Below are 142,467 nucleotides of genomic sequence, written 5' to 3'. Positions count from 1 at the left end.
CTTTTTCTCGTCCTCCTGGTTTTGACCCTTGCCTGTCCTGACTCTGAGCCCGCCTGCCTGACCACTCTACCTCTATCTCTAGTCTATTTTTCTAAGGAAGTTTTTTTTTAATGGCATTATTAAGGGTAGTAATTCTAATTTGATTCACAGTGTTTTTTTACACACTACTCAGGTGGTGAGTCCTGTAAAAATGGGGGAATTACCAGTCCTCTGAGGCTTCTGGATTAAAGTTTACACACCTTGAGTGATATGTAGAAGTGTATTGAATGGTGTATCGTTGGTTGTTTTGTTTCTATACAAATCTCACCAGATTGGGTCTGCTGGATCGTTGGGATTTCTCCCGATGGGCTAGAGGTCTAACTTCCTGACCCTGTTAGTCTGCAATGAGGTTGACAGTATGATAAGGGAGTATTAACCAAGTTTGAAAATTGTTTCCACGGAATGTGTTATTCTCTTTGACATGTGTTTTAGAGATTTGCATTGAGAATATTGGTAGTAGTAATCATTTGTCATACAGTAAATAATTTGTTTGGATTTCTTGAATTGCTTGTCTGGATTTCCTGAATCAGAAATGAACTGAACTATACTGTTGTTCTGATCTGTCCTTTTTCGAGATTATGGCGAAGATGGTAGAGTATCTAGATGCACGAAAGGGACAATTTGACCAAACAGTGTGGACCTCAAAACCCCTCTAACCAGCTGAAGAAGAGCGACAAAGGCGTTCAATACGGCCCTGTCCTGCACCACCTCTACCGAGAGACCTGAGTCCGAGCCAGCAACCTGTAGCACGTGGAGTGAGCATGAAGAGAGATCCGTTCAAAAACATTTCTTATGTTGCTGGTATACTGGTTGGCAAAGACAAGACATAATAGGAGTTTGTGGTGGGGCTATAGTGAGACAGTATGTTTGGGAAAATTGGATTATTCCTTAGACATTGAAATTGGGACATATGGTAGCAAAATTACAAGATTATGCAATAGAGTGGGGTTCTTAGAACTCTCTTTCTGAGTGAACTGAGAGGAGTCTTTTGAAGCTTGGGCTTGGGCTTGGCAACTGATTAAGTGATGGCTATGTAATAAAACCAAGTAATTCTATGATTAGTGGTGTGTCTGTCTTAAGATAAAGAGAGCCCGGGGGAGTAGGACATAGTCCTTATTGTGTATAATCATCCTTGCATCTGGGAAACGGCACCGGATGCAGATTTTGAAAGGATAAACCCAAAGTGGTTTATGGTGCCCCCAATCTGTATGGGAGGGGTTGAACCAGCCATGACTAAGCATTCTTAGTGTCAGCTATATAAGAAACAGCATTGTCTGTAAAGTTTAGACTCTCACTCAAGGGTGTTGGGTTGACCAGCCTAATTATTTCAATAATGAATCAATATTGAATAAAGATGATTGTTTGAAGATTCCACCACAGACATTATCATGGGCCATCCACTTTGAACTGTGAAACTATTTGAAGAAGAAAATTAAGACTTGCCAGAATATTAAGTGCCGGAAAAGGGGGGGGGGGGGGGTTGGTCTACCATGCCGTAATTGATTTAGACTTGTTTGAAATAGTTTATTTTGGGGTATCCGATTGATTGAGAAGGTCTACACACTGCTAAATGTATAGTAATTTAGGCTAAGAGTGCATTGAGTTATTGTAATTGTGATGAGAAAGTTAATTCTACAATTATAGGATGAATATATTGTATGTTAATATAAAGGTACATTCTGCCAGTGTTGATGTGTTTTAACTTTGAGTGACAGAACCAATGTGAATCATTGAGCAATGCCATTCAAAATTGAGTTTTAATTATGATTTGGAAACTGAATGATTTTTAAAACTGAGTAATTGATTTGAGTAAATTTTTAGTATGTTAATCACTATATGAGTGGAGCAATTCATGTATTATGGGTTGATTGTTTTGATTGATTTATGCTGATTGTGACATGTGTAAAGAAGTTGTGTGCCAAAGAGATTGATACTATTCTCAGCATGCCTTGGTGAATGGAGAGGGTGAACTCTGATCCTGAGAGTGAATCCTAATCCTAATCTATTTTATTATATCCATTAGCAAATTACATTTAGATGATAATGATAAAAACTCAGGAACCATAGCAGGTTTGTGCTAATGGCACATAGCCATAGACGTTGCCTTATAGATAATGGGATTATGATGCTTGTCCTGTTTTATGTTCATTGGGCACTAAACCGAATACATTTAACTTAAACCGGGAGTCACTACCTGGATTTGTCCAACAAGATATGCTAATTTGAGTTTCTACCATGCTGACCAATGGCAGTATGCTCAGTATCAACATGATGATTTATTTCGTACTGATGAAAAATATACTCTGACTTTGCTGAGAAATTCTGAGCGATAACGTAATATCTTTTAAAACCTTGTAATAGAGCAATGTGATAAAACAATTACGTATTTACCTGATTTATTTGATAATAATGGTTAGCAATTCATATTTAACTAATGGTAAGACATTTATGTTCTACTAATGCTGTGTCTTTATGGTCTCCACTCCCTGCAGCTTATCTGGGTTTATGGGTCACTAGAGATGGCTTGAGCTGACAAATTAATTGAAGACTGAATTCCATAGACAATATGTGGTGAGTGCAACACAGATAGAGATGGCCTGGAAGAGTTTAGAACAATCCTTCATTGTCTCTAAATCCACCTGGCGTCTGGGAAACTAAGCCAGGGTGGGGTTAAGACAAACACCCCCTTGCCCCTTGGTCTGCATGGGAGGGGAGGAACCAGCCATAAATAAGCATTCTTAGTGTCGGCTATATAAAGAACTCTGCATTTCTGTAAAGGTTTAGGCTGCTCGGCCCAACAGTCAAGAGTGTTGGGTTGACTAGTCTCATTATTGCAATAATGAATCGATATTAAATAAAGATGTTGGTTTGAAGATGGTTGTCCAGGTCTCTCTGAATTTCCATGACACTAGACGGCCGACAATGTGCATGTATAGCAAACGCTGTGCATGTCGCCTCAAGGGTAAACTACCCTTAAAAGTAGCGTTATGCATTATGATGTGCCTTGCATTGAATCCAGGCCTTAAGATGTATGAAACACAGCCACACACTATTTTGACCCATGATTGTTTACTTTAACAGTGAAGTACAGATCCCCACATTCATAAAGCATTTCTCTCTGTCTCAACTCAGAAAGGCACTCACGGCGAAAGCTCTCTCTTCGGGAGGACAAACATTAACATACATTCAGTCCTTCACGTCCAGTTGTCATCAAGTAAAGTCTTGAGAAAATAAAATGCCTGAAAATATTTTTCAAAAGCATGAAAAAGTATTGATACCAGGTACTGTATAATAACATATAGGCTGGATATAATCTCTTCATCTATCATATAGATTTTTAAAACTAATTTTCTCTGTTCACATGCACTGTTTTTCATAATCAATGTTATTATGTTCTCTCGATTCATGAAACTTCCCATCCCTCAATCCTCCCACCCCGTTATGCTGCAAGAAATACCTTGCCATAAGGAATCACCGAACTCTCCCAGTGAGCTCTCTAGTCACCGGCCAGCAGATAAGTTGCTGAATGTCTCCTCCCCCCATTAGAAATGACTGATCTTCAATAGTTTGATCGCTAGAGGTAGTACCTGGTGAAACTTGGCCATAATTGTAGACCCCCTGAATTACTGGGCCAGCCCAGAGCAGGCTATGCAGGTCTTCCCACAGTCCTCACATTGGGACTTGGGCATACTGCCATGGATGTGGGCCCTGTACCTGCTGAGATTCCCCCTCTCTGAGATCCCAGTGCCGCATTCTAACCAGAGGTGGTGGATCAGCATTGTGTTTAAGCATGTTCCTACTGTCGTTGAAGCGTCTGTCGCAGCAGGGGCAGTGGAACGGCTTAACCCTGCTATGAGTGTGAATGTGCCTTTCCCGGTCGTGCTGGGATTGAAGGCCTTCCCGCACTCCTGGCAGGCACAGTCTTTGGGTTTCTTTTTGGGTTACAGAGACAAGGAGTAGGACACCACCACCACCTCTACCTCTTCCTCTTTAACCTCGACATTATGATGTTTTTTTTTTCCTGTGCCGCAGCGGGGACACCCTCGAAGAGCAAGGATACTGGCATCTGGGTCATGCTGGAGGGTCTGGGGGTCGAAAGGCACCCAGGTGGGATCCTCTTCCCTCTCCTTGTCATCTGACGCAGAGTCTGAGCACAGCATGTCAGAACGGGAGCGGCTGGCGTACTCAAAGCTCTGTCGATGCTGGGACTCACCCAGGGCCTCGTCGTCCTCAATGGGGGGCTAGCCAGTCCTCAATGCCCTGGTTCCCCTATACCTCTGATTCTGTCTCAAACTCCTCCCTACTCACAGGATTGGAGCCTGGAGCCTGCAGCCTGTGAGGGCTGAGAAGAAGCCTGAGGCTTAGGGAGAGTGGAATACTTTGGACGTGGCACTCCTCCAGACTTCTTCAACTCTGCTTTCTCCTCCTCTGTCTTTGCATGATTGGCTGGATGTATGGGCATTATCACTTTTACAGTGCCTTGCGAAAGTATTCGGCCCCCTTGAACTTTGCGACCTTTTGCCACATTTCAGGCTTCAAACATAAAGATATAAAACTGTATTTTTTTGTGAAGAATCAACAACAAGTGGGACACAATCATGAAGTGGAACGACATTTATTGGATATTTCAAACTTTTTTAACAAATCAAAAACTGAAAAATTGGGCGTGCAAAATTATTCAGCCCCCTTAAGTTAATACTTTGTAGCGCCACCTTTTGCTGCGATTACAGCTGTAAGTCGCTTGGGGTATGTTTTTCCCAGTCCTCCTTGCAAAACAGCTCGAGCTCAGTGAGGTTGGATGGAGAGCATTTGTGAACAGCAGTTTTCAGTTCTTTCCACAGATTCTCGATTGGATTCAGGTCTGGACTTTGACTTGGCCATTCTAACACCTGGATATGTTTATTTTTGAACCATTCCATTGTAGATTTTGCTTTGTGTTTTGGATCATTGTCTTGTTGGAAGACAAATCTCCGTCCCAGTCGCAGGTCTTTTGCAGACTCCATCAGGTTTTCTTCCAGAATGGTCCTGTATTTGGCTCCATCCATCTTCCCATCAATTTTAACCATCTTCCCTGTCCCTGCTGAATAAAAGCAGGCCCAAACCATGATGCTGCCACCACCATATTTGACAGTGGGGATGGTGTGTTCAGCTGTGTTGCTTTTACGCCAAACATAACGTTTTGCATTGTTGCCAAAAAGTTCAATTTTGGTTTCATCTGACCAGAGCACCTTCTTCCACATGTTTGGTGTGTCTCCCAGGTGGCTTGTGGCAAACTTTAAACGACACTTTTTATGGATATCTTTAAGAAATGGCTTTCTTCTTGCCACTCTTCCATAAAGTCCAGATTTGTGCAATATACGACTGATTGTTGTCCTATGGACAGAGTCTCCCACCTCAGCTGTAGATCTCTGCAGTTCATCCAGAGTGATCATGGGCCTCTTGGCTGCATCTCTGATCAGTCTTCTCCTTGTATGAGCTGAAAGTTTAGAGGGACGGCCAGGTCTTGGTAGATTTGCAGTGGTCTGATACTCCTTCCATTTCAATATTATCGCTTGCACAGTGCTCCTTGGGATGTTTAAAGCTTGGGAAATCTTTTTGTATCCAAATCCGGCTTTAAACTTCTTCACAACAGTATCTCGGACCTGCCTGGTGTGTTCCTTGTTCTTCATGATGCTCTCTGCGCTTTTAACGGACCTCTGAGACTATCACAGTGCAGGTGCATTTATACGGAGACTTGATTACACACAGGTGGATTGTATTTATCATCATTAGTCATTTAGGTCAACATTGGATCATTCAGAGATCCTCACTGAACTTCTGGAGAGAGTTTGCTGCACTGAAAGTAAAGGGGCTGAATAATTTTGCACGCCCAATTTTTCAGTTTTTGATTTGTTAAAAAAGTTTGAAATATCCAATAAATGTCGTTCCACTTCATGATTGTGTCCCACTTGTTGTTGATTCTTCACAAAAAAATACAGTTTTATATCTTTATATTTGAAGCCTGAAATGTGGCAAAAGGTCGCAAAGTTCAAGGGGGCCGAATACTTTCGCAAGGCACTGTATACAACGGGTTACAAACATTTTCAAATAATGATTGACATTATTTTGATTCATTTATTCATACTATTTCATCCTTCCACAAGACATAGTCCCGACACAAATCTAAGGTTGCTACCCAAACCGGCTGGTTGGGTTCAATTGCCAGAGACACGACCAGTCGTTCAGTCTTTTTGTTCTGTATCTATCGACGCGACCCAGTCGTTCGTTCTACATGTTCTATTGCCATACTGGCAGGCAGCGTTCTTATCCGTTGCTTGCTAGTTAGACAACTACGGCTAACTTACAGTCACGTCAAACAGTGCAGCCAGAATAACAGCAGTAGCTGCATTTACGTTTGTTTAAGCTGTTTTCTAGTGACATTTATTTGAATACATCCAGGACAATGAGCTAATGAGGCGTGATTTCGCCTGGCATAGAAAATGTGCTCACTCGTCAGGACACTGTTGTTCAGAGGAGCTAGACAACACAGCTAACACAATCCCGACAAATTGAAGCTGTAAAGACTGCAAACTAGCTGCACTTTGTTTCATTTGACATTTTTGTTCAACTAATATTTCTTTGTATATACTGTATCCATAACAATTATGCCAGGTGATTCATGATTTCGACTGGCTGAGAAACGCTGCCTGCCTGCCTGTCTTGTCCTAATTCCCAACACATTCATTACTATGGGACAGCTGGAGATCGAATTTGAATATTGAAACAATTTCTCAAACGTCAGAGAGACAGACAGCAAGGTTTATACAAATCTCCACTGTTGGAAACTAAATGTTAGTCTAAAAGAAATGTGAGATAATGTCTTGATGATTTTTTATAGTGGAGATCAAGTTTAAAAATTGCCTGGCTGGGCTGATGAGACAGTAGATTGCTCAGTCAGATGGAACAGAGTTTTAAACCGCATTCCAGACGGTGTCTATTCCACAAGTTTCCACCGGGAAAAATCTATGACATTAAAATGCCTATACTGTTTCGTTGGTGGACAGTTGATGATTTATGAGCACCACCTAATGTGCAGGAGTGGAAAGGACTGAGGAGTTGAAAATGACCTGCAGTGCTCAACTTCATCTTAAAACATCTCATTTATATATATTTGTCATGTTTTTTTGTTGTTGTTGCATATTCTCTTATCGGTATGTGTATTTTTATTACCTTTGACCTCAACATTGATGAATCTGTACTGATATGATTTTCATATTATGACCTGTTAGCACTTTTATTCACACAGTGTCATCTTGGTCATGAGAGTCATCGGTCACAATACAAAAGACAACGTTTTGAAATCAAGATTTTCCATTTTATTGAAAAGTTGGCCAGGATTCTGTACAGCAGAGAGGGTGTGCGATACACAGGGTCAGGAAGTGGGGGGAGGATATAGAAGATCCTTTTCCCATGGTACATCATACCCTGAGACGAGAATCATCATCGTTCCCTCTTTGGTGCTGCAATGGAAAGGAATGTGGGATGGGGGGGGCAAGGTCGGACCACAGGAGAGAAAGAGAGGAGTAGAGATAGAGAGTGATGGAGGGGTTGTCTGATTTTCAGGTGTTCTCTTGCCAGGCGGTCCCTCTTCCTTGCTGTTTCAGATGGTTGGCTTCAGCCAGGGGTTCGGCAAGGCCTCAGGCATCTCTCCCCCTCTCTCTCTTCCTCCGCCCCTCTCCCTCTCTTCTGCTCTTTCTCTTTCTCTCCTTACCTGAGCCTCACTTGCTGGCCATAGTGTAGCATCCCTGCTGGTGCCACTGCATGTCACGGATACGCCTCACGGACTGGAACTGGGGGTGGCGAGCACCGTACTCGTTGAAGTGTTTGAAGTCGCCCTTCTCCAGCAGGTACTGGGAGCCACGGTATCCAGGGAACTGGTAACCCACCCAGCTGGGGGGGGGGGTTGGTGGAGAAAAACCAATGATGTCACTACGCAGGTCACTGATATAACAGCCGTTCTCCCACAGTCTTTTCTTTCTAGTTCTATGTGTTCTTAATTGTGAAATTAAACTGATTGCTTTCGCTGAATTGGTGAACTGGCAACACTTACGTTCCGCAGCTGACCATGATGCTGCCGACCCTGTCGGTGAAGCCGTAGGAGAACAGAGAGGGAACGTCATCGTCCATGATTTCCATCTTACGACCCTTGAACTCTCCAACCTCATACAGGCAGATCTTGTGTTTCTCTGGGTCCTGGGAGAGAGGGGAAAGGATAGAGGTGTGTGATTATGAGGGAGGTCTTCCAAAGGAGAGACATTTTACAGGAGAGAGAGTTATGGAGCAGAGAGAGAGAAAAGTCAGAGAGAAAAATTAGAGAACAGAATTGACAGATGACAAAGAGAGAGGGGAATGGTGGAAGGCGAGAGGAGTGTACCCACCATGCGGACGGGCCTGAAGGACAGCAGGTAGTCGTTCTTCTGGCAGTTGCTCCAAGAGTCCCAACGGGGGTACTCTCCCTTCTCTAGGATGTAGTGCTCACCACATAAGTTCATCTGCTCGAAGCCCACGAAGCTACACAGGGGAGAAAGGCAGTGTCACATGACTGCACAGACGCGTTGACATATCTAATTATGATGCCACTTCTACCATTATCGCACAAAGCTACAGAGATAGCAGGACAATATTGCATTACTAGCAACTAACATATAGTTAAAGCAACTGGAGTGGTTGACTTACGGTCCACACTCAACGCGGAGGGAGCGGACGCGGTCCATGCCCATCTCACACACGTTCATGCACTCGTTGCTGATCTCAACCATGCGACCCTGGAAGTTCTCCTGGTCGAACACAAACATCTGAGGGGGGGGGGGGGAGCAGAGAAGGAGAGAGACAGACAGATGAGTACAACGTAAACGCTGATGATGTCTGACTGTATCAGTGATCCAGTGGTATTCCATTAGATTGGATCCAGGAGAAGTCCTGTCAGTTGGGGGCTACTTGCCTTGTAGGACATCATGCCCATCTCGGACTTCTTGCTCTGGGTAGCCTTCCCGTCGGTCTGGGAGGCAGCCTTGGACTTATCACTGGACATGATGACTGGAGGGAGAGACAGAGGGGGATGAGCATGGAGTGAATGGAATGGACGGTATCATGGGAATAGAGGGATATTTGGGGAAAGGATGGGGTTGGGGACACAGTCTATGTGTTTTAATATAGTGATGTGTACTATCAATGTGACATGTACTATTATAACTAGCTACTTGTAATTACTGATTTCAAAATGAAACACTGTTCTGTCTCCCACCCGCCTCCCTTTACCTGTGTATGCAGCGACCAGCATGTGTATGATGTATGTTTGTCTGCTGCTCTTACCTGTGTGTGTGTGTGTGATCTGCCTCACTCGGAGAGTGTGTGTGGCTCGGAGCGTGCCCCGCCCTTTTATATGCTGGCGCCCAGAGGAGGAGGATTAGACACAGAGAAACAAACCTGCTGAGGTCAGAACCACGGGACAATAGAACCACCGCATCATCAGAGAGGGACAGCCAGAGGGGAGGGGGCCAGCCACAGGGACCAATGAGATCCATAGTTCATTGAGAAGGATTGGAGGGGGGTTGATAGTGGAACACTGGTGATAGGGTCGACTACAAACAGATCAAGTATCTGAGAGATAGAGACAGAACACAGTAAAAGTATATGTTATAAGCAAGCACACAAAATGATGAAGTTTTTATAACCAGTTACATTGCTATTGTGTGGGATATTGGTTTAATTAATTGTGTCCATGATATTTACTGAATAGGCTCCCTATTTACACTACGAGAGGACATGTGCATTGTGCTATATCATCTGATCGTGATTGTAATCAGTCACCAGTTTACATTAGAAAATGAACATTTCTGGTCGTCTAGTCTCGTCTCATCGCAATTCGTTTTGAGACAGTTGAATCGGAGCTCAGGCCTGAAGTCGTCCTTAATAAATACTGTTTAAATTATGCATTATTGGAACTCACATTATCAGATTACAGGGTTTTGATTAAGATAGTATAATGTCTATTAGGTGTCAGTATGATTTAGGTGAAGTATGAGGAGTGAAGTTGAGTGGTGCAGTGTTTATTAATTATTTGATTTTTGCCTTGATACGTTTCTGTGTTTGGAGGGGCCAGGATATTATGGACAGTATATCAAGGATGGATGTGTGGCATGATTCAGGCACGTGTTTGTTTGTGTGTGTGTTTGGAGACTGAAGTAATACTATTGAAGATATGTCAAAAACGTTCTCATACTTAAACTTTTCCATCCTGTCCATTTTATATTTTATGCGTATGTGTATACTGACATTTTTTCCCGCCTTTAATCCCCACATTCTCCACTTCTATCCCGGTCTTTGTGACCGCCACACGCCAGACTGCTGACCAGCACGAACTGACCGGGTTACTATTGTTCTTTTCCCATTCTGGGCAAACTCCGATCGACGAGCACAGAAAGGACTGGCGTTCCATAACATGTGCTGAGCTGGCGTGTCGCGCGGTTTCGGTGGAACGACCAACAAGAACAGAAGCACGCAGTGGTCCAGTGTTCCATGTGGGGAAAAAGTTATTGTGCGCGCACCAAAGCCCGGCACAATGGACGCGCTCCAAGAGGCGCGCTTCTCGTCAGTCCATATAAAACTGAAGCGCCAGGATCTCTCAAAAGCTCTTCGCGAGATAGCGTTAAGCGCGTGCCACTCCCGAGCTCATCACGAATAAGTGCCAAACTAGGTAAGGTGCCAACTCCGTTACGAATTTAATGAAAATTATAGGGACAGTAAGATATATTATAATGGGTTTATTCAAGACGCTTTTACACATTCATTTAAAACTCACCAAAAAGTACTAACCATGTAACAACACGTTAACCTGCAGTGCACATTGCATAGATTGGCTACATAATGTATGAACTCGTTTAACTGATCCTGGTTTCCATATTGCGCTGTTGTATGCGGGTGTAGCCTACTAACTTGAATGAACAATAAACGATGTGCTGTCTTATCGCTAGTCTTACACGACTGGCTATACTAGGGAGCAAGCTTGTTAGATAAAACAAAATAATGTTGCTTAATCATAGATTCATTGATCGGCTTTATTAGTATACCATTTAGTTTAGGGGACAGGTCGTTCATCCAAGACTGTTTAGTGACATTTGTGACGTGTTAAAGTGTTAAAGGAATAGGTTTTGGTGTGACATTTATACTTATTCGTGTACACTTGAATACCAGTGTGAAGCTTTGATTACGGAATAACATAGAATATTAAAAAAATAAAAAATAATGTTTACTCCGTATGTGTGTACTGTTGGTGTTGAGGTGAACGAGTGTTAGAGAGTTGGGGAGATTGTGTATCTGAAAGTCTGCCCCTGTCTTTTAGGTGTAAAGATGCACAGAACAACTAGATCCCCAATGATGCAAACCCTGGTCAACTCGGGAATGGGCATAGCTCCTTTCTTCAAGGTAACACACCTTTAAATTGAGACACATGCAGGGGCACACACCTTTGCATACGTGGAATGGGCCCTGTCACCTTAAATGTCCCTTTCTTTACCTCATCTTCCATTTCTTCCCCCTCTCCCTCTCTCTGTAGGTGACTGTGTTCGAGCAGGAGCACTTCCAGGGCAAGTGCCAGGAGTTCACCTCTGAGTGCTGTAACATCCACGAGTGTGGTCTGGACATCATCCGCTCCATCAGAGTGGAGAGTGGAGCGTGAGTCTCACGCTGTTCCGTCTGTTTAGTGTGTATGATTGATTAGGGATAGAGGAATACAAGTGTGTACTCTGTGTGTGTCTGTGTCTGTGTCTGTGTGTGTGTAGACTGTACTGTGAATTGCTTACTTACGAGTCCTTTCCCAACAATGTTAAAAAGTAAGAACATTTGCAAATAAAAATGAAAAATAGTAACACTATAAATAACAATAACGGGGCTCTAGAATGTGAACGTGTGTATGTCATCAATATGCATGTGTGTGTTTTGTGTGTGTGTGTGTGTATGTGTGTGTTGGACTGTCAGTGTAAGCATGTGTGAGTGTGCGGAGTCATTGTAAGAAGGCCAGTGTAAAAAAGGGACAATGCAGTAGCCATTTGATACAATTGTTCAGCAGTCTTATGGCCTGGGGGTAGAAGCTGTTCAGCAGTCTTATGGCCTGGGGGTAGAAGCTGTTCAGCAGTCTTATGGCCTGGGGGTAGAAGCTGTTCAGCAGTCTTTTGGTCCCAGACATGGCGCTCCAGTACCGCTTGCCGTGCGGAAGCAGAGAGAACAGTCTGTGGCTTGGGTGACTGGGGTCTTTAACAATTTTCCCGGGCCTTCCTCTGACACCGCCTGTTATAGAGGTCCTGGATGGCAGGGAGCTCGGCCGCAGTGATGTACTGGGCCATCCGCACCACCCTCTGTAGCGCTTGCGATCGAGGGCGATGCAACCAGGCAAGATGCTCTCAATGGTGCAGCTGTAGAAGTTTTGGAGGATCTGTGGGGCCATGCAAAATCTTTTCAATCTCCTGAGTGGGAAGAGGCGCTGTAGCTCCTTCTTTGCGACTGTGCTGGTGTGATAGGACCACATTAAGTCCTTGGTGATTTGGACACAGATGATCTTGAAGCTCTCGACCTGATAAATGAGTGAATGTGTAGACTCTGTGGGTGTTTTGGTTTATAGTGGCTGGTTCAATGTGTGTGTTTAAGATGCTAGTACAATGTGTTTAACTCTCTCTCTCCCCTCTAGCTGGGTGGGCTTTGAGCACCATGATTTCCAGGGCCAGCAGTTCATCCTGGAGAGAGGAGAGTACCCCCACTGGGACGCCTACAGCGGCTCCCTGTCCTACCACGTGGAGCGTCTCATGTCCCTGCGTCCCATCTATTGTGCTGTGAGTAAAGTGTGAGAGGAGAGAGAGAGAAAGAGAGAAAATGTGAATGTGTATCAATGCATTTTTTGGGCCAAACAGATTCCATCTTCTCCTTGAGAAACTCCCCCAAAAATATTGGAATATATTCATCTTTGTGTGTGTGTATGTAACAGTCCTCTCTCTCTCAGTCCCACATGAGCAGTCGTATGATGATCTTTGAGAGAGAGAACTTTATGGGCCGCAGTGTTGAGCTGTGTGACGACTACCCCTCCCTGCAGGCCATGGGCTGGTCCATGCCCGAGGTCGGCTCCATGCACGTGCAGTGTGGCGCGTATGTTAGCCTCTATTATTCACCACACACACACACACACACACACACACACACACACACACACACACACACACACACACACACACACACACACACAACGGGTGAGCAAACAGCTGTGGAAGCTGTGGTTTCATCCTTTGCGCACACCATTGATACACATGCCAGAGACACCAAAACACAGTGTTACTTAATATTCCCTATCTTTTCCCTCAGCTTTGTGTGCTACCAGTTCCCCGGCTACAGGGGCCAGCAGTACATCATGGAGTGTGAGAGACACAGTGGAGACTACCAGCACTGGAAGAACTGGGGCTCCCACTGCCAGACCCCCCAGATCCAGTCTATCCGCCGTATCCAGCATTAAGAGGGGCTAGAGGTTGAGAGGCCCACGGACAGCAACCCCATAGTACCCCCCCCCCCCCCCCCCCCCCCCCCCCGCCTTACCCTGACAGGAAGAGCAGTCGTCCCTAACTACCGATTCACCACGTACCACTGACACTCACAGCCGCGCCGAGGTACGATAACAGACTATATCGCACTGTAAAAGCACAGGAACACGCACACACATACATACTGACATGACTGACACTCACAGACGTACCTATACTGATATAACACACACCGTGTCTTTTACCAGGTTAAAGCACCCGCACACCTGCGCTGTTCTACCTGAACCCCCCCCTCCCCCCCAACCCCTCTGTCCAGGTCACCTGGGCTGAGCGGGGAGCCAAGCCCCACACCGTGCTCGAACCAGAGGAGAGGTCAACGTATCCTCAGAAAACAGTTTCAAGATGGCTGCCTCTGTAGCGCAGCTCTGATGTGATGTGTGTAGAGGAGGTTGAACCACAGGTTACCTAATAAACTAATGTTCACTTCAGTCGTTCAGGCCTGTCCTATCATTCATTGTGTGTTGTGTGTGAGTGTAGGACAGGGGTCTCCAACCTTATCAAGCATGAGAGCCACTTTGAAAAAATTAAACATGTCACAAGCTATTCCTTTTTTTTGTGCTTTTAAATAGGCATATTCTTCTCTTCCCCGGGTCCTTGGTGTACAAGAGAAAGTAGTGTACTGTTTTGTCAACATACCTGGTAACATAATGGTTCATAAACAACTTTGAGGGGAGCGCTATAAAATCTGTGATTTAAAAAACAAACAAATTCAGTTATATATTTTACCAAATTATGTTCTCTGTTGTATTTTTCCTGGTTTTAGAATTTTGGGGGGTTTTCACTCTCAAAATTACAATTGTTCACGACAGCAAAATTGGATGTTTTGAGTCCATGCTTAAATCACATCTGGAAGAAAACTAACAAATGTAGATGTTTTTGTGTAATTCCCCTTTAATTGTGTATCTGGCCCTATAATTGCGAATTTAGCAAGTGAAGAATGTGCCATCTAATGTGCTGGTATATCGATGGTTCTGTACCGCTGCTGCTCATTTTATGGCAAAGTTTGCAAATAACAAATAATAGATACAAATGATATACTTTTGCCAGGTTAGCCTACTTTGCAGTTAACATTTAATTGAGAATGTTTCGGGGAAAGTACTGAGTGATAGACAAACGCGCGCACCACACAGACAGGGACAATATTGCTGGAAATTAATTGGCATATAGTGTGTTAGGTTTGGCTTTTTAACCCAATAGCGGCTAACCAGGGCTGGATTAATGTCAATGCTATGTTGATTAGATAGCAGCTGGGAGCTTGCGGTGTCTGATACTTGTTAGATTTGTTTATGACAGTTTGCGATGGAACACATGAAAATTGCATGTAGTTTCAGGTGGGCTGCGAGCTACTGGTAACTCGCGATCGACCTGTTGGGGACCTCTGGTGTAGGAAATCTATAACACATGCCATACGGGAGGCAACTTTGTAATGATCAGCATAATAAGCATCTTAAGATGTGATATTTGGTTCTAACATAATAAAATCAAGGGCTTGCATACTGCATGGCAAACCCTCTAATAAACATGGGAATAACTGAAAAACGACTCCACAAATGAACCTGTTGCGTTTTACAAAAAATGAATACCCTTGTGTCAGTCATAGAGATCACCGTCACCACCTGCTGACCACTTAAAGACACTACAACGCCGTGACAGACATTCAAGCTATTTAGGCTGCACTTAAAATAGATTCACACAAGGACACACAGGTATTAAGAACATCTTTAATCTCGTAATCTGGTTAAAAAACTGAAAACAGTCAAACTGCTGGGGAGAACAGTAATAATGAGAAGCAACAGCAAGAACAATGATGACAACAAGACCCATGAGGCTAAGTGATTTCATTCTAGAACAGTCAGAAGCAGAATCGGATGATGGTAGGCCTGTGATGATTGACACTCAACCAACCAGAGCCCTCAATTCCTGCGAAACTAAACTAACAGCCGTGTAAAACCCGATTTGGTGGCAACTCACCAAAAAAACAACATTTGCTATATGAACCCAAACTCCTCTCTACAAGAGGCTAGTAAAGCTTGCGTTTTTCTACACGGGTCATTGAAAACCTAAACACAATGATGTGTTAAAAGGTCTGGGCAGTGAGATGTAGACAAAGAAACAGAACAACTGACACACACATTCAAAACTGACAATCTATGTGCTGAAAACTAGAACTCATGCACAGAGCCCTATAAGCTGGGTGAGGTAGAAATAGGTACAGCAACGTATCAAATACTTCCTCTTATTTGTTTTATTTTTTTACCTCCATTCGTCCTCTTCTGTTTAACAATTGGTAACTTGGATGAACTCAATCATGTTACGTAAACATTCCTGCTTCTCCATCAAGCAGAAACCTGTACATTCCTCGTTGTTTTGCGATGGCTGTCTATGTGGTAGCCCTCTGAGTTTGTACTTGGAGATTTGTCCATACCTCCTGTCACCTAGCAGGGAGGGAGAAGCAGGTTAGTCACTCTGTAGGGAAGCAGGGATAGGGCGGGCATGTTTATACTGTAGAAGTAAAAAAAAAAAAAAAATTTTAAACTCTGATTAGAGTTGAGTGTGATAATCTGACTGCTCAGTCTTGATCATGTAGGCTACCTTCGGTCTGCAGTCCCCTCAGTCAGAGCAGAGATGACAGATCCGATAGAAGGGGCGTGGGTCCAAATCTCCTCCAATGACATTGATATCTTCCTCTGAACCAAGCCCCGCTAAAGCCCCCAAACACATCCACTTCCTCTTGCTCCCAGCTTCCTGTTGACCCTTCGATGTCCACCTGTTGTGGACATCAAAGGATGGGAGACTGGAGGCTTTACTATCCCAGAATGCATCTGAACTGGGACCTTCCACTCTGCTATTTGGATTGCTGGGTTTGGAGTTCTGTTGTCTGTTTATCTGCGCTGTCTGTCATCCATTCTTCTAGATGCTCTTCAATCGCTCCGATGTCCTCCACACCCATTTCTTCTTCCCTTTTCTCCATCTCTTCATCCATACATACGTTTCTCCCTCTCTTCTGTATGATCGGTCCTTTGTGGTTTGAGCTCGGTCCATCCTGTTTCCTCTCCTTGTCCCTCTCGTTCCCCCTCTCCATCTCTCTCAGCTCTGTGTCTGCAGGACCACCCTGTTTTTCTGGAAGGCTGAGGAGGCAGTTACCTGAGTGACATCGACATCCTCCTCCTCTGTGGTCACTTCCTTCCCAGACTCCTCTCTGTCCTCGGGGTGTACCTACTCAACAGGCTGGGGGTTCTGGACCTGTGAGCGTATGGGCCGGTGGGACTAGCTCTGCTTCTGGACTTGTCCTCGCTGGCTCTCTCTCCTCCCCTCCCTTCGTCATCTCCTCCTCCACTCTCCTCCTTGCTGGCTGTTTCTCGCTTGTCCTCGCTGGCTCTGTTTCTCGCTTGTCCTCGCTGGCTCTGTTTCTCGCTTGTCCTCGCTGGCTCTGTTTCTCGCTTGTCCTCGCTGGCTCTGTTACTCGCTTGTCCTCGCTGGCTCTGTTACTCGCTTGTCCTCGCTGGCTCTGTTTCTCGCTTGTCCTCGCTGGCTCTGTTTCTCGCATGTCCTCGCTGGCTCTGTTTCTCGCTTGTCCTCGCTGGCTCTGTTTCTCGCTGGCTCTGTTTCTCGCTTGTCCTCGCTGGCTCTGTTTCTCGCTTGTCCTCGCTGGCTCTGTTTCTCGCTTGTCCTCGCTGGCTCTGTTTCTCGCTTGTCCTCGCTGGCTATGTTTCTCGCTTGTCCTCGCTGGCTCTGTTTCTCGCTTGTCCTCGCTGGCTCTGTTTCTCGCTTGTCCTCGCTGGCTCTGTTTCTCGCTTGTCCTCGCTGGCTCTGTTTCTCGCTTGTCCTCGCTGGCTCTGTTTCTCGCTTGTCCTCGCTGGCTCTGTTTCTCGCTTGTCCTCGCTGGCTCTGTTTCTCGCTTGTCCTCGCTGGCTCTGTTTCTCGCTTGTCCTCGCTGGCTCTGTTTCTCGCTTGTCCTCGCTGGCTCTGTTTCTCGCTTGTCCTCGCTGGCTCTGTTTCTCGCTTGTCCTCGCTGGCTCTGTTTCTCGCTTGTCCTCGCTGGCTCTGTTTCTCGCTTGTCCTCGCTGGCTCTGTTTCTCTCTTGTCCTCGCTGGCTCAGTTTCTTGCTAGCTCTGTCTCTCTTGTCCTCCCTGGCTCCGGTCCTTTCTCCCACCCCAGCTGAGGCTTCCTCTTTTTCTTCCTCCTCCTTGTTTCTCCCTCTAGGCTGATCTGTTCTGCAAGGAGGCTGGTCTGTTCAGGTGGAGCTGGAGGGCTAGTAACCTTCGGTCTGCCTCTCCCTCTCTTCACGATAGCCACTGCCCCAGACAGTCCCCTCACATTCTTCTCGCTCTGTCTGATTGGCTGAGCACTCTCACGTCTGAGCTTCTTGGGGGTTCTGATTGGGGATTGGGTAGGGGTGGGGATTTCTGGGTAGTGTCAGACTCTGCTGCTGGCCGGGCTTTGGTCTAAGAGAGATGACTATAATTAGACCACTCAGCCATAACACATCTATACAAATTATACACTGCTAACAATTTACTGAAGAATACATGAAGTACCCCGAGTAAATAGTAATAAATGTTTCATAACAGAAAATGTTGAGGAATGAGCTTTGATCTTTTCAGCCGACCTGATTGGGCCGTTGCCCTTCGAGACTCCACCCCTGGTAACACCTTAGTCTTTCTTCTCCAGTCTAAGGGTTAGAGGTGTGTTGCTGTGTTCTGGTTGAGGCGTGTATACCTGGGCCAGGTGTGTGTTACTCTGCCCAGGGTTAGAGGTGTGTTGCTGTGTTCTGGTTGATGCGTGTATATCTGGGCACGGTGTGTGTTACTCTGCCCAGGGTTAGAGGTGTGTTGCTGTGTTCTGGTTGAGGCGTGTATATCTGGGCAAGGTGTGTGTTACTCTGGGCTGTGTGACTGTCGCTTTGCTCTTCTCTGACTTGAGTGCTTGGGGTTCTGTGTTCAGCTGTGCTGGTCTGTATCTATGCTCCACTATAGTTCCTGAGGGCAGTGTAAGGCTCCGAGAGGCTGGCTGTGCTCTGATTGTCTACCTGTGTGCAGCTTGATCCCTCACCCTGTCCCTCTTCCCTTGAGTTGGCTGCTGCCACCTGCAGCTCAAATGACCTGAGGAATTGATCCAGGATGTCACTCAGCTCGCCCTCCCCATGCTGTTGCTGCAGCCCCACTTCTGATGATGACTTGGCACTTTCAGAAAGGTCACCCCCACCGGTCACCTTGGCAACAGTGTCCATGGTGCTAGGAGCTGCTACGGCAACGTCCCTGCCGGTGTCCTGGTCTAAGCCCATCATGATGTCCTCCAGCAGGCGGTCAAACTGCTCGGCTGAGTCCTCCTGGGGAGGGGGGGGGCACCACAGGGGGAGGGCACCACAGGGGGAGGGGGCAGTGTGTAGGAAGGCCTGGGTGGGGGCCAGGAAAGGGGCCGTGACGGGAGGAAAGGGGGGGTCGAGGTGGGGATGGAGGTGTGGGGGGGGGGGGGGGGGGGTTGAATGGTGATGGTTTGTAGGTCAGAGCCTAGTAGAATTACATGGGTAGGACATGGAAGGGATGGGGGGTAGAATTACATGGGTAGGACATGGAAGGGGATGGGGGGTAGAATTACATGGGTAGGACATGGAAGGGGATGGGGGGTAGAATTACATGGGTAGGACATGGAAGGGGATGGGGGGTAGAATTACATGGGTAGGACATGGAAGGGGATGGGGGGTAGAATTACATGGGTAGGACATGGAAGGGGATGGGGGGTAGAATTACATGGGTAGGACATGGAAGGGAATGGGGGGTAGAATTACATGGGTAGGACATGGAAGGGGATGGGGGGTAGAATTACATGGGTAGGACATGGAAGGGGATGGGGGGTAGAATTACATGGGTAGGACATGGAAGGGGATGGGGGGTAGAATTACATGGGTAGGACATGGAAGGGGATGGGTTTGACCCGACCTCTCTGCCACTTTATCACTGGGAAGCCATCCTGAGGCAGAGGACTTCACCAAACACATAATACACTTGTTAGAATTTACAGCATTGGCAAGTGAAGAATGCACAAACACATAGTTCTAAAACCAAATAGATACAGTTGAAGCCAGAAGTTTACATACACACAAATTTATTTTTAACAAACTATAGTTTTGGCAAGTCGGGGAGGACATCTCGTTTGTGCATGACACGTAATTTTTCCAACATGGAAAATTCCAGAAAAGGATGTAATGGCTTTAGAAGCTTCTGATAGGGTAATTGACATCATTGGAGTCAATTGGAGGTGTACCTGTGGATGTATTTCAAGGCCTACCTTCGAACTCAGTGCCTCTTTGCTTGACATCATGGGAAAATCAAAAGAAATCAGCCAAGACCTCAGAAAACAATTGTAGACCTCCACAAGTCTGGTTCATCCTTAGGAGCTATTTCCAAATTCCTGAAGGTACCAAGTTCATCTATACAGAAAATAGTACGCAAGTATAAACACCATGGGACCAAAGATCATACTATTTGGAGAAATGTCCTCTGGTCTGATGAAACAAAAATAGAACTGTTTGGCCATAATGACCATTGTTATGTTTGGAGGAAAAGGGGGGAGGCTTGCAAGCCAAAGAACACCATCTCAACCGTGAAGCTTGGGGGTGGCAGCATCATGTTGTGGGGGTGCTTTGCTGCAGGAGGGACTGGTGTACTTCACAAAATATATGGCATCATGAGGGAAGAAAATTATGTGGATATATTGAAGCAACATCTCAAGACATCAGTCAGGAAGTTAAAGCTTGGTCGCAAATGGGTCTTCCATATGGACAATGACCCCAAGCATACTTCCAAAGTTGTGGCAAAATGGCTTAAGGACAACAAAGTAAAGGTATTGGAGTGGCCATCACAAAGCCCTAACCTCAAACACTTAGAAAATGTGTGGGTAGAACTAAAAAAGCGTGTGCGAGCAGAGCAAGGAGGCCTACAAACCTGACTCAGTTACACCAGCTCTGTCAGGAGGAATGGGCCAAAATTCACCCAACTTATTGTGGAAAGCTTGTGGAAGGCTATCCGGAATGTTTGACCCAAGTTAAACAATTTAAAGGCAATGCTACCATATACTAATTGAGTGCATGTAAACTTCTGACACTCTGGGAATGTGATGAAAGAAATCAAAGCTGAAATAAATAATTCTCTCTACTATTATTCTGACATTTCACATTCTTAAAATAAAGTAGTTGTCCTAACTGACCTAAGACAGGGAATTGTTACGAGGATTAAATGTCAGGAATTGTGAAAAACTGAGTTTAAATGTACTTGGCTAAGGTGTATGTAAACTTCCGACTTCAACTGTATGTAATAACTGAGTTGTGTGACTGTGTGTCAGAGAGATGTCACATACCGGGGTAAGCTGCTGCCATGCATTCTGTTGGCCTCTCCCTTCTCTTCTGCCCTGCAGCGAGGCTTCAACCCTCTCCCCACACCAGTGATCTCCTACCCCTCGCTCTGCCCTCGCTTCTTTAGACGGATCTTGATTGGCTGCATCAGCTCCCGGGGCTTCAGGTAGTTTCCAGCCGACCACGCCTGCGCCCCTCCCCGTCCTGCAGGCTCAGACTCCCCACCTCCACAGTCTTCCTCTCTGGGACACCTCCACCAGCCTCCTCAACTTCAGACCCTTTCATCCTCGCTGCTTCCCTTCCCCCTCCCTCCACCACCTCCTCCTCCTCCTCTCGGCTCTGTTCCTCCTCTCCTGGCTCCGCCCGCCCGCCCGCCTCCCCCTGACCCCCCTCCCTCTGAGGTTATCCTCCTCTCGGCTCTGTTCCTCCTCTCCTGGCTCCGCCCGCCCGCCTCCCCCTGACCCCCCTCCCTCTGAGGTTATCCTCCTCTTGGCTCTGTTCCTCCTCTCCTGGCTCCTCCCGCCCACCTCCCCCTGACCCCCCTCCCTCTCAGGTTCTCCTCCTGTGGTTGGGTGAGATCTGATGAATCCAGCGATGTTTCCCTCAAAAGAATCATTCTGTCTCTCCCTCCCCCTTGTCCAAGTCCTCCCCCTCCTGGTAGCCCCGTCCCCCCATGTCTGGGGGGGGGGGGGGGGGGGGGGTTTGAGGTGAAGGGAGCCCCTCGTTGACATGCTCTTGGCAGACAGGAACACAGGGGGGATGGATGAGAGGAATGGGGGGAGGATCTAAACAGGTGCAGATTCACCAGAAGGCATGAGGATGGTAGAATTGGGATTGTTAGGGGTTTGATTCTCAGCTAACGGGCAGTTTAGCAGGTGAGACAGGGGGGTGTAAGGAATATTAGGAGGGAGGGAGCGGTACGGAGAGGGGAACAGGGACAATAGAACCAGAGGCATTCCCTGGATGTCCACAGCAGACAGATGGGCCCAGGGGAGAAGACACCATTGAAGTCCCCTGTATCGGTCACACTCCCCTTTAACTCACAGGTCTGAGTCCCGGAGTCTTTTTCATACCGAGTTGGTTTCACCTTCTCTCTGAGCTTCCTGGTGAGAGCTTCTGCTCTTCACTTCTCCCTCCCATCTTTCTCACTGCCTGAGCTTCACTGCTCTGCAGGGGGTCTGTCCCTCTGTGAAAGCCCCTCCCTCGGTCTATCCTCCTCCACCAAGCTTTGACCCACTCTTCCTTGACTGCTGGACCAAATCTCCCACCTCCCTTGTCATCTCTCGTTCCGACCTTCACCAGTCCTTGGATACCCAGCCTGGCAACAGCAGCGGTCACTTCCTGCCTCTCCACCTCCCCCACCATCTTCCCAGAGTACAGCAAGCCCACCAACCTCAGCATGGTGCAGGCCACCAAAGCCTGGAACTCCAGTAGGTGGTTCTGCCCAGAGGGAGATGGACAAAGCACAAGACAGCTGGGGGCTCTGGATGGATAGGATTCAACTGTGGGCTTGAATTAGCTATTTTGGCTACATCAGATGACACATATTAGCTAATCAGCCCATCTGTTAAAAGCATTTAGTTATGAGTTTAGACTAGAGGCAAGGCAAAATGACTTCATGAGTAAAAAATTTAGGGCATAATCACATCATCCTTTATGTCATCTAAATTGCAATCAGGGTATTGCAGACTTTGGTGACAGGGGCGGTGAATTGACAGACAGCTACATAATCACAGCCATTAGCACGTCAGCTAGCTAGCTGTGATGATGTGCACCAGCTACAAACACTTCGACTCAACCAATGAGTACACGGATAATATTTGAAGTGGCGGACCATGCAAATAGTTTGTTGAAGTGCACTCTGTATTAGCATTCTAGAAATAACTCATTTGTTTAACCGTGTAATTAGATAGCTAGCCAGTAAAAGTACATTCACAGACATCTTGCACCAACAGCTGCTAACGTTTGCTAGGCTAGCTAGTTGACAGAACAAAATCACGGATCGCTTTACTCACCTTTCTCCAAATCCCTTGATGTGTCCTTTTCTCAAAATAAAAACTGAAACTCCAAAAGCATCGAAAATGCTAAGTGCATAAAAGTTGAAATCATTATTGTAATTTGTAAACAGACTGTGTTTTTCTTTATTTAACTCTTAATTGACTGAAAGCTAGCCTGCTTGTCACGCTCAATTTGGTGAGGTGATTGACTGGTCACCGAACACTAAATGGGATGCCATGTGTGCGCACCTGTAATAAATCTATGTGAAAATCCTGCAACAAAAAAAAAAAGCTGGCTATGTGTGTAGTATGGACTGTAAAATGTACAGACAAGTAAATTTGTTCAAACCCAAACTTTATTCACCATCAATTTGCATTTTTCTCCCAAAATAAAAACAATTATTCCCCTCTTTCATGAATTGTATTAATCTGAAACAGTTAAAAAGGCCTACCGGAATTTAAATCACCGTCACACAGACAGTTATACAGGGCTAATAAATCTAGTTTAAGACAGAGCATTGCAGTGTAATTATTGCTTAGTTATGGTCCAGACTCCTAATCTGCACGTTATACATAGCCCAATGGGCTGTTGAACAGACGTAGGGACACAATTGAGGCAATCAAAGACAGAAAGAACCCTCAGGGAGTCGGCGTGCTGATCTAATCATGATCTGATTAGGAATTCCATCGTAAATTCCACTGGGAGATTCTAAAAACCTTTGATCCACCTTCAAATAGAATCTAATGGCACAGGTAGAAGCATCCGAATTCCACGACTCCAGTTCAACGGGTTCCATTCCCTGTGTGCTCAAAAGGATCAGGGTAAAGGATCGGGTTTGAGGGTGCCGTATCCTTGTGCGGTTTGGGTCTTGGCCAACGTTCCTCGAACTTCTCAAAGAAGAGTGGATCGGTGAATGGCCCGGAGTAGATTATGTGCTGGATCAGGTACATGATTGCCACGACCATTGCACTGATCAGAAAGAATGGTATGAGCGGTCGCAGGTAAGCCCACACGACCCCCACCTCATACGACAACGATCCAAAACCACCTTGGTTACCAGTGTGAGAAGTGTGGCGAGACGAGCCTGGGAACAGGGTGGGAGACCCATCCCGCGCACCCCGCGTGTTGGAAGGCGGGGGAGAGAGGTAATCCATACTGGAGTAATAGAATGAACACTATTGCAAAACTGTCTGAATAGTTCAGTTATTTTACAGCCGGATGTCTTCAATTAGGCTAATAATCCATGGGGGAAAAATATGAAAGGAACATTCTCTAATTCTGTAGTTCCAGTGTCTTGGCACTCTAATCGCGTGGTCCAGACAATTCCTGTGCGCAATAGCCTGGGTACGATGTTGCTCTCGCTCACAGACAGTCACACACAAACACTAGTTACCCCCAGGGCTTGTGAATGGTCCATGGCTCTTAATGGTCAGAGTTTGACCTGAAGAGTTGAATCATCACGGGTCAACGTGATTAAATCCTCACTAAAATGCCATTGTCTCGGTCTCAATCGGTTCTTTAAAATTGTCCTTCTCCTGCCCTGCTGTGTTGATTCTGGAGGAATATGACACTGCGCATGATTGAGAGAGCAAATGAAGGAGAGTGGATTCTTTAAATAGATGTAGTACCAGTAACAAGGGAGCCAGGAGAAAGAATCTGCTGGGGAGAGGGACACAGGCCACATGCATACCGTACACACGCTTGCATGCATTCTATTAAAACACCTATTCTCTCTTACAGACACACACTATTCGCTCTCACACCCCCAAGAGTCGTAGTGATCCATCCAACAGCTGTAGTTTAATTGCATAGGCCAGTGTTTCCCCAACTCCAGTCCTCAAGTACCCCCAACAGCACATTAGATGAGTCTCTAATCATCAAGCCCTTGACAAGTTGAATCACAACATTGAAAATGTGTGCTGTTGGGGGTACTGGAGGACTGGAGTTAGGAAACACTGACCTAGGCTATAAGATGAAGAGATGCCTCAAAGGGTTTTACAAGCAGACATTGAGGCACTTTAAAAAGGTTCAATGCAGCAATTTTTTCCCCTCAAAATCATTTCTGGTTAACAATTAAGTACCTTAGTGATTTTGTTTCGAATTAAAAATAGCTTCTTTCTTAGCAAAGAATTTCTCAAGCAAGAATTTTGCTAGGACTGTCTGGGAGTGGGCAGGGGGAAACTGAAAATGAGCTGTTATTGGCTGAGAGGTTTGGAAACATTTCTTATTGGTCTATTAACCAATTTACCACAAAAACTCCATCCTACCAAAACAGGCAGAAATTTCAGGCACTTTTCAAAAAGCTTTTACACTAAAGGCATTAACATCATTCACAATATTTTTCCAACCTCACATTTTTGACTATAGTGGGCCTTTCAAGCCCTTATATTTATCCAAATCACTACCACACAATACATTTTGTACCCCCCCCCCCCCGTAATCTTGTCACAGCGTGAGACATGAGACAAAAGGCGACTGAGCACATCAACACTAAACATTAATCTGTGGTCAAATGTTCCCCAGGGTCATGTTAGCCTTTTAGAAAGCTTATCCTGGCTTTAGAGACAGCGCAATAGCAATGGCTTGGGTTCGGGCTATAATATTGGCCAAGGTATAGACTCAAAAGCAAATTCGGAGGGCTAAAGAAACTATTTTAGGCATCTCAAATGTCGTAGAAGCATACTTTAAGGAGGCACAAGACTGAGCAGTCCACACAAAGCTTTAAAGCCTTCATGAATATTAAAGGTGTGAATGTGTGTTTGAAGAGAGGGAGTCTGGTTACCCAGACAGACTAAGCTGTACCCCTTTAATTAGATGTGTTTATCCCCAAGAGCACATCTCCAGCTGTCACACGCACACAAAACATGCTACTTGATACCGATAGACCTCGCCAGTGTGCTAACGCTAGTTAGCATTGGCTCACGAAACTACCTCAAAACTTCCTTCTTACTGAACACAGATACATAAAAACGGTACCCACAAGTTCCTCCGACTATGGGGAAGTAGATTAAGGGCCATATTGCCAAAAATCCCGAAGTAGCCCTTTAAAAACATCAAATCTGGTCTGAGAAAAGATCTTTATTTTATAAAAACAGCATTGCCAGTTACATACTCTTACTGAAGAAAATGAAACCTTTCAGAGCCAAGGCAAGTTCATCATATTTGTACATGAATAGGCAATGCTACAGAGAAACGACGCATGTGGCAACCATATTTTAAAAAATACAAACAAAAGTTGAGTAGTCTCCTTTGCCATTAAAGAAAAGTTACAAAAGCAGAATAAAATAAAAAGTAGAATAGAGATTGCATAATGCTTCACCCACCACTCCCAAATCAGAAAACAATATTAAAAACCCAAAACACGGACACAAAATGAAAAGTCAAAGTATATATAAAAAAAAATTATACAAAAAAAATGCTCCCAAAATGTGCTTTTCATTTCCCCCCCTAGTCTATGCTCAAGTCTGGTCCTACCGTCTGTTTATACTTGAGTTACCTCTGAGGAATCCAATTCTCCGGAAACATAAGTGTAATTTCTACAGAAAACCAACCCCTCTTTTTCAACCAATGCCTTTTGGGTCCATACGTACAGCACATTGTTCTGGCTAGTGTAACAGCAAGTACTGACTGAACTAGTGTTATTGTTAGTGGTATAGGAGGTTCAGAGCATTGCTGATAGAACAGACGATTAATGTTTAACATGCGGAACCAAGAATCTGCCAGCTCTATGCAAAAGATTGATCACGGAAGCGTTCCAAAACAATCCACCCTAGGGAACAGGCCCCGGGTCTGTAGTGGGGTTCTGTATAATAGTGTGGGGAATGCGTCCCTAGTGTTATAGTTTAGTGTTGGAATGTTATCGAGCGTATGAGCAAATGTAGGACTAAGAGCTGTGGTGCTTGTTAACCGTGCGTGAACAGTAGTATTCCTGCTACCGGCACAGCAGCAGCAAAACCCACACTCCAATAGGTGTATGAGATCGCACTCTCACAGCCATCGTTAACCACAGACTCAGGAGGGTTCCAAAAAAATAGCAATGTAAAAATAATTAAATAAGGTATCACAACAAAAGAAATAGAGGCAGTTGGTACATCTGTAAAAGCCACAATTGAAAAGAAACCGAGACAACAAAAATTATATTTGCAAAAGGAGTAGAAAAAACATGAAAGCACACAATATGAAGTACTTAAAAATAAAAAAACAGGCTCATATGGGTTGTTTGTTTGTTAAATAAAACCACTCATGCACACACACAGATCTCAGGTCTCCTGTATGGCCCTCACTTACACACCAGCCTCACACACTCCTCCCAACTACCCCAAAACCAACCAGCCTGTAATATACCTAGAAAAGGTGAAAATAACTCCTATACAAACATCCTGAACCTATGAGGACCGAGCCCCATTGGTCCAGCAGCCACGCATGACCTTTCCACTCACCAATCCCAATCTGGGTACCACTTAAATTAAAATCAACCCTAAAAAAAAAAAGGTATAGACACCTTCCTCCCCAATCAAAACATTTCCTCTTTTTATATACAAACACATACCTACAGATATTAAAAATAAATTCATCTCAGGATGCAGATGGCAGTAATCCGATTCACGACGATGAAAATAACAAAACACTTGGATGAGTATGAGGATTCTAACAAACGACAGGAAACACTCATTGAGCCAAATGTTGGATGTAAGTAACCAGAAAACAGAAATAAACAATGATTGTCAAACAAAGACTATTGCCTTGAGAAAAGGGAATATCAATAGAATTTAAATAACAGGGAATATATTTCTGACGCTACTATGGTGTGTGTGTGTGTGTGTGTGTGTGTGTGTGTGTGCGTGTTCAGTTTGAGTGTTTAATATCACTCTGATTGCAACACAACCACTTTCTTTGGATGCCAACCCTCATAGCCTTGCGATGGAAGGAGAGAAAGAGGGGGATGAGAGAGAGCAAGTCCATGGATCTCTAGTGTTCTCTGCTCAGCAGGGGCAGGGTTGGGGCAGCTCACCCTGGGTAATGCACACCATCAGTTCTTCTGGAGGAAGAAGACGATGATAAATACTATGTTATCAGTGCATGTGGTAATATTTAAAAAGAGTAAAACAAACCGCACACAAGCCGATTTTGTGGTACGAGTATGTCAGTCTATACACAATATGCCAAAATGCAAGTGCCTAGGGAATACTGTTAGTTTTAGGGTTTATGATCCACCGCAGTGCACAAGTACAAGTCCACACAGCATACTGTACCGGTGTGAAAGCCTTCAATCAGTTTTCACTGCGCATTATACTGGGTGCAAAACCAAGGTACTGGAATAATACAATACAGACAGAGTTACAAGAGAAAAGGTCATAAGTTAAGAGAACGGATGGCGATTTAGAGTCCATGCAGGACAAGAGGTGAAACGTACCATGCTGTTACATGCAGGGGGGAGAGGGGGAGGGGCTAACCATCGTAGGAGTCCAACAGAGGCAGGGAACCCTTTCTGCCCCCGTACACCCCACGCTGAGACGGCATGAGAGAGAGAGAGAGCGAGAGAGCGAGAGAGAGAGAGAGGTGGTGGAAGAGATACCGTGAGTAGAGGTGACGGTCGTCAACCCGAAAAAGGTTTTGAAAAAGGTGTGAAGGAGAAGGTTAATAAAGGGTAGTGTGTTTAAGTTAAAGAAACCATGTGTACAGGGCGGCGGGGGGGGGGGGGGGGGGGGTGTTACCTGTAAAGTGTCTGTGGTGTCGAGGGAGTTGTCCAGAGAGCGTCTCCTCTCCCGCTGGTCCAGTGTAGAGTAGGCTTCTAAAGTGGAAGAGCATGAAATCAATATTGATAAACATATTTTTTTTACAAAAATCTAATCTTCGGGCTCAGCTTTGACAGTGTTTCCATGGATACTCACCAGGGCCTAAGTCATTCAGTGGAATCATGTCTCTCTTCGCCCCTGTAGAAATAACAAAAGCCATTAACATCCCGCTTGTTTCCCTACAACTCCTACATACTGTATATTTTATGTCTAACTTCAACTTTGTCAAAGAAGCAAGTCTTTTATCAGAAAAAAATGAAATAAAACTATTCCCAGTCTCACCTTTGTCTAGCATTGGCATGGTCGTTTCCTCGTAGGTCCCGTTGGTGCGTGCGGAGGGGCCATTGGCGGATGTGTTGAGGTTCACCATGAAGTCAGTCTTCTTCCAGCCGTCCTTCTCCAGGGGGCGCCGCAGATCCTTATGCCCCCACACCAGATGCAACACCTGGCCTGCCCCGCGCACCTCCCGCTCGGACCGCTTACTGCAGGACCAATAGACATGCGCTCGGTTAGATGCGCTGTATGGACACACTTTGACCTATCCGTCTCAAACAAACATGCACACACACAGAACATGCTCGTCAATGAGCTTCAGTTCAACACACACACTCTCTTACCCATCCTTATTGATGAGCACCAGTCTCTCGATGCCTTGGGAGGCCCTGAGGGTCTTGGCGGCCTCCAGGCTGTTGCCCAGCACCTCAGTGAGCGTGCTCAGCACAGACACCACCGTCTCCTCAGACAGAGGTCGTGCAGACTGGCTCTGGCCACCCGGCAGGTCTGCCACCAGGTGGGGCACAGCGTGCTTACCTGAGGGAGGACAGGACGGCTCAGATGAGCAACAACACAGACGAAAGAGTGGCTCTGAAGCAATCCAGGAAGGAACGACCTTTCTATATGCTAATGAAGCAGTCTTTCCTCATGTGAAGTTGTGATAACTAACAGGCGACTGATGCACATGCCAACTTACCGAGCAGCTCGCGGTTGCGGTTGTCGATGGCCAGGTTCCTCAGGGCCCCGGACATGGCTCTGACCACACGGTCGTTCCCATGAGCCAGCAGCTCTGCCATCATAGGTAGGCCCTTCTCCAGACGTACCGTGGCCCGGATATACCGGCCATACTGATTGAGAGAGCGAGAGAGAGAGAACCATTACCATGGTTAGAACCATTACCATTCTGAACAGAGAAGTCATCCTGAGGAGAAAGCAGCAACCAACACCATTGGGGTAATGCTACGAAAGCAGACAATGAGACGCGAGAGGTGGTGGAGATCTCAGGGAAAGATGAGAGAGATCAGAGGCTGTCCACTCACAGTCCAGCGTCCGGCACACAGATTCTGTATGGCTCCGGCTGCTGCCTCCAGCACTGAGGGGTTCTTGCTCTCTCTCAGCAGGGAAGTGTAGACACGCACCACCTCAGGCTGGAACAACAGCTCATAGCCTGGTAGGAAGAGGGATATTAGGAACGGATTGTGTGTGTCGCATGTACGCTGTGCTTTCATATGGCGTTTTGACTCACCTTTGGCAGGCGTCGTCCTCTTTGGGATATCGACCTGGTCCGCACTCCCGTCATCCGCATCTTTCTGACCTGGAGAGAAACCCAACCATCTAGAGATCATTCTGATTTCAATTATTATTTTTATTTTTTTATTTTTTTATTTTATTTTTTTATTTATTTATTTATTAAAATCGGTTCCACCTCAGCCATTTTTAATAAATGCAAATTCCCCTCAATGACATTATGGTATCATGCAAACGTGGCCACTAGTTGAACAGCATGCACTCAGTATGACAAGTCCCACCTACAAAACCTACGGGCTAAAGGAAAGGCAATGTTAAGGCCAGCCAGCGTTAGGAAAAGCCCTTGTTCAGCCATAGCGCAACAGGACACTAAGAAGAGACTCTTACCTGTGGAAAACCACTCATCTAAAACAGGACGGGAACAAAAGGAGGAGGACAGAGGGAGAGGGAGGGACGGAGTGTGAAAAACATGAATCCCAGCCACCAACAAGCAAAAACAAAACCAGTCAGGTCCACAAAAGCAAAACATTTAAAAAAAATTTAAAAAAACTCAGCCCCGGGCATCAAAAAAAAAAAAAGCACACACACCGAGTAGGACTACGTTTCCACTAACCACAGATTCATCCCCTGTTACTGAGTCAGGACTGGGGCGAGGGCAATCAGATCCTAGATCTGGGGTTAAGGGAAACGGTCTACCTCTAGCCACAGAACACACAGGGTGTATACTATGACCTTAAAACAGGCCGGTTACTGACCTTTGCCCTTCCGTGAGCCGAAGCAGCTGGCCTTGTTGGATCCGGGGACAGGGCCCTGGTTTAGGGGCGCGGCCTCCAGGTAGCGCTCGCAGCCAGGAACCTCCCGGTGAACCTGATAGGACAGATTTCTCAGCAGACACACACTGTTCTCCACCAACTACACACAGAGAGAGATGGAGAGTGGAGGTTTAAAAGCATCTTTATTCAATCATGTATATTGCAAAATAAAAAAAATGTATGTACCACCCCAAAAATTACGTTATCAGATTTAAGCAATCAATTACCTTGTTGTCCACATCTTTGCGGTTGATCTGTGATTGGACAATGTACATGAGCGAGTCCACCAATCCCGTGCACTCTCTCAGCTTCCGCCTGGCCTCGCTACGTTCCGAGCTCACGTTTCTGAACAAGAAAAGAAAATATGACATTAAGATGGTTTATATTTCCCCTCAGATCCAATAGCTATTCCCCCTGCCCTTATCTCCTCCGCTGATCGCCAGCCCTCCATTTCCTCTCCATCCACGTGCCTCAGACAGCCAGCCGTGTTGGTGAGGGCCGTCTCCCACTCCAGGTGGCGTGGTTTGAGGCTCTCTTCTCCTCCGTCACGCCCTCTCTCCCAGCCAGAGTGCGGCACCATCACCTCGTCAGAGAGGGCGTGTAACGCGTGATCCACGATCTCCATCTTCACCGAGTCGTGAGACGAAAGGTTCCACAGTGTGCCTGAGGAAGAAGAGAACGCATTCTTCAGCGTTTTTCATGACTCTGTCCTCGGAGTCCAATCACAAAGTACAGGTAACTGCCAAAACCATGTCAACAAGGCCAGCATGTACAAAAATGATGGGCAGGCCATTATTTTGGCCACAGTGGCTATGCTCCCATCGGATGATAATTCCCCCATCCACAGGGCACGAGTGGTCACAATGGTTTGAGGAGCATGAAAATGACGTAAACCATATGCCACGGTCGTCTCCGGTCTCTAGATCTCAAACCAATTCTGGAACGGCGCCTGAAAACCTTTCCACCATCAGCAAAACACCAAATGATGGAATTTCTTGTGGAAAAATGTCACAATACTCCAATAGAGTCTCCAGACATGTGGAATCTATGCTGTTCTGGCACGTGCTGTTTCCAGTATTTTGGCAGTTACTTATGTATAGAAAACATGAACACCAGCTCTTTCCATGACATACTGACCAGGTGAACGCTATGATCCCTTATTGAGGTAACTTGTTAAATCCACTACAATCAGTGTAGATGAAGGGGAGGAAAGAAGGATTTTGAAGCCTCGAGACAATTGAGACATGGATTGTGTATGTGTGCCAGTCAGAGGGTGAATGGGCAAGACATAAGATTTAAGTGACTTTGAACGGGGTAGGGTAGCAGGTGCCAGGTACACCGGTTTGAAGGTGTCAAGAACTGCTGCTGCGTTTAAGCTCAACCGTTTCCCGTGTGTATCAAGAATGGTCCACCACCCAAAGGACATCTAGACAACTTGACGCAACTGTGAGAAGCATCGAGTCAACATGGGCCAGCATCCCTGTGGAACGCTTTCGACACCTGGTGGAGTCCATGCCCTGATGAATTGAGGCTCAATATTAGGAAGGTGTTCTTAATGTTTGGTATACTCAGTGTAGGTTCTAGAGTTGAAGTAGACTAGGAATGCTACATGATCGTACTGGTTTTCTCTGTCCCACAAGTAGTACAGGAATAGAAAGGCAGGATTCTCCCCGAAACGTAAACTGGGTGCTGCGCCACCTTGTGGACAGGCTGCGCCACTACGTAAAAATACATTTTAAAAACACTATTTGTTATCATTTAAGGCTTTAGATTGCAGGAAATGGCAGTTACACATGTTCAAAAACACAAGCCCTTCTGGGCCTTCCCCCTGCCTTACTCATAAGCACCACCTCAGAGAAAAGAAACCTGTAGAGCAAATGATAGAGAACAGACGTAACAGTAGTTCTACCTGTAATGGTGTCTGTGAGGTCCTGCTCTCTGGCCTTCCTCAGTAGCCTGACTAAGGCTGGGATGCCGTCACAGTTCTTGATGGCGATCTTGTTGTCGTGGTCGCGTCCGTATGAGATGTTCTTGAGCGCCCCGCAGGCCGAGTGGTGCACGTCCTTCTTGGGGTTGTCCAGCAACGAGACCAGAGCGGGGATCCCCTTTAAACGTCGCACCTCCGACTTCACCTACAGACACACGCCACCAGCATGGTCACACACCAAACCCATTTTAAAAACACACGCTAACAGCAGTGCTGTAACACTCGTAATATTCATCCTTTCAAAACAAATCCGTGTTTGCAGGTATACAAAGCATTGCGTTTTACCTTGTCGTTCTTGAAGGTGAGGTGCTGGAGGAAGGCAGCGGCGTTGGTTTTGACCGGGTCCAGTCGGTAGTTCAACATGGCGATGACCTCCGGAAGCTCCGGTTGTCTCCAGGAAGTGGGCGGGCCCTTCCTCAGGGTGCTGTCCAATGACGCCATGCTTCCCCTCTCCATCGCCATGTTGACGCCCCAGGTGTAGGGGTCGACTCCTCCCATGTCCCCATCTAAAGTGTCCTCGCAACTCCTAAGGGACCAATGGAAGTTCAGACGGGAGTGTGTAGTGGTTTAGTGGGAGTGTGTGTCGGTAACCGAGTATTGCGTACATGCACACTGATAGAGTGATTTGGGTGTGTGCTGTTACCCAGGGATCATGAGTGTGTCTGTCTGTGTGTGTGTTTGTACCGGAGCCTGCGTCTGTCCAGTCCTCCAGGGCCTGGTCCTAGTCGTGGCATGGTGCCGTACCCTGGGTGCATGGGAGGAGGAGCCATACTATACTCCATATCATCATATCCCAGACTCCTCTGGTCATCCTCCACACCAAAGTGGGCCTGGTGGGCGTAGCGCATGCCCCCCAGCTCCAGGGTACTGCCCACACCCCTCACCCCTCGCCCCACCTGGGGCTGGGCTGCGTAGGGGTCCAGCTGCTGTCTGCTGGGGGCGCGGTACCCAGAGTCCAGGGTCCTGTACCCATCCGCAGGTCTGGAGAAGAGGGGGAGAAGATCAATTTATCCCAAAGATAAATCTTCACAAAGGAATACTTCTCGAGAAGCCTTTCTTTACAGTGCTCTTTAGCACGTCTACAAACTTTACAGTCTGTCTGACCTGTAGCGGTCGTCCATGCGTGTGCCTCTGCTCAGGCTGGCGTAGGCCTCGGAGGGCGGGGCGCTCCTGTAGTCGTCGTACCCCCCCGCGGGGCCGTAGTGGTAGTTCCTGGGGACCGTGGCTGTGGGGTAGTCCCCCCCTCCAGCCTGCCTGTAGGTGCGGTCCAGAGTGGCACTGTAACCGCCCATACCTGAGACGGACAGTCCTCCGTCGATGGACATCGAATCAGAGGGAAGGACGGTACGCGAGGTGATCACCTTCTTCATCTGAAGAAGAGGAAGTACATCACGATGAGACAGGAAGTTGTAGATAATATTTTGTTCGCCATGGAGGAAGTTATTTTCAGTTACATGTTAGTTACAGTAGAAAGTGTGTGTGTCTCCATACCGCGTTCCCTGCCCTCCGTCCATTTGTTCCATCGTCTGAGAAGACAGACTGTACGTCCTGTGAATCATCTTCTGGTGTGCAGCTCTCGTCTAGAACGCCATGCACTGGGTCCACCATCCTGTACTGTAATAAACACACACAATGTTACACACCCACACACACACACAGAACATCTCACACCCAACCAGCACACACATTACTCACCTGTGTCCCGTTGATGTATCCCTCACTCAGTTTCAGTCGTTCTATGTCTGCCTCCCCCAGGCGCCCGTTCTGAGTAGGAGAGCAACAGTCAACCGAGAGAACACAATCAAATTCACAGGCGTCTTCAGAGACAGAGGATCTAACTGGGCTATGTCGCCTTACAACCACCCCAACACTGACATCATGACACATTAACCAAACTGACCCTGTTTTCTCAGTACCTCACCGTCATGGGCCATATCTGAAAATGTTGATAATGCATCCTTCTGCCTTCTCTGAGGTAATCAATGACCCCACCATTGCCTTTCAACACTCATTTTATGTTAGATCACTTTAATGAAGGCAGGAGGATACAGGCAAAAATGCTGGGCATGTGCTGCACACTTTAGATGTGTGGCTGGGTGTAATGCCTGCTCTGTCCACAAGGGGTCAGGCCAGTTCCACCACAATATAGGAGCCGGGTAGAAAAGGAATATTTCCCTTTAAATTCTAAAGCCGTTACGGTAACAAGTTAACAGCAGCAAATGTCTTAAGTGCCGAGATAGACGCCAAAACACGCATACACAGCTAACCTTGGAATGATACATTGTTATAAACAAGGGACACTTACACCGAGAGAGGCAACACACACCCAACGGTAGTCATGAGACATTGCTTAGCACGCTGCGAGACTAAAAAATGGAAGAGGAGACTGACAACCTAAAACACGCCAATTAGCCCTGCTAGGATTATAAAAGCAAAACGGCAACCCCATTCATCTTCCCTATCAGCTGATGTGTACTCAGTAAAAACACTTCTCCATGTCTCTTCAGGGCTCTAATAGCATGGTAAAGCATACGAGCATATGATCAACATGGTCACCTATGAGAATCACATTAGGAGGCACCGCATGGAGTTGATACTGTGTACTGGCTTAAAACGACGGCATCTTCCACAGCATTTTAGGTGGTGGAATAAGGCTGCATGCATGACAACTGACAGCATCCTTCCAGGTACAGTCTGGACAAGATGCTGGAGCGAAGATGACGATAGCTTGAATTCCATGGTATGTAAGGGTGGTATGAAGGCTTTGGGTTGCGGGTACGGCAAGTGATGCTGGAGTTATGCAGAGGTGCGAGATGTATAACGCGCGGTAATGTTAAAGCTGTAGCGATATCTAAACAGTGTGTTAAAGGACAAGGGCTGAATTGCAACACACACAAGTTAAACCAAACACAATCCGGAGTGCTGGTTGAGGTGGAGGAGCGGAGCGGTGGATTAGGGGGTTGGATGTGATGGGTGGAGGAGGGTGATAACGGTAATCACTGGATGATGGAGGGATGGGATAGAAGGACAGATGAGGGATATGTGAACAGATGGATGACTGGTCTTTCGCCTGACACTAGAAAGAGGCTTAGGAAAGGCCACTAACAAAGTGTATTTGGGGGTTGGGAGGAAATTTCCCCTGGGGAAATGGGGTGTTACCTGTGTGTGGGGGAGGGTGTGGGACGGGGGGCTGGTGAGGCGTACCCTCCTCCTCTCCTCTTCCAGCGCTCTGGTCAGCTGCTCAAACTGCACCTCCTGCTCCCTCACCGACTCCAGCAGAGCCGCGGCGCTCTCACACTGCTCCATACACTCTAGAGAGAACGGCGTTACACACACGGACGCGCCCACTACAGTGAGACGTTGCACATGGACACGCCATACACTACAGAGAGAAAACGACAGGCTCCTCCATAGCATACAGCTCTAAAAACAAAGAGCAGGACGCCTCAAATCTCATGAAATCCCTGAGAGGTTTGACCAGCTGTCAAAGACAGAAGAGCAGAGATACAGACCTTCACCAGGGGGGCGTGGCTTTGGAGAAGAGGTGAGAGGTCAGGCCAAGGTCAAACGGTTGAGCCCTAGTTGCAGGGGCTCATGGGTAGAGTAGATGTAGGTCACCAAACCACAAGGCCCAGAAAGAAGAGGATGTACAGGGATAAATAAACTGCAGAGGGACAGAGATGGAGAGAAAGAGAAGTAAAGAGTGAAAATCTCATATTTACAGTTGAATATTGCAGTAAGAGGGTCGCTAAACAACACATGAGTATGACGTTACACGCTGCTGTGAAAAGAAAACGCACTCCTAAAAAAAAACAGTTATGCGAAGACTACCTATGGTGTGCATTGGCTATCCCTCCAAACACAAAGCAACGGACACACCTATATTGCACAGTAGCTGTGGCTCAGCTGAGGCTGCAGCGCTTTTCTGGGCCAGACGAAGCATACCGTCAGCAGAGAGACGAGAACACCAACTCCCAGGAGCCTCCTCTCCTCTCCTTTGTTTGATGCTTTCCAGTACTGCTCGCCCGTCTCTCCCCCAGCCTATTTCTCACTCACTCTCCAAACCTCCCCATCAGCCCTTTTCTCTCCAATCTCTCTCCATCCATCCTCCCCCCCCCCACCCCCTCTGCAAATGTCCCCTCTCCATCTCTGTGTAAGTTTCGTTCTATTGCCAGCCTCTGTTCAGAGCATACAATAGAATGGACTAGATGTCATGAAGTATAATCAGAGGCAGACGGGCACAGGCTCAGACGGGCAGTAGTAATTCCTCTCATCTGCTGACAGAACATCTCAAGCACCCCCTGGTCCGTGGTTTAAAAAGTTACTATGGGTAAATCCATTTGAATTCAGTCACTTTTTGACAGCACCCCATTTGATTTGAACAAAACCTTCCATTCATAATTCCTTTAAGTTGTCAGAAAGTGACTATTAGCCAAAACATGACAACCCACCCTGCATTCAAGAGAATCTGGTCTCAACCGATGGAGGGCAAAACAAATAAAATCTCAGATTGTGTCAAATAGGGCTTTAGAACAGCGGTTACAAAACGTTGTTTAAAGATAGGTTTGACAACCCTGCTTGTAAACTTTGAAATGATAGCAAACTCTGTTTCTTTTCCAGTGATGAAGACATGGTAAGTTGGGGTGTGCAAAAATGGGTCAACTTAAGAGCACCTTTATCTCGCAAATGTTTTGGCATTCAGTTCCAAAAAGCCCCTTACTTTCTGACAACTTCTTCCATTGGCAAACATGTATGGATAAGTTGTGTATAAATCAAAAGGGATGCCGTCAAAAAGTGATTGTGTGTGGCGCCTTTGAATTCAAACAAGCACAGACAAACACCTGTCAAACTGGTTTGGGTAAGGAGGGACACATTTCACCATCTTGACACAGACAACAAAAAATAGGCTGTGCCTATGCGCGCATTATAATAAAAATGTTAATCTTAACTGCCGCATTTCAAACGGTACTTTTGTGAGGTGCAGCCGGGGGCCCAGTTCTGTACGATGGCGAGAGGTGGGGGCAGATAAACCAGGAGGATCCTCAATCATCGTTAAATCTCCAGTTTGGGAACATTTTGGCTTCCCAGTAGATTGCAATGGCGATGGCCAGTGTGTTGTGGATAGAACGTTAAAACAGTTCATCGCCATTACTCAACTAGAGTAGCCTAGGTGTTTAAACACAATAAGTGTTTATTGCCGCGGATATGCACCCATTCTCCGTGGTTGAGTGGGGGGGGGGGGGTTCAGGCAGTACCTCCTGAAAGTGCTCGAGCCACGTTGCGAACTTCTCTCGCACCCATTCCAGCAAATAGGTAGTGCCTGCTCTATACAAGCAAGCCAAAGCTGAAGTTATCAATGAGTTGGCCAATACACCCTGGGTTACGCTCATTACAGACGGATGGACCTCCAGCGCTTCAGAGAGCTACTTAATAGTGACAGACCATCACATGACCCCGGAGTGGGAGATGAGAAGCATCGCGCTACAGACCTGCCCCGTTTATGAGTCACACGTGAGCAATTTTTCCTCTTTGTAAGAAAAACATTATAGTATAGACCTAAACAATGTCTGCGCCGTGATTATATATCGATTTCACACGCATAATGTACTTTATTTTCGTGTTTTTGATGAGTAAATCGTGTGTTTTCACAATGAGGAACACCTAAACAAAAATTAACTACAGTTACGTTTGGCATTTTATTTTCCAGCTGTACTAAAACCGAACAGTCACCCCAAAACCGCAAATAGTACCTTGGGTTTAGTGAACTGTTACACCCCTATACATGTAACTATCCCCCCCCAGCAACAAGGACCTGCATATACACTTTGAGCAGCAGGTGTGTGAAAAAGATCTACACCGCGATGGGGACGTGTCGACAAGGGGTAATAAGGAGGAACAGAGGTGTATTGTGACATGGGAAGCGGGGGAGGGGGCTGACTCACAGTTTCACCTGTGGAGGACAGTGAGTGTGTGAATGAGTGAGAGAAAGAAAAAGACAGAGGCAGAGATGAGGACAGACTGGAACTTGATGAGTAGGACTGCCCTTTAAAACAGTAGAAATAGGACCTCTAGTTGCCTCATCTGGTGACTCACACGCACCTCCAACCACGTTCTGTCGTCTAGTACAAGCCGGTTTCCCCCCCTTCCGCTCAGCGACGTATGTGGGTGTGAGAAGAAAAGGAGGTAGGGAGGATGACTGGCGGAGGAATATTTCTCAAGCGGGTTGCTTTATTTTGGAATAGAAGTGGACAGGAAACAGATGAACGTGAAGGGAATTGATGAGGACTGATGACATTTCAAAACACACACACACACACACACACACACACACACAGCCAAAGGCCACTGCCCACCTGCACAAACACCTGTCCAGTAACACATGCCCTTATATGCAGACTCAGGACAGCAGCACAGAACTGTTACGGTTGGAATGAGAAGGAGGGTTAATGAGGGGGAGGAGTAAGAGAGAAAGATGACTAAAAGCATAGCTTACATTGCCCCAACCCAATTGAATACACCCTACACCAGCAGTATTAAACTCTAACCCTATGAGGTCTGGAGCCTGCTGGTTTTCTGAGCTAACTGATAAATTGCAAAAACCTGGTCAGGGTCTACAGACAATCACAGTTTACAAAGGGAAAACCAGCCACGTCGCGGACAACGACGTCTTGCTCATAGACAAGCTAAACACCTTCGCCTGCTTTGAGGATAACAGTGCCACCGACGCGGCCCACTTCCGAGGACTGTGGGCCCTCATTCACCATGGCCGATGTGAGTAAAACCCTCAAGGCTGCAGGCCCAGACAGCATCCCTAGCCACATCCTCAGAGCATGTGCAGAACAGCTGGCTGGAATGTTTACGCATAAATTTAATCTCTCCCTATCCCAGTCTGTTGTCCCCACTTGCTTCAAGATGGCCACCATGATTCCTGTACCCAAGAAAGCAAAAGGCAACTGAACTAAATTAATATCGCCCCTTAGCACTCACTTCTGTCATCATGAAGTGCTTTGAGAGGCTAGTTAAGGATCATATCACCTCTACCTTACACCCTAGACCCACAGACAATGCAGTCGCCATTGCACTGCCCTATCCAACTGGTCAATAGGAATACCTACGTCAGATTGCTGGTCATTGACTATAGCTCAGCATTCAACACCATAGTGCCTTCCAAGGTCGGGGGCCTGGGTATGAACCTCGCCTTGTGCAACAGGGTCCTGGACTTCCTGACGGGCCGCCCCCAGGTGGTGAAGGTAAGAAACACCTCCACTTCACAGATCCTCACCACAGGGACCCCACAAGGGTGCGTGCTCAGCCCACTCCTGTACTCCCATGACTGCATAGCCACGCACGCCTCCAACTCAATCAAGTTTGCAGACAACAGTAGTAGGCCTGATTAACAACAATGACAAGACAGCCTACAGGGAGGTGGTGAAGGGTGTGTCTCACTCGCTCTCTCTCAGAGAGCATGCCCCCAATCCACATGGACGGGAACGCATTGGAGAAGGTGGAAAGCATCAACTGGAAATGGTTCACACAGACAGCGCAGTGAAGGCGCAACAGCGTCTCTTCAACCTCAGGAGGCTGAAGAAATTTGGCTTGTTACCTAAAAACACTCAAACTTTTACAGATGCACAATTCAGAGCATCCTGTAGGGCTAGATCACCGCCTGGTTCGGCAACTGCACTGCCTGCAACTGCAGGGCTCTCCAGAGGGTGGTACGGTCTACCCAACGCATCACCGGGGGCACACTGCCTGCCCCCCTGGACACCTACAGCACCTGATATCCAAGGAAGGCCAAAAAGATCAACATACACACTGTATTCTATTTAGTCAATGCCACGCCGACATTGCTTGTACAAATATTTCTATATTACTTAATTCCATTCTTTTAGATTTGTGTATTGTTAGATACTACTGCACTGTCGCTACACCCGCAATAAACATCCGCTAAGTGTATGTACGTGACAGAGTTTGGAAATCCCTGGCCAAGGCCAAAACGTTCTCTCCCAGACTCATGGAGAGAACATTTGGAAAGTAGCACAAGGTAACCAGTCCATCCAGTATGCATAACAATACAGCCCTAGGCTAGACCAATTATGTACCATTACGGATAATCAACCGTGAATGACGTCTGAGAAAGTTAGACGCACATATAACAACCCTGTCCCCAACAGGTAACCTTCCCTGTTATTGTAACGGTGAGCAGTTAGCATGTCTTGAGGGTATGAAATGTGTGCGTCTCCAACAATAGACAAGAAATTATAATTACATCGACTTTTCAAAGCGCTGGTAATGGTGTTCAGGTTTCTATCGGCTGAAGCATGTGCAGAACCATGTAAACACGAGCTCAGCAAGTATACATGAGTCTCCTCCATGCATTTGCATCTTGTGCACATGCATCAGCTGCTAGAAATCTGAACACACTACCAGCGCTTTGAAAAGTTTGTAATTATCCTTTCCTGTGGATAGATTGTCTCACATTCCTAACGCCAAAAGGACCAACTGCACAGACAACTGGTAAAGTACATTAAAATATCTTTATTCAACATTGTATTGTAAAAGGTCGTGAGAGGAAACTCCTACCCAGTGTAGAATTCAATGCAATGTCGGGCTTTCAGGCAAGTTGCCAGTCATTGATCTACAAGTCACTTTGCATGCAGAACAACTCCAGGCGATATCAGTAGCGGAGTCAAACTGCGCGATCTGGCACATCTGGGCGTCACCTTCAGCATTCAAATGTTCGAAAATTGGAGTTTAACTACCGCCAGAGACAACTCTCGTCTGGCTATAGGTAGGTTACATGCTGATCGGGGCTTACATTCGATTTTTATTTTGACACCATTTGCAATAGTTTTGCTTGAAACAATCATATATATATATATATATACACACACACACACACACACATATATATATAGTAATTTTGATATGAAATCATCAACTTTACCCTGTATAACAGGACAGCAACCACTTTTGTATGGTTGAAGCAGAGAAGCTCACTTAGAGTCCATCAAAACGATCTAAACCATTTGTTTACGAGACATGGTGAAATCCAAAAGTGGTGCTATACAGTCATTGGCTATGTCATAGTTACATTTACTAGCGCCAACACGTTCTGCAAAACTACAAATTAGATAGTGGGTTTTTAATTTTGAACAGGGTCTCATTCTCAAGGGTGCCATGATTGCAGTAATACAACAATCAAATACAAATGTGAAACAAAACAGCAAATCAATATAAAGAAAATACAACACAAATTAAGAGAAATTGTTAGATTCCTCAGCTACTAGGTTCTCACTTAAAAAAAAAATTGCCAGAGCATCACCAAAACATCCAATTGTAAGGAGTTTAGTAAATTGTTCCAGCAGTGAGGTGCATTAAAAAGTAATATCAGATTTACCTAATTTGGTGGAGACCTGAGGAACCTCAGAGTTAACCAACACTGAACAGGTTTGGTAACTCAGGTATTTATACTTCAGCAATGAAGTTAAGTAAATTGGAAGCATGTGTTGTAGAGCTTTGCAAGCAACAGTGAAGTGATCTCAGGACTTTAATGATGACCAGCCAACTTTTTGATACAGGATGCAGTGATGAGTATTAAAACAGTCACCTGTGATAAAGAAAAAGGTGCCAAGGTAGACGGCATCCAAAGGTTTAAGACTAGTGGCTACTGCATTCCAGTCGAAAACTGGAAGTAAAGTTGACTGTACAATTTGTTTCCTGCTGTTTAGGGAGAGGCAGGATTTATTTCTAAAATAGAAGCCCACTTTAAAATCTTAGCTTTTTAACTAGCTCATCAGTATTTAAAAAAACATTAAATCCATGTCAATCCAAATGCCCTGGTATTTATAGGCGGGAACCCGATCGATGGGAGAACCATTCAATGACTACATGTTGTCCATCTGAATTTTTTTTGTGAGAATTAGAGATCATATTTAATCTTGCCCACATTAATTACAAGTTTCAAACCAACCAGATCTTTTTAATAAAAGGCACAAAGTCAGATTGCAGCTCAAACTATGCCTGCTCTACAGTTGGGGTAATGGCATATGTAACCGTATCTGCATACAGATGATTACACATTTTAATAGTCCAATATTATTCATTTAATATTAAAAAGAGAACAGGTCCCAATACCGACCTTGCGGCACACCTTTCGTAATATCCAGGAATCTAGACTTCACACATCACCATTGCAAGACAGAACATCCCTCTTCCCCTCAGTGCCCAATCTAGCTAAATATGCTAACTAGGGCAAACAAAGAAAACTAATTGCAAAGACAGGCAATCCAGCTCAATGTTATACATACAGTACCAGTCATAAGTTTGGACACACCTACTCATTCAAGTTTTTTTTCTTTATTTTTACTATTTTCTACATTGTAGAATAATAGTGAAGACATCACAACTATGAAATAACACATGTATTGACCAAAAAAAGTGTTAAACAAATCAAAATATATTTTATATTTGAGATTCTTCAAGCTGTCACCAACCTTTGCCTTTATAACAGCTTAGCACACTCTTGGCATTCTCTCAACCAGCTTCCTGAGGTAGTCACCTGGAATGCATTTAAATTAACAGGTATTCCTTGTTAAAAGTTAATTTGTGGAATTTCTTTCCTTCTTAATGTGTTTGAGCCAATCAGTTATATTGTGACAAGTCCATATTATGGCAAGAACAGCTCAAATAAGCAAAGAGAAACGACAGTCCATCATTACTTTAAGGACATGAAGGTCAGTCAATCCGGAACACTTCACGAACTTTGAACGTTTCTTCAAGGGCAGATGCATAAACTGGCTCTCATGAGGATCGCCACAGGAAAGGAGGACGGACAGTTACCTCTACTGCAGAGGATAAGTTCATTAGAATTAACTGCACCTCCGATAGCAGTCCAAATAAATGCTTCAGTTCAAGTAACAATCTAGAAGAAAGAAACGCACACCTAGGCGAGGCTAGCAAAGTAGAAAACTTGAAAATAAAGGAGAGCCGCACACTAGGAGCTCAGATGTAAAAATGTAATATCCAATGTTTCGACAGTCTAATGAAGACAGCTTGGCTGTGGAAACGTTGTGTGTGTGCGGATCTCCTTTATTTTCAGTTCAAGTAACAGACATCAACTGTTCAGAGGAGACTGCATAAATTTGGCCTTCATGATCAAATTGCTGCAGAGACCACTACTAAAGGACACCAATAAGAAGAGACTTGCCTGGGCCAAGAAACACAAGCAATGGACTTTGTGGGACTATCATTTGTTTTTCAACAGGACAATGACCCAAAACACACCCCCAGGCTGTGTATAAGGACTATGTGACCAAGGAGGAGTGATGGAGTGCTGTATCAGATGACCTGGCCTCCACAGTCACCCAACCTCAACCTAATTGAGATGGTTTGGGTTGAGTTGGACTGCAGAGTGATGAAGAAAAAGCAGCCAACAAGTGCTCAGCATATATGGGAACTCCAAGACTGTTGGAAAAGCATTCCTCATGAAGCTAGTTAAGAGAATGCCAAGAGTGTGCCAAGCTGTCTTGGCAAAAGGTGACTACTTTGAAGAATCTCAAATCTACTTAGATTGTTTAACACTTTTTGGGTTACCACATGATTCCATGTGTTATTTCATAGTTTTGCAGTCTTCACTATTTTTCTACAATGTAGAAAAAAAGCTCAAATAAAGAAAAACCCTTGAATGAGTAGGTGTGTCCAAACTTTTTACTGGTACTGTATATAAGTAAAAAAAATAAGGAAAGCAATTTTTGGTGAGTTTGGACATTTACAAGTGAATGTGAACTAAAGACATTGTGCAAATTAACAAAGTTTTGAACCATGCTTGTCTGAAGGAAGAACCGTTACTGGGTCTGGAGCATCATGTGTACACACTGTGTCGAGTCGATTAGGACAACTGGCCTGTCATGCTCAGAGAAGACGGAGGAGCTGACGTCCGAGAACGGAGAGGAGAAAAAGAACGCAAGGAAATCACAAAGGCAGTGGCAGCTGTATAGATAACTCATCCAAAAGGGGTTTGACTTCTCAAACACACCAGGAAGTTAAAACAATGATGCCCCGTCACCTTATTAATTCAGCTACTTAGACAACTAGCAAGTTAAACTTGTCACTGTTAACGCATAATTCTTCATTTTTCACGCAGGAAAAGATAAAACACAAAATGAATATCTTGCTGCGTTTTGCAAACAAAAATCTAAAATGCTTCTTATTGTAATTTCTGCTCGACAGCAGACATTTTGTGCTTCAGTGTCACTACTCCACTCGGATTAGGATTGTACTAAAAGGGCATTCTATCAGCAAACAACTCTGATGTAGCTACCCCCCCCCACCCCCCTACTTTTCTCCAGTAAAATGCAAGAATAAACATTAGGGAATGTAGCTGCCTACATTTTTTCTATGATAAACAGAAATGGCCTTGCATCGTTTTGAAAAAAAAATACCTTGCTTTGTCATTGTAAACTCCCTTGTGTGGCTGCCAGCCAAACAGCGTTGCACCTCTTTTTGTCATTGATGACAATAAAGCTATTTTCTGCCAAAATGTGTTGCACTAATATATTTTATGTGAAAGAAAACTAGTCGCACGTTCCTGATCACTACTGAAGCCCCAAAATGTTCTTACCCCTGCTCCCGCTTTCTCCCGTGGTGCTATTTACTTAAACACGTGACTGGCTCAACTGTTCTGGGGAACTACGGTAAACTTCATAATGTAAAATAATGTGACAGGTGAAATTAAGAACGCAATCTGTTTTACCCCCTAACGTATTGCACAAATTGACTGGAGGTATTTACTTAAAAAGTAGATGAAGTTTCACACAAAAAGTGTAAAACATTTTGTTCCAATGGAACTGACAGCATAGAAAAACAATTGTAGTTATCAAGCCAAAAAATAAATAAATATTAGTATTTTAGCTCGACCGCCCCCTGCCTCAAATGCCCTCCCGGACCACCTGAAGGCACCGCAGACTCTGGGCTCCTTTAAAAACAGGCCTAAAGACCTCTCTTTATGAAGGATTTATGTTGATAGCTGTGTGCTCCTTGGTGTCCTACCGTGTTGCGTCAGCTGGGTTCTTTGTCAGTTATTTTGTCTAGTTGTGCCCATTTTTTAAATTTGGTTATTATTTTATGCACCGTAATCAATCGCTATAAATTAAAAGTACTTTACAAAAGTAAATCTTCATTAGAACTCACTGTATCCGGTCTGACAGATCATTATCAAACCACATGCAAGAAGCCTACTTAATTGTTAACCAATTTTACCCCCCAAAAAAGGCTGCACTGAGCCTGTAAATTACAGTTTTTAAAATCGCTGTGCCGAGTTAGAGTAACTGGCCCTAAAAAACAACTAATCCCTATAAAACGCCTTGTGGCATTGATGAGTCAGAAACGCCAATTATAGTGTCAAAATTGTGTAAATAGGATAGTTTTGGTCATCAAGTCAGTCTGATCTAACTAAGGGAGTCACGAGTGAATAAAAAAAGATTGGTTTGGATTACAATTATGTCAACAACTCAAGCCTACTTTTGCCAAGATCCACATACAAATCGCCCCCTCCCACCCACGTCGCTTCCCTTCATTCAAATGGGGATCCATTGTTTCGTCGCCCCCAACGCGTTCAAAGGATCACGGGCGTTTGAGACTGAAATTCGGATTGACCACGCCAATGCATGCTTCCAGCATTCCCAACAACGGACCCTATCATGCAGAATAGGTGGTCGGAGTTCGTTGGTAGCTAGACCATAGACCGCTGGTTACGTGTATTTTAACCTGTTGGATCTCTGGGGGCGCTATTTCATTTTTGGATAAAAAACGTTCCCGTTTTAAGCGCGATATTTTGTCACGAAAAGATGCTCGACTATGCATATTCTTGACCGTTTTGGAAAGAAAACACTCTGAAGTTTCAGAATCTGCAAAGATTTTGTCTGTAAGTACCCCAGAACTCATTCTACAGGCGAAACCAAGATGATGCATCACCCAGGAATTAGCAGAATTTCTGAAGCTCTGTTTTCCATTGTCTCCTTATATGGCTGTGATTGCGCAAGGAATGAGCCTACACTTTCTGTCGTTCGCCCAAGGTCTTAGCAGCATTGTGACGTATTTGTAGGCATATCATTGGAAGATTGACCATAAGAGACTACATTTTCCAAGTGTCCGCCTGGTGTCCTGCGTCGAATTCGGTGCGCAATTGCCAGCTGCTTCCACTTTACCATTTGATTCAGGGGAGAAAGCATGTGTCCAAGAACGATGTATCAATGAAGAGATATGTGAAAAACACCTTGATGATTGATTCTAAACAGCGTTTGCCATGTTTTCAGTCGATATTATGGAGTTAATTTGGAAAAAAGTTCGCGTTTTGAGGACTGAATTTTCGTTTTTTTTTTGGTAGCCAAATGTGATGTATAAAACGGAGCTATTTCTAATACACAAAGAATCTTTTTGGAAAAACTGAGCATCTGCTATCCAACTGAGAGTATCCTCATTGAAAACATCAGAAGTTCTTCAAAGGTAAATGATTTTATTTGAAGGCTTTTATGTTTTTGTTGAAATGTTGCGTGCTGGATGCTAACGCTAATGCTAACGCTAAATCCTTTGTTTGCTAGCTACTGTTACACAAATTATTGTTTTCCTATGGTTGAGAAGCATATTTTGAAAATCTGAGATGACAGTTTTGTTTACAAAAGGCTAAGCTTGCGAGATGGCATATTTATTTCATTTCATTTGCGATTTTCATGAATAGTTAACGTTGCGTTATGGTAATGAGCTTGAGTCTGTATTCCTGATACCGGATCCGGTATGGGGAGTTCCAAGAGGTTAATCATCATCATAATCAATAGCACAGCTGACGTTATCCAAGTTGTAATTGAGGTAGGCTTTGACTTGGAAACACCGTAACGTTTCAAAGGCGGCAAATCATTTGTAGGAAAACCTTTAGTCATGATTGTGATGTTGCCAGATTGACTTTAGATGCAGTATAACTTCAGCCAGCTAACTACGATTTATGGGACCTCCATATTTTAGCTAGCCAACATAAGCATTGCTACCCATGTTTGACAAACTTTGCTAGGAAACAGTAATGGCAATATTGCCATCTAAAGTAAATTTTGACGACATAGCAAAATTGTTTCCTACTTATTATTTGCCTAGTTTGGCAATGTCAACTTATTTACATGCCACTAACTTAGTGTAATTTAGACGAAACAGTCACATTAGCCTCCGAGGTGCGACTCATGTCTAGGGTACAAATAAATATTGGCTGCAGCTATGGTGGTACAAGCTAACTCATGTCTGACTACAACAGTGTACTAACTAGCAGCAACTAACTCAAACCAACCCAGGGCCATAGCAAAACATGTCACAGCTGGTTGCATAGTGCAACCGCAGGCACCAAACTGAATCAAATCCAATCTGGAGCCAGTCTGTCTACATCTGTAACGGATAGAGTTAGCTTCCAAACGACATTACGCTATTGCTCGAGCTGTGTTTATAATTGAGGGATGATGACCATCATTGACCCTATTTCTCGGCATTCCCGCACAGTTGGGTGCCAGACTGATCCCCTGTTATGAACGGATGCCGGAACCTACCAGAAGGAGCATAACATGCCCAGCAATGTGATCGCAATGGTTTAGCGACCTCCAAAAATCATTTATCCACTTGCCATTTTCCACAGCTAGTCAACAAGACTTCAGAATAAGTGTCATGAGACAAGTACACTTGTGATACCTCCTCCGTTGATGCCTTCATGAGGCCTCTGATATTGACCTGAGTAACTGCAATGTTTACACAGACGGCTACAGCTACAACAAGTAGTGTGTGTTAAATGTGAAAATGGAATATTCAATTTCTATGAATGGAACAGTCAGCCACATGTATCCAGCCAGAAACAAATCACCTGTACAGCGGGAACAGCTTTCACAGGGTCATCCTTTGTACAAATACAGAAGGTAACCCACTTCATTACTTTGATACATTTGATTACCAATTGTGAAACAATATGTAAACTGACATTATTTGTTGGTTATTTTCTATTTCTTCGATACATATGTCCAGCGGTCATTATTTCACTTCACATTTGAGGATTTCTGAAGTGAAATTGAAAGCTGAACACAGCGATCAGATTGGTTGCACCAGGCTAATCATTACCGCCATTGATAATGTAATCAGTGCGCTCTCTGTGCGTGTGACCGACCAGTATATTTGATGAGGGGCCAGGAGCTGATCTATGCTGCTATTCCCATCATCACTACCTCTTGCCTGCTCACCAACGGTCATCGATGGAGGATTAACAGGCTAAGTCTGACTTGTTCAAACTTCAACATAGTATAGGTTTGTCAGATATCACCTATCCTGACATTGATAACAGAACAGTGACTAAGTGTTCACAGATTCAGGAGAGACCTGGAACTCGACACATCCTCAATGAGACTATTATTAATAATAGGGCACAAATGTCCAGTAATCAACACCCTTTTCATTCCATGTGTCACTGACGAACTCCGTCTAAAGCTTCTCCAGTCCACCTGTCGAAGTGGGCAGACGGCAGCCTCAGTCTTTTGACCATAACTGGGGAGGTTTTATCTGACCTGTTTAAACTTCAAACATAGTACCTGTTTGGATGTCAGATATGAAGTACCTGTTCATTTTTCAGATATTGCCGAACTGCCATTGGTAACAGAACAACGACTGAGTGTTTGTGGTGTGTGTTCACAGAAACATGTATGGAGCCAGCTCATGGAGACTTGCAAGATGACGTGATGATGTCCAGCCCGACTTGTATACTGAGGTCTCTGAATGGAGAGAGAGACCTGGCACTCAGCATTCAATTTCACGAGACAACTTTTACTTCTATTTTCTTTTTTGAAATTATTTTATTGGTATCAGTTAAAACGGAGGGGGAGAAACCCTGTGTATTCTGCACCGGGATCAGAGAACTCCGGGTGTATACGGGACACCACAGAGGAAGGTATGACCACTGGGGGGGGGGGGGGGGGGGGGGGGGGACAAGACAGCTGCAGGCAAGGTTCTGACAGACGGGTGTGTCTCGGTGGCAACGACAGACAAAAACCCACATTAAAAAAAACAAGCCAACTCGCATTTAGCTTCTGTCACAGCCACCAGCATTTCCTGAAGAGCAAGCCAAAAAAAAGGAGGCCAAATCAGTTCTCCTTTAATGTGAGTTAATGTCTAGTGGTTAATTGTATATCCAATAGGCTAAGCGTTTGTAGATCGACTGAGGTGACTGAAGCTACAGGAACCAATGTGATCATGTCGGTTTATGCGGTTTTCCAAGTAGCATTTTACCGTTTTTAAATTGTATAGAAGTGCAGTAAATGAGCTTAAATCCTAACATTCCTTGGTTGGGTGGGGGGACCCCACTAAAACTCAGACCATGGCTACCACTGCATCCAACCCTCCAAGTAAAGAGTCAGATATTTTAGCCTTGAAGCCTATCGGAAGTCAGCTGCGAGTTTCGGTGAACAATGAAAACATGTCTGACCCCCCCCCCCTTTCCCTTCACAGGCCCTTCCTGAAAAACAGGATGTTATGGATACTCCATTAGGGATGAGTGAGGACAAGGCTACAGCACCACACTGTATGGTAAACCACAAGAACCCATTTTGTTTTGTTCTATGAGGTATAGTTTTTCCCTTGCTCGCTCACTGCCACATCTTCCAGTCACTGTTCTTTTACTTCCATTTATGCTTTTCAGGCTTCCACCTTCAACCCCTAACCTGCCTCGCACAAGTGTTGAGGAAGTTAACTAAATCTATAAAACCCATAAGACGAAGAAAAATATAATGCGACCGCAACAGCCAACCATTACTCCGACCGCGTGATGTCATCATCTCCAGGTCAGCAGACACTTAAAGCAGAGTGCATTGTGCCAGGTTCAAAACAACAGGGAACTCAGGAAAAATACGAGGTCAAATCATGACACCAGTGATCTTAAGGTCAGAGCTCTAGAAAGAAGCCAGATCCCCCAAGTTCCCAGTTGTTTGAACGCAGTGTTAGGGTCAATGACACAGAATATCTGTGCGCTCGTACACTACTCAAATCGCCCTGTCTGATTCTGCAGCAGTCAGTGTGACTCACCCTAGTCTGGAGAAAAGAGCTTCCCTTTCAAGCATCAGCACGCTGTACCACAGGAGGTTGGTGGCACCATAATTGGGGAGAACGGGCTCGTGGTAAAGGCTGGAGCGGAATCACTGACAGCAGTTTTTCCATGCGTTTGATGTTTGATTCCAGCCATTACTATGAACCATTGTCCCCTCATCAGCCTCCACTGGGCTATACACACCATCTAAAACAATACAGCCCTATGTGACGTTTGAAACTGTCTTCTCTACTGTACTATTTCAGCAAGTGACAAGGAACAAAGAGTGATTGAGCGGTGGGACATTATAAGAAAACAATAGGCGTCTGTGCCCGTCTGTCATTTGCACCTGTGTTTGCCAATAAGTCAGGGTAAGGTCATTTGCGTTGGTTTAATTGAGCATGGCTGGTAATGAGATTGGGGCATTAGACTGCTAATCCACTTGCCTCCCAAAAACACTGTGCAGTGTACATACACAAACTGAACCTCCCAAAAACACTGCAGTGTACAGCTTAACTACCCACCTCACCTGGACAGACAAACGCAACATGTAGCAGATCAACAATCTCAGTACCTTCACATCAACTAAAACAGTTTGTTAGTGTACACACAGCCACTGAGGTGAACTCCACACACACACAAAAACACAGAAGCCCTGTTTATCACAGGGTTAGAGGCAGCACCTGTTTCATCTGCACTGCATCACAGTGAAGCTCTCAAGGAGATCCCTTGTTGACTGACTGTACAGGCCAAGGAACACCTGCACCCCACACAGGCAACAGATACCCAAATTACAGCCAACCTCCCATCACGTGAACAATCAACAAACAGTGACTTAACTTGCTTCCTCGGCTAGATAATAAATACAAATGCCAATATTTACAGTCCAGTAGCAGATTGAATCCTTCTTATTCAAGCCACATGTCGACATTTAACCCCACCCAACCTTTTCCCTAACAAAACAAGTTCACTCAGGACCCACCCAACAGGTTAGCTGACAGGGAAAAAGCTTCAACATTGCAGATTGATGGAAGTCACAATCTACGTAATTCTCCGTATCATTTCCAATCCCCCATACATGTATATAGACTTTTTTTTCTACTGTGTTATTGACTTGTTAATTGTTTACTCCATGTGTAACTCTGTTGTCTGTTCACACTGCTATGCTTTATCTTGGCCAGGTCGCAAATGAGAACTTGTTCTCAACTAGCCTACCTGGTTAAATAAAATAAAAATGCATATACAAACACATACACTCTTTGTCTAACTGGTTATTGCAACAACAACAAAAAGGTAATTGCCAACACCTCGAACTAAAAATGATAGAGGGAGAACTTGTTCTTATCTTTCACACGGGGAGAAAACTTGGGACAACTCAACCAGCAATACCCTTACCTGTGTCAGGTGTGGTCAGCACTGTATGCTTGTTGGTCCCCTCGCTTGAAATAGACCTGTTGTCACCACCCTTCAGGTACTAAAGACACAAACACAGAAGCTACCAGTTAATAAGCAAAAGTGTCAATGAAGCATGTAATTAGCTGGCTGAGTGAAACAGTTCAGTCTTGCAGAGTGGCTCGTCAAACGAATGAGTTGCCCTGGAAGCACAAGCCCAAAAAAACCTGTACTAAAGAAAAGAAAAAAAACACTTAGCTCGCTATTAAAATCTGGTGTTCGGTCACGTGACAAAATGTGTACACCGAGTGAGAATTCTACTGTTTGACAATGGTGCTTTCTTTATAAATCATGATATTTTGATGAAGTGAATTAAATTGAAATATGTTTGCATAAATATCAGGGGTTTTTCTGCCATTGTGCCCAAGTGTTTTTTGGGTTCGCTTAAGCCCAAGCCGCCTAGGTTTCTCTCTTTTTTGGGGAAGTTTAAGTCCAAACATTGGGAAAAAAATACAAATTTGAAGGCTGTGCCAAGGCTGTTTTGTTTAATTTCTCCCCCTGTTGAAAGGGACATTTCAAAACAAGGTCAGCCTCATATTCATCTCTAGCAACAGCCTAACATCAACACGTGAAAAGTGCGAGTTACTATGTTTTGTAGTAAAAACAAAAGAGGCACATAAGTGTACAATGACGTCGGTGTGCATTGTGTGATTTTAACCAATTATGAGTAGGCATTGCCTACTTGATGTCATTGGAAACACATCTTCCTCTGTCTTTTACTACAAAACATAGAAACTTGCCATTTTCACATGTTGATGTTCTACTGGAGATGATGAATATGAAGTTGAAAACGTTTTAAAACTTTATTTCCCTTTAACGCGTACGAAGCTTGTCTGGATGGCCTTGTCTACCTTTTCTGACCAATCAGTCTGGATATAATGTTACACAGTTTATTGGTTGTATGAAAAGTACAGATGCTCATTCTGTTTTTGTTTAACATTAATAGGCCTGTATTATTTGCATGTTCACTATGGAACTTAAGATATGCACCTACTGTAATGACATCTGCCGTTGCTGCTAATAAATGGCAAAAGACCCACCAAGAATCTGAATGGAAAGTGGTTTTTTGTGCACACATTTATGAACACTTGTAATCTCACCTTTACCAGAGGAGCTATCAGGATGGCTAGCTGCCACCAAACACACTGTGTAGTCTAAGTGGTGGGTAAAAGTTTGTTGAGTCTAGCATATATTTTTTACATTTGACATTTATTTAACTAGGCAAGTCAGTTGAGAACAAATTATTGTTTTAAATGACAGCCAACCCCGGCTAAACCCTAACCCGGACAATCACAGCCGGTTGTGATACAGCCTGGATTCAAACCAGGGTGTCTCGAGCACTGAGATGCTGTGCCACTCGGGAGCCCTATAAGTTGTGGGAGAAGTTGAAAATAGATCTGTCCCCATTAAAATTCTTTGGCCATTGGAATGCATTGAATTGTATTGCTATGGTGTATGTAGAAAGTGTCAAAAGGATTCTCCGGTAATCTAGTCTGAAGCTGTCTAATGTTCGTTTGGTGTCTTTAGCTCATAGGTTTTAGGAGTGGGCAGTAGAAAAATAATAATGAGTATCTCAAGTCGAACATACATAAGTGTTGATGTTACAAGCACACTAAAACCCTAAACGTATTACCACCATGTCAGAAACTCGACCTCAGAGTTAAAATGAATGCAGGTGGGAAACTCGGGATCCGACTCTTACGCATAGGTTAGCAAGTCGGAAATTTCCGATTTTCCGACATGACCATAGATAGTTGCATTAGTACGTCAAATATTAATTGTTCAATAATTTCTTGCGTACAACATGAAATATGCACATACATTCAAATCCAATTTGCATATTACATACAGACAATTATATTTCATTTTAACATCCCCATTATTGTATAACCCCTGGAAAATGAAATGTTTATAGGATCTTGAGATATTTGGGTTTCTGGTTATTCATGAGTCCATCTGTCATTTTGGTTACATTTTTGGAAAAGGCTTTGCCATTGTGACCTGTGAATTATCTCCCGCGACCTTTTGACCCAGAAATCAGACACACAAATTGTAATGTCAGCAATGGTAAGGCCTACTACAGATATTAAACAAAGTGCTTCTGGGAGTATGTTGTATTATTGGGTAGTTCTAAAACGAATGTTCATTTTACCCTCCCTCACATTAACCAGAAAGCATATTCTTACGAATCATGCTAAAACACTAGCTAAACATGTTATCTTGCTAAAATTGTAAGTGGACTGAGGTCGATCAGAATAATGAAAAATTCGAACAACAGCTGAATCGGTGCATGGCATATTCAGCAAACGATGGCTACCTAGCTAATTTAGCTGAAATGTTCAGCAAGCTAACAAAACAATGGAAACGTTAGCTAGATAGTTAGCCAGTTATGAGTTGCAAGGTTGCAGCATGTTCCTAAAACTCTCGAGATAGTTTTGGTTGCTTGACCAGTTAGCTAGCTTGTATGGCTAACCATTTCTTTGCGCGTAGCCGCGCTAACAGTTAGCTTGACGTGGCTAGATTAGCACAAACTAGCTAATGGTAGTTGCTAACACAGCGACGAGTCTTGTGTTTCCATTTAAACAAACCTTCTGCGCTTGTTAAAATATTTGGTCGCTAGATAACAGGTCGTCCATCTCCACTTTTGGTGGAGACACTGGCCTACTAGACAGGCTTAAAACTGGCTATCCGTGCTGAGCGACATTTGGGCGTTTTAACCCCACTCACTCACGGGCAGTGGAAAAGTCGTGATCTGTGCCCCAGTTGACCACTCCTTGTCGACTCTGCGGTTTGCGAAATAAAGTAAAACTGTCAAATGATCCCATCAATCCGCTTGTATATTTTCTTTTACTTACCTATATGTCTCGTATTCCCTGTCCCTTCCCAACGTATTTATTTTCTTGGCTTTATCCACCTTTTCTCCTCCTTGTTCTTTCTGGTTTCTCGGTCAAGCTCGGTGGGAGCAAAGATGAATAGATATGCGGGGGGGGGAGAGGGCGGGCATAACGGATGGATTTTACCGTAATTACGGATAAGCGTTAGCCGAACAAAATTCCCGTAATGGTGTGTCTTCAGTTGCAGAATGAACATTCCGCATCACACAGCACAATATAAATTAACTTCTCCACAAATATCCAACTGAATGAACATAAAAAATAATAATTTATATATATATATATATATTTTTTTTTTATATATATATATATTCAATTGGGTTGGTTCAAGAGGTATCACATCCGGCCGTGATTGTGAGTCCCATAGGGCAGCGTACAATTGATCCAGCGTCTTCCAAGTTTGTCCGTCATTGTAAATAATAGTTTGTTCTTAACTGATTTGCCTCGTCAAATAAAGGTTAATCAAAATAAAATAAATGTTGAAGGTTATGTCCCTGGCTTCTCCCCCGAGTCCCCCACACACATACCTCTGATGTCATCCCATTGATTGTCTTAGAAAACGAAATAGAAGTTGAACAGTAACCCCCAAGAACGCATTAGCACATGCAAACAGAAAACCATAAAACTGGAGTTTAATCAAATGCTGCCAATACAGTATTTGTCTAAGTCTCCCTGTATAAGTGGATGACTGCATCAGTAGGCTGTCTGGTGCTGGCACTGTCTGCCTCCTAGTAGGATAATCAGCAGCAATTATGTGGTCCAAATTATACTTTATATCCTTCTGATGCTTTAGACAAGCGTTTAGATCAAACAGCTGGCAAAGTCTGCTTCATGCTCTGCTATTTGCCTTAAAAGGACTCTGGAAGCTTCAAGTCGAATGGCCAATTTCCTGAAGAGACCCCCGCGATGGTGAAGAATCTCTAGGTTTAAAACCCACACTGTACAAGATTACAAAGAGAAGGTAATGCCGCACTCGAAGGGAAAAAATGATAAATAACTATGGTGCAGCCAGTGAGTTAGAAAAAAAAAGTGTTCATTCATTCTTTCATATCAAAACACTGTTTATTCGTTTGGGCCAGAGTAGGAAACTTACTGAAAATATTCATACAGTAACTTTCAAGGGGAAATCTGCAGTTGCTACAAACATGTTTTTACTTATAAATGAATGATATGTACCCATTGATTCTTGAAGTATATAACTTACAAATGCCCCATGAGCTTAGTTCAACTGTCCACCCCATAAGACACGCAAAATACAAGCTTGTTTTACTCCAATGTTTGTAAACAAAGTAAATCTAAACTAACACTATACATCCTCAAAACATGGTCAAATTTTGATTTGATGCATGGTCAGTCATAGCTATGAATTTTAGAGTGGTTCCATTTCTCCAGCCCCATCCCTCAGTTTTTTCATGAAACAAGGGTGGGGAGTACGCTTTGTTATTGTTTCAACAGCTGATTGCCACTTTAAGTAGTATGTGCATCTAGATCAGATACATAAACAGAGAGGGGGGCAACAGTGGACCAGAGAAAGGGAAAAGAAGATGGGAGACAGGGAGAGAAGAGTCTGGGGCTAAGTGAGACATCAAGAGGAAGACAGTCAGAGAGAGAATGAGAGAGCTGAAGAAAGAAAGAACCTAAACCTCCACCGGGGAGGTAGTGTGTATGTGTCAGAGTGTCAGCGTCCCTGCCTGTTCTAGGTGTGTGACCATGTGTCTGCGCAGGTTGCTGTGGTTGTTGAACGAGGCGCCACAGTGGGAGCAGCTGTAGGGTTTCTCCCCAGAGTGGGTCCTCAGGTGGATGGTCAGACTGCCTTTCTGGGTGAAGCCCTTCCCACACAGGGAACACATGTACGGTTTCTCCCCTGTGTGGATGCGCATATGGACCCTCAGAGTTGTCTTGTTGACAAACGAGTTCCCGCACAGGTTGCATATGACAGGCGTCTCTCCTGTGTGGACCACCCGGTGGCGGATCAAGTCAAGTCGGCGAGAGAAGCGCTTCCCACAGTCGCTACAGAGCAACGGCTTGGTACCGTGGGGTATGTGGTGGCGCTGGAACTGGTTTACAAGACCAGGGCGCCTCACAGTCGCACCCCCTGTTGCCAAGGTTGTTGTTGGGGTCTTTTCTAGGGAAGCTACCTCGACGATTTTCAGACCCCGTCCTCCTGCATCCCCTGTCGGCTGACCCCCTCTGTCACTTTGCACCCCCCTCATTGGAGGGCTGCCTGGCAGTGGTCCCCCAATAGAATGAGTGTTCAGCTGTATCTGATGATTGATTGTGTGGTCTGGCAGCAGACCAGAGTGTGAGGGCAATCTCTGGGGCTGTTCTGGGGTTCTGAAGAAAGGGTAGTTCTCAGTACTGCTCACGCTGCACAGAGCTCCTTCACCTCGACTATGAGCGCTCATGCTGTAAGGCCCTTCATCGTGACCTAGTCTCTGGCTGGCATGTTCCAGCTGTGGAGTCGCCATAGTAATAGTCTCACCATCAATATTGTCTTGACCTACAGGAAACAAAATTATTAAATCATCGGTTTGTTATCTGGCTGTCAATTGTCTATATACCAGTCCATCATCTTCTTCTTCCTCCTCCTCCTCCACACACCTGCATCTGGCCAACATCCTCCAAAGTCATCCTCAGCTCCCTCCTCCTCCTTTATCAAGATGACATCTGGACTCTCCACAACTGCACACTGAAAACACACATATTCAGTCAGACATGTACATATTTCTAGAGTAGTAGTAGCCTATGTCAGTAATATGTGAGGAGCTATTATTGCCACACCTCTTTTTTGACTGTGGATGGACTCTCCTTTTCCCCTATTGTAATAGAAGCGTCATCCCTGTTGTTAACAGCCGCGTGGCGCTCAGGTGTCTTATCTATGAGTAAGAGCATAGGTCAAAAACCGTTCCACTCCCAACATACTATGATCAATTGACTGGTCGCCCAGCTAGCAGCATTTCGAGAACCTGAACCAACCTGTGAGTTTTGCCCGAGGCTTGCACAAAGTTCTGCCAAAAGAAAAACGACTGCCCCGCGGTGTACTCGCCCGTTGTAGCCGCAGGGAGAAAAGCTCGCTCTTCATCCCTTTCATCTTCATCTTCAGCGCTTCGTTGTCTTTGTAGCTGCGAGAAATCTCCAAGTGTAAATCAGCCGAGCTCTCGGAAAAGAGTTGACTGATCTCGACAACGGCCGCTCTAGCAAGCACGTCCATTATGGAAGCGAGTTGGGTCTGTAAAGACAAATGAGCCTGCATTTTTGTTGACATCGATTCCAGTGGCGAGATAAAAGACAGAGGGAGAAATTGGAAAAAATCAGATCATTGATCAGACAAGCTGTGACGCTTTTGTCAGTGTTCACAAAACTACTTCCGGTGAATAAAAGCAGTGCTGACCGTAATTATAAGAAGACCTCCGCAGATTTTTTGGGGAAGGACGAGCGCCACAGATGAATGCGTACAGTGCCTTCAGAAAGAATTCACACCCCTTGACTTTTTCCACATTTGTTTCTGTTACAGCCTGAATTTAACATAGATTAAATGTAGATTTTTTTCCCACTGGCCTACACACAATACCCCATAATGTCAAAGTTAGCCTTGAATTTCAACAACAGATTCAACCACAAAGACCAGGGAGGTTTTCCAATGACTCACAAAGAAGGGCACCTTTTGGTAAACGAAGGGCATCTATTAGTTAACAAATTTAAAAAAGAAGACATTGAATATCTCTTTGAGCATGGAGAAGTTATTAATTATGCTTTGGATGGTGCATCAGTCACTACAAACATACAGGCGTCATTCCTTACTCTTTTGCTGGAGAGGAAGGAAACCACTCAGGGATTTCACCATCTGGCCAATGGTGACTTTAAAACAGTTTAATGGCTGTGATAGGAGAAAACTGAGGATGGATCAACAACATTGTAGTTACTCCACAATACTAACCTAAATTACAGAGTGAAAAGAAGGAAGCCTGTACAGAATTAAAATATTTAAAAAAACGAATCCTGCTTGAAATGAGGAACTAAAGTAAAATTGCAAGCAATGTGGTAAAAAAAATGAACTGTTTTAACTACGAAGTGTTATGTTTGAGGAAATCCAAAACAACCCATCACATCACTAAGTATAACTCTTCATATACTCTCCAGCACAGAAGCACAGAATCATCTAGAATGTCATTGTATGCTCTAGCGTTAAGAGTTCCCTTCACTGGAACTAAGGGGCCTAGCCCAAACCATGAAAAATAGCACCAGACCATTATTCCTCCTCCACCAAACGTTATTGTTGGCACTATGCATTCGGAAAGGTAGCATCTCCTGGCATCCGCCAAACCCAGATTTGTCTGTCGGACTGCCAGATGATGAAGCGTGATTCATCACTCCAGAGAAGGCGTTTCCACTGCTCCAGAGTCCAATGGCGGCGAGCTTTACACCACTCCAGCTGGCGCATGGTGATCTTAGGCTTGTGTGCAGCTGCTCGGCCATGGAAACCCATTTCATGACGCTCCCGGCGAACAGTTCTTGTGCTGACGTTGCTTCCAGAGGTAGTTTGGAACACAGTCGTGAGTGTTGCAACCGAAGACAGACGTGCTTCAGCACTTGGCAGTCCCGTTCTGTGAGTTTGTGTGGCCTACCACTTCGCGGCTGAACCGTTGTTGCTCCTAGGCGTTTCCATTTCACAATAACAGAGCTTACAATGGACCGGGGCAGCTCTAGCAGAAATGCATTTTTGATAAATGCTACCATTTTTCTTCCACTTTGACATTACAGAGTATTTTGTGTAAATTATTGAATCAAAAATGACAATGTAATATATTTTTTTAACCCACTTTGTAACACAACAAAATGTGGAAAAAGTCAAGGGGTGTGAATACTTTCTGAAGGCACTGTGTCTTCAGACTCATATTTGCTCGTGACTGGAAATTGGAATTCATGATCGTTAACTAATTGTAACAGCAACATGTAATCAGTCAACGAGTGCAATTTGTATGGACAGGCCCCTCTTCAATCTCTTGCTTTTTGTTGTTGCAAGCATTCTGTCATGGAAAGTTAATATCACCCTCCTCTGACAAGCAAAAGGAATATCTGATTTATGGGATGTTGGAATGTCATGCCTTGATGGCAAGTCTCATAACTCACAATAACGCTCAGTGAATGGAATAAGAGTGTAATTGTTGTATTCCAAGACTATCTGTTAATGAATATCATCACAATTGCCATAAATCATTTAAAAAATATTTTTTATTCAAGATAGATCATCATGAACCCAAGAGCCTTTTGAATCCTTATTTGGGCTGCAGTGCAGCCGTACTTAATAACTTTACCCATAATAAAAACATACATAGGTTGTCTTTCTGAAAAATAAATCAAAATAGTTCATTATAATATACATTGACGTTTTATTTTTCTGTGCACAAACTTCCACAACAGACATGATAATGAAATTGGAAAGAACACATCATGTGTTAAATATGGTTTAAAAAGTCACAACAGGTTACGATTTACACACATTGTTGGAATCTGAGTATAATTCACAACCTTAACAAAGCCAGCTTTTGAATATACAGTAGTAATGTGTCACTCTTTAAGAAATGATGCTCATACATGCTAAACACTTGTCGTGTTCCAAACTGTAAAACTATACTTCATCATGTGGCTTATTTGAATCTCTTTTCCATGTCTTTAGCATTAGCTTAAGCCTGTGCTTCAATTAACCCTCTAACTTCTCTTCCCTCTTGCTCTCTCTCTACCGCTGAGCTCTCCTCACTCTCGTTCTCTTTCCCATCTTTTACTTCGTTCTCCCTTCCCTCATCTCCCTCCTCTTGTTGACCATCTATCTTCCCAGGTTCCTCACTCTCCTCCTCTTTCTTCTCTGCAGTGGTTTCTACCTCTTCGTCTTTCATCTTTTCACTCTTCCTCTCCTCTTCCTCCTTGTCCTTCCTCTCCTTCTCTATTTTGGAGAGGTGATGGCAGAGTGCCTGGACATAGGTGAACACACACATAGGGTCCGGGCTGTTCCCCATCAGGATCATATCACCAACCTCCAACAGGGGGCAGCAGTCAGCCATGGTCCTTAGAGAGAGAGAGAGAGAGAGAGAGAGAGAGAGAGAGAGAGAGAGAGAGAGAGAAAAGGGAAAAAATAGATATGGAGGGAGGGAGAAAGGATGATGAATCATTTACAACACACACACTCAGACACAAACACATATATATATATATATATATACACAAACACAGCCTTGTACTCTGCTGTATTGAAGGCCAGGGTGAAATTCTTCTCTCTCTCAGATGAGCTCAGGGCTGAGAAGTCAAAAGCGTCCGGGAAGAAGCGATGAATGAGTGCACAGAACGCCAGCCCATCACACCACGATGATGAGAAGTTCTCTATGGAAACACCCTGGGAAAGAGAGGGTATGGTGTCAGGTAGGGTTATGGTGCTCCAATGTCAGTACCTCTGGTGTACATGACCATTAACATCCCCTCACCTCGTACTTGCGTGTTTTGTTTTGACACCAGGAAAGCACTTTCTGTTTGATTGACCCCCCGTTTGCCACAGCCATAGACGATCTCTGAAGTTTGAAGTTGCAGACAACCGGTGTCCTGGAAATAAGTGAAAAGACAATGCAATTATTGCCATAATAAACATGAGCATGTTACAGTTTGTCATATTGGACATGTCAGAACTCAGAATCTTACTCAGAGTCATTTTTCTGGAACTTTGCTATGATGTCCTTTTTAGTGGAAGGCCGGGCAGAGCGGGCAGAGCTCCGGGGTCGGGCCACAGAGGATGGGGTAGAGGCGGTGTGATTCACGCCACTCTTTCTTTTGGTCTTTCCTTGCTTCTCCACCTCCTTGCTTTTCTCTTTAACCTTTCCCCCTCCTGCCCCTTCCTTTTCTTTTACTGGTTTGCTCTTGTTCTCCGGTGCCTTCCCTCCCTCTCCCTTCCCTCCCTCTCTCTCTCCCTTCTCTCCCTCTCCGTCTCCCTCTCCCTTCCCTCCCTCTCCCTCTCCCTTACCTCCCTCTCCCTTCCCCGCCTCACCCTTCCCTGCCTCTATGTTCTCTCCCTCTCCCTTCTCTTCCTCTCCTTTCTCTCCCTCTCCCTTCCCTGCCTCTCCCTTCTCTCCCTCTCCCTTCCCTGCCTCTCCCTCTCCCTTCCCTGCCTCTCCCTTCTCTCCCTCTCCCTTCCCTGCCTCTCCCTTCTCTCCCTCTTCCTTCCCTGCCTCTCCCTTCTCTCCCTCTCCCTTCCCTGCCTCTCCCTTCTCTCCCTCTCCCTTCCCTGCCTCTCCCTTCCCTGCCTCTCCCTTCCCTGCCTCTCCCTTCTCTCCCTCTCCCTTCTCTCCCTCTCCCTTCTCTCCCTTCCCTGCCTCTCCCTTCTCTCCCTCTCCCTTCCCTGCCTTCACTTTTCTGTCTTTCCCTTTATCTCCTTTTATCTTCTCTTCTGTTTTTCCCTCTCCTATCTTTTCCCCCTTCCCCTTTTTCCTGGCAATATTTTCTCCCCCCTTCTCTTTGTCCTCCTTCACATCCTCTTTCTCAATCTCTCCATTCTTGACCACCTCTTGACCCTTTCTATTCTTGTCCTCCTCCTTCTCTCCCTCCCCCTTCTTCTCTCCGTTCACCACTTTGGAGTCTTCTGTTTCTCCGGTGTCAGCACCTTGAGATGTTCCCTCACCCTTACAAGCCTCTTCACCATTAACCTCAATGGCGTCGGTTACTGGCTGAGACTCCTCTACATTTCCAACGCTAGCCCCTGCTGCCTGTTCCGGCACTTTCCCCGTATTAGCCCCAGACTTAACCACATGACCTTCCACTGTGTCCTCCGCCAGGTGGTCTCTCTTAGGGGGGCCACACTCCTGCACTGAAGCCTCTCTCTCTGTCTGAGAGACAAACCAGATAAGATTACAATCGGTTATTCTGAGCAGTTGAGGTAGTTTTGGTTAGGGTTAGGGACAAAGCAAAATGGTACAGGACTGTTGTCATAGACCTGATTCTAAATCAGTTGTTTAGGGGAGAGACGATGTAAAGTGACATTATAACTAGTTCAAAACTAAATGAGAAAATGTGTCTGCTTCACTTCACTCCACGTTACGTTGGTACTCAAAAAACATACCTCCGGCTGTAGAGTTGTTTATGGCTGTAATATTACACACACATTTTTAGAATGTTTTATGGCTTTAATTACGATTCAAACATATTACATGTTTATGTTGTTTTTATGTTATGCATTAAGATGTATAAAGTTGCAGATAGCATAGTGTGTTGGAATTATGTTAGATAAGTGAACTGTCCCAGGTGTCACATCAAGTCGTGACTCAGAGTGGTGACTCATCAGTGGAAATAAGATAGACGCACATGTGTGTGTGTGTCTGTGTGTGTGTGTTGAGAGTGAGAAAGGGATAAACATTCCTGTGCCAGAGTTTGCCACAGGAACAGGTGTAGCCCAGCGCTTAGGTTATACGCAGGCAGCCACAACACCCACCAAGCCCTCCCACTATCTTCACTCCGTATACTACATCTGACTACAGCGCAAATACATCTAACAAGTCTGCCACCTCATTGTAAGGCTCAATACCAATAAGTGTGTATTGGTTTGTCTGTAGGTGGTTGAGGTTAGCCTCTGTATGCATTTTGTCTTCTGTATCTGTTTATGGGTCTACTTCTTTCATCATCAACACACACATACCTCATTGTTTTTGTTGTCCTCCGTCTGGTTGGCTGTTGCGTTATTCCCAGAATCGTCCTGGCGGAGTGATACATCGTCCATGGTTCTGTGGACTTTCTGTGTTTGTCAGTCCAACTTCCTCTGAAACATAAAGTCAAATCAGACTCTTCCTCTCCAAGGTTATTGGATTGATCGCTCAATATCTAAGCAATCTATCTATCTATGCAATCAGTTTAGACTGAATGTTCTGTTCGAGGCAGATTTCTCCCTGGCACTCTCTCTCTCTCTTTCTACCTCTCTGTCTCTCTCTCTCTCTGAAAGTGCTGTCTGGTGTGTGTTGTTTAGTGAGTGCCCCCTGCCACCCTCCTTGTGAGGATTCCGAGCCACTTTATCTGACCTTCAGAACAACACAGGTTCCAGAAATAGAGCTAGTGACATCGGCACAGTCCAACAGCCAGGACAGCTGCATCTGCTCTGGAAACCATGGGTACACAGACATATACACACACACACACTCAAACACACATATGCATACATACACACCTGAATACACACCTACATAGACAGACAGATAGACAGACAGGCACACACACACACACACTCTCAAGTCAAGCCCTAGCAAACAGATTTGCATAGTCAGGACTCAGTAGTCAAATGAAACTGAATTCTTACCCTGACCCCGATGACCCCAATGACCTACTTCATTTCTAAGTAAATACACTCATTCAGACATAAGAGTTAAAGCTTGAATCCTTAATGGTGGACCTGCAATGTTTGTTTTCGATATTACAACAGCAACGAAGTTACTGCAAACAACGAACACTGTTTTTTCCCCCTCTGACATCAATGCACGCATGATAGAAAAAGAGCATATGTCATTTTTTTTTTTAAATCACCACCAACAAAACAAAAACAATAACAACAGCCGTGGAGTGGAGAGTGGCGCTGTTTCCCTTGCTGCGGATTCCATCTTTAACAGACATAGTAACAATCAATGCACTTCACACACACCAACCGACACTCTTTCAACAAGCATATACATGGAGTCCAAGACATACAGAGACAACACTTCCATGTACTCATGCGGATACTCTTTGATGCTGCCAAAAGAGTGTAAGTTGTGTGGTAGGAGAGGTGCAGCCCTTACCTTGTGTGGTACATGTAGCCCTCTGGGTTCACTGTGGTCACCGTGTCCTGCTTTCTCTCTCTCGGTCTCTCTCTCTCTCTCTCTTTCTAAACTGAAGTGACCAGTGAGTCAGTTGGTGTGAATCTGTCTCTCTTTCCTCCGTTAGTCTCTCTTTCTTTCTCGCTCTCTCAATTCCATTCAAAGGGGCTTTATTGGCATGGGAAGCATGTTTACATTGCCAAAACAAGTGAAATACACAGTAAACAAAAGTGAGAAGACACAAAACAACATCAGCAAAAAAACATTTGAATTAAACAGTAACCATTTCACTCAAAACGTTTTAGAAAGCGAGAGAAGGGTTTCTTTTTTATCACAGCGGTGTTCAGAGGGTTTGGGTTAAATGCAGAAGACACATTTCAGTTGAATGCATTCAGTTGTACAACTGACAAGGTATCCCCCCTTTCCCTTTCCGTTAAGTCCTGCAAAATATATATACTGAACAACAATGCAACAATTTCAAAGATTTTGCTGAGTTACAGTTCATAAAAGGAAATTAGTCAATTGAAATAATCTCATTGAGCCCTAATCTATGATTTCTAAATGACTGGGCAGGTGTGCAGCCATGGGTGGGCTTGGGAGGGCATAGGCCCACCCACTTTGGAGCCAGGCACACTCAACGGGGACCGAGCCCCAGCCAATCAGAATGAGTTTTTCCCCACAAAAGAGCTTAATTACATACATAAATACTCCTCAGCACCCTGCCCCCCCTACCCTCAGACGATCCCACAGGAGAAGAAGCCGGATGTGGAGGTCCTGGGCTGGCGTGCTTACGCGTGGTCTGCGGTTGTGAGGCCAGTTGGACGTACTGCCAAATTCTCTAAAATGACTTAGGGTAGAGAAATGAACATTGAAATCTCTGGCAACAGCTCTGATGGACAATCCTGCAGTCATCTTGACAATTGCATGCTTCCTCAAAACTTGAGACATCTGTGGCATTGTGTTCTGTGACAAATTGTACATTTTAGAGTGGCTTTTTATTGTCCCCAGCACAAGCTGCACTTGTGTAATCATCATGTTGTTTAATCAGCTTCTTGATATGCCACACCTGTCAGGATGGACGGATTATCTTGACAAAGGCTCACTATATATAAAATGTTCACTATATATATACAGTTGAAGTCGTGGGTTTACATACACTTAGGTTGGAGTCATTAAAACTCGTTTTTCAACCACTCCAAAAATGTCTTGTTAACAAACTATAGTTTTGGCAAGTCGGTTAGGATATCTACTTTGTGCATGACACAAGGAATTTTTTCAACAATTGTTTACAGACAGATTATTTCACTTATAATTCACTGCATCACAATTCCAGTGGGTCAGAAGTTTACATACACTAAATTGACTGTGCCTATAAAAACATATTGGAAAATTCCAGAAAATGATGTCATGGCTTTAGAAGCTTCTGATAGGCTAATTGACATCATTTGAGTCAATTGGAGGTGTACCTGTGGATGCATTTCAAGGCCTACCTTCAAACTCAGTGCCTCTTTGCTTGACATCATGGGAAAATCAAAAGAAATAAGCCAAGACCTCAGAAAAAAATTGTAGACCTCCACAAGACTGGTTCATCCTTGGGAGTAATTTCCAAATTCAAACCTGAAAGCGCGCTCAGCAAGGAAGAAGCCACTGCTCCAAAACCGCCATTAAAAAGCCAGACTACGGTTTGCAACTGTACATGGGGACAAAAATGATACTTTTTGGAGAAATGTCCTCTGGTCTGATGAAACAAAAATAGAACTGTTTGGCCATAATGACCATCATTATGTTTGGAGGAAAAAGGGGGAGACTTGCAAGCCTAAGACCACCATCCCAACCGTGAAGCATGGGGGTGGCAGCATCATGATGTTTGGGGTGCTTGCTGCAGGAGGGACTGGTGCACTTCACAAAATAGATGGCAACATGAAGATGGAAAATGATGTGGATATATTGGAGCAACATCTTAAAACATCAGTAAGGAAGTTAAAGCTTGGTCGCAAATGGGTCTTCCAAATGGACAATGACCCCAAGCATACTTCCAAAGTTGTGGCAAAATTGATTAATTAAGGACAACAAAGTCAAGGTATTGGAGTGGCCATCACACAGCCCTGACCTCAATCCCATAGAACATTTGTGGGCAGAACTGAAAAAGCGTGTGCGAGCAAGGAGGCCTACAAACCTGACTCAGTTACACCAGCTCTGTCATTAGGAATGGGCCAAAATTCACCCAACTTATTGTGGGAAGCTTGTGGAAGGCTACCCAAAATGTTTGACCCAAGTTAAACAATTTAAAGGCAATGCTACCAAATACTAATTGAGTGTATGTACACTTCTGACCCACTGGGTATGTGGTGAAAGAAATCAAAGCTGAAATAAATCATTTTCTCTACAATTATTCTGACATTTCCCATAATATAAAGTGGTGATCCTATTTTTACTAGGATTAAATGTCAGGAATTGTGAAAAAATGAGTTGAAATGTATTTGGCTAAAGTGTATGTAAACTTCCGACTTCAACTGTATATACTGAAGAAAAATATAAACGCAACATGTAAAGTGTTGGTCCCATGATTTGTGAACTGAAATAAAAGATCCCAGAAATGTTCCATACGCACAAAAGGCATATTTCTCTCAAACTTTCTGCACCTTACAGTAATATTGCAAAATAGTCATCAATATATGGAATAATACAGAATCCCAAAGACCAAACATAATATTCATAACTCTGTTCTTCAGTTTTATGAAATCATCCAATGCCAATCTAAGCAACTCTCTATATATATACATATACCCCTGATGTCCCATCAAATGTACGTCCCCTCGGCCTTTCTCCACTCTCCAACTCCTTGCCCACTTAACAGTGTATCTTTTCATTCAACGCAAAACAGTTGGCTTTTAAAAATAAACGTCTATCTTTCTTTCTTCTCTTTCTCTCCCCGTCATTATCTTCCCCTGATGCCTCCCCAACCCTCTCTTCTCTTCTCCACATTTCAGTGGCTAAAAATAAGTCAACACCTTCTGGAGTATCTCCCTCTCTCCGATTCATTCTCTGGTGGACATCTATCAGCCCGCTGTCACTGAAATTTCCGCATGGAAAAACGCACAATGTGAATGTGGTAGTGAAGCTGTAATGACCTGACTTAAGAGGGAAATTATTGTTTCGGTTTTTCTTTTTACAGTTGACAGAGCTGATTCCAAAAAGTTTGTTGAGTGTGTTAGCAACTAAGAGTTTGTTTGTGTGTGTTTGTGTCTGTGTGCCTGTGTGTGTCAGTGTGCATGTGCGTGAGAGAGAGAGAAAGAGAAATTAGTGAGCTCCAGTGTTATCTCTGTCGCTGTTGTGGGATTATAACACACATTGCACCTGATTTTGAGTGTCATGTTTTCATCACCTTCTCATCTGAACAGGTTTGAGAGGTTTGTCTTCAGTGAAGGTGGTCATTGTCAGTGGTGGAAAAAAAATACCCAATTGTCATACTGTAGTAAAAGTATAAATACGTTAATAGAAAATGACTCAAGTAAAAGTGAAAGTCACCCAGTAAAATACAACTTGAGTAAAAGTCTAAAAGTATTTGGTTTAAAATATACTTAAGTATTAAAAGTAAAAGTATAAATCATTTCAAATTCCTCATAATAAGCAAAGCAGACGGCACCATTTGCCTTTTTTTTAAATGTATGTTTTGCCAGGGGCACACTCCAACACTCCAATTATTTACAAAAGATGCATTTGTGTTTAGTGATTCCACCAGACCAGAGGCAGTAGGGATGACCATGTGTTCTCTTGATAAGTGTGTACATTTCACAATGTTCCTGTCCTGCTAAGCATTCAAAATGTAACACGTAGTTTGGGTTGTCAGGGAAAATGTATGGAGTGAAAAGTACAATATTTTATTTCTTAATGTAGTGAACTAAAATTAAAAGTTGTCAAAAATATAAATAGTTAACTAAAGTACAGATACCCCAAAAAACTATTTAAATAGTACTTTAAAGTATTTGTACTTGAGTACTTTAGACCACTGGTCATTGTCCACATATTCAGTAGATGTCCTTTGAATATAGTATCCTTATTGACCACCACATTATATACCCAGTTTACATCCAGGAATAATCCATCATAATCAGATAATAATCTCACTTCTCCATAAAACCAGGAGTGAAAGACCACTGGAGGGCGCTGTCAGATTTGGAGACAGCCGTTGACTGTTTCTCTCATAACCAAATGTCATGCCATAGGTTATGGAGGAACGTCTTTGGTCTCGCCCTGCCTGAACGTTTCACCTCAAAACGTGTAAACTGGATATCCAACGTCAAAGTTAAAACCAAAGGCGGTATTTCTAAAATATCTCTGGCCAAACACATTTTGAACATCCATCCACTCACATGTCAAAAATCCCACAAAAACCAATGGACCAATGTTCCACTAGCTAGCTAAACTCTGTGACGTTAATTAAATAAATACAAATTGGTGAGTTGAGGAGGGGTAGCTTGGTAAATTAGACCTGCAGCTAGCTATCTAGGTCTAGTTCCACAAATGATGTTTGACATGTTTAGGAATAGAAACAGTTATGAACCTTTATGAAAAAAATGTAGAATCACTCATAATTGTCGTTATTTGCAGCGAGTCAACTTTACCCCCAGCTATCTAACGTTAGCTAAAAGTCCATATCTAGCTAAATTACACCATGGGTGTGAAAAAGCTTGCCGAGCAGCAAGAAAGATGTATAGAAATATGTATAGTGTCTGACTGGTGTCTAACCAGCATGCAACACGCAAATGTTAGTGTGAACTAACATTGGCTAGCTGGGTAGCTAGTAATAATTGACGTTATCAATATTTTTTTGTTAATTGAAATATGTTTCCAGCCTCATTAACGTTTGTCAGTCTTCGTCCTTTATGATCTTATCTGTCAAGCCATTACAGTTGCATATTTAATTGTGCAAGCCACAGAAGTTTAATGTAACGTTACCCCTCGGATTGGGTGAGGCCTATTTTTCTCCCCTTTAACAATAACAGACCAATGCTTATAATATCAACAGACCACAACCTAGTTTTTGCTAGTAAAAACACATGGTGAAACATTTACAATGAACATGGTAGGAGGGATTACTTCTGTTAGACTGGTCGGTTATCTGTTTGTGCTGTCATTCCAACTCCTCTCCTTGCCATACATTGTTTGGCATTACAAGGAGTGGCATGATGGCACAAACAGACTGGTACCCTAGCAGGCCACACTTCTGTAACGCTAGCTGGTTTAAAAGAACACTACTGTGCATAGGCAACAATACAGATAATGTCACAATTGGTTGGTATATTTTTTGGGGGGCTAGCTACAGTGCATTCTCTCGTATTCAGACCCCTTCCCCTTTTCCACATTTTGTTACATTACAGCCTTATTTTAAAATGTATTACATTTGAATTAAATTTTCCTCGTCAATCTACACACAATGCCCCATAATGACAAATCGAAACAGGTTTTTAGACATTTTTGTCTTAACCAAGCCATGAGGTCGAAAGAATTGTCCGTAGAGCTCCGAGACAGGATTGTGTCGAGACACAGATCTGGTGAAGGGTACCAAAACATGTCTGAAGCATTGAAGGTCCCCAAGAACACAGCGGCCTCCATCATTATTAAATGGAAGAAGTTTGGAACCACCAAGACTCTTCCTAAAGCTGGCCGCCTGGCCAAACTTAGCAATCGGGGGAGAAGGACCTTGGTCAGGGAACCCGATGGTCACTCTGACAGAGCTCCAGAGGGCCTTGGTCAGGGAACCCGATGATCACTCTGACAGAGCTCCAGAGTTCCTCTGTGGAGATGAGAGAACCTTCCAGAAGGACAACCATCTCTGCAGCACTCCACCAATCAGGCCTTTATGGTACAGTGGCAAGACGGAAGCCACTCCTCAGTAAAAGGCACATGACAGTCCGCTTGGAGTTTGCCAAAAGGCAGCTAAAGGACTCTCAGACCAGGATCTGCATAGAAGAATGGGAAAAGCTCCCCAAATACAGGGGTGCCACGCTTGTAGCGTCATACCCAAGAAGACTTTGGGGCTTTAATCACTGCCAAAGGTGCTTCAACAAAGTACTGAGTAAAGGGTCTGAATACTTATGTAAATATGTTATTTCTAAAAACCTGTTTTCGCTTTGTTATTATGGGGTATTGTGTGTAGATGGATAATAATAAAAAATCCTCATCAATTTTAGGATAAGGCTGTAACGTAACAAAATGTGGGAAAAGGTCAAGGGGTCTGAATACTTTCCGAATACGCTGTTGTAACAAGTCTCCCAAATGACAATATAAAGGTAATGCTTTAGTTGAGCGCAAGGTTAGTACCATGTTTCACATAGTTGCTAAACAACCTCATTACCAGATTGATTTGGCTCAAGTTTAACAGATTAAGAGATACAAAAGCAAAGGCTTGAACAACGGTCCAGTTAATCGCTGGATTATTTAACCTTAATTTAACTAGGCAAATCAGTTAAGAACAAATTCTTATTTTCAATGACGGCCTAGGGACAGTGGGTTAACTGCCTTGATTCAGGGGCAGAACAACAGATTTGTAATTCGTCAGCTTGGGGAGTTAAACTTGCAACCTTCTGGTTACTAGTCCAACGCTCTAACCACTAGGCTACTCTGCCGCCCTATCGCCGCTAGGGCCTGGGCTGGCGCAAGCCATATCTCCAACCGTGACATGGTATAGGCTATGTAGGCTACTGTATGCACAGGGAGCTACACTAACAGCACTACACATGTACATACATGTATATAAAGTTGAAGTCGGAAGTTTACATACACTTAGGTTGGAGTCATTAAAACTTGTTTTTCAACCATTCCACACATTTCTTGTTAACAAACTATAGTTTTGGCAAGTCGGTTAGGATATCTACTTTGTGCATGCTTGGAAAATTCCAGAAAATTATGTCATGGCTTTAGAAGCTTCTGATAAGCTAATTGAAATCATTTGAGTCAATTGGAGGTGTACCTGTAGATGTATTTCAAGGCCTACCTTCAAACTCAGTGCCTCTTTGCTTGACATCATGGGAAAATCAAAAGAAATCAGCCAAGACCTCAGAAAATAAATTGTAGACCTCCAGAAGTCTGGTTCATCCTTGGGAGCAATTTCCAAACGCCTGAAGGTACCACGTTCATCTGTACAAATAATAGTACGCACGTATAAACACCATGGGACCACGAAGCCATCATACCGCTCAGGACGGAGACGCGTTCTGTCTTCTAGAGATGAACGTACTTTGGTGCGAAAGGTGCAAATCAATCCCAGAACAACAGCAAAGGACCTTGTGGAGATGCTGGAGGAAACAGGTACAAAAGTATCTATATCCACAGTAAAACGAGTCCTATATCGACCTAACCTGAAAGGCCACTCAGCAAGGAAGAAGACACTGCTCGAAAACCTCCATAAAAAAGCCAGACTATTGTTTGCAACTGCACATGGGGACAAAGATCGTACTTTTTGGAGAAATGTCCTCTGGTCTGATGAAACAAAAATAGAACTGTTTGGCCATAATGACCATCGTTATGTTTGGAGGAAAAAGGGGGAGGCTTGCAAGCCTAAGAACACCGTCCCAACCGTAAAGCACGGGGGTGGCAGCATCATGTTGTGGGGGTGCTTTGCTGCAGGAGGGACTTGTGCACTTCACAAAATAGATGGCATCATGAAGATGGAAAATGATGTGGATATATTGAAACAACATCTCAGGACATCAGTCAGGAAGTTAAACCTTGGTCGCAAATGGGTCTTCCAAATGGACAATGACCACAAGCATACTTCCAAAGTTGTGGCAAAATGGCTTAAGGACAACAAAGTCAAGGTATTGGAGTGGCCATCACAAAGCCCTGACCTCAATTCTATAGAAAATTTGTGGGCAGAACTGAAAAAGCGTGTGCGAGCAAGGAGGCCTACCAACCTGACTCAGTTACTCCAGTTCTGTCAGGAGGAATGGGCCAGAATTCACCCAACTTATTGTGGGAAGCTTGTGGAAGGCTACCCGAAACGTTTGACCCAAGATTTAAAGGCAATGCTACCAAATACTAATTGAGTGTATGTAAACTTCTGACCCACTGGGAATGTGAGGAAATAAATAAAAGCTGAAATAAATAATTCTCTCAACTATTATTCTGACATTTCACATTCTTAAAATAAAGTGGTGATGCTATCTGACCTAAAACAGGGCATTAAATGTCAGGAATCGTGAAAAACTGAGTTTAAATGTATTTGGCTAAGATGTATGTAAATTTCGAACTTCAACTGTATATATATAGTTATATATTTATACAGTACAAGTCAAAAGTTTGGACACACCTACTCATTCAAGGGTATTTCTTTATTTTGACTATTTTCTACATTGTAGAATAATAGTGAAGACGTCAAAACTAAGAAATAACACATATGGAATCATGTAGTAACCAAAAAAGTATTAAACAAATCAAAATATATTTTATATTTGAGATTCTTCTAATTAGCCACCCTTTGCCTTGATGACAGCTTTGCACACTCTTGGCATTCTCCAAACTTTTGACTGGTACTGTATATATTTCTCATCTCTCAATACATACCTGGTATTTATGCATTAGACAAATCCGACCACACATGAAAAGTCATGGATCAGATTATTTTGTGAATGTATGATTTCTCTGACTGTAATATATGTTTTAAAACTGTTTCTTTATGCGAGTGCTAATGTGACGTAAACATTTTAAAAAGTATCGTACACTCTCTCTCTCTGTCTCTATCTCTTTCTGGGTGTGTGTATGATGCCAGCCTTTGACGTGTGCGGTCACGGATTTGAGGAAGTTGCGCTGTGTTCTGGCAACGAGATCTTGTGATCCAAGGTGTAAGAACTTGATTATGATTTGATGAGATCTTGTGGTTGTTATTATATGCGTTTACTTGCCCATTTGTAGTTGTCCAGCCCTTCCTCCTTTGACTTTACTGGTAGAGATTGAATGAGTGAGAGACAGAGCATAAGGATGTCAAAGACTTATGCCCTTGATACAGATTGAAAGACACTGTTACAGTAATTAACTAGCAATGTAAATAGCAACAGCCGAGACAGGAAAAACAGTACACCGTATACCACTGGTATGACCCCAGAAAATATTTGTTACTGTTCTAATTACATTGGCAACCAGTTTATAATAGCAATAAGGCACCTCGGGGGTTTTGGTATATGGCCAATATACCACGGCTAATGACTGTATCCAGGCACTCCGCGATGCGTCGTGCCTAAGAACAACCCTTAGCCGTGGTATATTGGCCATATTACACAAACCCCGAGGTGCCTTATTGCTTAAGTATACCAGAGATAAGGGACTGTTGATATTGCAACCACACAACTCAAACTGCGGTTCACAATATAAATGAAATCGCAAACCGCTTTTTTTTGTTCAAGCCCTCAAGAACTGTTGTCTGCTAAAGACGATAATCTGCATCTGCCAAATGATTGGCTTTCCGGTATCCAGACGACCTGTCCCCAGAGCTTCCTGTTACAGTTAACCTGGCAATTCAGGAGAATGAGAGGCTCAATTAAAGATGTTGCAGAACTGCTGTATTTCAAGCACATCTCCCTTCTGCCAAGTGTCCCTGGTGTTGCTATGGCAGTCAAGCTGTTTTTACCATCCTTGTGACTGTCGCTACTGAGGAGAGATCGTTTTCCAAATGAAAACTCAGAAAGAGGTACCTAAAGGAAGCATTAGGCTCTGGCTTTGATATGCCCTGTAGAACACCTGAGGAAGGCCATCCTAGCCTTTACCCCGGCATCCGCGGTGGTGTCCGGTACACGGGGGTTCACATTTAATGTGTACGCATTCAGACACGACCCCGACAATATTACTTGAGATGAGAGCGAGAGGGATTCATGGGAGAGGAGGGGTTGAACTGAAGGGAGGGGAGACTGGGTGGAAGGAAGGTTTATATAAAGTATGAAAAAGAGAGTTAAGAGAAGAGAGAGAAGGAGTTGTTCATATGAGTGACTGGGGGAATTGTTCTGAACCGTGAGTAATGTAGGGTGGGTTCATTTTTCCACATAAATGAAATAAGGAATGTTGCAGTGGGGCAGTTGTCTCTTTTTTTTATGTGTCTGGTTTCTTTGGCAATGTTGGAGTATCAGTATGTTTGCATTCAATAAGACTGCAGCAAAATGCAATGGCCAGGCGTCACAACGACACAGGAAAGCATTATTTAGGCTATATGCTATTCAAAAAGGTCATTCAACAGAGTCATTGACATTTGAAAGCACTTTCAGAGGAGACAGAAGATCATTTATTTTTTACCTTAAATTTTGTTTCTTCTCAATTCTGATTTTCTCTTTTTCTTGTTTCCTCTCTCCAGTGAAGTGACTACCAGGGAAGCTTAAAAAGAGAGAGGGTGAAATTGCGGGTGCTGTGTGTGTGTGTGTGTGTGTGCGGGACGAGATCATGCTCGGGTGTGAGGGAGGGGCAGGGCTGCGGAGGTGGCTGACCCTGGTCACAGGGCTGCTGGAGTGCCTTTGTTTTGCTGGGGCCGTGTTCGGCTGGGCCTCCCTGGTGTTCGTCCTGAAGACAGAAGGCTACTTCAGCTACCTGTGTGTCAACATCCACGGGGTCAATGGAATGCAATTCCTAGGTCAGTGACTGAGACGCCTCACTGTCACAGTAGAGCTTACAATACAAATACATATCTCATGCACACACACACACACACACCTGTCCATACTGACAGCTCTCTGACTGCCTGTGTGTGTGTGTGCGCGTGTGTTTCAGACTGCAGTGGTCAGGATGAACAGTTCTCCCTCATCTTCACCATCGCTTCCTTCATGACCAACTTTCTACTGCTGCTCAATGGCTTCCTGTTCGACCGTTTCGGCATCATGGCAGTCAGGCTGCTGGGAATGTAAGTCTTTGTATAAACATATTATAAAGCATCACTAAGCTGCACAGGGTTCATAACCTATATTCAACCGTGATTGATGGTTAGGTGTCAATTGTAGTAACGATAACAATCTGGCAAGAGACAACTGACAGAGAGAATGTGAAACAGTCAAATGCGGTATTGTCGCTAAAACACGGTACTGAACACAGCTACATGAGTCTTGTCTAATCTTAACTTGAGACTGTAACTTGACATTTCACGCAAATCTTCCATTGATCTCAACCACTAATTTGCGCTCAGCCTTGAGTTGCCCGCAAGGATTTGGCCTTTACGTGAAGACAGTATACTATAAAGTCTTGTTAAATGTTAACACATCTGTTCAAAAGTTAATGAGGCTTTAATAAGTGCTTCATCTCATGGAAATTGAGATTTCTTTGTGTCTAGTCTGTGCTACCTAATGTGACTGATTTCATGGCTGTTAGACAGAGACCGTCAAAGAAAGACACAGATCTATGAAGCGCCACATCAGCTGTTATTGCCTGAGACATAACAGAGAGCCCTCTGTCTGTCTCTCTCTTTACCACTCTCTCCAACAGTTTATCTCTGTCCCCGTCTATCGTTCTCCCTAGTTTTGGTATCTAAGTGACGGTATAAAGCATGTGTGTTTACTCTCCAGTGCTAAGTCACTCATTCTCTGGCTGTCACATCCTGTTATTTCCCTTGGAGGGGTTCCCATGTCTGTTCACGTTATGTGGAGTGAGCTCTGGGAAGAGCAAGGGAAAGGCAAAGTGTGTGTGTGTGTGTTTGTGTTAGTGAAAGAGAGAGTAGGCAGAAGGACATGAGAGATATAGTGACTGAAAAGAGAGCCCAAGGGAAAGTTGTCTGGGCTTCTAGTTTCTTGTTTGAGTAGATCGGACTCAGTGCTGAGTTATTCAAGAGATGGTGCAAGGCAGAGCCAGGGGGTGGTGTCTATGTGACAGCCAGAGAACGAGTGCCAGAGGTTAGGAATAGACGGAGAGTGGATGTGCCAAGCAGAGACAGAAAGAGGGAATGTGAAATAAATGGAGAAGTTGTGTAGTAACTAAGAATGAAGTTGGGCAGGATGGAAGAGTTATAGGGTGGAAGAGATTTAGAGCAATAGTTGAAAGGAGCGAGGGCTGGGAGTTATGTTGACTGTGATTGTTCAGAGTGTGGTTGAGCTCGGGGCTGATGGGGTTGGAATGGGCCAACCAGGGTTAATGTGGCACAGACCCAGTTACTTAACAACATTTCATAGCCACAGATTACAAATCCGCAACAACATTGGCTGAGCCAATCAGAAGCCAATCCAGATGTTTTTGCTATGGGTAGAGGGGAAATGAAAAGAGAAGCAATGCAAATAGAGTGGAGACTAGAGAGAGAGGTAGAGATGAGAACTACACCTCCTAGTGAGGGCCAGGAAGACACAGTAGAATAGAGAGAGTAGAGACTAGAGAGAGAGGTGGAGATGAGAACTACACCTCCTAGTGAGGGCCAGGAAAACACAGTAGAATAGAGAGAGTGGAGACTAGAGAGAGAGGTGGAGATGAGAACTACACCTCCTAGTGAGGGCCAGGAAGACACAGTAGAATAGAGAGAGTGGAGACTAGAGAGAGAGGTGGAGATGGGAACTGCACCTCCTAGTGAGGACCAGGAAAACACAGTGAATAGAGAGAGGTGGAGATGAGAACTACACCTCCTAGTGAGGACCTGGAAAACACAGTGAATAGAGAGAGTGGAGACTAGAGAAAGAGGTGGAGATGAGAACTGCACCTCCTAGTGAGGACCAGGAAAACACAGTAGAATAGAGAGAGTGGAGACTAGAGAGAGAGGTGGAGATGAGAACTACACCTCCTAGTGAGGGCCAGGAAAACACAGTAGAATAGAGAGAGGTGGAGATGAGAACTGCACCTCCTAGTGAGGACCAGGAAAACACAGTGAATAGAGAGAGTTGGAGATGAGAACTACACCTCCTAGTGAGGGCCAGGAAAACACAGTGACTAGAGAGAGTGAAGACTAAAGAGAGAGGTGGAGATGAGAACTACACCTCCTAGTGAGGGCCAGGAAAACACAGTAGAATAGAGAGAGTGGAGACTAAAGAGAGAGGTGGAGATGAGAACTGCACCTCTTAGTGAGGACCAGGAAAACACAGTGAATAGAGAGAGGTGGAGTTGAGAACTGCACCTCCTAGTGAGGGCCAGGAAAACACAGTGAATAGAGAGAGTGGAGACTAGAGAGAGAGGTGGAGATGAGAACTGCACCTCCTAGTGAGGACCAGGAAAACACAGTAGAATAGAGAGAGTGGAGACTAAAGAGAGAGGTGGAGATGAGAACTGCACCTCCTAGTGAGGACCAGGAAAACACAGTGAATAGAGAGAGGTGGAGATGAGAACTGAACCTCCTAGTGAGGGCCAGGAAAACACAGTGAATAGAGAGAGTGGAGACTAAAGAGAGAGGTGGAGATGAGAACTACACCTCCTAGTGAGGGCCAGGAAAACACAGTAGAATAGAGAGAGTGGAGACTAGAGAGAGAGGTGGAGATGAGAACTACACCTCCTAGTGAGGGCCAGGAAAACACAGTAGAATAGAGAGAGTGGAGACTAGAGAGAGAGGTGGAGATGGGAACTGCACCTCCTAGTGAGGACCAGGAAAACACAGTAGAATAGAGAGAGGTGGAGATGAGAACTGCACCTCCTAGTAAGGGCCAGGAAAACACAGTAGAATAGAGAGAGGTGGAGATGAGAACTGCACCTCCTAGTGAGGGCCAGGAAAACACAGTAGAATAGAGAGAGTGGAGACTAGAGAGAGAGGTGGAGATGAGAACTACACCTCCTAGTGAGGGCCAGGAAAACACAGTAGAATAGAGAGAGGTGGAGATGAGAACTGCACCTCCTAGTGAGGACCAGTATAAAACAAAGTGAATAGAGAGAGGTGGAGATGAGAACTACACCTCCTAGTGAGGGCCAGGAAAACACAGTGAATAGAGAGAGTGGAGACTAAAAAGAGAGGTGGAGATGAGAACTACACCTCCTAGTGAGGGCCAGGAAAACACAGTAGAATAGAGAGAGTGGAGACTAGAGAGAGAGGTGGAGATGGGAACTGCACCTCCTAGTGAGGACCAGGAAAACACAGTAGAATAGAGAGAGGTGGAGATGAGAACTGCACCTCCTAGTGAGGGCCAGGAAAACACAGTAGAATAGAGAGAGTGGAGACTAAAGAGAGAGGTGGAGATGAGAACTACAACTCCTAGTGAGGGCCAGGAAAACACAGTGAATAGAGAGAGTGGAGACTAGAGAGAGAAGTGGAGATGAGAACTACACCTCCTAGTGAGGACCAGGAAAACACAGTAGAATAGAGAGAGTGGGGACTAGAGAGAGAGGTGGAGATGAGAACTACACCTCCTAGTGAGGGCCAGGAAAACACAGTAGAATAGAGAGAGGTGGAGATGAAAACTGCACCTTCTAGTGAGGACCATGAAAACACAGTGAATAGAGAGAGGTGGAGATGAGAACTACACCTCCTAGTGAGGACCAGGACAACACAGTGAATAGAGAGAGTGGAGACTAGAGAGAGAGATGGATATGAGAACTGCACCTCCTAGTGAGGACCAGGAAAACACAGTGAATAGAGAGAGTGGAGACTAGAGAGAGAGGTGGAGATGATAACTGCACCTCCTAGTGAGGACCAGGAAAACACAGTCGAATAGAGAGAGTGGAGACTAAAGAGAGAGGTGGAGATGAGAACTGCACCTCCTAGTGAGGACCAGGAAAACACAGTAGAATAGAGAGAGTAGAGACTAGAGAGAGAGGTGGAGATGAGAACTACACCTCCTAGTGAGGGCCAGGAAAACACAGTAGAATAGAGAGAGTGGAGACTAGAGAGAGAGGTGGAGATGAGAACTACACCTCCTAGTGAGGGCCAGGAAGACACAGTAGAATAGAGAGAGTGGAGACTAGAGAGAGAGGTGGAGATGGGAACTGCACCTCCTAGTGAGGACCAGGAAAACACAGTGAATAGAGAGAGGTGGAGATGAGAACTACACCTCCTAGTGAGGACCTGGAAAACACAGTGAATAGAGAGAGTGGAGACTAGAGAGAGAGGTGGAGATGAGAACTGCACCTCCTAGTGAGGACCAGGAAAACACAGTAGAATAGAGAGAGTGGAGACTAGAGAGAGAGGTGGAGATGAGAACTACACCTCCTAGTGAGGGCCAGGAAAACACAGTAGAATAGAGAGAGGTGGAGATGAGAACTGCACCTCCTAGTGAGGACCAGGAAAACACAGTGAATAGAGAGAGTTGGAGATGAGAACTACACCTCCTAGTGAGGGCCAGGAAAACACAGTGACTAGAGAGAGTGAAGACTAAAGAGAGAGGTGGAGATGAGAACTACACCTCCTAGTGAGGGCCAGGAAAACACAGTAGAATAGAGAGAGTGGAGACTAAAGAGAGAGGTGGAGATGAGAACTGCACCTCTTAGTGAGGACCAGGAAAACACAGTGAATAGAGAGAGGTGGAGTTGAGAACTGCACCTCCTAGTGAGGGCCAGGAAAACACAGTGAATAGAGAGAGTGGAGACTAGAGAGAGAGGTGGAGATGAGAACTGCACCTCCTAGTGAGGACCAGGAAAACACAGTAGAATAGAGAGAGTGGAGACTAAAGAGAGAGGTGGAGATGAGAACTGCACCTCCTAGTGAGGACCAGGAAAACACAGTGAATAGAGAGAGGTGGAGATGAGAACTGAACCTCCTAGTGAGGGCCAGGAAAACACAGTGAATAGAGAGAGTGGAGACTAAAGAGAGAGGTGGAGATGAGAACTACACCTCCTAGTGAGGGCCAGGAAAACACAGTAGAATAGAGAGAGTGGAGACTAGAGAGAGAGGTGGAGATGAGAACTACACCTCCTAGTGAGGGCCAGGAAAACACAGTAGAATAGAGAGAGTGGAGACTAGAGAGAGAGGTGGAGATGGGAACTGCACCTCCTAGTGAGGACCAGGAAAACACAGTAGAATAGAGAGAGGTGGAGATGAGAACTGCACCTCCTAGTAAGGGCCAGGAAAACACAGTAGAATAGAGAGAGGTGGAGATGAGAACTGCACCTCCTAGTGAGGGCCAGGAAAACACAGTAGAATAGAGAGAGTGGAGACTAGAGAGAGAGGTGGAGATGAGAACTACACCTCCTAGTGAGGGCCAGGAAAACACAGTAGAATAGAGAGAGGTGGAGATGAGAACTGCACCTCCTAGTGAGGACCAGTATAAAACAAAGTGAATAGAGAGAGGTGGAGATGAGAACTACACCTCCTAGTGAGGGCCAGGAAAACACAGTGAATAGAGAGAGTGGAGACTAAAAAGAGAGGTGGAGATGAGAACTACACCTCCTAGTGAGGGCCAGGAAAACACAGTAGAATAGAGAGAGTGGAGACTAGAGAGAGAGGTGGAGATGGGAACTGCACCTCCTAGTGAGGACCAGGAAAACACAGTAGAATAGAGAGAGGTGGAGATGAGAACTGCACCTCCTAGTGAGGGCCAGGAAAACACAGTAGAATAGAGAGAGTGGAGACTAAAGAGAGAGGTGGAGATGAGAACTACAACTCCTAGTGAGGGCCAGGAAAACACAGTGAATAGAGAGAGTGGAGACTAGAGAGAGAGGTGGAGATGAGAACTACACCTCCTAGTGAGGACCAGGAAAACACAGTAGAATAGAGAGAGTGGGGACTAGAGAGAGAGGTGGAGATGAGAACTACACCTCCTAGTGAGGGCCAGGAAAACACAGTAGAATAGAGAGAGGTGGAGATGAAAACTGCACCTTCTAGTGAGGACCATGAAAACACAGTGAATAGAGAGAGGTGGAGATGAGAACTACACCTCCTAGTGAGGACCAGGACAACACAGTGAATAGAGAGAGTGGAGACTAGAGAGAGAGATGGATATGAGAACTGCACCTCCTAGTGAGGACCAGGAAAACACAGTGAATAGAGAGAGTGGAGACTAGAGAGAGAGGTGGAGATGATAACTGCACCTCCTAGTGAGGACCAGGAAAACACAGTCGAATAGAGAGAGTGGAGACTAAAGAGAGAGGTGGAGATGAGAACTGCACCTCCTAGTGAGGACCAGGAAAACACAGTGAATAGAGAGAGGTGGAGATGAGAACTGCACCTCCTAGTGAGGACCAGGAAAACACAGTGAATAGAGAGAGGTGGAGATGAGAACTACACCTCCTAGTGAATACCAGGAAAACACAGTGAATAGAGAGAGTGGAGACTAGAGAGAGAGGTGGAGATGAGAACTGCACCTCCTAGTGAGGACCAGGAAAACACAGTAGAATAGAGAGAGTGGAGACTAAAGAGAGAGGTGGAGATGAGAACTGCACCTCCTAGTGAGGACCAGGAAAACACAGTGAATAGAGAGAGGTGGAGATGAGAACTGCACCTCCTAGTGAGGGCCAGGAAAACACAGTGAATAGAGAGAGTTGAGACTAAAGAGAGAGGTGGAGATGAGAACTACACCTCCTAGTGAGGGCCAGGAAAACACAGTAGAATAGAGAGAGTGGAGACTAGAGAGAAAGGTGGAGATGAGAACTGCACCTCCTAGTGAGGGCCAGGAAAACACAGTAGAATAGAGAGAGGTGGAGATGAAAACTGCACCTCCTAGTGAGGACCAGGAAAACACAGTGAATAGAGAGAGGTGGAGATGAGAACTACACCTCCTAGTGAGGACCAGGAAAACACAGTGAATAGAGAGAGTGGAGACTAGAGAGCGAGGTGGAGATGAGAACTGCACCTCCTAGTGAGGACCAGGAAAACACAGTAGAATAGAGAGAGTGGAGACTAGAGAGAGAGGTGGAGATGAGAACTACACCTCCTAGTGAGGGCCAGGAAAACACAGTGAATATAGAGAGGTGGAGATGAGAACTACACCTCCAATTGAAGACCAGGAAAACACAGTGAATAGAGAGAGTGGAGACTAGAGAGAGAGGTGGAGATGAGAACTGCACCTCCTAGTGAGGACCAGGAAAACACAGTAGAATAGAGAGAGTGGAGACTAAAGAGAGAGGTGGAGATGAGAACTGCACCTCCTAGTGAGGACCAGGAAAACACAGTGAATAGAGAGAGGTGGAGATGAGAACTGCACCTCCTAGTGAGTGCCAGGAAAACACAGTGAATAGAGAGAGTGGAGACTAAAGAGAGAGGTGGATATGAGAACTACACCTCCTAGTGAGGACCAGGAAAATACAGTAGAATAGAGAGAGTGGAGACTAAAGAGAGAGGTGGAGATGAGAACTGCACCTCCTAGTGAGGACCAGGAAAACACAGTGAATAGAGAGAGGTGGAGATGAGAACTGCACCTCCTAGTGAGGGCCAGGAAAACACAGTAAAATAGAGAGAGTGGAGACTAGAGAGAGAGGTGGAGATGAGAACTGCACCTCCTAGTGAGGACCAGGAAAACACAGTAGAATAGAGAGTGGAGACTAGAGAGAGAGGTGGAGATGAGAACTGCACCTCTTAGTGAGGGCCAGGAAAACGCAGCGAATAGAGAGAGTGGAGACTAAAGAGAGAGGTGGAGATAAGAACTACACCTCCTAGTGAGGACCAGGAAAACAAAGTGAATAGAGAGAGGTGGAGATGAGAACTACACCTCCTAGTGAGGACCAGGAAAACACAGTGAATAGAGAGAGTGGAGACTAGAGAGAGAGGCGGAGATGAGAACTGCACCTCCTAGTGAGGACCAGGAAAACACAGTGAATAGAGAGAGGTGGAGATGAGAACTGCACCTCCTAGTGAGGGCCAGGAAAACAGGGAATAGAGAGAGTGGAGACTAAAGAGAGAGGTGGAGATGAGAACTACACCTCCTAGTGAGGGCCAGGAAAACACAGTGAATAGAGAGAGTGGAGACTAAAAAGAGAGGTGGAGATGAGAACAACACCTCCTAGTGAGGGCCAGGAAAACACAGTAGAATAGAGAGAGTGGAGACTAGAGAGAGGTGGAGATGGGAACTGCACCTCCTAGTGAGGACCAGGAAAACACAGTAGAATAGAGAGAGGTGGAGATGAGAACTGCACCTCCTAGTGAGGGCCAGGAAAACACAGTAGAATAGAGAGAGTGGAGACTAAAGAGAGAGGTGGAGATGAGAACTACAACTCCTAGTGAGGGCCAGGAAAACACAGTGAATAGAGAGAGTGGAGACTAGAGAGAGAGGTGGAGATGAGAACTACACCTCCTAGTGAGGACCAGGAAAACACAGTAGAATAGAGAGAGTGGGGACTAGAGAGAGAGGTGGAGATGAGAACTACACCTCCTAGTGAGGGCCAGGAAAACACAGTAGAATAGAGAGAGGTGGAGATGAAAACTGCACCTTCTAGTGAGGACCATGAAAACACAGTGAATAGAGAGAGGTGGAGATGAGAACTACACCTCCTAATGAGGACCAGGAAAACACAGTGAATAGAGAGAGTGGAGACTAGAGAGAGAGATGGAGATGAGAACTGCACCTCCTAGTGAGGACCAGGAAAACACAGTGAATAGAGAGAGTGGAGACTAGAGAGAGAGGTGGAGATGAGAACTGCACCTCCTAGTGAGGACCAGGAAAACACAGTCGAATAGAGAGAGTGGAGACTAAAGAGAGAGGTGGAGATGAGAACTGCACCTCCTAGTGAGGACCAGGAAAACACAGTGAATAGAGAGAGGTGGAGATGAGAACTGCACCTCCTAGTGAGGACCAGGAAAACACAGTGAATAGAGAGAGGTGGAGATGAGAACTACACCTCCTAGTGAAGACCAGGAAAACACAGTGAATAGAGAGAGTGGAGACTAGAGAGAGAGGTGGAGATGAGAACTGCACCTCCTAGTGAGGACCAGGAAAACACAGTAGAATAGAGAGAGTGGAGACTAAAGAGAGAGGTGGAGATGAGAACTGCACCTCCTAGTGAGGACCAGGAAAACACAGTGAATAGAGAGAGGTGGAGATGAGAACTGCACCTCCTAGTGAGGGCCAGGAAAACACAGTGAATAGAGAGAGGTGGAGATGAGAACTACACCTCCTAGTGAGGACCAGGAAAACACAGTGAATAGAGAGAGTGGAGACTAAAGAGAGAGGTGGAGATAAGAACTACATCTCCTAGTGAGGACCAGGAAAACAAAGTGAATAGAGAGAGGTGGAGATGAGAACTACACCTCCTAGTGAGGACCAGGAAAACACAGTGAATAGAGAGAGTGGAGACTAGAGAGAGAGGCGGAGATGAGAACTGCACCTCCTAGTGAGGACCAGGAAAACACAGTGAATAGAGAGAGGTGGAGATGAGAACTGCACCTCCTAGTGAGGGCCAGGAAAACACAGTGAATAGAAAGAGTGGAGACTAGAGAGCAAGGTGGAGATGAGAACTGCACCTCCTAGTGAGGACCAGGAAAACACAGTAGAATAGAGAGAGTGGAGACTAGAGAGAGAGGTGGAGATGAGAACTACACCTCCTAGTGAGGGCCAGGAAAACACAGTGAATATAGAGAGGTGGAGATGAGAACTACACCTCCTAGTGAAGACCAGGAAAACACAGTGAATAGAGAGAGTGGAGACTAGAGAGAGAGGTGGAGATGAGAACTGCACCTCCTAGTGAGGACCAGGAAAACACAGTAGAATAGAGAGAGTGGAGACTAAAGAGAGAGGTGGAGATGAGAACTGCACCTCCTAGTGAGGACCAGGAAAACACAGTGAATAGAGAGAGGTGGAGATGAGAAATGCACCTCCTAGTGAGGGCCAGGAAAACACAGTGAATAGAGAGAGTGGAGACTAAAGAGAGAGGTGGATATGAGAACTACACCTCCTAGTGAGGACCAGGAAAATACAGTAGAATAGAGAGAGTGGAGACTAAAGAGAGAGGTGGAGATGAGAACTGCACCTCCTAGTGAGGACCAGGAAAACACAGTGAATAGAGAGAGGTGGAGATGAGAACTACACCTCCTAGTGAAGACCAGGAAAACACAGTGAATAGAGAGAGTGGAGACAAGAGAGAGAGGTGGAGATGAGAACTACACCTCCTAGTGAGGACCAGGAAAACACAGTAGAATAGAGAGAGTGGAGACTAAAGAGAGAGGTGGAGATGAGAACTGCACCTCCTAGTGAGGACCAGGAAAACACAGTGAATAGAGAGAGGTGGAGATGAGAACTGCACCTCCTAGTGAGGGCCAGGAAAACACAGTGAATAGAGAGAGGTGGAGATGAGAACTACACCTCCTAGTGAGGACCAGGAAAACACAGTGAATAGAGAGAGTGGAGACTAAAGAGAGAGGTGGAGATAAGAACTACACCTCCTAGTGAGGACCAGGAAAACAAAGTGAATAGAGAGAGGTGGAGATGAGAACTACACCTCCTAGTGAGGACCAGGAAAACACAGTGAATAGAGAGAGTGGAGACTAGAGAGAGAGGCGGAGATGAGAACTGCACCTCCTAGTGAGGACAAGGAAAACACAGTGAATAGAGAGAGGTGGAGATGAGAACTGCACCTCCTAGTGAGGGCCAGGAAAACACAGTGAATAGAGAGAGTGGAGACTAGAGAGCAAGGTGGAGATGAGAACTGCACCTCCTAGTGAGGACCAGGAAAACACAGTAGAATAGAGAGAGTGGAGACTAGAGAGAGAGGTGGAGATGAGAACTACACCTCCTAGTGAGGGCCAGGAAAACACAGTGAATATAGAGAGGTGGAGATGAGAACTACACCTCCTAGTGAAGACCAGGAAAACACAGTGAATAGAGAGAGTGGAGACTAGAGAGAGAGGTGGAGATGAGAACTGCACCTCCTAGTGAGGACCAGGAAAACACAGTAGAATAGAGAGAGTGGAGACTAAAGAGAGAGGTGGAGATGAGAACTGCACCTCCTAGTGAGGACCAGGAAAACACAGTGAATAGAGAGAGGTGGAGATGAGAACTGCACCTCCTAGTGAGGGCCAGGAAAACACAGTGAATATAGAGAGTGGAGACTAAAGAGAGAGGTGGATATGAGAACTACACCTCCTAGTGAGGACCAGGAAAATACAGTAGAATAGAGAGAGTGGAGACTAAAGAGAGAGGTGGAGATGAGAACTGCACCTCCTAGTGAGGACCAGGAAAACACAGTGAATAGAGAGAGGTGGAGATGAGAACTGCACCTCCTAGTGAGGGCCAGGAAAACGCAGTAAAATAGAGAGAGTGGAGACTAGTGAGAGAGGTGGAGATGAGAACTGCACCTCCTAGTGAGGACCAGGAAAACACAGTAGAATAGAGAGAGTGGAGACTAGAGAGAGAGGTGGAGATGAGAACTGCACCTCTTAGTGAGGGCCAGGAAAACGCAGTGAATAGAGAGAGTGGAGACTAAAGAGAGAGGTGGAGATAAGAACTACACCTCCTAGTGAGGACCAGGAAAACAAAGTGAATCGAGAGAGGTGGAGATGAGAACTACACCTCCTAGTGAGGACCAGGAAAACACAGTGAATAGAGAAAGTGGAGACTAGACAGAGAGGCGGAGATGAGAACTGCACCTCCTAGTGAGGACCAGGAAAACACAGTGAATAGAGAGAGGTGGAGATGAGAACTGCACCTCCTAGTGAGGGCCAGGAAAACAGGGAATAGATAGAGTGGAGACTAAAGAGAGAGGTGGAGATGAGAACTACACCTCCTAGTGAGGGCCAGGAAAACACAGTGAATAGAGAGAGTGGAAACTAAAAAGAGAGGTGGAGATGAGAACTACACCTCCTAGTGAGGGCCAGGAAAACACAGTAGAATAGAGAGAGTGGAGACTAGAGAGAGAGGTGGAGATGGGAACTGCACCTCCTAGTGAGGACCAGGAAAACACAGTAGAATAGAGAGAGGTGGAGATGAGAACTGCACCTCCTAGTGAGGGCCAGGAAAACACAGTAGAATAGAGAGAGTGGAGACTAAAGAGAGAGGTGGAGATGAGAACTACAACTCCTAGTGAGGGCCAGGAAAACACAGTGAATAGAGAGAGTGGAGACTAGAGAGAGAGGTGGAGATGAGAACTACACCTCCTAGTGAGGACCAGGAAAACACAGTAGAATAGAGAGAGTGGGGACTAGAGAGAGAGGTGGAGATGAGAACTACACCTCCTAGTGAGGGCCAGGAAAACACAGTAGAATAGAGAGAGGTGGAGATGAAAACTGCACCTTCTAGTGAGGACCATGAAAACACAGTGAATAGAGAGAGGTGGAGATGAGAACTACACCTCCTAGTGAGGACCAGGAAAACACAGTGAATAGAGAGAGTGGAGACTAGAGAGAGAGATGGAGATGAGAACTGCACCTCCTAGTGAGGACCAGGAAAACACAGTGAATAGAGAGAGTGGAGACTAGAGAGAGAGGTGGAGATGAGAACTGCACCTCCTAGTGAGGACCAGGAAAACACAGTCGAATAGAGAGAGTGGAGACTAAAGAGAGAGGTGGAGATGAGAACTGCACCTCCTAGTGAGGACCAGGAAAACACAGTGAATAGAGAGAGGTGGAGATGAGAACTGCACCTCCTAGTGAGGACCAGGAAAACACAGTGAATGGAGAGAGGTGGAGATGAGAACTGCACCTCCTAGTGAAGACCAGGAAAACACAGTGAATAGAGAGAGTGGAGACTAGAGAGAGAGGTGGAGATGAGAACTGCACCTCCTAGTGAGGACCAGGAAAACACAGTAGAATAGAGAGAGTGGAGACTAAAGAGAGAGGTGGAGATGAGAACTGCACCTCCTAGTGAGGGCCAGGAAAACACAGTGAATAGAGAGAGGTGGAGATGAGAACTACACCTCCTAGTGAGGACCAGGAAAACACAGTGAATAGAGAGAGTGGAGACTAAAGAGAGAGGTGGAGATAAGAACTACACCTCCTAGTGAGGACCAGGAAAACAAAGTGAATATAGAGAGGTGGAGATGAGAACTACACCTCCTAGTGAGGACCAGGAAAACACAGTGAATAGAGAGAGTGGAGACTAGAGAGAGAGGTGGAGATGAGAACTACAACTCCTAGTGAGGGCCAGGAAAACACAGTGAATAGAGAGAGTGGAGACTAGAGAGAGAGGTGGAGATGAGAACTGCACCTCCTAGTGAGGACCAGGAAAACACAGTAGAATAGAGAGAGTGGAGACTAAAGAGAGAGGTGGAGATGAGAACTGCACCTCTTAGTGAGGGCCAGGAAAACACAGTGAATAGAGAGAGTGGAGACTAAAGAGAGAGGTGGAGATAAGAACTACACCTCCTAGTGAGGACCAGGAAAACAAAGTGAATCGAGAGAGGTGGAGATGAGAACTACACCTCCTAGTGAAGACCAGGAAAACACAGTGAATAGAGAGAGTGGACACTAGAGAGAGAGGTGGAGATGAGAACTGCACCTCCTAGTGAGGACCAGGAAAACACAGTAGAATAGAGAGAGTGGAGACTAAAGAGAGAGGTGGAGATGAGAACTGCACCTCCTAGTGAGGACCAGGAAAACACAGTGAATAGAGAGAGGTGGAGATGAGAACTGCACCTCCTAGTGAGGGCCAGGAAAACACAGTGAATATAGAGAGTGGAGACTAAAGAGAGAGGTGGATATGAGAACTACACCTCCTAGTGAGGACCAGGAAAATACAGTAGAATAGAGAGAGTGGAGACTAAAGAGAGAGGTGGAGATGAGAACTGCACCTCCTAGTGAGGACCAGGAAAACACAGTGAATAGAGAGAGGTGGAGATGAGAACTGCACCTCCTAGTGAGGGCCAGGAAAACGCAGTAAACTAGAGAGAGTGGAGACTAGTGAGAGAGGTGGAGATGAGAACTGCACCTCCTAGTGAGGACCAGGAAAACACAGTAGAATAGAGAGAGTGGAGACTAGAGAGAGAGGTGGAGATGAGAACTGCACCTCTTAGTGAGGGCCAGGAAAACGCAGTGAATAGAGAGAGTGGAGACTAAAGAGAGAGGTGGAGATAAGAACTACACCTCCTAGTGAGGACCAGGAAAACAAAGTGAATCGAGAGAGGTGGAGATGAGAACTACACCTCCTAGTGAGGACCAGGAAAACACAATGAATAGAGAGAGTGGAGACTAGAGAGAGAGGCGGAGATGAGAACTGCACCTCCTAGTGAGGACCAGGAAAACACAGTGAATAGAGAGAGGTGGAGATGAGAACTGCACCTCCTAGTGAGGGCCAGGAAAACAGGGAATAGAGAGAGTGGAGACTAAAGAGAGAGGTGGAGATGAGAACTACACCTCCTAGTGAGGGCCAGGAAAACACAGTGAATAGAGAGAGTGGAAACTAAAAAGAGAGGTGGAGATGAGAACTACACCTCCTAGTGAGGGCCAGGAAAACACAGTAGAATAGAGAGAGTGGAGACTAGAGAGAGAGGTGGAGATGGGAACGGCACCTCCTAGTGAGGACCAGGAAAACATAGTAGAATAGAGAGAGGTGGAGATGAGAACTGCACCTCCTAGTGAGGGCCAGGAAAACACAGTAGAATAGAGAGAGTGGAGACTAAAGAGAGAGGTGGAGATGAGAACTACAACTCCTAGTGAGGGCCAGGAAAACACAGTGAATAGAGAGAGTGGAGACTAGAGAGAGAGGTGGAGATGAGAACTACACCTCCTAGTGAGGACCAGGAAAACACAGTAGAATAGAGAGAGTGGGGACTAGAGAGAGAGGTGGAGATGAGAACTACACCTCCTAGTGAGGGCCAGGAAAACACAGTAGAATAGAGAGAGGTGGAGATGAAAACTGCACCTTCTAGTGAGGACCATGAAAACACAGTGAATAGAGAGAGGTGGAGATGAGAACTACACCTCCTAGTGAGGACCAGGAAAACACAGTGAATAGAGAGAGTGGAGACTAGAGAGAGAGATGGAGATGAGAACTGCACCTCCTAGTGAGGACCAGGAAAACACAGTAGAATAGAGAGAGGTGGAGATGAGAACTGCACCTCCTAGTGAGGGCCAGGAAAACACAGTAGAATAGAGAGAGTGGAGACTAAAGAGAGAGGTGGAGATGAGAACTACAACTCCTAGTGAGGGCCAGGAAAACACAGTGAATAGAGCGAGTGGAGACTAGAGAGAGAGGTGGAGATGAGAACTACACCTCCTAGTGAGGACCAGGAAAACACAGTAGAATAGAGAGAGTGGGGACTAGAGAGAGAGGTGGAGATGAGAACTACACCTCCTAGTGAGGGCCAGGAAAACACAGTAGAATAGAGAGAGGTGGAGATGAAAACTGCACCTTCTAGTGAGGACCATGAAAACACAGTGAATAGAGAGAGGTGGAGATGAGAACTACACCTCCTAGTGAGGACCAGGAAAACACAGTGAATAGAGAGAGTGGAGACTAGAGAGAGAGATGGAGATGAGAACTGCACCTCCTAGTGAGGACCAGGAAAACACAGTGAATAGAGAGAGTGGAGACTAGAGAGAGAGGTGGATATGAGAACTGCACCTCCTAGTGAGGACCAGGAAAACACAGTTGAATAGAGAGAGTGGAGACTAAAGAGAGAGGTGGAGATGAGAACTGCACCTCCTAGTGAGGACCAGGAAAACACAGTGAATAGAGAGAGGTGGAGATGAGAACTGCACCTCCTAGTGAGGACCAGGAAAACACAGTGAATGGAGAGAGGTGGAGATGAGAACTGCACCTCCTAGTGAAGACCAGGAAAACACAGTGAATAGAGAGAGTGGAGACTAGAGAGAGAGGTGGAGATGAGAACTGCACCTCCTAGTGAGGACCAGGAAAACACAGTAGAATAGAGAGAGTGGAGACTAAAGAGAGAGGTGGAGATGAGAACTGCACCTCCTAGTGAGGGCCAGGAAAACACAGTGAATAGAGAGAGGTGGAGATGAGAACTACACCTCCTAGTGAGGACCAGGAAAACACAGTGAATAGAGAGAGTGGAGACTAAAGAGAGAGGTGGAGATAAGAACTACACCTCCTAGTGAGGACCAGGAAAACAAAGTGAATATAGAGAGGTGGAGATGAGAACTACACCTCCTAGTGAGGACCAGGAAAACACAGTGAATAGAGAGAGTGGAGACTAGAGAGAGAGGTGGAGATGAGAACTACAACTCCTAGTGAGGGCCAGGAAAACACAGTGAAATGAGAGAGTGGAGACTAGAGAGAGAGGTGGAGATGAGAACTGCACCTCCTAGTGAGGACCAGGAAAACACAGTAGAATAGAGAGAGTGGAGACTAAAGAGAGAGGTGGAGATGAGAACTGCACCTCTTAGTGAGGGCCAGGAAAACACAGTGAATAGAGAGAGTGGAGACTAAAGAGAGAGGTGGAGATAAGAACTACACCTCCTAGTGAGGACCAGGAAAACAAAGTGAATAGAGAGAGGTGGAGATGAGAACTACACCTCCTAGTGAGGACCAGGAAAACACAGTGAATAGAGAGAGTGGAGACTAGAGAGAGAGGCGGAGATGAGAACTGCACCTCCTAGTGAGGACCAGGAAAACACAGTGAATAGAGAGAGGTGGAGATGAGAACTGCACCTCCTAGTGAGGGCCAGGAAAACAGGGAATAGAGAGAGTGGAGACTAAAGAGAGAGGTGGAGATGAGAACTACACCTCTTAGTGAGGGCCAGGAAAACACAGTGAATAGAGAGAGTGGAGACTAAAAAGAGAGGTGGAGATGAGAACTACACCTCCTAGTGAGGGCCAGGAAAACACAGTAGAATAGAGAGAGTGGAGACTAGAGAGAGAGGTGGAGATTGGAACTGCACCTCCTAGTGAGGACCAGGAAAACACAGTAGAATAGAGAGAGGTGGAGATGAGAACTGCACCTCCTAGTGAGGGCCAGGAAAACACAGTAGAATAGAGAGAGTGGAGACTAAAGAGAGAGGTGGAGATGAGAACTACACCTCCTAGTGAGGACCAGGAAAACAAAGTGAATAGAGAGAGGTGGAGATGAGAACTACACCTCCTAGTGAGGACCAGGAAAACACAGTGAATAGAGAGAGTGGAGACTAGAGAGAGAGGCGGAGATGAGAACTGCACCTCCTAGTGAGGACCAGGAAAACACAGTGAATAGAGAGAGGTGGAGATGAGAACTGCACCTCCTAGTGAGGGCCAGGAAAACAGGGAATAGAGAGAGTGGAGACTAAAGAGAGAGGTGGAGATGAGAACTACACCTCTTAGTGAGGGCCAGGAAAACACAGTGAATAGAGAGAGTGGAGACTAAAAAGAGAGGTGGAGATGAGAACTACACCTCCTAGTGAGGGCCAGGAAAACACAGTAGAATAGAGAGAGTGGAGACTAGAGAGAGAGGTGGAGATGGGAACTGCACCTCCTAGTGAGGACCAGGAAAACACAGTAGAATAGAGAGAGGTGGAGATGAGAACTGCACCTCCTAGTGAGGGCCAGGAAAACACAGTAGAATAGAGAGAGTGGAGACTAAAGAGAGAGAAGGAGATGAGAACTGCACCTCCTAGTGAGGACCAGGAAAACACAGTGAATAGAGAGAGGTGGAGATGAGAACTGCACCTCCTAGTGAGGGCCAGGAAAACAGGGAATAGAGAGAGTGGAGACTAAAGAGAGAGGTGGAGATGAGAACTACAACTCCTAGTGAGGACCAGGAAAACACAGTAGAGTAGAGAGAGTGGGGACTAGAGAGAGAGGTGGAGATGAGAACTGCACCTCCTAGTGAGGACCAGGAAAACACAGTGAATAGAGAGAGGTGGAGATGAGAACTGCACCTCCTAGTGAGGGCCAGGAAAACAGGGAATAGAGAGAGTGGAGACTAAAGAGAGAGGTGGAGATGAGAACTACAACTCCTAGTGAGGACCAGGAAAACACAGTAGAGTAGAGAGAGTGGGGACTAGAGAGAGAGGTGGAGATGAGAACTACACCTCCTAGTGAGGGCCAGGAAAACACAGTAGAATAGAGAGAGGTGGAGATGAAAACTGCACCTTCTAGTGAGGACCATGAAAACACAGTGAATAGAGAGAGGTGGAGATGAGAACTACACCTCCTAGTGAGGACCAGGAAAACACAGTGAATAGAGAGAGTGGAGACTAGAGAGAGAGATGGAGATGAGAACTGCACCTCCTAGTGAGGACCAGGAAAACACAGTGAATAGAGAGAGTGGAGACTAGAGAGAGAGGTGGAGATGAGAACTGCACCTCCTAGTGAGGACCAGGAAAACACAGTAGAATAGAGAGAGTGGAGACTAAAGAGAGAGGTGGAGATGAGAACTGCACCTCCTAGTGAGGACCAGGAAAACACAGTGAATAGAGAGAGTTGGAGATGAGAACTGCACCTCCTAGTGAGGACCAGGAAAACACAGTGAATATAGAGAGGTGGAGATGAGAACTACACCTCCTAGTGAAGACCAGGAAAACACAGTGAATAGAGAGAGTGGAGACTATAGAGAGAGGTGGAGATGAGAACTGCACCTCCTAGTGAGGACCAGGAAAACACAGTAGAATAGAGAGAGTGGAGACTAAAGAGAGAGGTGGAGATGAGAACTGCACCTCCTAGTGAGTACCAGGAAAACACAGTGAATAGAGAGAGGTGGAGATGAGAACTGCACCTCCTAGTGAGGGCCAGGAAAACACAGTGAATAGAGAGAGTGGAGACTAAAGAGAGAGGTGGATATGAGAACTACACCTCCTAGTGAGGGCCAGGAAAATACAGTAGAATAGAGAGAGTGGAGACTAAAGAGAGAGGTGGAGATGAGAACTGCACCTCCTAGTGAGGACCAGGAAAACACAGTGAATAGAGAGAGGTGGAGATGAGAACTGCACCTCCTAGTGAGGGCCAGGAAAACACAGTAAAATAGAGAGAGTGGAGACTAGAGAGAGAGGTGGAGATGAGAACTGCACCTCCTAGTGAGGACCAGGAAAACACAGTAGAATAGAGAGAGTGGAGACTAAAGAGAGAGGTGGAGATGTGAACTGCACCTCTTAGTGAGGGCCAGGAAAACACAGTGAATAGAGAGAGTGGAGACTAAAGAGAGAGGTGGAGATAAGAACTACACCTCCTAGTGAGGGCCAGGAAAACACAGTAGAATAGAGAGAGTGGAGACTAAAGAGAGAGGTGGAGATAAGAACTACACCTCCTAGTGAGGGCCAGGAAAACACAGTAGAATAGAGAGAGTGGAGACTAGAGAGAGAGGTGGAGATGAGAACTACACCTCTTAGTGAGGGCCAGGAAAACACAGTAGAATAGAGAGAGTGGAGACTAGAGAGAGAGGTGGAGATGGGAACTGCACCTCCTAGTGAGGACCAGGAAAACACAGTAGAATAGAGAGAGGTGGAGATGAGAACTGCACCTCCTAGTGAGGGCCAGGAAAACACAGTAGAATAGAGAGAGTGGAGACTAGAGAGAGAGGTGGATATGAGAACTACACCTCCTAGTGAGGACCAGGAAAACACAGTAGAATAGAGAGAGTGGAGACTAAAGAGAGAGGTGGAGATGAGAACTACACCTCCTAGTGAGGGCCAGGAAAACACAGTAGAATAGAGAGAGGTTGAGATGAGCACTGCACCTCATAGTGAGGACCAGGAAAACACACTGAATAACGAGAGGTGGAGATGAGAACTACACCTCCTAGTGAGGACCAGGAAAACACGGTGAATAGAGAGAGTGGAGACTAGAGAGAGAGGTGGAGATGAGAACTGCACCTCCTAGTGAGAACCAGGAAAACACAGTAGAATAGAGAGAGTGGAGACTAGAGGGAGAGTTGGTGATGAGAACTACACCTCCTAGTGAGGGCCAGGAAAACACAGTAGAATAGAGAGAGGTGGAGATGAAAACTGCACCTCCTAGTGAGGACCAGGAAAACACAGTGAATAGAGAGAGGTGGAGATGAGAACTACACCTCCTAGTGAGGACCAGGCAAACACAGTGAATAGAGAGAGTGGAGACTAGAGAGAGAGATGGAGATGAGAACTGCACCTCCTAGTGAGGACCAGGAAAACACAGTGAATAGAGAGAGGTGGAGATGAGAACTACACCTCCTAGTGAGGACCAGGCAAACACAGTGAATAGAGAGAGTGGAGACTAGAGAGAGAGATGGAGATGAGAACTGCACCTCCAGTGAGGGCCAGGAAAACACAGTAGAATAGAGAGAGGTGGAGATGAGAACTGCACCTCCTAGTGAGGGCCAGGAAAACACAGTAGAATAGAGAGAGTGGAGACTAAAGAGAGAGGTGCAGATGAGAACTACACATCCTAGTGAGGGCCAGGAAAACACAGTAGAATAGAGAGAGTGGAGACTAGAGAGAGAGGTGGAGATGAGAACTACACCTCCTAGTGAGGACCAGGAAAACACAGTAGAATAGAGAGAGTGGAGACTAAAGAGAGAGGTGGAGATGAGAACTACACCTCCTAGTGAGGACCAGGAAAACACAGTAGAATAGAGAGAGTGAAGACTAAAGAGAGAGGTGGAGATGAGAACTACACCTCCTAGTGAGGGCCAGGAAAACACAGTAGAATAGAGAGAGGTTGAGATGAGCACTGCACCTCATAGTGAGGACCAGGAAAACACAGTGAATAACGAGAGGTGGAGATGAGAACTACACCTCCTAGTGAGGACCAGGAAAACACAGTGAATAGAGAGAGTGGAGACTAAAGAGAGAGGTGGAGATAAGAACTACACCTCCTAGTGAGGACCAGGAAAACAAAGTGAATATAGAGAGGTGGAGATGAGAACTACACCTCCTAGTGAGGACCAGGAAAACACAGTGAATAGAGAGAGTGGAGACTAGAGAGAGAGGTGGAGATGAGAACTACAACTCCTAGTGAGGGCCAGGAAAACACAGTGAATAGAGAGAGTGGAGACTAGAGAGAGAGGTGGAGATGAGAACTGCACCTCCTAGTGAGGACCAGGAAAACACAGTAGAATAGAGAGAGTGGAGACTAAAGAGAGAGGTGGAGATGAGAACTGCACCTCTTAGTGAGGGCCAGGAAAACACAGTGAATAGAGAGAGTGGAGACTAAAGAGAGAGGTGGAGATAAGAACTACACCTCCTAGTGAGGACCAGGAAAACAAAGTGAATAGAGAGAGGTGGAGATGAGAACTACACCTCCTAGTGAGGACCAGGAAAACACAGTGAATAGAGAGAGTGGAGACTAGAGAGAGAGGCGGAGATGAGAACTGCACCTCCTAGTGAGGACCAGGAAAACACAGTGAATAGAGAGAGGTGGAGATGAGAACTGCACCTCCTAGTGAGGGCCAGGAAAACAGGGAATAGAGAGAGTGGAGACTAAAGAGAGAGGTGGAGATGAGAACTACACCTCTTAGTGAGGGCCAGGAAAACACAGTGAATAGAGAGAGTGGAGACTAAAAAGAGAGGTGGAGATGAGAACTACACCTCCTAATGAGGGCCAGGAAAACACAGTAGAATAGAGAGAGTGGAGACTAGAGAGAGAGGTGGAGATTGGAACTGCACCTCCTAGTGAGGACCAGGAAAACACAGTAGAATAGAGAGAGGTGGAGATGAGAACTGCACCTCCTAGTGAGGGCCAGGAAAACACAGTAGAATAGAGAGAGTGGAGACTAAAGAGAGAGGTGGAGATGAGAACTACACCTCCTAGTGAGGACCAGGAAAACAAAGTGAATAGAGAGAGGTGGAGATGAGAACTACACCTCCTAGTGAGGACCAGGAAAACACAGTGAATAGAGAGAGTGGAGACTAGAGAGAGAGGCGGAGATGAGAACTGCACCTCCTAGTGAGGACCAGGAAAACACAGTGAATAGAGAGAGGTGGAGATGAGAACTGCACCTCCTAGTGAGGGCCAGGAAAACAGGGAATAGAGAGAGTGGAGACTAAAGAGAGAGGTGGAGATGAGAACTACACCTCTTAGTGAGGGCCAGGAAAACACAGTGAATAGAGAGAGTGGAGACTAAAAAGAGAGGTGGAGATGAGAACTACACCTCCTAGTGAGGGCCAGGAAAACACAGTAGAATAGAGAGAGTGGAGACTAGAGAGAGAGGTGGAGATGGGAACTGCACCTCCTAGTGAGGACCAGGAAAACACAGTAGAATAGAGAGAGGTGGAGATGAGAACTGCACCTCCTAGTGAGGGCCAGGAAAACACAGTAGAATAGAGAGAGTGGAGACTAAAGAGAGAGGCGGAGATGAGAACTGCACCTCCTAGTGAGGACCAGGAAAACACAGTGAATAGAGAGAGGTGGAGATGAGAACTACACCTCCTAGTGAGGACCAGGCAAACACAGTGAATAGAGAGAGTGGAGACTAGAGAGAGAGATGGAGATGAGAACTGCACCTCCAGTGAGGGCCAGGAAAACACAGTGAATAGGCTAAAGGCTCTCAGAACAGGACTAGGACAGTAGAAGGGAGAACCAGGGGAAAGAATTAGAGTTAAACCTGAGTCTCTTTTATCATTAACCCCTGCCTCTGTGTGTGTGTGTGTGTGTGTGTGTGTGTGTGTGTGTGTGTGTGTGTGTGTGTGTGTGTGTGTGTGTGTGTGTGTGTGTGTGTGTGTGTGTGTGTGTGGGTTCACGCGCACGCCTGGTTGAATTCACATGATGGTTGTGATCACTTATTCTTATTCTCCAGATCACTGTACACCACTGGTGCCTTGCTTGTGGCCTTTTCAAGTTCAGGTAAAATCCTTTACTTTTCTATAGTGTAATACTGATTTAGAAAAACAGGTTTGATGGAACAGCTTACACGAACACCATGGAGTTTGATACATTTTTTATCAACAGACAAGATCGTTACACTTTCATCAGCAATTCGCAAGATCTCAAGAGGGATAAGTCTGTTGTTTTTTCTTTCTCAGCTCTCTCCTCTCTTCTCTTCCCGGCCCTGTCCTTCATCGCTGTGGGAGGCATATTGTTTCTGGTCACCAACATGCAGGTCCGTCCTCTCATATTTATGACCTCCTGAATAAACATCAGTCATGTACACAGCAGTCCTCAGGGTTCTCTCAGTAAACAGGACCGTGACTGAGAACATACCCTTGATGTAACCATGGACAACCTTGCCTTGGGCCATACATTTGCTTCCTTTTGACCTGTGGTTTTGTCAGTCTGTGGTGTGTACTGATGAGAAGCATGAGACACTCAGACACACAGGCCTGGCGAGTTATGTTTCCCCTCTCTGTGGCCCCCTGTAGATAGGCAACCTGTTTGGTTCCGCTCGCTCCACCGTCATCACCCTTTACAATGGTGCCTTCGACTCCTCCTCCGCCCTCTTCCTCATCATCAAGGTAACATTGTTAAACACACCCGCCCACAGACTATCAGTCGGTAGCTGTCCATGAGTTAATTAAGATGATGATGATGATGATTTCTTCCCTCGTGTCTCCCTCTAGCTGCTATTTGAGGTTGGGATCTCTCTACGTGCCTCTTTCCTCTTCCTGGCTGCGTGTGGCATCATCCACCTGGCCAGGACCTTCCTCCTTCTACCCAGAACACACATCCCCTACCCCCTCCCTGAGGCCTACACCTACGGGTAAGAACACATCCCCTATCCCCTACCCCCTCCCTGAGGGATACACCTACGGGTAAGAACACATCCCCTACCCTCTCCCTGAGGGCTACACCTATGGGTAAGAACACATCCCCTACCCTCTCCCTGAGGGCGACACCTACGGGTAAGAACACATCCCCCACCCCCTCCCTGAGGGCTACACCTACGGGTAAGAACACATCCCCTACCCCCTCCCTGAGGGATACACCTACGGGTAAGAACACATCCCCTACCCCCTCCCTGAGGGTAAGAACACAACCCCTACCCCCTCCCTGAGGGATACACCTACGGATAAGAACACACCCCCTCCCTGAGGGCTACACCTACGGGTAAGAACACATCCCTTACCCCCTCCCTGGGGGCTACACCTACGGGTGAGAACACATCCCCTACCCCCTCCCTGAGGGATACACCTACGGGTAAGAACACATCTCCTACCCCCTCCCTGAGGGATACACCTACGGGTAAGAACACATCCCCTACCCCCTCCCCGAGGGATACACCTATGGGTAAGAACACATCCCCTACCCCCTCCCTGAGGGATACACCTACGGTTAAGAACACATCCCCTACCCCCTCCCTGAGGGATACACCTACGGATAAGAACACAACCCCTACCCCCTCCCTGAGGGATACACCTACGGGTAAGAACACATCTCCTACCCTCTCCCTGAGGGATACACCTACGGGTAAGAACACATCCCCTATCCCCTCCCCGAGGGATACACCTACGGGTAAGAACACATCCCCTACCCCCTCCCTGAGGGATACACCTACGGGTAAGAACACATCCCCTACCCCCTCCCTGAGGGATACACCTACGGGTAAGAACACATCCCCTACCCCCTCCCTGAGGGCTACACCTATGGGTAAGAACACATCCCCTACCCCCTCCCTGAGGGCTACACCTATGGGTAAGAACACATCCCCTACCCCCTCCCTGAGGGCTACACCTACGGGTAAGAACACATCCCCTACCCCCTCCCTGAGGGATACACCTACGGGTAAGAACACATCCCCTACCCCCTCCCTGAGGGCTACACCTATGGGTAAGAACACATCCCCTACCCCCTCCCTGAGGGCTACACCTATGGGTAAGAACACATCCCCTACCCCCTCCCTGAGGGCTACACCTATGGGTAAGAACACATCCCCTTCCCCCTCCCTGAGGGCTACACCTATGGGTAAGAACACATCCCCTTCCCCCTCCCTGAGGGCTACACCTACAGGTAAGAATACATCCCCTACCCCCTCCCTGAGGGCTACACCTATGGGTAAGAACACATCCCCTACCCCCTCCACAGCACAGCGACTGGACAGAAAATAGACCCAGGGAAAGAAGGGAGTAAATATCTGCTGAAGGTCCAACCAATTCTAGAGACCCCCAGCACACCCCCTGGTCTGTCTGGACTCCCTGTGTGACTTTAACCAGTGTTGCCGTTACTTCCTGTGACAGAATGAAGAGCCGTGGCCAGGCCAAGACCTTCAGCTCAGAACAGGCAGCAGCCAACGGCAACATGCAGAGGGATGATGTCACGGAGGAAATGCCTTTTAACAAGGAGAGCGTAGAGAAAGGTGTGTAGATTTAGTTTACCTTGATGCCAGCTCTGCTCGTTTCCGTGTCCCAAATATTCAGGATTAGTTGCCCGTACAGACCTTGTTTCCTACAATTACATAATCTTATGTGAATTTGTAACTGATTTGACCTCTCTAACCCCCTACCCCCTCCTCTTCTCAGTGGCTACTTTCTGGGAGTGTTTCCTGTCCAAGTTCTTCCTCTGGCACCTGGTGTGGCTTTCTGTCATGCAGCTGAGGCACGCACTACCTGTTCATCGGCACCCTCAACCCCATGCTGCAGAGACTGACCCAGGGAGAACCCTCTCTGGGTACGCACACAATTGTCTATTAACAGGCGTTATAGTTCGGTATTAAACGTTTCTAAATATCTTATGGACATTTAATAAAGTTGACTTAAAGTGTTACCCTTTATTTTAAAGTTACTGTCCATTGTTTCCAGATTTCTATGAAATATGACGTATAATGAATTACAATAATTTGAACAGTTTTCCTTCCAATTCTTTTTTTTATTAAGTATGTTAAAAAGCAGCTTTTCTGTGTTGGAATGGTGTGGGCATATAGCGGTCATTAAAAATATTCATGTGAGTAGACTGTTGAATGGCCAGCTCATCCTTCTCAGGTGGATGACATCATCCTCTATTAGGAAGTAGCAAAGCATTTTTGAAACGGTCTGTTTGAGAAAATAGTTTGAGGTGGAGTTTTTGTAAAGTGTTTTTTCTCCAATTGATGTTTTGGCCACAAATACGAGTATAGGATGAGTCAACAACATTATTTGGAAATGAGTTAACATAATATTAACTTTTAAAAGGTAGATGTTCCCAGACATTTACTTTAAAGTGCTACCCTTCTCTCTTTTTAAGCACGTTCTTATTCCGCTCTGTTTATCCCTGCAGTGAGCACGTACACCAATGCGTTTGCTGTGACCCAGCTGTGTGGGGTGCTGTCTGCCCCCTGGAACGGCCTCATCATGGACCGACACAAGGGCAAGCCCAGGACCCCCGGTACCAACCTCACCTATACACACTACTACAACCCCCCCTACAGCACACATGTGAAACCTCACACACACACACTCCAAACCAAACACACTAAGACCGGTTTTAGACTCGTACCAGCGTCACATTTGAATTTCTCCAGATTTTGTATATGTTTTTATTACATTTTACTGTAGGAACATTTGGCTTGAAGAGCCTCTGACTTTACATTACTGCTCGGAGAGGGGTAAGGGAGAGGGTTAAGGGAGAGGGGTAAGGGAAGTGGTAGTGTCGGAGGTGGTGTAGAAATGTCATGGAGAAGACGGAATTGAATAGAGATTTGCGTCTTTGTGTGTGTGGGTACGTATGTTTGGTGTGGGTACATGTGTTTCTTGTGTGTGTACATACTGTATATTCGGTTCATTTGGTTCATGTGTATTTGGTGTGTGTGTGTGTGTGTGTGTGTGTGTAGGAGTGAGTGAGAAGGAGGCAGACCTGCGTGCGTCGGTGCTCTCCCTGACCCTGACGGCGCTGCAGTGTGTCCTGTTCTCCATCTGTGCCTCCACCCCCTTCCTCCCCCTCCAGTACCTCACCTTCATCCTGCAGGTCCTCAACCGATCCTTCCTCTACGGAGGCCATGCAGCCTTCATCAGCATTGTGTGAGTCACACACACACACACACACACACACACACACACACACACACACACACACACACACACACACACACACACACACACACACACACACACACACACACACACACACACACCAGTTGTTTGCAATAACAAACCTAATGGAACAGGATAAGGGGAGCACGGATAGACGCCAACACCTTCTTAGCGTCATACTTTTGTACCGTACTAACAAATCAATTAAATGATCTCTCTTGCCCCTCTCTCTCTCTCTGTAGTTTTCCTCCCTGTCACTTTGGGAAGCTATATGGTATGGCCATGGCTCTGTCTTCAGTGGTTTCTCTGCTGCAGTACCCCTGCTTTATCCTGGTCAAAGGAGTGCTGGGAGGAGACCCACTATACGTGAGTGGAGCTACTGTCATTAGAATTACCAGATACACTACCTTTACCATTGGCAGTGTCGGGGAAGCTACTTTGACGATACGGTTTAACAAGTTACAGAATACTTCACACTGGAAGAGGTCAAGTTACACTAAAGCTACCCTTAAGAAAAATCTACTTAACTTTACTGAAGTTACTTTGTGATAAATGATCATATCTAAATGTCATAGACTAGAAAATAGCAAGAATAAATCACTCTGGAGTCGGATGTTAAAAGAAAGTGTAATTTAGCCCAGTAAACACAAAAACTGTTTCAAGTGAGAAGGTTTGATGCCAAAAAAGAAAGGAAATTCCTACAGTGTTGAGGAGTAGTGAACTACATGTAGTTCAACTAGTCATTTAATTACATTTTGCAGTAGCTTGGTGGTAGTTGAACTAAATTCTAATCTAGGTAGTTTTCAGTAGTTCATTACTTGTTTGCCATGTGGTGATGTAGCTAACTACTTGAACTACACACTACTTTCTTGGCAAAAATAAAATATGGGTGAAGTAGGCAATAATTTCCTTTCTTTTTCAGCATCACACCTGCCTACTTCTCACTTAATACATCGTTTTTGTGTTTAAGAGACTAAATTACACATTCTGTTAACATCTGACTCCAGGGTGATTACACATTCTGTTAACATCTGACTCCAGGGGGATTACACGTTGTGTTAACATCTGACTCCAGGGTGATTACACATTCTGTTAACATCTGACTCCAGGGTGATTACACGTTGTGTTAACATCTGACTCCAGGGTGATTACACGTTGTGTTAACATCTGACTCCAGGGTGATTACACATTCTGTTAACATCTGACTCCAGGGGGATTACACGTTGTGTTAACATCTGACTCCAGGGTGATTACACATTCTGTTAACATCTGACTCCAGGGTGATTACACGTTCTGTTAACATCTGACTCCAGGGTGATTACACGTTGTGTTAACATCTGACTCCAGGGTGATTACACGTTGTGTTAACATCTGACTCCAGGGTGATTACACATTCTGTTAACATCTGACTCCAGGGTGATTACACATTCTGTTTTGTTCTTGCGATTTGTAGTCTATGACATTTTAGATTTAGATATCATAATTAGTAGCTTCATAAACTATATTTTCAGAGTAGCTTCCCCGACACTGGTTAGCAACACCACCACATGGGGCGGCAGGTAGCCTAGTAGTTAGAGCGTTGGACTTATAACCGAAAGGTTGCAAGATCGAATCCCTGAGCTGACAAGCTAAAAATCTGTTGTTCTGCCCCTGAATAAGGTAGTTAACCCACTGTTCCTAGGCTGTCATTGAAAAAAAAAAATATTATTTTTGCCTAGTTGTTCTGACTTGCCTAGTTAAATAAAGGTAAAATAAAAAAAATATATAAAAAAAAACATGGCAAACAAGTAATTAACTACTGAAAACACTACCAAGATTTGAATTTATTTCAACGACCACCCAAGCTACTGTCATGAAATGACTAGTTAAACTATATGTAGTTCACTACTCCCCAACACTGGCCATTGGTAGAGCTTTTCAGCTTACCATGATGTTCTAAAGTGGAGTTAATGCAGAGTGGTGACCCCATCTCCCTTCCCCCACCTCCTCACTCTCTGTCTTCTCTCTCTTCCCTCTACAGGTGAACATAGCTCTGACGTTACTCAGCCTGCTGGCCTTCATCCATCCTCTCTGTGTCTATCTGCATTGTCGTGGCCTGGCTGCCCGGAGGGGTAAACCCAAGGACTCACCTTCCTCTTAGACCAGCTCTAAAAATACTTTCAAATGGTCATTTCAGCCCTCACTACTATAGGACACCAATAAGAAGAAGAGACTTGCTTGGGCCAAGAAACATGAGCAATGGACATTAGACCGGTAGAAATGTGTCCTTTGGTCTGGAGTCCAAATTGTAGATGTTTGGTTCCAACCGCTGTGACTTTGTGAGACGCAGAGTAGGTGAACGGATGACCCCTGCATGTGTATTTCCCATCGTAAAGCACGGAGAAGGATGTGTTATGGTGTGGGGGTGCTTTTCTGGTGACACTGTCTGGGATTTATTTAGAATTCAAGGCACATTTAACCAGCATGGCTACCACAGCATTCTGCAGCGATACCCCATCCCATCTGGTTTAAGCTTAGTGGGGCTATTTTTTTATTTTTAACAGGACAATGACCCAACACACCTCCAGGCTGTGTAAGAGCTATTTTACAAAGGAGAGTGATGGAGTGCTGCATCAGATGACCTGGCCTCCACAACCCCCCGACCTCAACCAAATTGAGATGGTTAGGGATGAGTCGGACCGCAGAGTGAAGGAAAAGCAGCCAACAAGTGCTCAGCATATGTGGGAACTCCATCACCACTGGAAAAGCATTCCAGGTGAAGCTGGTTGAGAGAATGCCAAGAGTGTGCAAAGCTGTCATCAAGGCAAAGGGTGGCTATTTGAAGAATCTCAAATAGAACATATATTTTGATTTGTTTAACCCTTTTTTGGTTACCACATGATTCCATGTGTTATTTAATAGTTTGTTTTCACTATTATTCTGCAATGTAGAAAACAGTAAAAATAAAAACCCTTTAATGAGTAGGTGTTCAAAAACATTGGACCGGTAGTGTATTTTTATTTATTTATTTATTATTATAATCTATTCCATCTTGCCTATGCCACTCTGTCATTGCTCATCCATATATTTATACAGTGGCAAGAAAAAGTATGTGAACCCTTTGGAATTACCTGGATTTCTGCATAAATTGGTCATAAAATGTGATCTTCATCTAAGTCACGACAATGGACAAACACAGTCTGCTTAAACTAATAACACAAACAATTATATGTTTTTATTGAGCACACCGTGCAGGGTGGGAAAAGTGTGTGAACCCTTGGATTTAATAACTGGTTGACCCTCCTTTGGCAGCAATAACCTCAACCAAACGTTTTCTGTAGTTGCAGATCCGACTTGCACAACGGTCAGGAGGCATTTTGGACCATTCCTCTTCACAAAACTGTTTCAGTTCAGTAATTTTCTTGGAATGTCTGGTGTGAACCGGACACAACCGCTCGGGTTGAGGTCAGGACTTGGACTGGGCCACTCCAGAAGGCATATTTTCTTCTGTTGAAGCCATTCTGTTGTTGATTTATTTCTGTGTTTTGGGTCATTGTCCTGTTGCATCACCCAACTTCTGTTGAGCTTCAATTGGCCGACAGATAGCCTTACATTCTCCTGCAAAATGTCTTGATAAACTTGGGAATTCATTTTTCCGTCGATGATGTCAAGCTGTCCAGGCCCTGAGGCAGCCCCAAACCATGATGCTCCCTCCACCATACTTTGGGATGAGGTTTTGATGTTGGTGTGCTGTGCCTTTTTTTCTCCACACGTAGTGTTGTGTGTTCCTTCCAAACAACTCAACTGTAGTTGCATCTGTCCACAGAATATTTTGCTAGTAGCGCTGTGGAACATCCAGGTGCTCTTTTGCGAACTTCAAACGTGCAGCAATGTTTTTTTTGGACAGCAGTGGCTTCTTCTGTGGTGTCCTCCCATGAACACTATTCTTATTTAGTGGTTTACCTATTGTAGATGTTAGCATGTTCCAGAAATTTCTGTAAGTCCTTAGCTGACACTCTAGGATTCATCTTAACATCTTAACCTCATTGAGCATTCTGAGCTGTGCTCTTGCAGTCATCTTTGCAGGACGGCCACTCCTAGGGAGAGTAGCAACAGTGCTCTACTTTCTCCATTTATAGACAATTTGTCTTTTAGACATACTTTTGTAACCCTTTCCAGCTTTATGCAAGTCAACCATTTTTAATCTTAGGTCTTGAGAGCTCTTTTGTTCAAGGCATGGTTCACGTCAGGCAATGCTTCTTGTGAATATGAAACTCACATTTTGTGAGTGTTTTTTATAGGGCAGGCCAGCTCTAACCAACATCTCCAATCTTGTTTCATTGATTGGACTCCAGGTTAGCTGACTCCTGATTCCAATTAACTTTCAAGAAGTCATTAGCCTAGGAGTTCACATATTTTTTCCAACCTACACTCTGAATGTTTAAATTTTACATTCAATATAGACAAGAAAAATACAATAATTAGTGTGTTATTAGTTTAAGCACACTGTGTATGTCTATTGTTGTGACTTAGATGAAGATCAGATCAAATTGTATGACCAATTTATGCAGAAATCCAGGTAATTCCAAAGGGTTCACATACTTTTTCTTGCCACTGTATGTATATATTCTTATACCATTCCTTTACTTAGACATGTGTTTACTAGGTAGTTGTTGTGGAATAGTTAGATTACTTGTTAGATATTGCTGCAGTCGGAACTAGAACCACACGCATTTCGCTCCTCTCGCAAAAACATCTGCTAACCATGCGTATGTGACCAATAAACTTTGATAAAGCATTATTAACTACCCGTGCACTGTGACACTGCTGCCCAAACCCCTACACTCATGTTTTACATTGTAGTATACAGGCAGTCAAGGAAAACATATCTAGTGTTTATTACGCCGTTTAGAATAATGAATGTGATAATCAGTTTGATGTATTTTAGGAATTCTAAGTCATTTACAGATCGGAGAAACTGCTCAGTTGGACGGGAGCAAGAAGATGCTCAGATGATGAGATTATGTCTGGCTTTCAACATAACCACACATACTGAACTGACCACATGTTCAACCCTGGGTCCCCAATGTCTCATACTGAACTGACCACATGTTCCACCCTGGGTCCCCAATGTCTCATACTGAACTGACCACATGTTCCACCCTGGGTCCCCAATGTCTCATACTGAACTGACCACATGTTCCACCCTGGGTCCCCAATGTCTCATACTGAACTGACCACATGTTCCACCCTGGGTCCCCAATGTCTCATACTGAACTGACCACATGTTCCACCCTGGGTCCCCAATGTCTCATACTGAACTGACCACATGTTCCACCCTGGGTCCCCAATGTCTCATACTGAACTGACCACATGTTCCACCCTGGGTCCCCAATGTCTCATACTGAACTGACCACATGTTCCACCCTGGGTCCCCAATGTCTCATACTGAACTGACCACATGTTCCACCCTGGGTCCCCAATGTCTCATACTGAACTGACCACATGTTCCACCCTGGGTCCCCAATGTCTCATACTGAACTGACCACATGTTCCACCCTGGGTCCCCAATGTCTCATACTGAACTGACCACATGTTCCACCCTGGGTCCCCAATGTCTCATACTGAACTGACCACATGTTCCACCCTGGGTCCCCAATGTCTCATACTGAACTGACCACATGTTCCACCCTGGGTCCCCAATGTCTCATACTGAACTGACCACATGTTCCACCCTGGGTCCCCAATGTCTCATACTGAACTGACCACATGTTCCACCCTGGGTCCCCAATGTCTCATACTGAACTGACCACATGTTCCACCCTGGGTCCCCAATGTCTCATACTGAACTGACCACATGTTCCACCCTGGGTCCCCAATGTCTCATACTGAACTGACCACATGTTCCACCCTGGGTCCCCAATGTCTCATACTGAACTGACCACATGTTCCACCCTGGGTCCCCAATGTCTCATACTGAACTGACCACATGTTCCACCCTGGGTCCCCAATGTCTCATACTGAACTGACCACATGTTCCACCCTGGGTCCCCAATGTCTCATACTGAACTGACCACATGTTCCACCCTGGGTCCCCAATGTCTCATACTGAACTGACCACATGTTCCACCCTGGGTCCCCAATGTCTCATACTGAACTGACCACATGTTCCACCCTGGGTCCCCAATGTCTCATACTGAACTGACCACATGTTCCACCCTGGGTCCCCAATGTCTCATACTGAACTGACCACATGTTCCACCCTGGGTCCCCAATGTCTCATACTGAACTGACCACATGTTCCACCCTGGGTCCCCAATGTCTCAAATTCAAAAATAATTCAAAACGCCTCTCTTCGAGAGTCTGAGAGATCATTTGTCAGGAAAGGCTGTACAGGTCTACCACCTACTGGTTTAACTGGGGGAAACAGCCTGTTTCCAGAAGGCCTTTACTTCACCTGTGAACAAACCATGTCATGATGAGGGTGTTTTAAAGCATTAAATCAACTAATCACATAACAGCAATAACCTTTATTGGGTTCACTGGCGATTTTGTATGAGAAAGCAAGTGTTGCACAGTACCATCAGCACCACACTGATAATATACCGGAGTTTCGGGTATATATATATATTATATATATATATTTTTAAAAAAAGAGTTAGAGCACCTATGCCTTAAGCATGGAAGTCAACAACATTGAAGAGACCATTACATTTGTATTGGGAATGTACTGTATTTATTGTAAAAGGGATTACTTCACATTGTATTACGCATATAATGCAGTATACGTTACCTGATGACTCACCAATAATGTATTTCCTTTGCTCTATCAATCGCTACATACATTAAGTCTGAAACTAACATCCTAGAAGTCATTTGAGGGACTTCAAAATGAGGGGCGTGGCGCAAAACAAATGAGTCAGCGATCGGGTGGTCTCTAACAACTGTAGCCAGAGTATCAAAGTTGATCACGTCTTCATGTAGGCTGGCTCTGGCCTAACCTAATGTAGCACCTGAAACAAGATCCCCTACATACTGGTCTTGAGAAGAAAATAAAAAAAATTGTCGGGGGAAGTTCCCTTCTGAACTGTTCAACCAATCCAGTAAATGTGGAGGGAGGAGTTAAAATGAAGTGTCGCCTTGTTAACGTCCAAAAGTAGAAGCCATGTCACAGGCTCTCCCCCCCCCCCTTCAACCATGACTCCCCCCTTGAACTGCTACCATAGGCCTAAACAACACAGCCATAAGAGCAGAGCAGGCCGGGACTCAGGGTTGGAATATCCACTGCAGTGTGTAATGCAGTCTAGTTGTATTTACACCATCCCAGCAGCTGTCTTAGAAATAGAACTTTGCTCTGTGCTTCTCCCAGCATGCACTTCACAGCCTATAGTCTATGCATCATTTGATTGAGACCACACTAAATAGCCTACAGGAACACTTGATATTGCTCACTCAGCAGAGAATCAGAGATGAGAGGCAGCATCGGACACACCGATATATAGACTTACAAGCAACTCATTCTAAAACACTGAGAAATACAGACATTTCATCAATTACAAATAACAGAAAAATCTCCCCAGCACTAAAAATCCTCTGGACTGAAATTTTAAAAAAGAAATTTTAAAAGCATGACTCTGCCCCATTTTCCTCCAGGTAACCATTATGTAAATCGGGATCCATCCCTAAAATAAATACAAAAATGTTGCATAAATGTATTTCGTACAGTCTTTTTTTGCTCATCTTTCTCAAGGCATCCAAAAATTCCAGACCCCACCGTAACATTACATTACCACACAACACCCAGTGTTGTCATTGCTCATCCTCCTGTTCCTTCATTTGCTGTAAAGACCCATGCTTTCTGCCTATGTGATCATCCAGGTACTTGCGACGGGTGAAGCAGCTGCCGCACGACTTACACTTGTGTGGCTTTTCTCCCGTGTGCGTACGTCGGTGTGCGTTGAGAATACTGGTCTGGGTGAAGCTCTTAGCACAGTGCTCACACTTGTATGGCCTCTCCCCAGTGTGCATTCTCATGTGGATGTTGAGGTACTTAGGGTTGACAAAACTCTTGTTGCACTCCGTGCACTTTGTCTTCTCTTGCTCTGGCAGATCTGGCCCCTCACTACCCGACACGTGCAGCTTCAGATGCATCCGCAGGTACTCCGGCCGATTGAAGGCCATGGCGCAGTGTTCGCAGCTGAATGGTTTCTCTCCGGTGTGAATCATCTTGTGGCGGTCCAGGTGGGACTTCTGGATAAAATGCTTCCCGCACACATTGCACAGGTGTGGCCTCTTTTCCTTGTCCGTGTGGGAGTACATGTGGCGTTTGAGGTATGTGAGGTGGGTAAACTGTTGGTCACACTCATTGCATATGAAGTCCTTGGTCCCCTTGTGGTGAACCTGCATGTTGTGAATCTTCAGGGTGGTTTTGCTGCCGTAGTCTTTGCCACACTCTTCACAGTGGTAAGGCTTCTCCCCTGTGTGACGCTGAAGGTGCCTACTCAGCGCAGCCCTGTTTGGCAGGACCTTTTCACAGAAACTGCAAATATGAAGTGTTTTCACCCTTATCCTTTTCTCTACGGGTGGTGTGAATCTTATTCTTGGTGCCTTCAAACCCATGGCACCTTGCTTTTTGCCTTTCTTTTTAACGGTGACGTTTTCAGAATCTGACTTCATTGTCTTCTTGCTCTTGGGTCTTCCCTTTCTCTTTGCAGGTAACACCTCATGTTCAGTCTCCTTCTCTGAATGGTCAGAACAGTGCCACTCCTCTTCACTTAAGTCTTTAGACTCAGTCTGGGAGCCTTGGTCACACTCTTCTTCATGGAAGTCCTTAGGCCAGGTCTTGGAAACATGTTTGCCTGATTCACCATCACTCTCTGTGTCGCTGGCCTTCTTAGGAGGACTCTTGGATCTCTTCTTTTTAGATTTCTTAGACCTCCTCTGTCTTTTTCTGAGGGTCGTGTCTTCAGCGTGTTCTTCCGTCTTGAAGTGGGCACTTTCAACTTCCACCACGTCTTCAGAGGGAGTCCTGGTTCTTACCTTTTTAGACTGGCTACGTTTTTTTCTAGGGGGAGTTTCTTCAGCCTGTTCTCCCAATTCATAATGATCACTTTCAGCTTTGTCCTCTCCACGAGGCGTAGTTTTTTTGGGGGGGCTGCGCTGCTTCCTCCTCTTAGAAGCAGAGGCCACTTCAGTCTCCTCCTCCACAACATCCTCCACCTCAGGCTCAAACACCGTATTATATTTTTCAGTCTCCGCTTCAAATACATTGAAGTCACTACATTGCCTCCTCCTTTCTCTGGGGGAAGCCACCACGGTTTGTTCATCTGACAAATTGTCATCATCTTTCTCGTTGCAGCGAATATTGGTCCTTTTCTTTTTTGAGTTGCTATATTTACATTTTCTTTTTGTGCTCTCCTCTAGCTGTTCACCAGGCTCGGCCCCGGAACAGTCACCACAATCCTTTGATGGAGACTTTGTTCTTGTGTTTTTGGAGCTGCTTATTCCGTTCCTCCTTTTCGGTGGGGAGGCCTCCTTGTCGCTCTCCTCCCCAGAACCAGACACGGGAGAAAAGCCCCTCTCTTGTTCTTTTAGAACACTAGAACGCGTCCTGGGACTTTGCCTCCGGGAGTTTCTCTGAGGAGTTCTCAGCTGCCTCTCGGAGCTTTGAGGAGTAGCCACCTCCGGCTGTTGTTCTTCATGATAGGCAACCGGTTCTGTGGGAAACAGAGGGGTGGTTTTAGATTGTTTTTTTTTTTACTTTATTTTTATAATTCCAAAGTTCTAAAAAAAACAACATGAATGAAGGAATTACATTTTATTTTCATGTGTAATATCTCCAAATGTCAACCCATCCCTTATGGGATTAATTGACACAAACAAACATTATGGTAATTAAATGATCATTCTTCTTCCGGTGTTCTCTGCAATGTGCATTGCATAAAGAGTAAAAAATAAAACATTTATATAAAGAAAATGTAAGGTAAAAATCTATACAAAATAGTAAATTACATCCCTAAGAGCAGTAATATATATATATATATATATATATATATGTATATATATATATATATATATATACACACACACACACAGTGGGGAGAACAAGTATTTGATACACTGCTGATTTTGCAGGTTTTCCTACTTACAAAGCATGTAGAGGTCTGTAATGTTTTATCATAGGTACACTTCAACTGTGAGAGATGGAATCGAAAACAAAAATCCAGAAAATCACATTGTATGATTTTTAAGTAATTAATTTGCATTTTATTGCATGACATAAGTATTTGATCACCTACCAACCAGTAAGAATTCCGGCACTGACAGACTTGTTCGTTTTTCTTTAAGAAGCCCTCCTGTTCTCCACTCATTCATTACCTGTATTAACTGCACCTGTTTGAACTCATTACCTGTATAAAAGACACCTGTCCACACACTCAATCAAACAGACTCCAACCTCTCCACAATGGCCAAGACCAGAGAGCTGTGTAAAGGCATCAGGGATAAAATTGTAGACCTGCACAAGGCTGGGATGGGCTACAGGACAATAGGCAAGCAGCTTGGTGAGAAGGCAACAACTGTTGGCGCAATTATTCGAAAATGGAAGAAGTTCAAGATGACGGTCAATCACCCTCGGTCTGGGGCTCCATGAAAGATCTCACCTCGTGGGGCATCAATGATCATGAGGCCGTCATGGATTAAAATCCTGCAGCGCACGCAAGGTCCCCCTGCTCAAGCCAGCGCATGTCCAGGCCCGTCTGAAGTTTGCCAATGACCATCTAGATGATCCAAAGGAGGAATGGAAGAAGGTCATGTGGTCTGATGAGACAAAAATAGAGCTTTTGGTCTAAACTCCACTCGCTGTGTTTGGAGGAAGAATAAGGATGAATACAACCCCAAGAACATCCCAACCGTGAACCGATGGAGGTGGAAACATCATTCTTTGGGGATGCTTTTCTGCAAAGGGGACAGGACGACTGCACCGTACTGAGGGGAGGATGGATGGGGCCATGTATCGCGAGATCTTGGCCAACAACCTCCTTCCCTCAGTAAGAGCATTGAAGATGGGTAGTGGCTGGGTCTTCCAGCATGACAACGACCCCATATTCACAGCCAGGGTAACTAAGGAGTGGCTCGGTAAGAAGCATCTCAAGGTCCTGAAGTGGCCTAGCCAGTCTCCAGACCTGAACCCAATAGAAAATCTTTGAAGGGAGCTGAAAGTCCGTATTGCCCAGCGACAGCCCCGAAACCTGAAGGATCTGGAGAAGGCCTGTATGGAGGAGTGGGCCAAAATCCCTGCTACAGTGTGTGCAAACCTGGTCAAGAACTACAGGAAATGTATGATCTCTGTAATTGCAAACAAAGGTTTCTGTACCAAATATTAAGTTCTGCTTTTCTGATGTATCAAATACTTGTCATGCAATAAAATGCAAATTACTTAAAAATCATACTATGTGAATTTATGGATTTTTGTTTTAGATTCTGTCTCTCACAGTTGAAGTGGACCTATGATAAAAATTAGACCTCTACATGCTTTGTAAGTAGGAAAACCTGCAAAATCGGCAGTGTATATTCTCCCCACTGTACATATACTGTTGAAGTCAGAAGTTTACATACACTTAGGTTGGAGTCATTAAAACTTGTTTTTCAACCACTCCACACATTTCTTGTTAACAAACTATAGTTTTGGCAAGTCGGTTAGGACATCTACTTTGTGCATGACACAAGTCATTTTTCCAACAATTGTTTACAGACAGATTATTTCACTTATAATTCACAATTCCAGTGGGTCAGAAGTTTACGTACACTAAGTTGTCTGTGCCTTTAAACAGCTTGGAAAATTCCAGAAAATTATGTCATGGCTTTAGTAGTTTCTGATAGGATAATTGACATAATTTGCGTCAATTGGAGGTGTACCTGTGGATGTTTTTCAAGGTCTACCTTCAAACTCAGTGCCTCTTTGCTTGACATCGTGAGAAAATCAGCCAAGTCCTCAGAAAAAAAAATTGTAGACCTACACAAGTCTGGACCACGTAGCCATCATACCGCTCAGGAAGGAGACGCGTTCCGCTCCTAGAGATGAACGTACTTTGGTGTGACAAGTGCAAATCAATCCCAGAAAAACAGCAAAGGACCTTGTGAAGATGCTGGAGGAAACAGGTACAAAAGTATCTATATCCACAGTAAAATGAGTCCTATATCGACATAACCTTAAAGGCCGCTCAGCAAGGAAGAAACCACTGCTCCAAAACCTTAATAAAAAAAGCCAGACTACAGTTTGCAACTGCACATGGGGACAAAGATCGTACTTTTTGGAGAAATGTCCTCTGGTCTGATGAAACAAAAATAGAACTGACCATCGTTATGTTTGGAGGAAAAAGGGGAAAGCTTGCAAGCCAAAGAACACCATCCCAACCGTGAAGCACGGGGGTAGCAGCATCATGTTGTGGGGGTAGAAGCATCATGTTGTGGGGGTGTTTTGCAGCAGGAGGGACTGGTGTACTTCACAAAAGTGATGGCATCATGAGGGAGGGAAATTATGTGGATATATTGAAGCAACATCTCAAGACATCAGTCAGGAAGTTAAAGCTTGGTTGCAAATGGGTCTTCCAAATGGACAATGACCCCAAGCATACTTCCAAAGTTGTTGCAAAATGGCTTAAGGACAACAAAGTCAATGTATTGGAGTGGCCATCACAAAGCCCTGACCTCAATCCTATAGAAGATTTGTGGGCAGAACTGAAAAAACATGTGCGAGCAAGGAGGCCTACACACCTGACTCAGTTACACCAGCTCTGTCAAGAGGAATGGGACAAAATTCACCCAACATATTGTGGGAAGCTTGTGGAAGGCTACCCAAAACGTTTGACCCAAGTTAAACAATTTAAAGGCAATGCTACCAAATACTAATTGAGTGTATGTAAACTTCTGACCCACTGGGAATGTCATGAAAGAAATAAAAGCTGAAATAAATCGTTCTCTCAACTATTATTCTGACATTTCACATTCTTAACTGGCCTAAAACAGAGAATTGTTATGAGGATTAAATGTCAGAAATTGTGAAAAACTGTGTTAATATATCAGGTAAACTCTGACTTCAACTGTACATAACACTGTATATATACACACATACATACAAACACACACACACATAACATATACATAAATACAGAAAACAAAAGAAACAGAAGTCACTTGAACCCAGTCTGGCACAAAGACAATATTCATATGGGAGACAAACCTACACACAATCTATATACACACATGCCATTAACCACATTGAAGATACATATTTGTATCATTTAATTACAGGTAGCCCTTTTTCTTTTATTCCAGGCTTCATCTAAATATTCTCAACAAACAAAAATACACAACGGACAACAACAACAAAAACATTTCAATTTTTCCTCATCGCTCAGCCACATAATGCCAGGATATATCTGGTGTGCTTCCTGGAATAAGAGCAAGTGTATATGGTGGTAGAAATGGCAATAGAGGACACAATGAGTTTCATTCTCTATTTCTTCCAGGTCAAAATAGTTACAGTGTTTCCTCTTCCATTTCACCACGATACCGACCGGTTTCAATATGCAGAGGCAATAACCCTAATCTGACCGGTTTCAATACGCAGAGGCAATATCCCTGATCTGACCTGTTTCAATACGCAGAGGCAATATCCCTGATCTGACCTGTTTCAATACGCAGAGGCAATATCCCTGATCTGACCTGTTTCAATACGCAGAGGCAATATTCCTGATCTGACCTGTTTCAATACGCAGAGGCAATATCCCTGATCTGACCGGTTTCAATACGCAGAGGCAATAACCCTGATCTGACCGGTTTCAATACGCAGAGGCAATATCCCTGATCTGACCTGTTTCAATACGCAGAGGCAATATCCCTGATCTGACCTGTTTCAATACGCAGAGGCAATATCCCTGATCTGACCTGTTTCAATACGCAGAGGCAATATCCCTGATCTGACCTGTTTCAATACGCAGAGGCAATATCCCTGATCTGACCTGTTTCAATACGCAGAGGCAATATCCCTGATCTGACCTGTTTCAATACGCAGAGGCAATATTCCTGATCTGACCTGTTTCAATACGCAGAGGCAATATCCCTGATCTGACCTGTTTCAATACGCAGAGGCAATAACCCTGATCTGACCTGTTTCAATACGCAGAGGCAATATCCCTGATCTGACCGGTTTCAATACGCAAAGGCAATATCCCTGATCTGACCTGTTTCAATACGCAGAGGCAATATCCCTGATCTGACCTGTTTCAATACGCAGAGGCAATATCCCTGATCTGACCTGTTTCAATACGCAGAGGCAATATCCCTGATCTGACCTGTTTCAATACGCAGAGGCAATATCCCTGATCTTCCCTGTGCACATAGCGATCTCTTGCTTTTAGGTAGGTTATACATAATATATCTCTCACTCACGAATACACCCATAATCAAACAAAAGGTTCTCAATTTGGGTTTTTGATTCATCTCCTCCACCCATTCTTTTTTCCAATATTGCATCAACAGTTCTTTTTTAATCATATCTATGTCTCCCTTAATTTGGTTTTCGTACAGATTTTCAAGTCTGACTGTGAACAAGGTCGGACATTTCAGTTTCCCAGGCTCCCCCTATGGATAGATCCCACTAAAAAAACTTGACTAGCTATTCTGGCAGTTGGCATATCCAACAGTCTATTCCAAAGTATACACACCTTCCATCTCACCTCACAGGGTTCCCAGCCCATGTCCCCAGTTATTGCAAGTATAGGTGCAAACTTGTGGACACCTAAAAAGTAACGTACTGCTCTGTTGTGGACATGTTCATTTTTAAAACACCTCTTAGAACCCCACACTCCAAATGAATAGTCCAGCACAGGACACACACACAGGCAATACAATTTGGAATACAATTTGGAATACGTGGCATAACCAAAATCCTTGAGTGGTTTTGTTTTTTCCTATAACTCCCCCAAGAGCTCTACTTGCTGAGTCGGCCAGGGCTGATGTTCCGTATAGAGAGGTAATATGTTAATCAATAAAAAGACCCAAATATTTAGAATTGCTAGTAAACTCACGAATGTCTTCACCAAAACAAAACTGAAAAACACTTCTCTTAGTACCTGGTTTTCTAAAATCCAGATTATTTCTGGAACATCTCTATCAATACGGGATTTACAGAGTTGAATAAAACCTGTCGATAGAAACATCTTGAATAATAGTTCTTGAAGATATGATTTAATATGAGTGTAAACTGCATGGTGGAGAGAGCATTACGCTGTCCTTTTGCAGCGTAGAGTAGAATAAAATACAACATGTAGTTTCTTTGGACTAAACGTGTTGTATTTCTCATTAGGTTTTCCAAGGATTATTAAACACAAACTGTTCCTAACAAGAATCCCCAATGAAGTTATGATGACTTAATTTAGGCCTTAGGACTCCCTAAGGTTGACCAGGTGTGTGTGCAGGGAATAGCCATATAGCCTATGCCTCTGTACTGTTCTATCAGGTATTATAAACTGGGTGGTTCGAGCCCTGAATGCTGATTGGCTGACACCAGTGGTATATTAGCCCTTATACCACTGGTATGACAAAACACGTATTTTTACAGCTCTAATTACGTTGGTAAACAGTTTATAATAGCAATAAGGCACCTCGGGGGTTTGTGGTATATGGCCAATATACCACGGTTAAGGGCTGTGTCCAGGCACTCCGCGTTGCGTCTGGAGGAAGAACAACCCTTTCGCTGTCGTATATTGGCCATATACCACCCACGCTCGGCCTTACTGCTTAATTAGCTCAGTGTAAGCTTTTAAACCCTACTTACAGTCATTGCCTTCTTGCCTGATGATTCTGCATTTGATGAAACATAAACCAGCTAATAGCTAGCTTGTAACGTTAACATTTTATGGATACTTTAGCAAGCCACTTACTCCTTTTCGATCTCCGTGTAGCAGATGTTTTCGAAATAGTGTTTACAATATCGGTAAGGTATAATTTCATAAACTTCCACTCAACCTGCTCGCCCATTGTTGTCAACTAGCTACCAGGCTAGCTTCAAGACGTGAGGAAAGCAGGACATTTTTTTCAAAATAAAAGTCCCCCACGAAATAGAAATGTGTCAATAACCTGTATTTATTCATGATATATGAAAAATAATTGACAAAACATTAACAATGATTCATATTTGTTCATATTTAAGTGAACTTTGCATTAAATTGTGGGCAATTCACTGTAATGAAATACTGTACACATTGGACTGTAGAGAAAAAACTGAACTCCGAGTCTGAAATAAACGTTAGGGGGGAAGGGGATACTCAGTCAGGTCTCTACTAACTCGTTTTGGAGGGGGACTTTGTCATACAGACTGTTGCTGGCTTTTTACCCCACCCCTTCATAGCCCACAATGCAATTTACTGTATATTTTATATCAAAAAATAAATAATTTCCAAAAATGTAAAGATTCAATTGATACACACTTTTATTGGTTTAGGGTTCCTGTCCGTATCTCGTTGCAGGTGGTGCGTTTTGAATTTAGAAAATGCTCTGTTATTAAAATAAATAAATGTTTTACTCCATGGAGTAATCCAACAATGTGGACGCCACCATGTGGTCTTTTTCAAATCTTCTCTCACTGATCGAGACAGGTCATCATGACATGCGACTCTTTGGGGTGGACCCACCGGTCTCATTCAATGAGAAAAGGTTAGAAATGGACAAGATGGCGGTGTACACATTGTTGGATTACTTAATTTCTAAACTCAAACGCACCACCTGCAACTGGACATGGATATTGTAGTAGATACACGTTTGGCCGAATCGAGAACGAAGATAGAAGATAGTACTGACAAATGAAGGTTGGTCGAAAATGATCTGTGCCACACCGAACAGTAACCTGTTTATCAATTATTTACCATTATCCATCATTCCTGTGAATAAAATGTTTTTGTATTCAATGCATGTGCAGCAGTGATATTAATAAACTTTGTAAATTTCATACAAGCCCTATCAAAGTTTTAGTGTGCGTGTGTGTGTGTGTGCGCGTGTGTGTGTGTGTGTGTGTGTGTGTGTGTGTGTGTGTGTGTGTGTGTGTGTGTGTGTGTGTGTGTGTGTGTGTGTGTGTGTGTGTGTGTGTGTGTGTGTGTGTGTGTGTGTTGAAGCAGAGAGAGAGCGAGAGAGTTAGAATAGAGCTCGCCGGCTTGTAGTCCTAAAAAAAGCTAAATTAGTTACCTCTGGTTCGCTCAGCTATTCCTACGGGGGAAATTAATGGGGAAAGAATAGGGTTTTGGGATAAATGCCGAAAATAAGATCTGAGGTTAACATTTTGTTCTATGGGATAATAGCAGTCAGTTAACATGACCTTTATGAATGATGAAGCCCTAGTGTGCTTTTTTGTTTGACATAAATGCTTCAAAATTCACAAAAAGTGTCATTAACTGATGACGATTATCTCATTAAACAAAATGTATAAGATCTCCTGAGCCTGTGTTTACCACAAACCTTGTTTTCGGTGTTTATCCAAAACCCCTCCAAATTCCTTTCCCCCATAGGCTTTGGCCAACGAGCCATGGCGAAGTTAGTGCCAACAAAAGGTGCCATTACTATTTCTCTCTATTGTGACTGTCTATGATCCTGTCAATCTGCATCATCAATTATCCCCATCCCATTCACAATATAGGAAATAAAGGAATATATAGTGGGGCAAAAAAGTATTTAGCCAGCCACCAGTTGTGCAAGTTCTCCCACTTAAAAAGATGAGAGAGGCCTGTAATTTTCATCATAGGTACATTTCAACTATGACAGACAAAATGAGGGAAAAAAATCCAGAAAATCACATTGTAGGATTTTTAATGAATTTATTTGAAAATTATTTTGGAAAAGAGCATCGACACATTTTATCTATAATTTCTCTTCATTATTTCTCTTCATATGACAAGGATTAAAAAGGATTTGCCAGTAGATTGTCGACTTGATTCATGATGATGACTGCTAGCTACGATTTTGAAAGTATGATGATGACATCAGTCCAATCAAAGCTACTGTAGATATAATGTTTTTTGATGTACTTTTATCTGTGGCCAATGACCTTGGATGGGCACTTCTAATGTAACTCTATGGCAGCACCCAAGGGGCTAGAATTTTAGAGCTCTACACTTAGACTTGACTGTGACATATTGTCCCCATGAGTGACAGAACACTGAGCCAATCACGGCGCAACGCTCCGTATTTTCTGCTGGCTTTCCCCACCACCACAGAAAGCACTTGAGCTAGGCTGAAACACCTGCATTTTTAGAGCTGCCTTTCTCAAGAAAACAAAAAAGAGACCATGTTTGTATGCATACTGATATTTTTTATTTAACCAGTCAGTTAAGAACAAATTCTTATTTACAATAACGGCCTACACCGGCCCAAAACAATGTGGGGTCGCCACTGGAGTTATCACAGTTATGTCATTCTAAACAGGATTCTCCTTGTTTTTTCTCCTTGTTTTCTCTCATTTAATCTTACTAGAATAACGGCTGCACGTCATTCAATACATCCACTAATGCACACTCGTGTTTTTGGCATTTTAAATGGACCGGTATCCAAAAACAGAAACACTCATTCCTCACTCGGCACATTCTGGTTGAATCAACGTTGTTTCCACATAATTTCAATGAAATCACGTTGAACTAACGTGGAATAGACGTTGAATTGACGTCTGTGCCCATCATCAACCACCATAGTAGTCCTCTTTATTTTCACCAACTCCGTGTCTGTTTTTGTCCTCTTCCCCTTGGTTTTTCTGCCTCTTTCTCTCTCCTTCCCATAATCTCTCTCTTTCCCACCTCTCTTAATGTTTCTCCCCCCCCCCCCCCCCATCTCTCTGTCTCCCTCTCTCTGCATACTGTATCTTTTTCTCTGTTTACCCTCTCTCAAGGTCCGTTTTTAGAGTGTCTCTGTGTGAGTGGACAGTCCCCTCAGGCCATGGCTTTGCCTGACACGCCTTTCACTCTAAGCATGGAGAGACACACCCACCAGGGAGTCCACACACACTGTCCCTTGTATGTGGGGGTGTGCACGTGGTTGTTTTTGAATATGATTGTCCTTGTGTTTGTACAATATGTTTGCATTTGTAGAAATGTGTCTGTGTGGGTTTGCCTCTGTAGTGCATGTGTACATGCCAGATTTTGTGTAGGTGGCTATGAAGGTTGGTGCATGTTTGGGGGGGTACATGAGTGCAGTGTGCAAATTAGGGTTAGGGAAGGCTCAGCCCATTCGATTGAGACATGAGCTCCCCTTAATGCAACAAAAGTTCAACTTTGGGGGGGCTTTAATTTAACCATTCTCCAATTTGTTTAAATTCCAATGTTGTACTGCTACAGCGGTAAATATGAAAATAAAAGCTTATTTCAAATGAAACGATCACCCCCACCTCTCTGTCATGGTTTAAACGTGGTTCAGGTTCTTTCAACCACGTTCATCTCTCTGCTCGGCCTGCCTCACGGGCATGATACACTAGCACAGGTTGCCGCGTGGTGAAACACAGCATCCCATTCATTTCAATGGAAGGAAAGAGGTGAGAAGCGGCCTTGGTGCGCAGCCTTGGCACCACTCCTCCCGGCTGGATCACCATTTTAGCCCGGACCATCCAGAGTGCAGGCACAGGTTGAACCGGGCTGTGGGTGAGCACTGGAGATCTGGTGCATACCACTCGCACCTCACCCTTAGGCTCAATACCCACATTCGCCCGGCACGGGCGGAGCGCAGGCATAAAACGCACTGTACCCGCCCAGCGTCCTGGAGACACAGCACGCAGCACCGGCGCAGGATACCCTGGGCCGAAACGGCGTACTGGAGACCAAACACGCTGGGCCGGTACAACACGCCCTGGCTGGATGCCCACTCTCACTTGGGACTTGCAGGGGGCTGGCCTATAGCCCGCTGGGCTATGAGCGCGTACTGGCAACACCGTGCGCTTGACCTGACTCTGCCACACTCCCGAGTGCCCCGCTCCAAACAAATGTTTGGGGCTGCCTCTCGTGCCTGTCGCACTGCTGTGCTGTCTCCTCATAACGCCGCCGCTCCGCTTTCACAGGCTCCAGCTCTGCCTTGCGGCGGCGATATTCCCCAGCCTGTGCCCAGGGCCCTTTACCGTCCAAAATCTCCTCCCATGTCCATGAGTCCAGAGATCGCTGCTGCCTGATACCATGCTGCTTGGTCCTTGGTTGGTGGGTGATTCTGTAACGGTTGTCGTCTGGAGAAAGAGAGGAGGACCAATGCGCAGCGTGGTAAGTGTCCATTATTTTAATAAAACAACTGAACACTGAACAAAACAACATAAACGACAAACGAACAGTCCTGTAAGGTGACGAAAAACACTAAACAGAAAATAATCACCCACAACTGTAATGGGGAAAACAGGCTACCTAAGTATGATTCTCAATCAGAGACAACGATCGACAGCTGGGTCTGATGGAGAACCATACCAGGCCGAACACAGAAATACAACAAAGAAAAAAGAACATAGACTACCCACCCCAACTCACGCCCTGACCAACCTAACACAAAGACATAAAAAAGAAACTAAGGTCAGAACGTGACACCATGGTTGGCCCTCTTGTCTATTCTTTGAAAGTGGAAGGAGCCACAGTTATACACCTGAGCCTGCTTACTGCACAACACAATCCATAAATCAGATTGATACATGAGTGTGTAGGTGTGGGTTATAGGGTGTCTAATTGTCATAGGCGCCGTCATAGGCGGGGCTTCCCTTGATGTCCAGGGGAGGTGGAGGGGTGTCATGGAGGATGGTATCACCCAGTGGACCAGGAACCACCGGCCTGAGGGAAACATGAAAAAAGGGTGAGATCCGGTTGTAATCTGTATGTTACCTCGCTGACCCTCCTGAGGACTTTGAGTGGCCCCACAAACCGAGGACTCAGCTTCTTACAGGGCAGTTGGAGCGGGAGGTTCCTGGTGGAGAGCCAGATGCGAACACCAGGATGAAACAGGGGCGCATCACTGCGGTGGAGATTCCACACCTCATCTGCACGCCTGAATCACTCATCCACCGCAGGAGCTTCGGTCTGGCTTAGAGTCCAAGGGACCAGGGCTGGCTGGTAACCCAGAACACACTGGAAGGGAGTCAGCCCGGTGGAGGAATGGCGCAACAAATTCTGATCGTATTCCACCCAAGGAAGGAATCGGGCCCACTCCCCCTGCTGGTCCTGGCAGTGACTCCTCAGGAACCTCCCCAGCTCCTGGTTCATCCTCTCCACCTGCGCATTAGACTGAGGCCAGTACTCGGAAGTGATGCTGACCGTGACCACCAGCTTCTCCATGAAGGCTTTCCATACCCGTGACATGAATTGAGAGCCACCCTCGAAGACGATGTCCTCCGGAAGGCCATAGTGCCGGAAGACTTGCTGGAACAGTGCCTCAGCAACCTGGAGATAGGTAGGAAGACCAGAGAGGGATGAAATGGCATGATTTAGAGAATCTGTCAACAACAACAAGAATAGTGGTAAAACCATCAGAAGAGGGGAGATCAGTGACAAAGTCAATGGACAGGTGAGACCAAGGACGCTGAGGCACAGAAAGGGGAAGGAGTTTCCCTGCTGGAGCGTTGCGGGGGATTTGGATTGAGTACAAACTGACCATGAATTGACAGTGGGCTACGTCCTGCGCGAAATAAGTATTTATCAGAAAGGGATTGGATAGTGTGGATGATACCTGGGTGTCCACCGGCAAGGGATGTGTGTGCCCAGGTCAACAGCTGATCTCTCACCCCTGTAGGAAGGTAGATGCGCTCTGGAGGGCATCCCACTACAAAGCCTGGCGGATGTCCACATTTACGTCCCAACACACAGGGCCAACGATATGGCAGAACCGATTGATGGGCTGGTGGACACTCACAGGGCCCTCAACCGGCGTGGAACCACAGGGTATGGGAAAGCAGGTCCTCCGACATCCTGGTCCCCAGACGGTAATTTTCATACTCGACCATGTGATGGTGGGATTGTGACGGTGGAACCACAGGAGGCCGAGGATTACTTTGTGTACAGGTGAGGAGTTGATGAAGAAGGGAAGACTTTCCTAATACATGGGTCCCATGGTGAGGGTGAGTGGTGCGGTCACTGTGTCGGATCCCAATGGTCATGTGTCCAAACTTCCGTTGAGGTCCTTGCTCGCACACATTTTTCAGTTCTGCCCACAAAGCCCTGACCTCAATCCTATTGAAAATCTGTGGGCAGAACTGAAAAATGTGTGCGAGCAAGGAGGCCTACAAACCTGACTCAGTTACACCAGCTCTGTCAGGAGGAATGGGCCAGAATTCACCCAACTTATTGTGGGAAGCTTGTGGAAGGCTACCTGAAACGTTTGACCCAAGTTAAACAATTTAAAGGAAATGCTACCAAAGACTAATTGAGTGTATATAAACTTCTGACCCACTGGGAATGTGATGCAAGAAATAAAAGCTGAAATAAATCATTCTCTCTACTATTATTCTGACATTTCACATTCTTAAAAGACTGATGTCTTGAGATGTTGCTTCAATTTTCCTACCTCATGACCTCATCTATTTTGTGAAGTGCACGAGTCCCTCCTGCAGCAAAGCACCCCCACAACATGATGCTGCCACCCCCGTTCTTCACGGTTGGGATGGTGTTCTTTAGCTTGCAAGCCTCCCCCTTTTTCCCTCGAACATAACAATGGTCATTATGGCCAAATAGTTCTATCAGACCAGAGGACATTTCTCCAAAAAGTATGATCTTTGTCCCTATGTGCAGTTGCAAACTGTAGTCTTGCTTTTTTATGGTGGATTTGTAGCAGTCCTTGCTGAGCAGCCTTTCAGGTTATGTCGATATAGGACTCGTTTTACTGTGGATATAGATACTTTTGTACCTGTTTCTTCCAGCATCTTCACAAGGTCCCTTGCTGTCTTTCTGGGATTGATTTGCACTCTTCACACCAAAGTACGTTCATCTCTAGAAGACAGAAAGTGTCTCCTTTCTGAATGGTATGATGGCTGCGTAGCCCCATGGTGTTTATACTTGCGTACTACTGTTTGTACAGATGAACGTGGTACCTTCAGGCGTTTGGAAATTGCTCCCAAGGATGAACCAGACTTGTGGAGGTCTCCAATTGTTTTTCTGAGGTCTTGGCTGATTTATTTTGATTTTCCCATGATGTCAAGCAAAGAGGCACTGAGTTTGAAGGTAGGCCTTGAAATACATCCACAGGTACACCTCCAATTGACTCAAATTATGTCAATTAGCCGCAGAAGCTTCTAAAGACATGACATTTTCTTATAATTTTCCACGCTGTTTAAAGGCACAGTCAACTTAGTGTATGTAAACTTCTGACCCACTGGAATTGTGATACAGTGAATTATAAGTGAAATAATCTGTCTGTAATCAATTGTTGGATAAATTATTTGTGTCATGCACAAAGTAGATGTCCTAACCGACTTGCCAAAACTATAGTTTGTAAACAAGAAATGTGTGGAGTGATTGAAAAAACAAGTTTTAATGACTCCAACCTAAGTGTATGTAAACTTCCGACTTCAACTGTATAAAAATTCTGGGCAGGCCATTATTTTGGCAATCATGGCTGTGCCCCCATAGGATGACAATGCCCCCATCCACAGGGCACGAGTGGTCACTGAATGGTTTGATGATGAAACGATGTAAGCCATATGCCATGAGTTCACCAGAACTCAACCCAATTGAACACTTATGGGAGATTCTGGAGCGTTGCCTGAGACAGCGTTTTCCACCACCATCAACAAAACACCAAACAATGGAATGTCCTGTGGAAGAATAGTGTCGCATCCCTCCAATAGAGTTCCAGATACTAGTAGAATCTATGCCAAAGTGCATTGAAGTTGTTCTGGCTCGTGGTCAACACCCTTTTAAGACACTTTATGTTGGGGTTTCCTTTATTTTGGCAGTTACCTGTACTTTTCTTCACTATTAGGCCCATAAAGAAATGGAGCCACCACCGAATGTCACGGTATCATTCACACTCTGCATGACTGTGTTTGAGGATAGAGAGGTCAGCGTGTGTAAGAACAGGACGAGAAATATTTTCAACATTGTGTGTTCACCAGATCAACTGTTAGTGTACCAGAGCACAGAGAGAGGGGTGTGTGGGAGGGGAGGGAGAACAGAGGGAGAGAGAGAAAGAAAGAGTGAAGTTGTAGGGAAGGCGTGTGATCTCTGACTACTGCAATAGGTCATCAACAGAATACTAACACACACACACATGTATTCACTCTCCATCTCTCTTACACACACACACACACACACACACACACACACACACACATACAGCCTACTCATGACCAATGTCTGGGTGATTGATGAAGGGAGGGGGGCACAGAGAGCCACCCTAGGTCAGCTGTGCAATTAGCTTCTCACTCCCTCCATCTCTCCCCTCTCCACCCCTTACCAACTCTCCTGCTGAGCTGACTACCACCCCCAATGCCCAGAGGGCCAAGGAACATTGTGCACTTACACACGCGCGCACACACATAGCAGATTGCTTGCTGGTTAACTGATCACCAGAGCAAGCATTGCACCCTGTATGCATTGAAGAGGTGACAATGGTTTTTGGTAGAGTGATTAGTTGAAAATCCAGAGAAGTGCTGTTATGCAGAAGGTCCTGCTTGCAGACACAGACACAGAGACAGACACACAAATATGTTCTCTACTGATGAATGATGTCATATGCTTACACAGCCTGTGGAACTGACCTTATGAGTAGCCATTGTTATTGTTCTGTGCAGTTACATCTGTGTTGCCATAAGGAACAGACTGTGTGTGTCATGCTGCTGAAAATGGAACAGCCTTGACCCAAGTCATGGAGGGACTCAATTCTGACTCAACCCATCCCGAAACATGTGTTAACATACACACACACATGCTGCATACAATCTCTACCAAACTACACCCACCACCCACTGAAATGTACCCTAGAAAGCATACAGACTGCACAGGCACGCACACACAGGCACTCATTGTTCTGTCCCTTCACAATGGAGAGATCCATACTCAGGTTAGGTCCTACATGTGTTAAGAGGTCTTCCCCTGAACCCAAATATCTGAGACCCGACCTGGGACCTGTGCAGGTCCAAGTCCAAAATGCTAACTTTTCCCTGGGGTCAGGGTTGGTTCCTGTTTGATTGTCATTGGGTGTCTGTCTATGTTAACCCAGGCCCTGTGTGTCCCCAGGCACTCTCATTTGTTGACTTCTGCAACCGCAAAAGCCTTGGGTTCATGCATGTTAACATCAGAAGCCTCCTCCCTAAGTTTGCTTTATTCACTGCTTTAGCACACTCCGCTAACCCTGATGTTTCAATAAGAATTTCTCTACGGCTGGCCATGCTTTCCACCTGGCTACCCAACCCCGGCCAACAGCTCTGCACACCCCGCAGCAACTGGCCCAAGCCACCCCCCTTCTCCTTCACCCAAATCCAGACAGCTGATGTTCTGAAAGACCTGCAAAATCTGGATCCCTACAAATCAGCTGGGCTAGACAACCTGGACCCTCTCTTCCTAAAATTATCTGCCGCCATTGTTGTAACCCCTATTACTAGTCTGTTCAACCTCTCTTTTGTATCGTCTGGGATTCCTAAAGATTGGAAAATGACCACGGTCATCCCCCTCTTCAACAGCCTTGGTTTCTCTAATGACTGCCTCGCCTGGTTCACTAACTACTTCTCAGATAGAGTTCAGTGTGTCAAATCGGAAGGCCTGTTGTCCAGACCTCTGGCAGTCTCTATGGGGGTGCCACAGGGTTCAATTCTCTGGCTGACTCTTTTCTCTGTGTATATCAATGATGTCGCTATTGCTGCGAGTGATTCGTTGATCCACCTCTACGCAGACGACACCATTCTGTATACATCTGGCCCTTCTTTGGACACTGTGTTAACAAACCTCTAAACAAGCTTCAACGCCATACAACACTCCTTCCATGGCCTCCAACTGCTCTTAAATGCTAGAAAAACTAAATGCATGCTCTTCAACCGATCGCTGCCCGCACCCGCCCGCCCGACTAGCATTACTACTCTGGACGGTTCTGACTTAGAATATGTGGACAACTATAAATACCTAGGTGTCTGACTAGACTGTAAACTCTCCTTCAAGACTCACATTAAGCATCTCCAATCCAAAGTTACATCTAGAATCGGCTTTCTATTTCGCAATAAAGCCTCCTTCACTCATGCTGCCAAACATACCCTCGTAAGATTTTTCTATTGTGTTACTGACTGTACGTTTGTTTATCCCATGTGTAACTCTGTGTTGTTTTTGTCGCACTGCTTTGCTTCATCTTGGCCAAGTCGCAGTTGTAAATGAGAACTTGTTCTCAACTGGCCTACCTGGTTAAATAAAGGTGAAATTAAATTAAAATAAATGTAACTACAGCTGATAGACCCGAGTGGACCAGAATGGACCCGACCAACGCTCTGCATAGTCTATAGCCCCCATAATCAATGGACCCAGGATGGAGTTGTGGGATCCACCCCCCCAAAAAAGAGGGATTTAAAAAAAGAATGTTGGGGTAACTCATTCAGGCTTCGACCCAGGTATCATATAAACATCCCTAAGGGATGAAAAAAAATGTTCCCCCATGAAAAATGTGTAGAATTGCGTGAAATTAACTTTAAAACTGCAAAATGTGTGACTGGACCTTCTCAAATAGTCCTTGAGTACCCCTGGTCTATATAATATTTATTTCATGCTAGTGAAGTGGATTTATTGATTTATAGAAGGCCTAGCCATTATATAAAACCTATTTATTAACCAGAAGAGTAACTTGGCTGATAAACAAAAAAACATGTTTCCCTCTGGTCCAATCGGGGCTGGTGTAGACCTGACCATTAGGGTACAGATAAACTCTAGTTCTGGGTGTCAACGGGTCCATTTGGGTTGGGGTCTGATTTGTTCTCGATCTGTTCAGTCTGGGCCCCCCTTTTTTTTAATTATCGGGTCCGTTCGGGTTTTGGTCCAACTCTTTGGACCTTAGAAGACCTCTAATTTGTGGCAGCTTTCTTATTTGTGTGTAATTTCACAAATCAATACTCTAATCCAAAACTAATCTCAAGCGATTAGCTGACAATATCCATCGGATCCTAGTTCTCTCCAATGCACGTCCAGACTCTGAGACAGAATGTCCTGCTAACTATCTGTACAAAAATAAACCAGTCAGTCTCGCGCGTAACGGCGCGTGAATGGGTGATTTGACAGCATCTTCTTCTGAACATCTGAGCACTGAAAGGTCGAGCAACTTCCGTATTTTGGAGAACGACTCGATCTAGCCTTTTAATAACATAGTTATTGAGGTCGATGCAAGGTTGTGGCCAAATCCCTGGGGTAAATGATCTGTGGGCTGCGGTGCAAATAGGGTGCATCGCCGTAGGCTACTTGTATGAGTTGAAACGGTAGGCTATTGCGCCAACCAAGGTTATGAATGTTTGCTATTACTGATTGTAACACACGCATGGTCAAGACAGGAAGTAGAGCGACTATATACATTTGAGAGGATGAGGTAACTGCCTCATTCATGCATAGTCGTAGACGTCACGTCATGATGTCCACTGAGTCTCTTTCATGAAATACAACACACTTCAAAATATTCTCAATCTCATACTATTTCTTAGACTAATTAAAAACATTGAAGTTGGGCAATAAGTATTTTTTTGTCAAATTAGCCTTTCCTACCTCCTTATCCTCGTCAACACCCCCTCCCCCCCATCTATGATCTAAACCCACTGCGCTGGAATCGTGCCGAGCTCCACACACACACACACACACACACCACCGTGGCCATCCTCTCTTTTCCAGTGACTTCCTCCCCTGAGCAATTTATCCACACCCTCCCCTCCACCCTATCTCCTCGCCCGCGCGAGTCTGAGCCATACAGAGTGACGTATGAGTTATTCCGCGGCTTTCCACATCCGTGGGTGCCAGCTCACCAAGTATAAACCAGTTCTGCTTGTCACTCACTCAATCGCACCGACTCCGTCACCAGAGCTGAACTTCAGCGGAGATAGCAGGCACTTTCTCGGCGCTCAGGCTAGCTCGCTTTCGGCTTTGGTTCGAGATGGAGATTCGCTCGACTGCACGGAGATCTCGGAGCTCCAAAATCCGCAACTTCAAGAGTGAGTTGACTTCAGTTCATAGGCTAGGCTTTATCATAAATGTTTTGTTTTTGAATAGATGTGGTCGATGGTAATGGGGATGAGGATGGTTCTGTAGCCAGATGTGATTTACAGTGTTTATAGACTCACTGTGTATTACATTTACAGTCAATTGAATTCGTTCACAGTTAAGTGCGTAAACAGCTAGGCTTACCTGAATAGGGTGCCTGCATATGCCACATCTGTAGCCTATTCACTTGTTTCAATAAAGTTGTTGGCTCCCTGAAGTACGAATCTGGCTCTTGCAAACAAGATGACACTTAAAACCTTCATTCCCTTAACTCTCCATCCACCTCAAAATTGTAAAGCTTAGTTGTTCATTCGTTCAGTTTTCATCTGCTTTGTAAATGACTTTTGCGCATGTACCGTTGTATCCTACACTTGGTAAATCAACTTTGTAGATTAATTCATAGAGAAAATGCATGCAATCTGAAGCAAGGACATAAGTAAGGTAAACTAGTTATTTCATAAGCAAGAACAAACGTGGAAACTGTTCATGTTGCTCACAAGCGCGCACGTACTAAACAAGTCCTCTCCATGTCCCATGCGCGTGGAGTTAATTAACGAGCCTTGTCAGAAGGTGAGGTGGTTGGAAAATCTTGCGCACGAAGCTGAATGGGCAGGCGATTATCTTTTAATGCGATGTTATTTTCACCGGGCCGCTTTGTCCCGGGTATCCGTGCTTGCCAAACCGCCTCTGAATAATCCATGCAGAGCGAAACTGAGCCGGGTCCGGTTACCTTGTTTTACGCGTGTCCATACTCTGTAACCTCTTGGTGATCCAGACTTTTTGTGAAGTTGTCTCGGGAACTTAACCTACTAGGGTAAATGTTGTTTGGCACTTCTGTAGCTCGTGTAATATAACTTGATAGCACTTTGAACCAGAGGAGCAGAATATTTGGTTTTACGCACATCCAGCTGTTTAGTCTTGGATAACTGTTGGGTTCCCAGAATGATAAACCCCTACTGTGACTAGCCTATGTAACATGATCAGCTAGATATAAATAGGCGGATGATTTGTATAATGTCATTTATTATGAATGATTGCCACTGTTCAGACCTTTGGTCGATAAATCAGACTTGAGATCCCAGCAGTCCTTTGATAATCTTGGTTTGTGCTTCACTCCACTGGACAGCTCCAAGTGCTGAAAACAGCTCAGAATCTCTTTCTCTCTCACTCTATTTTTCTCTGACTGTCTTCACTGTACAATGCATCTGCTAATTGTTATAATGTCCCGTTATTGTAATCTATGTCCATGAGTGAATAAGATAAAATGAGAAAATATTGTCCCAGAGTTTGACTGTGTGTCACATTTATTCCTGTCTCTTTTCTCTCCTTGTGTGTGTTGTTCAGGTGGGCTCACCCTGTGGCTGGTGCTGTGGTTGGTGGTGCTGAAGCCGAGTGGGGTGGGGGCGTGTCCAAGGCTGTGTGTGTGTTACCCTTCACCCATGACGGTTAGCTGCCAGTCTCAAAACTTCACCACCGTGCCTTCCGGAGTTCCCTACGACTCCCAGCGCGTCTTTCTGCAGAACAACCGCATCACCGAGCTCAGAGCAGACTCCTTTGGCTTCGAGACACAGGTGAGAATGTGTGTTTGTGTGGACCTATTTTTTATGTGAATGAGGTGTTCGTGTGTTTGTGTTTGTGTTTGTGGATTGATATTGCATAGTGTTGCATTTCAATGTAGTCTTTTGCTTAGTATTTGAGCTCTGTGTGTTCGTATCAGAGCTGTGTCCTTGCTCCTTATAGGAGCTGTGTCCTTGCTCCTTATAGGAGCTGTGTGTGTCCTTGTGTAACGATCCCTTTCTATTTACCTCTCCCCTTTTCAACCCCTCCCCCTGATAGGTCCTCTGGCTCTACTCCAATAACATCACATTGATTGAGGCTGGAGCCTTTAGCAACCTGAGGGTTCTAGAAGAGCTGGACCTTGGTGACAACCCGTCGCTACGGCGACTGGAGGGTGGAGCGTTCCGGGGACTGGAGAAGCTGCAGAGCCTGCACATGCACCGCTGCAAGCTGGCCGCTCTTCCCCTCGACCTCTTCCTCAAACTCTACAGCCTGCAGTTCCTCTACCTGCAGGTATGGATACACACACACTCATAGAACTTCATACATACACCTGCATGCATGCACGTACACACACACGCACGCACGCACGCACGCACACACACACACACACACATACTGACAATGTCCTCCCTCCCTGCAGGAGAACCAGCTGCACTTCATCCAGGATGACCTCTTCTCCGACCTGGTCAACCTGACCCACCTCTTCCTGCATGGCAACCGTATTCGCACACTGTCCGAGAACGCGTTCCGCGGCCTGGTCAACCTGGACCGCCTCCTGCTCCACGACAACCGCATCCGGCAGGTGAACCGCCGTGCCTTCCGCGACCTGGGCCGTCTGACCATCCTCTACTTGTTCAACAACTCCCTGGCAGAGCTGCCAGGCCAGGCCATGAACGACGCTGTGGCAGTGCAGTTCCTCCGCCTCAATGGGAACCCCTGGTCCTGCGGCTGTGAGGCCCGCCCCCTGTGGGAGTGGTTTCGTACTGCCCGCATCTCCTCCTCTGAGCTGATGTGCTCATCCCCCTCCCACCGCCGTGGACAGGACCTGCGCTTCCTCCGAGAGATGGACTTTGCCCTTTGCCCCCTCCCTGACCCCGGGTCACTGGCTGGCACCACCACAACCACCTTTAGCACCAAGACAAGATGGTGGTTCTCCAAGCACAAGCCTGCATCCTCATCCAAAGGAATCTTCCAGAAGAGCTCGGAGAAGGTCAAGGTGTTCCCCTTGTCCTCAGTCAAGCCCAGCCAGACCTCCAGCCCTTCCTCCACCTCCTTCTCCTCTAAGTACGAGCTGGCGGAGGAGGAGGTGAACCTTCCCAAGGTGGACCAGGAGGACTACTGGGCAGACTACGGGAATGAAGACGCCTCTGTGCGCTGCTTCGAGCTTGAGTGTCCGCCCGGTTATGATACTCCGATCCTCCCGCCCTCCTCCTCCTTCTCCCTCACTCCGTCTTTACTCCCTCTCCTCTCCCTTTCTGTGCTAACTCTGTCCCTCCATCTTCTCTTTGGCTGAACCCCCCCCCCCCCCCATCAGCCGCTCCTTTTCTCCTACTTTATTTTCTCCCTCCTCTTTCTTCTCTTCACACCTGGATCTTGTTTGCTTTCAGTTTCCCCCCCGGCCCCCAGGGGGCGGTACACTGATGTAGAAGCAGGCAGGCAGTAGGGAGCACAGGTGAGATGCATTGTAGGCTAACACCATTTGATTGGAGGGCACCGCTGCTGCTGAAAGGGCTGAGGTCCTTTTTCACAGAGATTAAATCACAGCAGCAGGTTCTGTCGCCGTGACAGCACGATAGTGTGGTCAGTTTACGCGAGCTCCAATCACTACTGTACCACCGCACTAACACATCACACACCAGGACTCTTACACGTCCATACATGTAGCACCGTAACACAATAATGCATTCAATTCATACCACTCAGTAACATGGTGATGTTTTGAGGAAGTTTTTCACCACAACTACTAGTTTGTATATGCAGCAAACAACGCAGGCGTTGGCTATTTTGTCCGGCGCCAAGCGCTCACCATTGTAAACCACACCATACCAGTTCTGCAAAGAAAATATTTTCAAAAGCAACACTTTCTTTTGTTTTGGTTTAATGACATCAGAGTCATCTTTGTTCACTGACCTTTCAACTTTCACCTCTCCACCTGCGATACCAGAGCTACAGCAGCAAGACAGAAAGCACAGAGGGCATCTCATAAAGGAAATAGTAGGAAGAACAATGATGGTAAAATACTGTAGTGAGACAACTATCAGTGAAATGGTAGAGGAGAGGTAGATTTAAGTCAACTATGAAGAAAAGGAGGGTGATAATATACAGGTATAGGAGAGAGAGATAACAAGTTACAGTTCCAAGGATGATGACAAACAAGAGATGATAAAATAGAGAGAGAAGCAGAGCGAGTGTGAGAGTGAAAGGATTGTTAATTTGTTAAGACGTACAGCAGAGATTGGGCCAAGTCAAAGATCAAGCTAGGTCAAAGATCAGGCCAGGTCAGACATCAGGCCAGGTCAGAGATCGGGTCAGGTCAAAGATCAGGCCAGGTCAGAGATCAGGCCAGGTCAGAGATCAAGCCAGGTCAGACATCAGGCCAGGTCAGAGATCGGGTCAGGTCAAAGATCAGGCCAAGTCAGAGATCAGGCCAGGTCAGAGATCAGGTCAGGTCAAAGATCAGGCCAGGTCAGAGATCAGGCCAGGTCAGAGATCAGGCCAGGTTATAGAGCAGGACAGGTCAGAGAGCAGGCCAGGTCAGAGAGCCAGCAAGGGAGTGAAAGCGAGGGCATCTCTCCAGCTCCAACATTTGACATGTAATATATTTTTCCTGTCAACACCATCAATAACAAGCACAAAATCTCTCACACTTTAAACTCTGTACATAGGTACTGATACACTTATGACACTATATGCAGTAGCAACATACATGACACTGCTGTGTAGTTTAGTGTATGAAGCCCATGCTTCAATGTTCTTCTTGTTTTCTGGTTTTTGTTTTGGTGATTGTTGCCATGAGTGACGCCATCATGTGTATTCGTGTACTATATGTAAAGATTGAGGAGATTTGAAGAAAACTTTGGTTTCCTTCAATTGTTCGTCTCTACCTTTTATTTTAAAGTCTGTGGTTACCCTCTTGACCAGAGGGTGTGTCTCTGTGTTATTGTGAGATGTGCACAGAGGGACAGTACTGGGGATAACCTATAGCCCATTATGGTGACTGAAGCCCAGGTCCAGCCCGGTTGATCCAGTCCAAATGAGTGACCTGCTGTGGCTCAGCAGCAGATGAGGAGTGCCCAGTCATCCCTGATATGTGTGTGTGTGTGTGTGTGTCAGCAGCCTCTCATGTGTTAAAAGACTATTAACGACCCCTTTCGTTCGCAAGCTGTCATATTTCAAGCAGCTCTCGTATGTTAATGAGTCTGAGTCTAAGAGGATTCCGCTGTGAGCAGAAAACGCAGCTGTTTGATTACACACACACACACACACACACACACACACACACACACACACACACACACACACCAACAGCAGGTGCATGGCTGAATGTAAATCTCTGTCGAATCAAACGCAAATCCAACAAGGTAATGATGAGTGTTGGAGCATTTCTGTTTGTCACTCCTCTCTTCCGCAGACTGTGGTTGAATGAAGTAAGAATGAAATTGTGATACAGTTACTTTTCAGTGGAAGCTGTGAATAAACATTTTCTTGGTTTTACTAAAACATAATTTTGTGTGAGTCTCTGTTCTCTGGGTTTCCTTCAAAAGGCAGTCGCTCAGGAGAAGAGCCATAAAGTATAAAACGCACAAGAAACACCCACTTGCAGGCTTTGCTACATTTACAGGTCCCTATCAAAGTATCTGGAGGAAAATAATCTGAAGTGGAAAGACATCAATTGGTAAAGTTCATCAAGTTTGATGAAATGTAAATATATGGGGGAAATGATGAATTGAAAATAGATGGATGAAATGAATAGAGACATTTGTAAGACATTGACAATCTTTTTTGGTCTTGGAGGTTCTAACAGAAATGTCTTTGACGTATTTGGTTGCTCACTCTGTGACAGATGGTTTTAGTTGAGACTGAGCAAGTCAAACGTCTTAATTATGGCCTCATTTAAAGTCTTAATCTGCTCCTTCTAAACCCCTAAAGCTCTTTTTTGGAGTTTGGAGTGTGTGTGTGTGTGTGTGTCACATTTTGATCTCTCTTTCTCAACCTCTCGATTGCTCTGTTTCTGGAGCAAAATGATGATAAATGCAGAAACGTGGTTGTCTTGAGGCAGGGGGGTCGTGAGTCAGGGGAGACAGTGATAGGGGGGATGGTATTGGGTGAAAGAGTGACATTTAGCACCGGAATGAATCCTCCCCCTCAACAGATCGACACTCGAATGATGCAGATACGGAGAAACACATACAGTACCTGTCAAAAGTTTGGACACACCTACTCATTCAAGGGTTTTTCTTTATTTTGACTATTTTCTACATTGTAGAATAATAGTGAAGACATTAAAACTGTGAAATAACATGTAGTATCATGTAGTAACCAAAAAAGTGTTAAACAAATCAAAATATATTTTATATTTGAGATTCTTCAAAGTAGCCACCCTTTGCCTTGATGACAGCTTTGCACACTCTTGGCATTCTCTCAACCAGCTTCATGAGGTAGTCACCTGGAATGCATTTCAATTAACAGGTGTACCCTGTTAAAAGTAAATATGTGGAATTTCATTTGAGCAAATCAGTTGTGTTGTGACAAGGTAGGGGTGGTATACAGACGATAGCCCTACTTGGTAAAAGACCAAGTCCATATTAGGGAAAGAACAGCTCAAATAAGCAAAGAGAAACGACAGTCCGTCATTACTTTAAGACATGAAGATCAGTCAATGCAGAAAATGTCAAGACTTCGAAAGTTTCTTCAAGTGCAGTCGCAAAAACCATTAACCGCTATGGTGAAACTGGCTCTCATGAGGGCTGCCACAGGAAAGGAAGACCCAGAGTTACCTCTGCTATAGAGAATAAGTTCTTTAGAGTTACCAACATCAGATTGCAGCCCAAATAAGTGCTTCACAGAGTTCAAGTAACAGACACATCTCAACATCAACTGATCAGAGGAGACTGTGTGAATCAGGCCTTTATGGTCGAATTGCTGCAAAGTAACCACATCAATAATAATAAGAGACTTGCTTGGACCAAGAAACACGAGCAATGGACATTAGACCGGTGGAAATCTGTCCCTTGGTCTGTTGAGTCCAAATTTGAGATTTTTGGTTCCAACCGCTGTGTCTTTGTGAGACGCATGTGTGGTTCCCACATGTGTGGTTCCCACCGTGAAGCATGGGGGAGGAGGTGTGATGGTGTAGGGGTGCTTTGCTGGTGACACTGGCTGTGATTTATTTAGAATTCAAGGCACACTTAACCAGCATGGCTACCACAGCATTCTGCAGAGATACGCCATCCCATCTGGTTTGTGCTTAGTGGGACTATCATTTGTTTTTCAACAGGACAATGACCCCAAACACACCTCCAAGCTGTGTAAGGGCTATTTGACCAAGGAGAGTGACGGAGTGCTGCATCAGATGACCTGGCCTCCACAATCACCCAACCTCAACCCAATTGAGATGGTTTGGGATGAGTTGGACCTCGAAGTGAAGGAAAAACAGCCAACAAGTGCTCAGCATATGTGGGAACTCCTTCAAGACCGTTGGAAAAGCATTCCTCATGAAGCTGGTTGAGAGAATGCCAAGAGTGTGCAAAGCTGTCATCAAGGCAAAGGGTGGCTACTTTGAAGAATCTCAAATATAAAATATATTTCTATTTGTTTAACACTTTTTTGGTTACTACATGATTCCATATGTGTTATTTCATAGTTTTGATGTCTTCACATCATTCTCCTGTCTCAGCCTCCAGTATTTATGCTGCAGTAGTTTATGTGTCGGGGGGCTAGGGTCAGTTTGTTATATCTGGAGTACTTCTCCTGTCCTATTCGGTGTCCTGTGTGAATTTAAGTGTGCTCTCTCTAATTCTCTCTTTCTCTCTCTCGGAGGACCTGAGCCCTAGGACCATGCCTCAGGACTACCTGACATGATGACTCCTTGCTGTCCCCAGTCCACCTGGCTGTGATGCTGCTCCAGTTTCAACTGTTCTGCCTTATTATTATTCGACCATGCTGGTCATTTATGAACATTTGAACATCTTGGCCATGTTCTGTTATAATCTCCACCTGGCACAGCCAGAAGAGGACTGGCCACCCCACATAGCCTGGTTCCTCTCTAGGTTTCTTCCTGGGTTTTGGCCTTTCTAGGGAGTTTTTCCTAGCCACCGTGCTTCTACACCTGCATTGCTTGCTGTTTGGGGTTTTAGGCTGGGTTTCTGTACAGCACTTTGAGATATCAGCTGATGTAAGAAGGGCTATATAAAAAACATTGATTTGATTTGAATTGATTTCACTATTATTCTACAATGTAGAAAATAGTCAAAATAAAGAAAAACCCTTGAATGAGTAGGTGTGTCCAAACTTTTGACAGTTACTGTACACACACGCACGCACTAAAACACACATGCGCACATATGTACACATGTATGCACTCATGCACACAACTTTCTGTCTAGCATTAAGTGCCTTGCTCTCTCACTCTCTTTTTCTGTCCAAGTCTCCCTCTCTCTAACAGGATATACAGGCACATTCCATCCCAACATTTCTTCTCCCTCTTTCTCTCGCTTCTTCTCTCCTCCCTCTCTTTGATGACAACTCACTCTCCCTTTCTCTCTCATTTACTTTCCATTTCTTTCTTTATTTCTTTCTTTCTTTATTTCTTTCTTTCTTTCTTTCTTTCTTTCTTTCTATACCCACACTCTTGCCACAAAGGAGAGCACAGTTCATAAAAACACGTTTATTGATGTTTTATTGACGTTTATTGATGTGTTATAACATGTCAACAACATCTCATCATCGTTATGTTTTTACAATGTCTCCCATTCTCTCCGCGGGTGTCTGTGCGGAGCTCATAGGCTCTAACTCTGCTCTAGGAACAGACGCCATTAGTAGGCTATAGACTTTGATGTGTATGTGTCACAGAGAGCCTACTCATATTCAGTGGCTCTCTCTCTTCTTTCTGTTTCGTCTCTCTTTCCTCTCCTGCTCTTTTGTCTAGCTGTCAAACTTTTCACGGTACTGCAAATCCCTTTAACATTCTCAGTCACTTTGTTTAATCCTTGACTACTGTCACATCGATCACTATGTTGCTCTTTCTTTCTGTATATCCCCCCCCCCTCTCTGTCTCTCGCTCTCTCTCTGCCTCACACTCCCAGATGGCAATGTTTGTATTGGCTGCCCAGCTAGGCCCTCTGAGTCTGTTTGAGTGAGTTGGTGTGTCGTTGGCGTGTTTGGTGATGTGTGTCTTCACACAATTCTCTTATTCACTGAGCCCAAACCCAGCCAACCAGTGACGTCAGTGGGACCAGAGAGGGATACAGAGAGAGCTTGGAGGGAAGTTATGAGGTTCCGAGAGGCTGAAACGGATTCGTTCAAATTAAACTGGATGTTTTTGTTGGAAAGCTGCATGGTTCACTGTGTGTCCCAGGCCCATATATTGTCTGCCATTATTATCTCAATATGAAGTGCAGCATCGGAACACCCACTGCTAAATAGAATGTGACCAACATCCATTATTGATTCACAGGTTACATGTGAATTACATCAGAATGTGACTGCTTCCATCTATCTACTACAGCAGAGCAGGGTAATATGACCTCCAGTTCCGGACACATCACCAAGCGTTAAAGAGAGAGAAAGAGAAAGCTAGACCTCACCAAGCAGAGAGAGAGCGAGAGCAACAGAGAGAAAGAGAGAGAGAGAGAGAGAGGAATTCTGAAGTTTTTCCACCCACTGCCAGGTCTTTGGCTAGAGAGGGTGAGATACATGCATTACGTGAATAATATTCAAATGAATATGCGATAACAACACAGTCTCAGTTCAGATAGCGAGGGGAAATGGTGGCGAGAGGGAAGGAGAGCGAGAAAGATGTGAGACGGAAGTGTAAAGATTCATCTTCATCATAATAATCGCTGGCATTGACATATTTTCCGCACACATATATATATAGGCAAGCAAGAAAGAACACTCATAGTATGGTGGGCTATGTCTGTCCCTAGGTATTGAAGAGATTTTGGGATACTCTGTCTTTGCGTTTCTATTTAAAGCATGCTGTTGTGTTTTGTGTCGTGTTACTGATGGTCCTAGGTCTATACTAGGAGGAGCAGGGGGGTGGGAGGGGCGAGCTCCATCCGGTCCCGCGTCACACTGTCAGGTAAGAGGGTGTAGAAGGATGGGAAAAGGGAAGAGGGTACATCTGTTTGAGGGTCTGTACGCCCCTGGCTCGATCAGAGGAGAACACCGAGAGGGAAAGAGAGAGAGAGAGAGTGTGTGTGTGTGTTTGAGAGAAAGATAGTGATAGTAGCCTGTGTGTGTTTGAGAGAGAGAGAGAAAGAAAGAATGTGTGACTGTGATACAGTGTGACTGCATTATGAGTTAGTCTCACCTCGTCTCACTCTTTGGGAGTCCGTCCTTTTTGGTCCTAACGGAAGCAGTGACACTCTGAGACAGTCTTTGTGTTAGTTAGAATGGAAACGACAAAATGTGCTTGGCACTGTGATTTAGTCTGCTATTCCTGTGATATCATATTTACTCTCAATTTTGCAGTAAGAAGAAACAAACACAGGCATTTGGTTCACTCTGTCTCTATTTCACGTTTCTCTAGGCCTACCTCCATCACTTCTCCTTTTTCCAGACCTGGTCCTCTCTCATGTGTTGACAATCTGTGAAATCTTATATTCCTTTATAAATATTTGTGATATTTAGAAAAATCCAAGATCATCTTTGTGGCCCAGATTCTGTCAGCCAACTTCTATTTTAGGTGACAGAAGCACCTCCATGAATCTTAGCTGAAGTTCACAACCCCACTTTCTGGAATGGTTTTGTCCACAACCAGAATGAAAAACACCTTCAACCTCACATTGGAAGAGCCCAATGGACAAGATGGTTGACAGGTGGAGACAGGACGTGGCAAGGGGATAGACAGGGCGGAAGAGGAAACGACGACTGTGCTTGAATCCGAAAGTGCGGCAAGTGAAGTGTGTGATAATGAATGGAAAATAGTGAAATCAAAGAATGGAACAAAACAAGCAAAAGTTGCAGTAGAAGACAAGGACCCGGTCCAATAATGAATTTCCTATTGAGTTGCGTTTTTTGGACAAGGAGATTAATTTGGGAAATCCATTTGCAATATCGAGCATTGTGAAGAAAGCAATGGGAAAGGTGGATTCAATCAAGGTGACTAGAAGCGGCCATGTTTTGGTTAATTGTGTTGATGAAGAGCAGAAGAAGCGTGCAGTGGATCTGGCAAAATTGACCATGTCAGAAGTAACGTGTATTGATCTTCGGGGGCGGCGCACCTGCCAAAAGAGTTAAAACTGGAGTCTCGCTGGATATAGGTGATGAGTACCTTAGTCAGAAAATCCTAGGAGTGGTCAGTGCACGTCACCTGACCCGTATGGTAAATGGGAGGAAGGAGAAAAGGAGAAAAAATATTATTGTTGTTTGAGGAGATTCTACCTGAATTTGTGAAGCTTGGATATGTGAGGTATGCCATGACACCATCTGTGTGGAAACCTTTACAGTGTGGGAATTGTAAAGGATATGGTCACGTTTCAAATGTTTGAAGATGGGAGAAGTATGATATTGAAGAGTCTGTGAATGGAAAATGTTGCAACTGTGGTGGGGATCATACTCTGGACTTCCTTGAGTGCCCTGTTAGGGTGAAGGAGGTCGAGATGTCAAGT

General features: G+C 45.0%; 7 protein-coding genes and 2 pseudogenes across 15 annotated transcripts; 3 read left to right on the top strand and 6 right to left on the bottom strand.

The window, feature by feature from the left end:
- Positions 1 to 3,662: 3,662 nt before the first annotated feature.
- LOC139390901 (zinc finger protein 260-like) lies at positions 3,663 to 4,566 on the bottom strand (annotated as a pseudogene).
- Positions 4,567 to 7,371: 2,805 nt separating this feature from the next.
- LOC139390624 (beta-crystallin B1-like) lies at positions 7,372 to 9,441 on the bottom strand. The gene is made up of 6 exons (XM_071137874.1): positions 9,391 to 9,441; positions 9,020 to 9,114; positions 8,755 to 8,873; positions 8,457 to 8,589; positions 8,129 to 8,271; positions 7,372 to 7,968 (listed from the first exon to the last, which is right to left on the bottom strand). Exons 2-6 carry the CDS (start codon positions 9,107 to 9,109, stop codon positions 7,797 to 7,799), a joined length of 657 nt encoding a protein of 218 aa, XP_070993975.1. The 5' UTR covers positions 9,110 to 9,114; positions 9,391 to 9,441; the 3' UTR covers positions 7,372 to 7,796.
- A 1,266-nt stretch (positions 9,442 to 10,707) lies between these two features.
- On the top strand, positions 10,708 to 14,086 carry LOC139390641 (beta-crystallin A1-2-like). The gene is made up of 6 exons (XM_071137901.1): positions 10,708 to 10,774; positions 11,420 to 11,502; positions 11,633 to 11,751; positions 12,761 to 12,902; positions 13,070 to 13,212; positions 13,426 to 14,086. Exons 2-6 carry the CDS (start codon positions 11,428 to 11,430, stop codon positions 13,571 to 13,573), a joined length of 627 nt encoding a protein of 208 aa, XP_070994002.1. The 5' UTR covers positions 10,708 to 10,774; positions 11,420 to 11,427; the 3' UTR covers positions 13,574 to 14,086.
- Positions 14,087 to 26,070: 11,984 nt separating this feature from the next.
- Positions 26,071 to 55,648, bottom strand: LOC139390518 (catenin delta-1-like). 4 transcript variants are annotated; one of them, XM_071137673.1, is made up of 23 exons: positions 55,524 to 55,648; positions 52,612 to 52,690; positions 36,635 to 36,786; positions 36,282 to 36,433; positions 34,818 to 34,886; positions 34,614 to 34,736; positions 34,227 to 34,492; positions 33,807 to 34,103; positions 33,408 to 33,648; positions 33,045 to 33,267; positions 31,606 to 31,798; positions 31,363 to 31,480; positions 31,079 to 31,235; positions 30,711 to 30,728; positions 30,322 to 30,390; positions 30,116 to 30,243; positions 29,773 to 29,923; positions 29,420 to 29,612; positions 29,085 to 29,284; positions 28,899 to 28,940; positions 28,722 to 28,798; positions 28,461 to 28,515; positions 27,856 to 28,045 (listed from the first exon to the last, which is right to left on the bottom strand). In XM_071137673.1, exons 4-23 carry the CDS (start codon positions 36,426 to 36,428, stop codon positions 27,990 to 27,992), a joined length of 2,823 nt encoding a protein of 940 aa, XP_070993774.1. In that variant the 5' UTR covers positions 36,429 to 36,433; positions 36,635 to 36,786; positions 52,612 to 52,690; positions 55,524 to 55,648; the 3' UTR covers positions 27,856 to 27,989. The 4 variants fall into 4 exon arrangements, with proteins under 4 accessions (XP_070993775.1, XP_070993776.1, XP_070993777.1 ...); XM_071137674.1 differs by lacking the exon at positions 30,711 to 30,728 and having other exon boundaries at positions 26,071 to 28,045; XM_071137675.1 differs by lacking the exons at positions 28,461 to 28,515; positions 30,711 to 30,728 and having other exon boundaries at positions 26,071 to 28,045.
- Positions 55,649 to 56,605: 957 nt separating this feature from the next.
- Positions 56,606 to 59,403, bottom strand: LOC139391023 (zinc finger protein 133-like). 2 transcript variants are annotated; one of them, XM_071138488.1, is made up of 5 exons: positions 59,364 to 59,403; positions 58,539 to 58,791; positions 58,344 to 58,438; positions 58,164 to 58,251; positions 56,606 to 58,062 (listed from the first exon to the last, which is right to left on the bottom strand). In XM_071138488.1, the coding sequence occupies exons 2-5, from the start codon at positions 58,771 to 58,773 to the stop codon at positions 57,233 to 57,235; spliced, it is 1,248 nt and encodes a 415-aa protein (XP_070994589.1). In that variant the 5' UTR covers positions 58,774 to 58,791; positions 59,364 to 59,403; the 3' UTR covers positions 56,606 to 57,232. The 2 variants fall into 2 exon arrangements, with proteins under 2 accessions (XP_070994589.1, XP_070994588.1); XM_071138487.1 differs by lacking the exon at positions 59,364 to 59,403 and having other exon boundaries at positions 58,539 to 58,938.
- Positions 59,404 to 60,776: 1,373 nt separating this feature from the next.
- On the bottom strand, positions 60,777 to 65,482 carry LOC139390546 (smoothelin-like 1). 5 transcript variants are annotated; one of them, XM_071137736.1, is made up of 7 exons: positions 65,360 to 65,482; positions 64,234 to 64,353; positions 62,744 to 63,427; positions 62,250 to 62,692; positions 62,039 to 62,153; positions 61,799 to 61,950; positions 60,777 to 61,625 (listed from the first exon to the last, which is right to left on the bottom strand). In XM_071137736.1, the coding sequence occupies exons 2-7, from the start codon at positions 64,312 to 64,314 to the stop codon at positions 61,247 to 61,249; spliced, it is 1,854 nt and encodes a 617-aa protein (XP_070993837.1). In that variant the 5' UTR covers positions 64,315 to 64,353; positions 65,360 to 65,482; the 3' UTR covers positions 60,777 to 61,246. The 5 variants fall into 5 exon arrangements, with proteins under 5 accessions (XP_070993837.1, XP_070993840.1, XP_070993836.1 ...); XM_071137739.1 differs by having other exon boundaries at positions 62,250 to 62,494; positions 62,864 to 63,427; XM_071137735.1 differs by lacking the exon at positions 65,360 to 65,482 and having other exon boundaries at positions 64,234 to 64,604.
- A 10,320-nt stretch (positions 65,483 to 75,802) lies between these two features.
- On the top strand, positions 75,803 to 105,149 carry LOC139390955 (equilibrative nucleobase transporter 1-like; annotated as a pseudogene).
- Positions 105,150 to 109,678: 4,529 nt separating this feature from the next.
- LOC139391031 (zinc finger protein 892-like) lies at positions 109,679 to 118,939 on the bottom strand. Its single transcript, XM_071138504.1, has 2 exons — positions 118,811 to 118,939; positions 109,679 to 112,582 (listed from the first exon to the last, which is right to left on the bottom strand). The coding sequence occupies exons 1-2, from the start codon at positions 118,905 to 118,907 to the stop codon at positions 110,676 to 110,678; spliced, it is 2,004 nt and encodes a 667-aa protein (XP_070994605.1). The 5' UTR covers positions 118,908 to 118,939; the 3' UTR covers positions 109,679 to 110,675.
- Positions 118,940 to 130,940: 12,001 nt separating this feature from the next.
- On the top strand, positions 130,941 to 134,147 carry LOC139390999 (reticulon-4 receptor-like 2). Its single transcript, XM_071138456.1, has 4 exons — positions 130,941 to 131,025; positions 132,419 to 132,645; positions 132,911 to 133,144; positions 133,275 to 134,147. The coding sequence occupies exons 1-4, from the start codon at positions 130,968 to 130,970 to the stop codon at positions 134,145 to 134,147; spliced, it is 1,392 nt and encodes a 463-aa protein (XP_070994557.1). The 5' UTR covers positions 130,941 to 130,967.
- Positions 134,148 to 142,467: the final 8,320 nt, after the last annotated feature.

The sequence above is a fragment of the Oncorhynchus clarkii genome, chromosome 31 (assembly GCF_045791955.1).
Source record: "Oncorhynchus clarkii lewisi isolate Uvic-CL-2024 chromosome 31, UVic_Ocla_1.0, whole genome shotgun sequence".
NCBI lineage: Eukaryota > Metazoa > Chordata > Actinopteri > Salmoniformes > Salmonidae > Oncorhynchus > Oncorhynchus clarkii.
The sequence above is the reverse complement of the archived record's forward strand: the minus strand, read 5'-3'. Positions and strand labels throughout refer to the sequence as shown.

Excerpts from the sequence above, each read along its gene's own strand:
- LOC139390624 (XM_071137874.1), bottom strand. The coding sequence starts at position 9,109 with ATGTCCAGTGATAAGTCCAAGGCTGCCTCCCAGACCGACGGGAAGGCT. Across the intron at positions 8,272-8,456 it reads CCTTCAGGCCCGTCCGCATG|GACCCAGAGAAACACAAGAT; the intron begins GTGGGTACACTC and ends CCTCTCTCCCAG. Across the intron at positions 7,969-8,128 it reads ATCATGGTCAGCTGCGGAAC|CTGGGTGGGTTACCAGTTCC; the intron begins GTAAGTGTTGCC and ends CCCCCCCCCCAG.
- LOC139390641 (XM_071137901.1), top strand. The coding sequence starts at position 11,428 with ATGCACAGAACAACTAGATCCCCAATGATGCAAACCCTGGTCAACTCG. Across the intron at positions 11,503-11,632 it reads GCATAGCTCCTTTCTTCAAG|GTGACTGTGTTCGAGCAGGA; the intron begins GTAACACACCTT and ends CTCTCTCTGTAG. Across the intron at positions 12,903-13,069 it reads TGCGTCCCATCTATTGTGCT|TCCCACATGAGCAGTCGTAT; the intron begins GTGAGTAAAGTG and ends TCTCTCTCTCAG.
- LOC139390518 (XM_071137673.1), bottom strand. The coding sequence starts at position 36,428 with ATGGAGCAGTGTGAGAGCGCCGCGGCTCTGCTGGAGTCGGTGAGGGAG. Across the intron at positions 34,737-34,817 it reads GATACATCAACGGGACACAG|TACAGGATGGTGGACCCAGT; the intron begins GTGAGTAATGTG and ends TGTTTATTACAG. Across the intron at positions 28,799-28,898 it reads ACTGAATGACTTAGGCCCTG|AAGCCTACTCTACACTGGAC; the intron begins GTGAGTATCCAT and ends CTTCCACTTTAG.
- LOC139391023 (XM_071138487.1), bottom strand. The coding sequence starts at position 58,827 with ATGTCAACAAAAATGCAGGCTCATTTGTCTTTACAGACCCAACTCGCT. Across the intron at positions 58,439-58,538 it reads GCCTCGGGCAAAACTCACAG|ATAAGACACCTGAGCGCCAC; the intron begins GTTGGTTCAGGT and ends TCTTACTCATAG. Across the intron at positions 58,063-58,163 it reads AGGATGTTGGCCAGATGCAG|GTCAAGACAATATTGATGGT; the intron begins GTGTGTGGAGGA and ends TGTTTCCTGTAG.
- LOC139390546 (XM_071137736.1), bottom strand. The coding sequence starts at position 64,314 with ATGGACGATGTATCACTCCGCCAGGACGATTCTGGGAATAACGCAACA. Across the intron at positions 63,428-64,233 it reads AGGACAACAAAAACAATGAG|ACAGAGAGAGAGGCTTCAGT; the intron begins GTATGTGTGTGT and ends TTTGTCTCTCAG. Across the intron at positions 61,626-61,798 it reads CTGGCCTTCAATACAGCAGA|GACCATGGCTGACTGCTGCC; the intron begins GTACAAGGCTGT and ends TCTCTCTCTAAG.
- LOC139391031 (XM_071138504.1), bottom strand. The coding sequence starts at position 118,907 with ATGGGCGAGCAGGTTGAGTGGAAGTTTATGAAATTATACCTTACCGAT. Across the intron at positions 112,583-118,810 it reads TACACGGAGATCGAAAAGGA|AACCGGTTGCCTATCATGAA; the intron begins GTAAGTGGCTTG and ends TGTTTCCCACAG.
- LOC139390999 (XM_071138456.1), top strand. The coding sequence starts at position 130,968 with ATGGAGATTCGCTCGACTGCACGGAGATCTCGGAGCTCCAAAATCCGC. Across the intron at positions 132,646-132,910 it reads CCTTTGGCTTCGAGACACAG|GTCCTCTGGCTCTACTCCAA; the intron begins GTGAGAATGTGT and ends TCCCCCTGATAG. Across the intron at positions 133,145-133,274 it reads TGCAGTTCCTCTACCTGCAG|GAGAACCAGCTGCACTTCAT; the intron begins GTATGGATACAC and ends CCCTCCCTGCAG.